A 127,533-nucleotide genomic window follows, 5' to 3' on the forward strand; every position below is an offset into this window, starting at 1 on the left:
TGGAGTTTGTACGTTCTCACTGCGGCCGCTTAGGTTTTCTTTGGGTGCTCCTGTTCCTTCCCACATTCCCAAGATGTTCATGTTTGTAAGTTAATTGGCTTTTTGTAAATTGTCCCTCACGTGTAGAGTAGATCTAGTGTATGGGGATCGCCGGGCGGTGCGGACTCAGTGGGCCGTAGGGCCTGTTTCCGCGCCATATCTTTAAACAAAACTAAACTATTAGTCTTATCCGTGTGATGGACTGGGCTATATCCACCATTGTCTGCAATTGTATGCAAATGCATACTGCATGGAAACAGGCCCTTCGGTCCACCGAATCTACGCTGACCAACGATCCCCCTTTACTAGTACTATCCTACACATTAGGGACAATTTACAGAAGCATATCAACCCCATTCTCCTGCCTTCTCCCCGTAATCCTGCCACCCTTATTAATCAAGAATCTGTCAACCTCCCTTTAAAATATCCATTTACTTGGCCATCTGTGGCAATGAATTCACCACCCTCTGACTAAAGAAATTCCAACACATCTTCTTTCTAAAGGTACATCTTTTTATTCTGAGGCTATGACCTCTGGTCCTGGACCTTCCCACTAGTCGATACATCCTCTCCACATCCACTCCATCCGAGCCTGTACACGTGACAATAAACTTAACTCAACTCAACTCAACATCTGCAGTTAGAGAGCAGTTAGAGACAACTTTAGATAGTCCCTCTGTCCCTCCCTTCCCCTCCCCCTTCCCAGATCTCCCTCTATCTTCCTGTCTCCACCTATATCCTTCCTTTGTCCCGCCCCCCTGACATCAGTCTGAAGAAGGGTCTCAACCCGAAACGTCACCCATTCCTTCTCTCCCGAGATGCTGCCTGACCTGCTGAGTTACTACAGCATTTTGTGAATAAATCAACATCTGCAGTTGTTTGATTGATTTTCAAAGCTGCCGTTAATTAGCTTCGCAAAAGCAAAGTCCTGTGAAAGGTAGTGAACTGAAAATAAAAACTAAAAATCCTTCAATAGGCAGAAATTGTGCAAGAGAAATTAAATCAGACTTCTGTTTTGCAAGATGGGAATTTCAGCTCATTATATTTGGAATGGAAGATTACCTCCGTTAATTGTGACCACAAAGCTGCCAGACGTGTTATTAATATCCACCTGGTTCACTAACAACCTTCAAAGAATGAACATTTAAGAAACAGTTAGACAGGCACATGGATAGGACAGGTTTGAAGGGATCAAGGAGCTGATCATCAACTTCCGTAGGTCACACAACGGGGAATCTTTATCAACGGGGACAGTGTGGAGAGATTGTCCAGCTTCAAGTTTCTGGGCACTCACATTTCGGAGGACCTCACATGGTCCAATAACACTGCTGCGCTGGTCAAGAAGGCACAGCAACGAATGTTCTACCTAAGAACACTGAAAAAGTCTGGTCTACCCCAACAGCCGCTGACGACATTCTGCCGCTGCATCATAGAGAGCATCCTAACACATGGCATCCCTGTGTGGTACCTCAGCTGCACGGAGGCAGAGAGGAAAGCTCTTCAGCGGGTAGTCCATAGAGCTCAGAGGACTATCGGAACACAGCTACCAGCCTTGGAGGGCATCTACAACACACGATGCCTCAGAAAAGCCACCAGCATCCACAAAGACTCCTCACACCCCTGCAACAGTCTGTTCGAACTTCTACCATCGGGCAGACGATACAAGGCCTTCTACGCCCGCACCTCCAGACTCAGGAACAGCTTCATCCCCAGGGCCATAGCTGCTATGAACCGGTCCTGCTGAGCCGGATGGTCACATCGCACAGTGAACCGGCACAGATCTACTTGCACTTTATTCTGTTTTAAAACTGTTCTAATTTGTTTCATTGGGTTGTTTAAATTAATACTGATTAGCTAATTGATTTATTGCATCGTATGGGAGGCACATTCCCAATCTCGTTGTACCCCTGTACAATGACAATAAAGATGTATTGTATTGTATTGTATTGTATTGTATTGTATTGTATTGTATTGTATTGTATTGTATTGTATTGTAGTGTATTGTATTGTATTGTATTGTATTGTATTGTATTGTATTGTAGTGTGTTGTATTGTATTGTATTGTAGTGTATTGTATTGTATTGTATTGTATTGTATTGTAGTGTATTGTATTGTATTGTATTGTAGTGTATTGTATTGTATTGTAGTGTGTTGTATTGTATTGTATTGTATTGTATTGTATTGTATTGTACTGTATATGGGCCAAACGCAGACAGTTGGGACTAGTGTAGCTGGGGCATGTTGGCCGGTGTGGACTCGTTGGTCCGAAGGGCCTGTTTCCACACTGCATCACTCTATGACTCTAAGTATACTAGTTATCTTCCCTCTCCACTCTTGGTTTTGATTTGAAACGTCTTCAATGTCCTTCCACCTACAGGCGTTGCTCGACCCGCTGAGTTCCGCCAGCAGATTGGTTGTTGTTCATTCCTGCTCTGGCTTCTCCATATCACCAATTAATGCTTCAGCTGGTGATGTTTCATTTGCCTGACATTGTTCCCGTCCTGACTTACTGCAAAAAAAAATCTATATTAAATTAACTGATAGCGATAAAAAATAATGGGTGATAAGATCTCCAGTGTTGTGTTGTGATAAGAAGCCGTAAACAAATGACCACATTCATTGTCTGAACACAAAAGACACAAGGAGTCACAAAGTGTGAAAACAGACATCAACTTTGGCCCAACTTGCCCACACCGACCAACATGCCCCATATACACTCGTCCCACCTGCCCCGCGCTTGGCCCATACCCCTCTGAACCTGTCCTATCCATGTTCCTGTCTAACCGTTTCTTAATTGTTGCGATAGCCTCTGCCTCAACTACCTCCTCTGGCAGCTCGTTCCATGCACCCACCAACCATGTGAAAAGATTCACAACAATATCAGCAGGGCGTTAACAGTGGCTCAGCGGTAGAGTCGCTGCCTGACAGCGCCAGAGACCCGGGTTTGGTCTTGACTACCGGTGGGTTACCGGGTCCGGGACGGGAGAGCCAGGTCTACTGCCTGACGGCGGGTGTTCTAACCATGTCAGTGCAGGCTCCGCCTCGACTTGAACAAAAGCCTTAGCAGCAGCTGCTGAACTCTAACTGGCCTCAGGAGGCCAGACGCAAATTGAAGGAACAGCGTCTCATGTTTCGCTTGGCCAGCTTTCAACCCAGCAGTATGAGCGGCACGGTGGCGCAGCGGTAGAGTTACTGCCTTACAGCGAATGCAGCGCCGGAGACTCAGGTTCGATCCTGACTACGGGTGCTGCACTGTAAGGAGTTTGTACGTTCTCCCCGTGACCTGCGTGGGTTTTCTCCGAGATCTTCGGTTTCCTCCCACACTCCAAAGACGTAGGTTAATTGGCTGGGTAAATGTAAAAATTGTCCCTAGTGGGGTGTGGGATAGTGTTAATGTGCGGGGATCACTGGGCGGCACGGACTTGGAGGGCCGAAAAGGCCTGTTTCCGGCTGTATATATATGATATGATATGATATGATATGACTCATGATTTCTCTAACTACAAGTAACCCTTGCACCCCACCCCCCCCCCCCTCTCTCTCCGTCCCTCCTCCACCCTAGTCGTCGTACTAGTTTCACTGTCGTCCTGTTGAGTTTCACTGTCTGTATATCTCGTTATCACCTACACCACCACCAACAATGGACCATTGTGGGCCCCACCTTTCCTTTATCATCATCACTTTTTGCATATCCTCCATTCATTTGTTCTATGTCTATCCAGAATACCGTCTATATCTCTCTTTTCCCTTTCCCCTGACCCTCAGCCCGAAGAAGGGTCTCGACTCGGAAACGTCACCTATCGCTTTTCTCTAGAGATGCCGCCAGCCCTGCTGAGTTGCATAGAAAAACATAGAAAACATAGAAAATAGGTGCAGGAGGAGGCCATTCGGCCCTTCGAGCCAGCACCGCCATTCATTGTGATCATGGCTGATCATCCACAATCAGTAACCCGTGCCTGCCTTCTCCCCATATCCCTTGATTCCACTAGCCCCTAGAGCTCTATCTAACTCTCTTTTAAATTCATCCAGTGAATTGGCCTCCACTGCCCTCTGTGGCAGAGAATTCCACAAATTCACAACTCTGGGTGAAAAAGTTTTTTCTCACCTCAGTTTTAAATGGCCTCCCCTTTATGCTTAGATTGTGGCCCCTGGTTCTGGACTCCCCCAACATTTGGGAACATTTTTCCTGCATCTAGCTTGTCCAGTCCTTTTATAATTTTACACGTCTCTATAAGATCCCCCCTCATCCTTCTAATCCTTCTAAATTCCAGTGAATACTTAGTTACTTCAGCTTTTTGTGTCTATCTTCGGTTCAAACCAGCATCTGCAGTTCCTTCCTACACATCAGGACATGAGACTTTGGTAGCCTCATGTGACTGGCATTGGCATCTCGTTGAACGTGATGGAAATGGTGCTACAATAAGTCACCTTCATGTGAAAGATTCGAACAATGACCTACAAAACACTACGGTATAACGTGCCATCACAACACGTCAATAGACAATAGACAATAGGTGCAGGAGGAGGCCATTCGGCCCTTCGAGCCAGCACTGCCATTCAATGTGATCATGGCTGATCATTCTCAATCAGTACCCCGTTCCTGCCTTCTCCCCATACCCCCTGACTCCGCTATCCTTAAGAACTCTATCTAGCTCTCTCTTGAATGCATTCAGAGAATTGGCCTCCACTGCCTTCTGAGGCAGAGAATTCCACAGATTCACAACTCTCTGACTGAAAAAGTTCTTCCTCATCTCCGTTCTAAATGCCCTACCCCTTATTCTTAAACTGTGGCTCCTGGTTCTGGACTCCCCAACATTGGGAACATGTTTCCTGCCTCTAACGTGTCCAACCCCTTAATAATCTTATACGTTTCGATAAGATTTCCTCTCATCCTTCTAAAGGATCACACATCCGACAACTTCTTCAGAGAGTCGCTTAAAATTCACCCGTCATTCATTGCAATATATATAATTAATGTCGCAGAAGCATCAAATGCCAACATCTCTCTGGCGCTTGTCACCAAAAAAAATAATAATTCCAAGCACCCACCTCTGCATTAGTCTGAGTAGCTGACATCAAAGCACTTAAAGGAATAACCGGAGGAACACATGATGGCTTTTCAGACGTACCGTGAAACAGCTAGACTGAAAGATGATATTAGCAACAAATGTGTTGGGAGAAAATAATTTTTGTCCTTTACGGAAAGAAAGTCGATTACTGCCCAGAGTAGGTGAATCGAGGACCAGAGGACTGAGGTTTAAGGTGAAGGGGGAAAGATTTCATCAGAACCTGCCGGGTGACTTTTTCACGAAAAGGCAGGCGGGTGTATGGAACGAGCTGCCAGAGGAGGTAGTTGAGGCTGGGAGTATCGCAACGTTTACGAAACAATTAGGCAGGTACAGGGATCGGACAGGTTTAGTGGGGTATGGGCCAAACGCAGGTAGGTTTTAGGTTAGTTTAGTTTAGAAATACAGCGTGGAAACAGGCCCGTTCGGCCCACCGGTTCCGCGCCGACCAGTGATCCCCGCACATTAACACTATCCTATACCCACTTGGGCCAATTTTTACATTTACCAAGCCAATTAACCTACATACCTGTACATCTTTGGAGTGTGGGAGGAAACCGAAGATCTTGGAGGAAACCCACGCAGGGCACGGGGAGAACGTACAAACCCTGTACAGACGGCACCCCGCGGTCGGGATCGAACCCGGGTCTCCGGCGCTGCATTCGCTGTAAGGCAGTAACTCTACCGCTGCACCACCGTGCCATCCTAGGTGGGACTAATGTGGATGGGACATGTTGTCTGATGTGGGCAGGTCTGGCCGTGGGGCTTGTTTCCACACTGTGTATCAGTCAATGATTCTAAAAGGTGCCGAGAAACCCGCCTGAAGCCTGGCCTCTGCTCGACCCCGATGACCAGACTTAGAAACATAGAAACATAAAAACATAGAAAATAGGTGCAGGAGGAGGCCATTCGGCCCTTCGAGCCAGCACCGCCATTCATTGTGATCATGGCTGATCATCCACAATCAGTAACCCGTGCCTGCCTTCTCCCCATATCCCTTGATTCCACTAGCCCCTAGAGCTCTATCTAACTCTCTTTTAAATTCATCCAGTGAATTGGCCTCCACTGCCCTCTGTGGCAGAGAATTCCACAAATTCACAACTCTGGGTGAAAAAGTTTTTTCTCACCTCAGTTTTAAATGGCCTCCCCTTTATGCTTAGATTGTGGCCCCTGGTTCTGGACTCCCCCAACATTTGGGAACATTTTTCCTGCATCTAGCTTGTCCAGTCCTTTTATAATTTTACACGTCTCTATAAGATCCCCCCTCATCCTTCTAATCCTTCTAAATTCCAGTGAATACTTAGTTACTTCAGCTTTTTGTGTCTATCTTCGGTTCAAACCAGCATCTGCAGTTCCTTCCTACACATCAGGACATGAGACTTTGGTAGCCTCATGTGACTGGCATTGGCATCTCGTTGAACGTGATGGAAATGGTGCTACAATAAGTCACCTTCATGTGAAAGATTCGAACAATGACCTACAAAACACTGCGGTATAACGTGCCATCACAACACGTCAATAGACAATAGACAATAGGTGCAGGAGGAGGCCATTCGGCCCTTCGAGCCAGCACTGCCATTCAATGTGATCATGGCTGATCATTCTCAATCAGTACCCCGTTCCTGCCTTCTCCCCATACCCCCTGACTCCGCTATCCTTAAGAACTCTATCTAGCTCTCTCTTGAATGCATTCAGAGAATTGGCTTCCACTGCCTTCTGAGGCAGAGAATTCCACAGATTCACAACTCTCTGACTGAAAAAGTTCTTCCTCATCTCCGTTCTAAATGCCCTACCCCTTATTCTTAAACTGTGGCTCCTGGTTCTGGACTCCCCAACATTGGGAACATGTTTCCTGCCTCTAACGTGTCCAACCCCTTAATAATCTTATACGTTTCGATAAGATTTCCTCTCATCCTTCTAAAGGATCACACATCCGACAACTTCTTCAGAGAGTCGCTTAAAATTCACCCGTCATTCATTGCAATATATATAATTAACGTCGCAGAAGCATCAAATGCCAACATCTCTCTGGCGCTTGTCACCAAAAAAAATAATAATTCCAAGCACCCACCTCTGCATTAGTCTGAGTAGCTGACATCAAAGCACTTAAAGGAATAACCGGAGGAACACATGATGGCTTTTCAGACGTACCGTGAAACAGCTAGACTGAAAGATGATATTAGCAACAAATGTGTTGGGAGAAAATAATTTTTGTCCTTTACGGAAAGAAAGTCGATTACTGCCCAGAGTAGGTGAATCGAGGACCAGAGGACTGAGGTTTAAGGTGAAGGGGGAAAGATTTCATCAGAACCTGCCGGGTGACTTTTTCACGAAAAGGCAGGCGGGTGTATGGAACGAGCTGCCAGAGGAGGTAGTTGAGGCTGGGAGTATCGCAACGTTTACGAAACAATTAGGCAGGTACAGGGATCGGACAGGTTTAGGGGGGTATGGGCCAAACGCAGGTAGGTTTTAGGTTAGTTTAGTTTAGAAATACAGCGTGGAAACAGGCCCGTTCGGCCCACCGGTTCCGCGCCGACCAGTGATCCCCGCACATTAACACTATCCTATACCCACTTGGGCCAATTTTTACATTTACCAAGCCAATTAACCTACATACCTGTACATCTTTGGAGTGTGGGAGGAAACCGAAGATCTTGGAGGAAATCCACGCAGGGCACGGGGAGAACGTACAAACCCTGTACAGACGGCACCCCGCGGTCGGGATCGAACCCGGGTCTCCGGCGCTGCATTCGCTGTAAGGCAGTAACTCTACCGCTGCACCACCGTGCCATCCTAGGTGGGACTAATGTAGATGGGACATGTTGTCTGATGTGGGCAGGTCTGGTCGTGGGGCTTGTTTCCACACTGTGTATCAGTCAATGATTCTAAAAGGTGCCGAGAAACCCGCCTGAAGCCTGGCCTCTGCTCGACCCCGATGACCCCGATGACCAGACTTAGAAACATAGAAGGTGGCCGGGCGAGGAGAGGGACGACAGTACGCCGGCCAATCTGGACGGAGGTGACGGCTGCAATGGGCCTTCATGTCCTTATACTGCAGTTCCTGCCTCAACTACCTCCTCTGGCAGTTGACAGCTGTGCAGCATGGACTTGAAAATGACACCAACCCTGGCAACTCTTGTATCTTAGATAGAGCTCTTAATGATAGCCGAGTCAGGGGGTATGGGGAGAGGGCAGGAACGGGGTACTGATTGAGAATGATCAGCAATGATCACATTGAATGGCGGTGCTGGTTCGAAGGGCCGAATGGCCTACTCCTGCACCTGTTGTCTATTGTCTATTTTTCTATTGTGTAGGAAGGAACTGCAGATGCTGGTTTAAATCGAAGACAGACACAACAAGCTGAAGTAACTCAGCGGGACAGGCAGCATCTCTGGAGAGAAGGAATGGGTGGCGTTTCGGGCCGAGACCCTTCTTCGGACTCTTGAATGTGGTCTCAGTGGGCTATTTCTATCCACTTTGTACTTAATCTGGGATGGTGCTTATGTATAGTTATACTTTGCTGAACTATATGCAAAAAAGTAATTTCACTGTACCCCAGTACATGTGACAATAATTGAATTATTGGGTGGCGGGAATATGGAATGAGCTGCCAGCGAAGGTAGTTGAGGCAGGTACTATAAACTGCATTTAAAAGATATTTGGACAGTTATAGGGATAGGCCATTTAGAACAGAGATGAGGAAAAACTTTTTCAGTCAGAGAGTTGTGAATCTGTGGAATTCACTGCCTCAGAAGGCAGTGGAGGCCAATTCTCTGAATACATTCAAGAGAGAGCTAGGTTTAGCTCTTAAGGATAGCGGAGTCAGGGGGTATGGGGAGAAGGCAGGAATGGGGTACTGATTGAGAATGATCAGCCATGATCACATTGAATGGCGGTGCTGGCTCGAAGGGCCGAATGGCCTCCTCCTGCACCTATTGTCTATTGTCTATTGGAATAACTTTTAATGCTAGATAAAGTCCAGTAAAGTCTGATTAAAGATGGTTCGAGGGTCTCCAACGAGGTAGATAGCAGCTCAGACTACTCTCTAGTAGTTGGTCGGATGGTTCAGTTACTTGATAACAGAAGGAGAGACACCCACTCGATAAAAATAGAAACCAATTGCCAATAATAACAAACTCAGGAAACGAATGCATGAAAGATTCAATAAAAGTTAATTAAACATATTCTTCAAAGACCGACTGACAAAGAAAATCATTAAACACCTCTTAGATCTCCAGTAAATGTATTCCATCATAATCAGTTCAAAAGATAGTCAGCAGATGTAATTACCCGTAATCAGAACAGAACGAGAGAAAGTTTATCCTTGCTAATGGTATGTAAGTGTGAAATGTTAATGTAGGAAAGAACTGCAGATGCAGTCTGAAGAAGGGTCTCGACCTGAAACGTCACCCATTCCTTCTCTCCTGAGATGCTGCCTGACCTGCTGAGTTACTCCAGCATTTTGTGAATAAATACCTGATTTAATAATATATTCCTTTATTCGTCCCACACCGGGGAAATTTACAACACCGGGGAAATTTTACAATAAACCGAAGATAGACACAAAAAGCTGGAGTAACTCAACGGGTCAGGCGGCTTTTGTTGCGTGCTAACCAGTCAGTAGAAAGACAGTACATGATTACAATCGAGCTGTTCACAGTGTACTGATATGTGATCAGGGAATAACATTCTGGGCCAGAGAGATGGCGTCCTCTGTGGATCTGTTTGCCCTGTATGCAAATTGATGTGGGTCCAGTGAGTCAGGGATGCTGGATTTGATGTGTGAGAGGACCAGCCTTTCAAAGCACTTCATGACTATAGGAGTTAGGGCAACCGGACGGTAGTCGTTCAGATAGATTCTTGATTAGTTCTGGTGTCAGGGGTTATGGGGAGAAGGCAGGAAAAATGGGGTTAGGAGGGAGAGATAGATCAGCCATGATTGAATGGCAGACAATAGACAATAGACAATAGACAATAGGTGCAGGAGTAAGCCATTCAGTCCTTCGAGCCAGCACCGCCATTCAATGGCAGGGTAGACTTGATGGGCTGAATGGCCTAATTCTGCTTCTATCACTTATGACCTTATGACCTTCCCCTCAAACAACCTGCTCCAATCAACATGAGCGAGGCTTTTTCTCGTGCCCTCAAAGTTGGCCTTACCCCAATTGAGCACTTTAACACCAGGGCCCTCTCTGTCCCTAAACCTAACTATCTTAAACCTCATCAGACAGTGGTCATTGGTCCCAAAAGTCTCCTTTTGTTCAGGACTGCTCTCTGGGGGGGGGGGGGGGGGGGGGGGGAGTCCAGAACAAGGGGCCACAGTTTAAGAATAAGGGGTAGGCCATTTAGAACTGAGATGAGGAAAAACTTTTTCAGTCAGAGAGTTGTGAATCTGTGGAATTCTCTGCCTCAGAAGGCAGTGGAGGCCAATTCTCTGAATGCATTCAAGAGAGAGCTAGATAGAGCTCTTAAGGATAGCGGAGTCAGGGGGTATGGGGAGAAGGCAGGAACGGGGTACTGATTGAGAATGATCAGCCATGATCACATTGAATGGCGGTGCTGGCTCGAAGGGCCGGGTGGCCTCCTCCTGCACCTATTGTCTATTGGGAATCTGGAGGTTTCCACATTTCACATTCATTATACCCACTGTATAAATCCATGAATCCCAGCAGCATTGTGGCAATCATCAGTAAAACAGCACTAGTGTGGGGCTTTCTATCGGGAGCCACCAACAGATCTCAAATCTGCCACGTCATCCGTTACGCACCCTGCTGGAAAGTGAGTCAACGCTTAAAAACCTCTCCCCATGACAACCAGAGTACAGCTCGAGACTACAGCAGAGTACAACTGAACCATCCTGCCTCAACCTGAGAGAGCTACTGTCTACCTCAATGGGGACCCTCGGACTATCCTTGACCGGACTTTGCTGGCTTTACCTTGCACTAAACGTTATTCCCTTGTCATGTATCTGCACGCTCGAGTTCAGCTGCCAAACACCTCAGCACCTGGTTGTGTCGCCAGGTGTATCTGCCTTGTGTTAGGCTGGTCTTACAACCGACCAGGATGTGCTTGAGGTTTGCTGGAACTGCACAGAGGGGGTAGGCTGGATCCTCTCCCAGCCAAAGATTTAGGTTTGTGGGAGAGGGAAGGACGTCATATGTGGCTCTGATGATAACATAGAAACATAGAAAATAGGTGCAGGAGTAGGCCATTCGGCCCTTCGAGCCTGCACCGCCATTCAATATGATCATGGCTGATCATCCAACTCAGAATCCCATACCTGCCTTCTCTCCATACCCCCTGATCCCTTTAGCCACTAGGGCCACATCTAACTCCCTCTTAAATATAGCCAATGAACTGGCCTCAACTACCTTCTGTGGCAGAGAATTCCACAGATTCACCACTCTCTGTGTGAAAAAAAACTTTCTCATCTCGGTCCTAAAAGACTTCCCCCTTATCCTTAAACTGTGACCCCTTGTTCTGGACTTCCCCAACATCGGGAACAATCTTCCTGCATCTAACCTGTACAACCCCTTAAAATTTTTGTATATTTCTATAAGATCCCCCCTCAATCTTCTAAATTCCAGCGAGTACAAGCCGAGTCTATCCAGTCTTTCTTCATATGAAAGTCCTGCCATCCCAGGAATCAATCTGGTGAACCTTCTCTGTACTCCCTCTATGGCAAGAATGTCTTTCCTCAGATTAGGAGACCAAAACTGTACATAATACTCCAGGTGCGGTCTCACCAATGCCCTGTACAACTGCAGCAGAACCTCCCTGCTCCTAAACTCAAATCCCCTCGTTATGAATGCCAACATATCATTCACTTTCTTCACTGCCTGCTGCACCTGCATGCCTACTTTCAATGACTGGTGTTCCGCGACACCCAGGTCTCGTTGCATCTCCCCTTCTCCTCATCGGCCACCATTCAGGTAATAGTCTGCTTTCCTGTTCTTGCCACCAAAGTGGATAACCTCACATTTATCCACATTATACTGCATCTGCCATGCATTTGCCCACTCACCTAACCTAGCCAAGTCATGTTGCAGCCTCCTAGCATCCTCCTCGCGGCTAACACTGCCCCCCAGCTTCGTGTCATCCGCAAACTTGGAGATGTTGCATTCAATTCCCTCGTCCAAATCATTAATATATATTGTAAATAGCTGGGGTCCCAGCACTGTGCTTTGCGGTACCCCACTAGTCACTGCCTGCCATTCTGAAAAGGACCCGTTTATTCCTACTCTTTGCTTCCTACCTCAACATACTTGACTCCATATTCCACAGCTCACTCCATGTGATCTTCCTCCTCTCAACGCCATCCCACCTCATCCAGCGGCCTTGCTTGGCTTGGGATATGGCTTTGGCACACCTGGCTGCTTCTTAATTGGTACACGTGACAATAAACAGACCTTTGAACTTTGAACCTTTGACTGGCATGGATTTTCCCCGAGATCTTCGGTTTCCTCCCACACTCCAAAGACGTACAGGTTTGTAGGTTAATTGGCTTGGTATAAAAATGGAAAATTGTCCTTCGTGTGTGTAGGATAGTGTTAGTGTGCGGGGATCGCTTGTCGGAGCGGACTCGGTGGGCCGAAGGGCCTGCTTCCGCGCTGTATCTCTGAACTAAAACTAAAATCTTACAACCAATAAATCAGCTGAAGCTTTACAGTCACGTCACGTCTAGTTGTGAATGAGTTAAGGGGATGAAGGGAGTCCACAAATATCCCCTTCCTCAGTAATGGTTCGGCTCAGCGATGTGAGTGGGAAGGACAAGTCTGAAGTGTTTACAGCAACATTTAGCCAGAAGTGTCTTTCTATGACTCTCGCGATGACCCTCAATTCGATGATTCACCTTGGCTTTCTCCTGAGATCTCCACCACCACTGAAGGCCTGGGTAGAGTGGATGTGGAGAGGATTTCTCCACCAGTGGGAGAGTCTGGGAACAGAGGCCGCAGCCTCAGAATAAAAGGACGTTCCATTCGGAAGGAGATGAGGAGGAATTTCTGTAGCCAGAGAATAGCCTCAGAATTAAAGGATGTTCCTTGAGGAAGGAGATGAGGAGGAATTTCATAGTGGGAGGGTGGCGAATCTATGGAATTCTTGCCACAGATTACTGTGGAGGCCAAGTCACGGGATATTTTTAAGGCAGAGATAGATAGATTGTTGATTAGTGCGGGAGTCAAAGGTTATGGGGCAGAAGGCAGGAGAATGGGGTTGAGAAGGAATGATGGATCAGCCTTGATTGAATGGCGGAGTAGACGATGGGCCGAATGGCCTAATTCTGCTCCTATCACTTATGAACTTATTAAACCTGTCCCATCCATGTACCTGTCTAATTGTTTCTTAAACGTTGCGATAGTACCTGCCTCAACTACCACCTCTGGCAGCTTGTTCCATACACCCACCCACCCACTAGATGCCATAAAGAGCACTGGTTCCAACAGAGGCTGCTGCAGCAGACATCATTACCCTGATCTCCAGACCTTAACTCGCTCACGAGCCAAGCTTTCGGATTTTGTCGTGGTTACCGGTGTTCAAAATGCCTGGCTGCTGTCCTGGGAAACTTACTCCAGCAATATGTATAAGAAATAGAAACGGCCCTTTGGCCCACAATGTTTGTGCTGAACACTATGCCCAAGTTTAGTTTTTTGGTTTAGTTTAGTATGGAGACACCAAGTCTGCGCCGACCAGCGATCCCCGCACACTAACACTTAAGAATAAGGGGTAGGCCATTTAGAACTGAGATGAGGAAAAACTTTTTCAGTCAGAGAGTTGTGAATCTGTGGAATTCTCTGCCTCAGAAGGCAGTGGAGGCCAATTCTCTGAATGCATTCAAGAGAGAGCTGGATGGAGCTCTTAAGGATAGCGGAGTCAGGGGGTATGGGAAGAAGGCAGGAACGGGGTACTGATTGAGAATGATCAGTCATGATCACATTGAATGGCGGTGCTGGCTCAAAGGGCCGAATGGCCTCCTCCTGCACCTATTGTCTATTGTCTAACACTACACACACTAGGGTCAATTTACATTTACACCAAGCCAATTAACCTACAAACCTGTGCGTCTTTGGTGTGCGGGAGGAAACCGGAGATCTCGGAGAAAACCCACACGGGTTTACGGGGTGAACGTACAAGCTCCGTACAGACAAGACCCATAGTCAGGATCAAACCCGTGTCTCTGGCGCTGTGAGGCAGCAACTCTCAGTTCAGTTTAGTTTATTGCCACGTGTACCGAGGTACATTTTTAGATTTAGATTTAGATTTTAGATTTAGATTTAGAGATACAGCGCAGAAACAGGCCCTTCGGCCCTCCGGATCCGCACCGCCCAGCGATCCCCGCACACCAACACTATCCTACACCCACTAGGGACAATTTTTACATTTGCCCACCCAATTAACCTACATGCCTGTACGTCTTTGGAGTGTGGGAGGAAACCGAAGATCTCGGAGAAAACCCACGCAGGTCACGGGGAGAGCGTACAAACTCCGTACAGATGGCGCCCGTAGTCAGGATCGAACCTGAGCGTCCGGCGCTGCATTCGCTGTAAGGCAGCAACTCTACAGCCGCGCCACCGTGCCGTACAGTGAAAAGCTTTTATTGCGTGCTATCCGGTCAGCAGAAAGACAGTACACGATCACAATCGAGCCATTTACTGTGTATAACTCTACCGCTGCGCCACCATGCCTATGTCTCCAGCTTATTTGACACAGCTGCACTGTGATTTATGACCCTCGTACCCCTACAGGAAACTCACCACAGGGAGCTGAGCTGATCCCACAGACTTTACAAATCCATATCCCACCCTGGAACAATCACACAGTCCTCAGTGACAACTGCCCAGCTTATTTCGTCCACTGCTTCCTCCGCTCAATGTGAAAAACTGCAATAGGCTTGCCGGCACACGGTTCATTACCGTTAGTCGTGCGAGGACCTGCTGTGGGGGTGATACAAATGGAGTGTCTGGCGTCGCCAGAGATCCTCTCCACATACATCCGAGGCTGCAACTGGAACGATCATTAGCAGCAGGGATGCCTCTCAGAATGAAATCCCGAATTAACATATCTATCTACTGGCGACAGGATTGTGAAAGAATATTTCTGGAAATATGCTGGAGAGACAGCTCACCGAGCCAGAAGGAAATTGCAATCCCTGCATGAATTTTAAGCAGAGGCTTTGTAACTCATGCAATATTCAAATTTCCGAATCCCTCTGCTTAATTCTAGTTTGGTTTCGTTTAGTTTAGTTTTAGAGACACAGCGTGGAAATAGTCCCTGCGGCCCACCGAGCGACCGCCCCGTGCACTAACTAGCGCTATCCTGCACGCAATAGGGACAATTTACGATCTTTACCGAAGCCAATCAACCTACAAGCGTGTAAGCCTTGAGTGTGGGAGGCAGCCGGAGCACCCGGAGAAAACCATCGCGGGTCACGGGGAGAACGTACAAACTCCGTACAGACAGCACCGGTGGTCAGGATGAACCCGGGTCTCTGGCGCTGTAAGGCAGCATCCCTACTGCTGCGCCACCGTGCCGCCCGAGATCACAGCTAACTCAGCAGCAGAAATTGTCGACGTGCATTTCATTCCCGAGGCATTGGATTTCACCCCCCCCCCCCCCAAACCTCTACCTTGTCGTCACCGCATCTGCTAATTCCAGGATTGCAGATTGACCCCAAGGCATATCTTCATAGATACCAAATCTCACCCTAATGACTCTGAGTTGTCATAGAGTTATAGTCATACGGCATGGAAACGGGCCCTTCGGCCCAACTTACTCACACCGACCAACATGCTCCATCCACACTAGACCCACCTGCCTGCGTTTGTCCCATATCCCTCTAAACCTGCCCTATCCTATCCATGTCCCTGTCTAATTGTTTCTTAAAAGTTGCAATAGTACCTGGCTCAACTACCTCCTCCGGCAGCTCGTTCCATACACCCACCACCCTTTGTGTAGAAAAGTTACCCCTCAGGTTCCCATGAAATCTTTCCTCCCTCACCTTAAACCTATGTCGTCTGGTTCTCAATTCCCTTATTCTGGGCAAGGGACTCCCATATTCCCCCTTACCAGATGTGAGCTCAGACTTTCTTTCCATATGCAAGATTGTTCACCTTGCCCTGGAGCTGCTAGAAACTGTAAATTAAATGCCAAGACATGCATTTCTTGAAAGAGAAATCACAAGACCAACAAATGTTACTTTGCAATTTTAATCATAGAGTCATACAGCACAGAAACAGGCCATTCAGCCCAACTCATCCAATCTGACCAAGATGCTGAACTACTTTGTTTCTAAACTGCAAGCAGGTGATGTTTAGTTTGGAGATACCGCATGGAAACAGGCCCTTTGGCTCACCTGGTCCAGCTATCCAAAGACGTACAGGTATGTAGGTTAATTGACTGGGTAAATGTAAAAAAATTGTCCCTAGTGTGTGTAGGATAGTGTTAATGTGCGGGGATCGCTGGGCGGCGCGGACTCGGTGGGCCGAAGGGCCTGTTTCCGCGCTGTATCTCTAAATCTAAATCTATCGATCAACCATTCACACTACAGTTGTACAAGAGGTTGGTGAGGCTGCATTTGAAGTATTGTGTTCAGTTTTGGTCACCCTGCTATAGGAGGGACATTGTTAAACTGGAAAGAGTGTAGAGAATATTTACGAGGATGTTAGCAGGATTTGAGGACCTGAGCAGTAGGGAGAGATGGGGCAGGCTGGAACTTTACTCCTTGGAGCGCAGGTGAATGATCTTGCAGTGGTGTATAACATCATGAAGAGAATAGACAGTCTTTTAGCCAGAGTTGCAGGATCAAGAACTAGAAGACATAGGTGTAAGGGAAAAAGGAAATAAGCTCTTAAAGATAATGGAGTCAGGGGGTATGGGGAGAAGGCAGGAACGGGGTACTGATTGAGAATGATCAGCCATGATCACATTGAATGGCAGTGCTGGCTCGAAGGGCCGAATGGCCTACTCCTGCACCTATTGTCTATTAACAGGAACCTGAGGAGCAACATTTTTACACAGAGCGTAGTGGGTATATGAAACGATCTGCCAGAGGAACTAGTTGAGTCGGGCACTATAACAACTTTTAAAAGACAATTGGATGCGTACATTGTCAGGAAGGGTTTCAAGGGATATGGCCCAAATGCAGGCAAGTGGGTCTAGTGTAGATGGGGCATCTTGGTCAGCATGGACAAGTTGGGCTGAATGGCCTGTTTCTGTGCTGTCTCCATTGAAATTTCATGCCATGAAATTGTTCACCTCTGTTTAGCATAATGTTGCAGCAGTCAGAGACCCTGCCCCACAACACCAAGACCTGGGTTCAATCCTGACCTCGGGAGCTATATGTGTTGAGTTTGCACAAATTCCTTGTGATGCGGGAATAAGGAACTGCGGATGCTGGTTTACAAAAGACACAAAGTGCAGGAGTAACTCAGCGGGTCTGGAGAACATGGATAGGTCCTTTTTCGGTTCGGGACCCTTTTTCAAGTCCCGACCCGAAACGTCGCCTGTCCATGTTCTCCAGAGATATTGCCTGCCCTGCTGAGGTACTCCAGCCCTTTGTGCATTCTTGAGATGTGTGGGTTTTGTACACCATGGTGCTCCAGTTCCCTTCTACATCCTGAAGACATGTGGGTCGGTGGGTCAACTGGCAACTGGAAATTGCTGCTGGTTTGTAGGCGAGTGGTCGGTCTGAGGGGGAGTCGATTGGAACGTGGGGAAGAATTAAAAGCTGCATTAACGTGGGATTGGTGTAAATGGGTGGCTGATGGTCTGCATGGACTATTCCACTGCTGTGTTTCTTTAGATGGACATCCTGCTCGGCATGGACCGGCCGGGCTGAAGGTCTTACGGTTAGAAGGTCATAAGGAATAGGAGTTAGAATTAGGCCATTGGGCCCATCAAGTCTACTCCGCCATTCAATCATGACTCTTCTATCTCTCCCTCCTAACCCCATTCTCCTGCCTTCTCCCCACAACCTCTGACACCTGTACTAGTCAAGAATCTACCTGTCTCTGAAGGGCCTGTTTCCATGCGATACAACGCCCTGGCCCCATGGGCCAAATTACTTTCCTTTGCTGTAACCATTTTGCGATTCGGAATGTCGCGCTGAGTGGAAGTCAGCATCCACGGCACCTGCCCTGCGCAAGGTCTTCCCTTGGCCTGAGAGTGCTGGCGCTGGAAGTGCCTGTCTAAGGCAAATCAAACCTTCGTTTAAATTTCTTCATCAAACGATCAATTATCCTTGATCTGAATCTGAATAACCTTTATTGTCATTCAAAATGAATTGAGCGAAAATCATTTGCCACGCAGCCACAACAGTACAGAGTAAAAGACACAAGACACACAATTTTAACACAAACATCCATCACAGTGACTCTTCCAGACACCCCTTCACTGTGATGGAAGGCAAAAAAAAAATCTTCTCTCTTCCCCCATGCTTCTCCCACGGACAGATGGTTCGACTTCTGCCGAGGCGACCGAGGTGCCGCAAGGAGATGGAAGGTCCCGCGACCGAGCCCCGCCGGGTGATAGAAAGTCCCGCGGCCGTGCCGTGCCGTGCCGTGCCGGGTGATGGAAAGCCCCGTGCCGGGCGCTGGAGGGTCTCGCGGCCGAGCCATGCCTTGAGGAAGAGATTTTTTTTTTAAAGAAAGGTTTCCACCCCCCCCACATATACACAGCTAAAAATAAACTACCACACACATCTAACACTAACACATAGACAAAAAAAGAAAAAGGACAAACAGACTGCCCGTGAGCCACAGCCGCATGGCGGCGCAGCCATCTTTATTCACAAAATCGGACTTTGCTGGCTTTACCTTGCACTTAAACGTTATTCCCTTATCATGTATCTGTACAATGTAAATGCATTGATTGTAATCATGTATTGTCTGACCGGTTAGCACGCAATAAAAGCCTTTCACTGTACCTCTGTGCACGCAACAATAAACTAAACGGAACTGTTAATTTGAACGTGTAAGAAAATAACCGCAGATGCTGGTACAAATCGAAGGTATTTATTTCACAAAATGCTGGAGTAACTCAGCAGGTCAGGCAGCATCTCGAGAGAGAAGGAATGGGTGACGTTTCGGGTCGAGACCCTTCTTCAGACTTGAATGAATGACCAGGGACGTCCACAAACCATTAGTGGCATGGCTGACTGTGCAAGTGGATGCACCCAAATCACACCACAGTGAAGGAGGAGGGGAGAGGGGAAGGAAGGGAGAGGGAGGAAGGATGGGAGATCCCCGCTTGTCCTTCTAAACTCAAGTGAATACAAGCCTAGTCTATTCAATCTTTCCTCAGTCCCGCCATCCGAGGGATCAATCTCGTGAACCTACGCTGCACTGCCTCAATGGAAGGAAACTATGTTTCCTTTATCGGTTTCCTTTATTGTCGTTACTTTTTGGCATATCTTTCATTCATTGTTCTATATCTCTCTACATCACCGTCTATATCTCTCGTTTCCCTTTCCCCTGACTCAGTCTGACGAAGAATTTCGGCTAGAAATATCACCTATTCCTTTTCTCCAGAGATGCTGCTTGACCCGCTGAGTTACTCCAGCACTTGTGTCTATCTGCACTTATCTATGTTCTATGCTTTATGTAGAGCATGGCTGCAGAAATCACAGACCTGCACATCCACTTCTATCCATGACCAAGGGTTCTGTATAGGAAGGAACTGCAGATGCTGGTTTAAACCGAAGCTAGACACAAAATGCTGGAGTAACTCAGCGGGTCAGGCAGCATCTCTGGAGAGAAGGAATGGGTGACGTTTTGGGTCGAGACCCTTCCTCAGACTGAGAGGGGAAAGGGAAACGAGAGATATAGACGATGATGTAGAGAGATATAGAACAATGAATGAAAGATATGCTGAAAAGTAACGACAATAAAGGAAACCGATAAAGGAAACATAATTTCCTTCCATTGAGGCAGTGCAGCGTAGGTTCACGAGATTGATCCCTCGGATGGCGGGACTGAGGAAAGATTGAATAGACTAGGCTCGTATTCACTTGAGTTTAGAAGGACGAGCGGGGATCTTATAGAGACATATAAAATTATAAAAGGACTGGACAGGCTAGATGCAGGAAAAATGTTCCCAATGTTGGGCGAGTCCAGAACCAGGGGCCACAGTCTTAGAATAAAGGGGAGGCCATTTAAAACTGAGGTGAGAAGGGACTTTTTCACCCAGAGAGTTGTGAATTTGTGGAATTCTCTGCCACAGAGGGCAGTGGAGGCCAATTCACCAGATGGATTTAAGAGAGAGTTAGATAGAGCTCTGGGGGCTAGTGGAATCAAGGGATATGGGGAGAAGGCAGGCACGGGTTATTGATTGTGGATGATCAGCCGTAATCACAATGAATGGCGGTGCTGGCTTGAAGGGCCGAATGGCCTCCTCCTGCACCTATTTTCTATGTTTCCATGTTTTTAGATAGCTGTTTGCTAGGTCAGAACGAGAAGCTGGTGCAACTTGGGAGGGGGAGGGATGGTGAGGCAGGGAGGGCAGGGGTTACTTGAAGTTAGAGAAGTCAATATTCATACCACTGGGTTGTAAGGTTCTTACAGCTTCACAAATGCTTCTCTTGGACTTACTGCAAATGATAGGCGGCACAAAGAAACCATCTTTTGTTTAATTATAAAATAGGTACGTTCAAAATATACTTTTCTTCTACAATGAAGCCACACTAAGCAACACATGACAAAACGTACCTGAAGCCTCTTAATAGAAAGTGACAACCACTTTGAAGTGTGTCCTGTGGCGAGGCTCTAAGGGAACTGAACAATAGAGAAATGATTGCATTGCCTGGAAACAGGAGTTTGTTTCAATGATGCTTTGAAAGCTTCCAGCTGCTGTCCCTTGTTTCCTTTTAAGCTACTCCTAGCCTAGTTTAGTTTGGAGATACAGCACAGAAACAGGCCACTCAGCCCACCAAGGCCGCACTGACCTCCGATCACCCCGTACAGTAGCTATCCTACACACTAGGGACAATTTACAACTCTTACCAAAGCCAATTAGCCTACAAACCCGAGACAGACACAAAATGCTGGAGTAACTCAGCGGGACAGGCAGCATCTCTGGAGAGAAGGAATGGGTGATGTTTCGGGTCGAGACCCTACTTCAGAAGACCCTGTCTGAAGAAGGGTCTCGACCCAAAACGTCACCGATTCCTTCTCTCCGGAGACGTTGCCTGCCCTGCTTAGTTACTCTAGCATTTTGGGTCTATCTTTGGTTTAAACCAGCATCTGCAGTTCCTACCTACACAACCTATACGTCTTTGGAGCATGGGAGGAAACCGGAGCACCGATCACAGGGAAAACCCATGCGGTCACAAAGATAATAATAATAATAATAAACATTTATTTTTTATAGCGCTTTTCCAGATGCTCAAAGACGCTTTACAAAAACAGTCAAGACATAAAAACAAACAGACAAACTATCCTGACGGAGAAGCGGCGAACAAATAGCGCCAGCGTCCTCTCACGTCAGGGTCCGGCAGTAGACAATAAAGAACACAAGACACACAATTACAATTTTTAACACGAACAGCCATCACAGTGATTGCTCCAGGCACACCCTCACTGTGATGGAAGGCAAAGAAAAGTCTTATCTCCTCCTCATTCTTCTCCCGTGGTGCCACGAGGCGATCGAGGCTCCCGACTTTTGAAGCCCTCACCGGGCGATGGAAAGTCCCAGTGCCGAGCCAAGCAGGCCGATGAAGGTCCTGAGCCCCCACCGGGCGATGGAAAGTGCCGCGGCCAGGCCACGCAGGGCGATGAGGGGCCTGCGAGCGGGTCGATCAAACCTCGCGCTTCGGGGCGGTCGAAACTGCTACGGCTGGAGCTCCCGAAAGCCGGTCGCCAGCCAGGGACCTGCGAGCTCCCGATGTTGCGGTCTGCAGGGCCCACGGCCAAAGCCTCCGAGATGGTAAGTCCGGGCCCTGCGACCGGAGTCTTCAAGGTCGATCCCAGCTGGAGGCCGCCAACTCCACGGTGTTAGGCCGTAGCGCGAACGGAGACACAACACGGTAAAGGTCGCATCTCCGTTGAGGAGGAGATTGGAAAAAAAGGTTTCCCCCACCCCCCCACCCCCCACATATAGAGTTAAAAATAAATCAAAAGAAACATTTAAACGATAACAAAGACAAAAACCAAAAAAAAGACAGAGAGACTGCCGGTGAGCCGCAGCTGCAGAACGCAGCCACGCCCCCCTTGATAACATACGAACTTCAATCAGACAGCCCCCGTAGTCAGGATTGATCCAGGTCTCTGGAGCTGGAGGGCAGTAACTCTACCGCTGCGCCACCATGCCTCTCATTGTTGAACCACAATCATGGCTCCCTTTTAAGGTACTCCTTGTCGTCTGGTGTGAGAGGCTGAGTTGGACAGATATATAGATTGGAAGTACTTAGACAGTTATTGCCCAAATCCAGTCAAATGGGACTAGGCCGGTATGCCAACTTGGTCAGCATGGACAAGGTGGGCCGAAGGGCTTATTTCTGTGCTGTACATCTCTACGATTATTTCACTAGGTAGCGCCACCAGCACTGGCTGCCTCGCCAACGGTCTGTCTGTCCTTTCTTCTGTTTTTGTTATTTTAAGGATGTGTTAAAAGTATGTTTTAGTGTTTCTTGGTTTGTTTTATGTGGAGGGTGGGGGGTGGGGGAGTGGGGGGAACTTTTTTTCCATCTCTTACCTCGACGGAGATGCGATTTTTCTCCGTATCGTATCTCCGTCCTTTCCTGGAGACGCAGGCGCGGCGTGGACTTTAACATCGTGGAGATGCGATCCTTTGCCGAGGATCGACTGTGGAGAGCTCCAAACACGGGGCCTGTGGACTTTGACATCGTGAAGCCCGCGGTCTCTGGTAAGAAGAGGCCAACTCGGGAGCTCCATGCCGCAGAGTGTTTCAATCCGTCCCGACACGGGAGTTTCGATCAGCCCGACACGAGGGCTTCCGACAGTCGGCAGCAGCAACTGCGGATGGTTCAACAGAGGAAGGTGATTGAACTTTATTACCTTCCATCACAGTGAGGAATGTGGAATCCACTGTGGTGGATGTTTATGTTAAATTTCATTTTATGTGGCTGTGTGTCTTGTTGCTTTTCACTTCGTATGGCTGTATGGTGACTCAAATTTCACTGTACCTTAATTGGTACATGTGACAATAAATTCATCTTGACATCTTGAAATCTTATAAAGAACAAGATTGAAAGCATTTACTCCACCATACATTTGTGTATGCGATCTGTAGTAATGATCAGGCATAACATCACACAATATGGAAACGGGACCTTCAGCCCAACTTGTCCAATGTGTCCAAGATTCCCCAATCCAAGATAGTTCTATTTGCCCACGTTTGGCCCATATCCCTCTAAACCTTTCCTATCCATGTACCTGTCCAAATATCTTTTAAATGTTGTAATTGTACCTGCCTCAACTATTTCATCTGGGGGAACCCCCCCCCCCCCCCACAAAGTGCTGGAGTAACTCAGCAGGTTAGGCAATATCTCTGGAGGAAACTCTGGAGTTTCAGTTTCTGCATAACTTGTTATCACCTATCCCACAGCCAACAATGGACCATTGTGGGCTCCAAATTTTTTTCCCTTGATTATCGTTGCTTTTTGCATTTCTTCCATTCATTCTTTTCCCTTTCCCCTGACTCTGTCTGAAGAAGACAGAAGACAATAGACAATAGGTGCAGGAGGAGGCCATTCGGCCCTTCGAGCCAGCACCGCCATTCAATGTGATCATGGCTGATCATTCTCAGTCAGTACCCCGTTCCTGCCTTCTCCCCATACCCCCTGACTCCGCTATCCTTAAGAGCTCTATCCAGCCCTCTCTTGAATGCATTCAGAGAATTGGCCTCCACTGCCTTCTGAGGCAGAGAATTCCACAGATTCACAACTCTCTGACTGAAAAAGTTTTTCCTCATCTCAGTTCTAAATGGCCTACCCCTTATTCTTAAATTGTGCCCCCTTATTCTGGACTCCCCCAACATTGGGAACATGTTTCCTGCCTCTAACGTGTCCAACCTCTTAATAATCTTATATGCTTCGATAAGAGACTCGAACTGAAACATCACCTACTCCTTTTCTCCAGAGATGCTGCCTGAGTTACTGCAGCCTTTTGTGTCTGTCTCCGGAGGACATGATAGGCAATGTTTGGGGCTGGGATTCTTCTTCAGTCTCATTGTAGTAGGGGAGAGGAAATTGGAAGAGAGGTAGGGGTGGGACAGTGCTTGTAAACGTCCTGACTATTAATCTCTGCGTTTTGCTTGCAATAAAGGCCAATACTCCAATAGCTTTCTCAATAATATGCTACAACTGCCTGCCCAGAAGACCTGCACGAAGACCTTGACATCCTAGTCTCACCCCAGCTAAATAATAATTTCAAAGGTCTTTTATTGTCACGTGCACCAATTAAGGTACAGCGGTATGCGAATTACCTTATAGCCATACGGAAAAAAAAGCACCAAGACACACAACTACATAAAAGTTAACATAAACATCCCACCACAGCGGATTCCCCACTGTGATGGAAGGCAATAAAGTCCAATCAGCTTCCTCTTTATTCTCCCACGGTCGGGGCAGTCGAACCATCCGTCGGTGCGGTCAAAGCCCCTGGAGTCGGCAATCAAAGCCCCCGCGTCGGGGCGATCGAAACTCCCGCGTCGATACCTGGAGTATTGTGTGCAGTTTTGGGCTCCTAATCCGAGGAAAGACGTTCTTGCCTTAGAGGGAGTACAGAGAAGGTTCACTAGATTGATCCCTGGGATGGCGGGACTTTCATATGAAGAAAGACTGGATAGACTAGGCTTGTACTCGCTGGAATTTAGAAAACTGAGGGGGGATCTTATAGAAACATATAAAATTCTTAAGGGGTTGGAGAAGCTAGATGCGGGAAGATTGTTCCCGATGTTGGGGGAGTCCAGAACCAGGGGTCACAGCTTAAGGATAAGGGGGAAGTCTTTTAGGACCGAGATGAGAAAACATTTCTTCACACAGAGAATTCTCTGCCACAGAAGGTAGTTGAGGCCAATTCATTGGCTATATTTAAGAGGGAGTTAGATTTGGCCCTTTTTGCTAAAGGGATCAGGGGGTATGGAGAGAAGGCAGGTACAGGTTACTGAGCTGGATGATCAGCCATGATCATATTGCATGGCGGTGCAGGCTCGAAGGGCCGAATGGTCTACTCCTGCACCTATTTTCTATGTTTCTATGTTTCTATGTCGGTACGATCAAAACTCCCGGGTCGGGACGATCGAAACTCCCACACCAGGGCGGTCAAAACTCCCGCGGCTTGGACTTCCCGAAGTCGGTCACTGACCAGAGACCATTGGCTCCGTGATGTTAAAGTCCACAAGCACCCACGGTTGGAGCTAATTTGCTCTTTCATTCCTTCTTCCTAAGTGAATAACTGCACCTTTCCATTTATGAAAATATATTTTACCATCGTAGCTTTGAGGTGAGAGGGGGCAAGGTTTAAAGGAAATATGCAAGACAATTTTTTTTACGCAGAGGGTGGTGGGTGCCTGGAACGCGCAGTTGTGGTTGGTGGTTGAAACAAATATATTAGTGGTATTTAAAAGACATTTGGATGGGCATGGAACAGAGGGAGATAGTTACATACTGGTAGAGAAGTAATGGTCTTGACAATAGACAATAGGTGCAGGAGTAGGCCATTCGGCCCCTCGAGCCAGCACCGCCATTCAATGTGATCATGGCTGATCATTCTCAATCAGTACCCCGTTCCTGCCTTCTCCCCATACTCCCTGACTCCGCTATCTTTAAGAGCTCTTGGCATCATGTTCAACACAGACATTGTGGATCAAAGGGCCTGTTCAAGTGCTCTGTTGTTCTAAGTTCTACTTTGTGCTTTTAAAACATGGCAAATAAGTTCATAAGTTGTAGGAGCAGAATTAGGCCATTTGGCCCATCAAAATCTACTCTGCCATTCAATCATGGCTGATCCATCTTTCCCTCTAAAACCCCATTCTCCTGCCTTCTCCCCATAACCCCTGACACCCGTACCGATCAAGAATCTATCTATCTCTGCCGTAAAAATATCCATTGACTTGGCCTCCACAGCCTTCTGTGTCAATGAATTCCACAGGTTCACCACCCATTGGCTAAAGAAATTCCTTACCTCCTTTCTAAAGGAAGGTCCTTTTATTCTGAGGCTACGGCCTCAGATGCTAGACTCTCCCACTAGTGGAAACATCCTCTCCAAATCCACTCTATCCAAGCCTTTCACTCTTTCACCCCCCTCATCCTTCTAAATTCTAGCGAGTAGAGGCCCAGTGCTGAAAGGACACCGATAGAAGGGATACCGATATAAACTGCATGATTTATTTTTGCCAGAATGTTATGGTAGTTCATCTTGAGGTAATGAGACATTAACGTAATTGAATCTTTGATTTGCTAATCATCCATTGAAGATGAAAGGATCAAATAATGTTTAAAAATAGGCAAAATGCGACAGACACTGGAAATCTGAAAGGATAAACCATCTGGAAGCTCAGCAGGTCCAGTAAACACACGTGGAGAACCAATAAAGAAGGTAGCGGGATTGGTGCTTTGAAGTAGAGTCCCCACCCATCGTCTCTCTCTGAACTAGACACACAAAGCTGGAGTAACTCAGCGGGACAGGCAGCATCTCTGGAGAGAAGGAATGGGTGACGTTTCGGGTCGAGTTGCTTCTTCAGACTCTCTCTGAACTCCCCTGTCATGTTCCTGGCATTTGATTTACTTTAGACTTTTGACTTTAGACTCTCAGCGTGGAAACAGGCCCTTCGGCCCACCGATGTCCACACCGACCAGCGATCACGCCGGACATTAGCACTATCCTACACGCTCGGGGCAATTTACAATTTTTACCACAGCCAGTTAACCTAGATCAGCTCTCTCTGTCGTGTTCCTGATATTTGCTTTACTTTAGACTTTAGAGATACAGCGTGGAAACAGGCCCTTCGGCCCACCGTGTCCGGCCCAACCAGCAATCAGCCCGTACACCAACACTATCTAACACACTAGGGACAATTTATAGAAGCCAATTAACCTACAAACCTATACGTCTTTGGCGTGTGGGATGAAACTGGCACCCTGAGGAATCGCACGTGGTCACGGGGAGAACGTACAAACTCCGTAAGGGCAGTGCCCATAGTCAGGATCGAGCCCGGGCCTCTGGCGCTGCAAGGCAGCAACTCTACCGCTGCGCCACCGTGCCGCCCCTTCTGGCTTGATTGTAATCATGTATTTGTCTTTCTGCGGACTGGTAGGCATGCAACAAAAGCTTTTCACCGTAGACAATAGATGCAGGAGGAGGCCATTCGGCCCTTCGAGCCAGCACTGCCATTCAATGTGATCATGGCTGATCATTCTCAATCAGTACCCCGTTCCTGCTTTCTCCCCATACCCCCTGACTCCGCTATCCTTAAGAGCTCTATCTAGCTTTCTCTTGAATGCCTTCTGAGGCCTCGGTACACATGACAACAAACTAAACTAAACTACGCCACTGTGCCACCCCCCCCCCCCCCCTCCACACCACTGTGCCGCCACCAAGGGCTATTTTTGATTAAAAGCAATAATGATGATGCTGGCAGCACGAGGTAAAAACAGAGAACATCTCTTACCTAAGACTTTTTGAAGTTCAATAAAACCAGGGAAGCATTCAGTGACTACAAAGGCAGGAGATAAGCAGGTATTCTGACGGAACATGTCTTTAGGTTTTCTATTGCAGAGATGAATCATAGAAATTGGCAACACAACAGGACTTTTTGTCAACTGACAGAACAGCTATTCAGACAAATCACAATTTCCAGCGCTGAGTTAGCGGTAGTCAGCGTACAGCCTTGCATGCTGGAGCATATCAGGTGCTGATCCAGGAACCTCTTAACTGTGGTAACAATTTCTCACTCTGTCAACCTTGCAGGTAGCGAGTTTCAGATTTCCACCACACTTTGGGCAAGTGAAATTTTTCATAAATTCAATAGACAATAGGTGCAGGAGGAGGCCATTCGAGCCAGCACTGCCATTCAATGTGATCATGGCTGATCATTCTCAATCAGTATCCCGTTCCTGCCTTCTCCCCATACCCCCTGACTCCGCTATCCTTAAGAACTCTATCTAGCTCTCTCTTGAATGCATTCAGAATATTGGCCTCCACTGCCTTCTGAGGCAGAGAATTCCACAGATTCACAACTCTCTGACTGAAAATGTTTTTCCTCATCTCAGTTCTAAATGGCCTACCCCTTATTCTTAAACTGTGGCCCCTGGTTCTCGACTCCCCCAACATTGGGAACATGTTTCCTGCCTCTAACGTGTCCAACCCCTTAATAATTTTATACGTTTCGATAAGATCTCCTCTCATCCTTCTAAATTCCAGTGTATACAAGCCAAGTCGCTCCAGTCTTTCAACATATGACAGTCCCGCCATTCATAAGTTATCGGAGCAAAAATAGGCCATACAGCCCATGGTGTGGGCGGCACGGTGGCACAGCGGTAGAGTTGCTGCCTCACAACGCCAACATTGCACCTGTGCATTTGACAATAAACATGATATGACTTGACATTATTTAATTTTCAACGGAGGTTAGAGTGACCTTGGTTCTGAGGCGTAGGTGCTATTATGTGAACAGTTTCCCATTCAACCCACAGATCAGCTTTACTCCATTGGAAACCTCCCTGGAGGCGAGGTGTACAAATTCTAACATTTAAAAAAATTAGTGAGGGGGTGATGAGAGTCTTGCTTGACACTAGTTTTCATTGAGGTCCGCTCTGTTGTAAACGCGCTGGTTAGTTTATGCCTCTGTCATTAGGTAATAACTAAGATTCATACACATTTCTGTGGACAGTTAAATTAGTGTTCTCAGTACCCGATGAAGCTAAAAATGTCATTTCTAATGCAGAAACTATTCAGATCTGAGCCACACACCCACCCAGTGGCCAATGCATTCAATTGCAATTCTTACAAAAATGTTCACAAACGTCAACAATGTTTAATCGGCGTGAACTGGGAACGAAATGAAGAGATTCTTCTATGCTGCAACTTTAGAGACACATTAATCCAACAACAAATACATACGCAATGAAATAGAATACAATAAATTATCGGATAATTATTTATGTCTGAAGAAGGGTTTTGACCCAAAATGCCACCCATTATTTTCTCCAGAGATGCTGCCTGATCCACTGAGTTACTCTATCCTACTCCGTTTGTCTTACATTATCAGATAAACTAGGAAACCGGACGATAATAGTGCAAGCTGAAGTATGTAGTGCAACCTTGTGTAAAGTCCATAGTAGTTAGGTGCGAAGATAGGGTTGTGGTTGAGATTTTAGTGTCATTTAAGAATAAGGGGTGGCTATTTAGAAAGGAGATAAGGAAAAACATTTTCACTCATCTAACGAGTTGTGAAGCTGTGGAATTCTCTGCCTCAGAAGGCAGTGGAGGCCAATTCTCTGGATGCTTTCAAGAGTTAGATAGAGCTCTTAATGATAGTTGAGTCAAGGGATATGGGGAGAAGGCAAGAACAGGGGTACTGATTGTGGATGATCAGCCATGATCACGGTGAATGGCGATGCTGGCTCGAAGGGCTGAATGGCCTATTCCTGCACCTATTGTCTATTGTTATTCAGGAGCCTTATGGTGGATAGGAAGAAGCTGTTCTGGCACCTGGAGGTCACGGTTCTCAGGCTCCTGTGCCTTATTCCACGTGGTAGCAGCGAGAAGATAGCATGACAAGGGTGATGAGGGTCTTTGATATTAGCTGCTTTCTTGAGGCAGAGCATTCTGTACATCCATTTGCTGGTGGAGTGGTCAGCACCAGTATTGCATTGGGCAATGCCCACCACTTTCTGCAGCCTCCTTCATTTTGAGTACTCGAGTTACCAAACCGGGCATTGATGCAATCAATGAGTTTGCTCTCCACTACACACCTGTAGATGTTCAAGAGGGTAGATTTTTAGATTTAGATTTAGAGATACAGCGCGGAAACAGGCCCTTCGGCCCACCGGGTCCGCGCCGCCCAGCGATCCCCGTACATTAACACTATCCTACACACACTGTGTATTGTGACACATTCCTCCCGTGACCACCATTAAAATTTTCTGTGACTTGTGCCACAGTAGACCATCTGTCCATTCGGACCAGACGGGATAGCCTTCGTTGCCCTCGCGCATCGATGAGCCTTGGGCGCCCAACACCCTGTCGCCGGTTTGTGGTTTGTCTCTCCTTGGACCTGTCGGTAGGTACTCACCACTGCTGACTGGGAGCACCCCACAAGCCTTGCCATTTCAGAGATGCTCTGACCCAGTCGTCTAGCAATAACAATTTGGCCCTTGTCAAAGTCACTCAGGACTTTACTCCTGCCCATTTCTCCTGCATCCAACACATCAACTTCAAGAACTGACTGTTCACTTGCTGCCTAATATATCCCACCCCTTGACAGGTGCCATTGTAACAAGATAATCAATGTTATTCACTTTGCTTGTCAGTCATCATAATGTTTTGGCTGATCGGTGTATAGTAGGGGACTGAGAACGTATCCCTGCAGGGTACTGGTGTTAAGGATTATTGGGGAGGTGTTCAGTTTATTGTATTGTCACGTATACAGATTTGTTTTGCTGCATGCTAAAAGACTATACTCGATTACAATCAAGCCATCCACAGCGTACAGATATAGAATAAAGGGAATAGCGTTCAGTGCAAGATAAATTCCAGTAAAGTCCGATCCATGATAGTCAGAGAGTATCCAACGAGTTAGATGGTAGTTCAGGACCGCTCTCTAGGTGGTGATAGGATGGTTTAGTTCTATCACCAAATAGAGAGCAGTCCGGACCAACCATCTACCTTATTGGAGACTCTCGGACTATGTTTAATTCAAGATTCAAGATTCAAGATAGCTTTATTTGTCATCCAATATTGGACGAAATTCAGTCACCCACAGTCCAACAATAAAAGCATTAAATAGGCATTAAAATTACACAACCCCCAAAACACACAAAAAAAGAATCATCCATCAAAGAAACATCCATCACAGTGAGTCTCCTCCAGTCCTCTCCTCACTGTGATGGAAGGCCACAATGTCTTTCCCTTCTCCTGCTGTCTTCTCCCGCGGTCAGGTTGTTGTGGTTGCAGGCCGCGCCGGACGGTCCGCAGCGGGCCAAGCCCAAGGCGAGTTGCAGCCGCTCCCGCAGCCTCCGAAGGTCAGTAATCAGACTTTACTGAACTTTAACTGGCTTGTCACCAATCCTTACTGATTGGGGCTGTGGGACAGAAAGTAGAAGATCCATTGGTAGTGGGGTGGGGGTTCTGATTCAGAATTAGCTTACTCATAGAAGACAAAGGGCTGCGGTGTTATTCTGACACCTGAAAGGCATAGATAGAGTGGATGTGGAAAGGATGTTTCCACTGGTGGGAGAGTCTAGGACTAGAGGTCATAGCCTCAGAATTAAAGAGCACTCTTTTAGAAAGGTGGTGAGGTGGAACTTCTTTAGTCAGAGGGTAGTTAATCTGTGGAGGCCAAGACAGTGGATATTTTTAAGGCAGAGATAGCCAAATTCTTTAGAAAGGGTGTCTAGGGTTATGGGGAGAAGGCAGGAAAATGGGATTAGGAAGCAGAGATCAGTCATGGCAGAGTAGACTCGATGGGCTGAATGGCCTAATTCTACTCGTATTACTTGTGAACTTGTCCTTGACCAATGAAGTTCTATAGACACATGGATATGCTTCGACCTCTGATTTGTGATTACAATTTGAGCAACTTGGACAGAAATGTAAGTAGATTGCTTAGCTTTAAGTTTATTATTGTCACGTGTACCAGGGTTTTTTTTGCATGCTCTCTAAACAGATCAGATAACACTATACATAAATACAGTCGTCAAATTCAAGTATACAGGATGGAGCAAAGGGTAAGATACAGAATGTAGCTCGCAGCCTTGTGCAACATTACTTATTTAGACAAGGTCCAATGTCTGCAATCAGGCAGAGGTGAATTAGACAGTACCCTAGCTTGTGGAAGGACCGTTCAGAAACCAGATAACAGAGGGGAAGAAGCTGTTCCCGAGTCCTGTGGCACACACTTCAAGCTTGGTAAATATGCAGATTACAGGGATGAGCATTATAAAATCATGAGAGGAATAGATTGGGTAGATACAGTCTCTTGCCCACTGTAGGTGAATCAAGGACCTTAGGACATAGGTTTAAGGTGAAGGGGAAAAGATTACATAGGAATCTGAGGGGTAACTTTTTCACACAAAGGGTGGTGAGTGTATGGAACGAGCTGCCAGAGGAGGTAGTTGAGGCAGAGACTATCCCAGCATTTAAGAAACAGTCAGACAGGTTCATGGATAGGACAGGTTTGGAGGGATATGGGCCAAATGCAGGCAGGTGGGACTAGTGTAGCCGAAGAGCCTGTTTCCACACTGTATGACTCTATGGAATGGAGGGATATGTAACATGCAAGAAGGGGAGATTAGTTTAACTTGGCATCATGGTCATCACAGATATTGTGGGATATAAGTGCTGTTCCTGTGCTGTACTGTTCTTTGTTCTATGTAACTGTTGAGAAAACATGTGCCCTTCCTGATTTGGTGATGCACAGAAAATGTATTCTAAATTCACACATGTGGGAGAGAACATATTATTAAATTCACCAGACAATATGTTGTATCTTTCAGCTTCAATAAACGGAAAATCACTCAGCACAATTCAAGAGTTTATTGGATTTTTGACTTGTAGGAAGTCACAATATTGCAATGCACCATTTAGATCAAGGAATTTATTCCTCGTGCCACCAATCCCAACGGATTGATAAACAATGACAGTTTTTACACTGTTCAAGCCAAACAAAATCTAAAATCCTCCGCAGTCACGTCTATCCAGAACTTCTTCATGATACAACTATAATAAAAAATTATTGCACAATTATGGACAAATTCTGTACATAATTACATTGGCTAATTATTTTTTTGATCAAAGACAAAAACACATTTAAGCAGCAGAAGCCTAACGTACACACTGACAGAATGAGGCAAGACTTTTTATACAAAGGATTCAGCAGTTACCCGATTGCTAACTCCATCCTTAGACCAGCCAATTCTAGAACGGAAGAACATGCAATCAATACTGACAGCAGATACTAGCACTGATGTTGCTTAAAAGCAAAATAAAATCTCTACCAAATTATGTACTCGGTTGATGTTACTGGCCAACTCAAAAGAACATGAATAAGAAGAAGCTGCTGTTCAGTCGTCAGTGTGCTGTCAGCAGAGGACTAACCAATACAGAAATGCCCTTTCAAAGCCTTTCAGTTCTGCACTCTGACCAGAAGGTGCTTGGATGCCAATCCAGGCACATGACTCAGAGGGAAGGTGGACTTAAGACACACAAAAGGGACAAAAAATAATATCACATCCAACATAAATTTCACAAGTAAAAGTGCATTTGAGGGTTTAGCTGTAGAAACAAAGATACACAAAAGGACATAAAGTGCTGGAGTAACTCAGTGGGTCAGGCAGCATCTCTGGGGAACGTGGATAGTTGACGATTCAGATCTGAAGGAGAGCCTCGACCCGAAACATCACCTATCCATGTTCTCCGAGGATGATGCCTGACCTGCTGAGTTACTCCAGCACCTGGTGTCCTTTTGCACAAGGGTTTAGCGATCTGCTCATGAAGGAAAGTTGCTTTAGACAACTAAAATGGAGAATTGGGTGTACTGTCAAATGTGATGTACTCAGGCAGAAGACTGCAGTTTATGCAGAACTACATGGCTGTAGCTAGCAAAATGTATAGAACAAGGCATGCTGACTTGGGTAGAGAGCTCCATGCAGTGGTATTTTTATTTAATGCCAGATTGTCCCCATTATCCCAAATGGTAACCAACAACATTTAAGAATGACAAGGGATTTTCCAGTTCCTGGGGAAGATGATTTTGCAGAACAAGCCTTTGACCACTCCAGCTCTCTAATGCAAGCCTATGTGTCCTAAGGAAATTCCTGACTGGCTTGATCTTAGAAAGCAAGGTCAATGCAAAGGCGAGAGCTACGCTAAAACATATCAGGCAGCCAACCGTTAGGAGCTGTAGCAAGCGCTTATCAAGTTTCAGCAATGGTAAAGTTAATCTCAGCTCTCAAGTCAGCATCGATCTTTATGCAAGACAACTGCACAAGTGGTGCTGGTCGGGGGAAAATAAAAGAAAATTTGTGAAAATATAAAATTAGGATGCAACACTGGAAATCCAGAGCAGAAAACTGTGAAAAATCAGAGGAAACAACACAATTAGCAGCAAACAGATAACAGAGGTATTACAGCATTTGTTCTCTGCACAGGTTATGTGCCTGCCCTGTTGAAAACTTCCGTTTCCTTGAAATTTGAAGCTCACCACAATAACTCTTTCTGCATTCTTAACACAGTCTTGGCCACCAATTTTGAAGATTTCATTCACAGACCAATGATATTTAGATAAAGCCATTATAGGGACAATTTGTCCATTTTACCTATATGTCTTTGGACAGAAACCATGGGGAACTGTTCAACAAAACCTGAAGAGCGGACATTTAATAAGCAGCGTTAACAAAATGTCACCTGTAAAGACGCACATTCCAGATCGAGATCATTAAAAACGCATAAACTTTCCTTTGACCGTGAAACTTGTGCAGCAAGACGAATATTTCATGACACTTTAGATGTGGTCCTTTATCTCTACCATTTTGCACTTTCACATCAATGCAGGCATTCTAACTAAGTTTTGTTGCAGGCAGGGAACAAACAGCAAGCAGATAGATGGGACAAGGTGCACTTCAAATTGCGAATGGCAGCTTTGTTTTTCTCTCTCTCCATGGACGCTGCCTGCCCTGCTAAGTATTTCTAGCCTTTTCTGTTTTATATCACAAATGGCAGGGTCTCTTCTGGTTTTTTTTTTGTCTTCTGGTTGATGGATAATTGTGCTCTTGAGATGAGGACCAGGTGAAGGAGTGGGAAATGCAAGCACAGAGTCTCTTAGTCAGAAATGGGGAGCTCTTCAGACTGAGTTTTAGTTTGCACGTTCCTCCATTACGCACGCACCTGCTCCGATAGACACCTGCGCGTATAAAAGCGAGCTGGTGGAATCAGTGACAAATTAATCGGAGCCTGCGCAAGAGCAGTGCACTCAAGGCAAGCAGCGTCTCTCATTGGTATTGCCTCACCCATACACCTCGGGGCCATACTTAATTTTCCAAACGTTGAGGTTTCAGTGTGGAAGTACAGCAGACCGCCACTTGGCGGTTTTAAGCTTTGGCAACTCGCGGAGATTACAAAGCATGTTTTCGTATTCATTCAAGGATATTGGCTGCTGACCGCTGAATGAAATAGAAAGGGACCGTGGGTCAAAAAACTATAGATCGGCCGGGTTGACTTTCCACTGCTAGGAGGCCGATCCTCTCAAAGTCTTGCCTCCATTGGAACTCAGTGTCCGTGATCTCTGCCTCAGCAACTGCTTGTCCGGAATCTCAAAGCCTTCGAAGAGAGTGTTGCCAATGATGTCCGCGGCCTCGGGACGCTCCCCGGGTTCAGGAGAAAGCATTTTCTGCACCATTTCATGCTGTGCCAGAGATTCATAAAAATCCAGGTTAATTTCCACAGAGATTAGTTAAATTCTCCTCAGTTTAGAGGTACAGCGTGGAAACAGGCCCTTCGGCCCACTGAGATTGCACCGATCACCAATCACCCACATACTAGTTCTATGCTACACACTAGGGACAATTTACAGAAGCCAATTAACCTACAAACCTGCACTTCTTTGGAATGTGGGAGGATACCGGAGCACCCAGAGAAATCCAACTATCTTTTCAGTTCCTTCTAGCTATAAAAAGTAAACATCTCACATAATTTACATGCATTTTAAATTGAAAAGCCATAATGTTTGAATGATGCATGAAAATGCACAGGGAGAAAATGCAAACTCCGTACAGATAGCACCCGTCGTCAAACCTTGGGTCTCTGGCGCTGTAAGGCAGCAACTCTATTGATGAGCCACTGTGCCGCCCTTCTATCATGGTTTATATTTGCTTTATAAAAGACTTGGTGTGGCCTATCCGATACTGGGCACTAGGTTTTCAGATGTCACTAAGGTGATTCACCACAATTGTACTGGAGATGAGAGCTTCCTTATTATGAAGTTCAACTTTGAGGGTAAATTTAAGAGTATCATTTGAGAGACTTTTGGATAGGCACATGGTTATGCAGGGAGCAGTGAGATATGGATTGCGTGCAGGCAGATACAAGTAGGTCTTGCCATTATGTTCGGCACAGACATTGTGGGTTGAAGTACCTGTTCCCGTGCTGTATTGTTCGATGTTCTAAACACAAATGGCCTGGTTCACCCTGTGTAATTCTCCGGAGAATAACACAGGGTGTGAAAGCAGAGTATGTCATAGAGTCATACAGCAAGGAAACAGGCCCTTCGGCCCAACTCGCCATTGCAACCAAGGTGCCCCATCAACACTAGTTCCACTGGCCCCATTTGGCCCATATTCCTCTCAACCTTTCCTATCCATGTACTCGTCTGATAGCTGGTGTGTATGAACATTGACTTCTCTAACTTCAGATAGTTCCTCTGTCCCTCTCTTTCCCCTCCCCCTTCCCAGTTCTCCCACTATCTTCCAGTCTCCAACTACATCCTATCTTTGTCCCGCCCCCTCCCCTGACATCAGTCTGAAGAAGGGTCTCGACCCACAAAGTCACCCATTCCTTCTCTCCAGAGATGCTGCCTGACCCGCCGAGTTACTCCAGCATTTTGTGTCTACCTTGGAGCAAGATGACATGATCAACTCTGACAGATTGATCAAGATCAATAAGTGGGTGGTCGGAGTGTTAGCTCACACAGTCTGATTCTGTTTCTTACCCTTGCGATGATGTTTCACTACTGCAAATGAAGCTGTGGGAAATGATCGATGGGAAGCTGGGAGACAATGATGGTGGTGCTTTGAATCCTCTGCCTGAGGGGAGTACATGCAGACCAAAATAACTACTGAAATGGAATTGGATATCTGGAGGCAGAGATTTTCAGGACTTGGAGAAATGGCAGTCATTGATCACTTTGATGAGGCAAATGGCCTTCTCCAGTGCCGTATAATTCTAAACACAAACACTCAGAACTCAAGTACCATTTCGAACCATGAATATTCATCCACCATAGAATGCTACTTTTCATCTGAGCAAGTGAAACCAGCTATTTATAGGCATGCTTCTTAGCAATGACACAGGCTGATGCTGGCATTTATTCACAAAATGCTGGAGTAACTCAGCAGGTCAGGCAGCATCTCAGGAGAGAAGGAATGGGTGGCGTTTCGGGTCGAGACCCTTCTTCAGACTGATGCTGGCTGTGCACTGATTAAATGCACAAACGTAAATCCAGAACAACACAGTCAACAGAATTGCACAAACCAGGAACAAAGAACAAGGGAAGGCTATTTATTCCAGAGCCAGTTTTAAACTGATTGATTGAAAATTACAGCATGGAAACAGGTCCTTGCCCACCTATCACTCTAGATCTATGTTATCCCACTTTCACATCCACTCCCTACACATTAGGAGCAATTTACAGAGGTCAATTAACCTGCAAATCTGCACGTTTTTGAGATTTGGGGGGGGAACCCACCCACTGTGCCCGCCCTCCTCTCTGACCAAAGCCACGGAACTGCTAAATAGACATTGTCACTGCTTGGAAGTCAACAGCATGAACACGAGCACCGGGTTTGTAACAGGCATGGTAACGAGGGAGGCCAACATAACATTCCTTAAAAAAAATCATATTAAAATTAGTTCAGTTTCATGCATCATTCAACTGTATGGCTTTTCAATTTAAAATGCATGTAAATTATGTGAGATGTTTACTTTTTATAGCTAGAAGGAACTGAAAAGATAGTTGAGGCAAGAGAAGGATGACTCCCTTTTGCAGATAGAAGCAGCTGAGATGATTAGCAGTTCCTTGGTTGGGGATGGGCAAATTTGATTTGCCCTTCAGCATATTCATCTAGTGCACCTATGAATTAGGCTTGGTAAAGCTAACATTTACTTTTCCAAACAGTGCTTCTGCTTTCCAGTCAAGTGGGTGGGGGGAAATGAAGGTACTGAGTAACTTACACACCATACCAACTTGTAGATTTTACATAAAGGTTTGCACTTTCCCGTCCATTTCCTTCCTACTTCCTCCCTCTAATTCTCAACAGATTGAGAATTGACTTTGCCTGCACTGTACGATAACAGATTAAGCTTTGAAATTTCAAAATCTGATTTTATATTAGATTTTAAAACATTTCAAAATTCAACTAAGATCTCTTTTGAGGGGGTCATATGCGAGTTTAACCTTGGGTTCCTCGCATCACGACACCAACATGCCTTCAAGAGCCAAGACTGTTTTATTGTCATGTGTCCCAGATGGAACAATGAAATTCTTACTGTCTGCATCGCAAACAATAGACAATAGGTGCAGGAGGAGGACATTCGGCCCTTCGAGCCAGCACTGCCAATCAATGTGATCATGGCTGATCATTCTCAATCAGTACCCCGTTCCTGCCTTCTCCCCATACCCCCTGACTCCGCTATCCTTAATAGCTCTATCTAGCTCTCTCTTGAATGCATTCAGAGAACTGGCCTCCACTGCCTTCTGAGGTAGAGAATTCCACTGATTCACAACTCTCTGACTGAAAAGGTTTTTCCTCATCTCCATTCTAAATGGCCTACCCCTTATTCTTAAACTGTGGCCCCTTGTTCTGGGCTCCCCCAACATTGGGAACATGTTTCCTGCCTCTAATGTGTCCAACCCCTTAATAATCATACGTTTCGATAAGATCTCCTCTCATCCTTCTAAATTCCAGTGTATAACCTATGCAATACTCTCCCGAAAGGCTAATACCTCTACTTTCCTCCTTTCTTCAAAACCTCTCGGTGATCATGCTGAGTCAAACTATGCCACTCAGTGTCAAACATCAGACCAAAAACGAACAAACGGACAGGGATGGCACAGCGGTAGAGTTGCTGCCTTACAGTGCTAGAGACCCGGGTTTGACCCTGACTACAGTGCTGTGTGCAGACTTTGTATGTTCTCCCCGTGACCTGCGTGGGTTTTTTCCCCCACACTCCAATGATGTTCAGGTTTGTTGGCTTTGATAAGAATTGTAAATTGTCCCTGGTGTGTGGGACAATGCTAATGTGCAGGGCGATCGCTGGTCGGGGCAGACTCGGTGAGCCGAATGGCCTGTTTCCGCGCTGTATCTCTAAACTAAACTAAACTTGGGACATTACTCTACTTATATTGAAAGATTCAATACAAACACAAGTTGTTGTCACTGCTGAAGAAAGAGGCATGAAGCAACTCACTGCACTCGAAAAAGTATTTTTCATTGTTATTTTACACTGGAAATAGGCTGGAAGAACAGTGGCCACAACTTTCAAGATTCATAGAAACATAGAAAATAGGTGCAGGAGGAAGCCATTTGGCCCTTCGAGCCAGCACCACCCACCATTCATTGTGATCATGGCTGATCATCCACAATCAGTAACCCGTGCCTGCCTTCTCCCCATATCCCTTGATTCAGCTAGCCCCGAGAGCTCTATCTAACTATCTTTTAAATTCGTCCAGTGAATTGGCCTCTACTGCCTTCTGTGGGAGAGAATTCCACAAATTCACAACTCTCTGGGTGAAAACGTTTTTTCTTATCTCAGTTTTAAATGGCCTCCTCCTTATTCTTAGACTGTGGCCCCTGGTTCTGGACCCACCCCCCCCAAACATAGAAAATAGGTGCAGGAGGAGGCCATTTGGCCCTTTGTGCCAGCACCGCCATTCAATGTGAACATAGCTGATCATCTACAATCAGTAACCCGTGCCTGCCTTCTCCCCATTGGGAAGATTTTTCCTCCATCTAGCTTGTCCATTCCTTTTATAATTTTATATGTTTCTATAAGATCCCCTCTCATCCTTCTAAATTGCAGTGAATTCTTAAGCTACCTCAACCCTTGTGAACTAATCAAATATCCGGTACAAATAACACTAAACATGGCCGTACAATACCACATCCGTAACAACTTACCTCCTGAAGATATTCCTCCAGGAATAAAGAGGGGAACTTTAAATTCCGAACTTCTGTTAAGGTCTGTAAAAAGAAAAAAGTTCCTTGCTGGATTAATGCAGCTTGAACCATACTCAAAAAAGCTTACACCATACCATATAGCAGCCCATTTGATAGGCACCCCATCTACAACCATTTCACTGTACCTCAGGGCACGCGTGACAATGACGGACTATTGAACTATCATTCACTCCAGCACTTGCATATTTATTGCAACAATTCAGAATTGACAAGGACACTGTGCGAAGCCACAGTTTAAGAATAAGGGGTAGGCCATTTAGAACAGAGATGAGGAAACACTTTTTCACTCAGAGTTGTGAATCTGTGGAATTCACTGCCTCAGAAGGCAGTGGAGGCCAATTCTCTGAATGCATTCAAGAGAGAGCTAGAAAGAGCTCTTAAGGATAGCGGAGTCAGGGGGTATGGGGAGAAGGCAGGAACGGGGTACTGATTGAGAATGATCAGCCATGATCACATTGAATGGCGGTGCTGGCTCGAAGGGCCGAATGGCCTGTTCCTGCACCAATTGTCTATTGTCTATAAGCTAGTAAAGGAATTGCAGGAGTCCTGGCTGAAATACATGAATCCTCACTAGACATAGGCGAGGTGCTGGAAGACTGGAGGGTGGCTAATGTTGTGCCTCTATTTAAGAAGTACTGCAAATAAAAAAACTGGGTATTATAGACCAGTGAGCCCAACATTGGTGGTAGAAAAGTTACTGGAATGGATTCTGAGGGATAAAATTATAATGCATTTGCAAAGAAAAGCTGATTCAAGATAGTCAGCGTGAATTTGAGTTTTGAGGATGGGACTAAGGTGGTTGATGATGCATGGCAGCGTACGTAGTTTGCATGTACATCTGCAGGCCTTTGATATGGTATTGCATGGTAGCTTACTCTTTAAAATAGATTACACGGGATCAAAAGAGAACTGGATAGTTGAATACAGAATTGGGTTTGATGGTATGAAGCAGAAGGTGATGGTGGAAGGGTGTTTCTCAGACTGGAGACTCAGGGTTCGGTGCCTTTGTCATCTATGTCAATGATTTAGACAAGTAAGCAGGGCATGATTAACAGGTTTGCAGATGACACTAAAGTTGTGGTGTCATAGACATCAATCAGATGGATAAGCCAGTTGAGGAATGACAAATGGAGTTAATTGAGTTAATTCAGATAAGTGCAAGGTGTTGCAGTGAATGACAAAGCACTGGTATGTTCTACAATAGGAGTACAATCACATACTACTCCGAAAGAAGCATCACGCTGAATAGGGTAATGGAGGAGGGCTTTTGGCATGCTGGCCTGTACCACTTAGGCCATTAAGTATAGAAGTTGGGGCTTTATGTTGAGGCCAAACTCGGAGTGTTATGTTCCATTGTGGTCACGCCGCCACGGGAAAGATGTCATTAAGCTGAAACGGGTGCGGAAAAGATTTATGAGGATGTTCCCGGGGCTCATGGAAGCGAGGTATAGGGGAAGGTTATGCAGGCTGGGACTTCATTTGTTGGAGCTCAGGAGGGTGATTTTCTCTTTAAGGAGATGTATAAAATGAGGGGCCTAATAGGTTGAATGCACACACCCCGCCCCACCACTCACTACCCCGCCATTCAACACCCCCTGCCCCTTGCACTGCTTAATTGGGGGATCAATCAAAATGAATTCAGTTTAGAGAGACATGGATCAAACGCTGAGAAATGGGACCATCTTATCTGGGCATTATGGTTGGTATGGACGAGTTGGGACAAAGAGCCCGTTTCGGTGCTGTACAACACCATGACTCTGAAGGGCCTCAGCCTGAAATGTTGACTGTTCGTTTCCCTCCACAGATTCTGCCTGATTTACAGAATTCCTCAATAGCTTTCCATTTTTTATTTTGTTTTAAGGCATACAGTTGTGCTTACCTGGACTCTCTCCATTTGAGTACTGAAGGGATACAGCAACTCGAACAAGATCAAACCCAGAGAAAAGATGTCAACTTTATGGCAGTAAGTGTTTCCAGATATCTGCAAATTGCAAAAGAGATGGTATTATCAATATCAGAGATATCCACCCTTTTGCGGCTGTAGCATTTACCATTTTCACCGGAAAATAAATGTGTGAATGACTTCACTCACCTGCTCTGGGCTCATATAGAGTTTAGTGCCCACTTGCCCTGTGTGTCTGGCATACACTGGCATTGGTGTAAGTATAGACCCCTCCTCTTCGTCCTGGTCCATTGCAGTCACCAGCCCAAAGTCACCCACTTTCACCACATCATCCAATGTAAAGAAAATATTTGAAGGCTTAAAAAAGGAAATAAAAAAGGAACCCATTTCAAACAAAAGAATACAGGAAAGAGGGTGATACTTGCAGGGGCGTTATTGAAAGAAATGCAATTAGGACCACCTGGAGCAGTTCAAAAGTTACATGTAGGAAGGAACTGCAGATGCTAGTTTATACCAAAGATAAACAAAATGTTGGAGTAACTCAGCGGGTCAAGTCGGAACCCTTCTTCAGATTGAAGTTAGGGGTGGGGGAGAAATCTAGAGGTGATAAAATGCCGGAACAAATCATGGCCGGCAAAAGATGACCCGAGGAAGGGCGGATCCATACTGACCTTTCTGTCCTGGGCCTCCTCCACTGTCAGAGAGGCCACACCCAAATTGGAGGAACAGCACCTCCTGTTTCGCTGGGGCAGCTGACAACCCAGCGGTATGAACGTCGCTTTATTTAATTTCAAGTAACTGGCATTCCCTCCCTTCCCCCCTCTCCCCCACCATAGTTGTCCTACCAGTTCCACTGGATGCATCCTGCTATCCCTCTTGTTATCACACTGCACCTCCACAGACTCCGGTGTCAAGCTCCTCAAGTTTGCGGATGACACTACCCTGATTCGACTGATCCAGGATGGGGAGGAATCTGCCTACAGATGGGAAGTGGCACAGCTGGCGTCCTGGTGCCATTGCAACAACCTGGAGCTCAATGCTCTCAAGACAGTGGAACTAATTGTAGATTTTCGAAGAGATCCCCCTCCCCTCCTCCCATTCACCATCAACAACACCACAGTCACATCTGTGGAGTCATTTAAGTTCCTTTGAACCATCATCTCTAGAGACCTTAAATGGGGGGGCCACCATCGACTCCAGTCAAAAAGGCCCAACAGAGGTTGTACTTGCTGCGGCAACTGAAGAAACACAATCTGCCACAGGCAATGATGGTCCAGTTCTATACTGCTATCACCGAGTCCGTCCTCACCTTCTCCATCATGGTCTGGTTTGGCTCAGCCACCAAGCACGACATCCGGAGGCTGCAATGGATCGTTCGCACAGGTGAGAAGGTTGTTGGCTGCAACCTTTCCCCCCATTGACGGACTGTACACTGCAAGGGCCAGGAAGCGAGCGGGCTTCTCTGACCCCTCTCACCCTGGCCACAAACTCTTCGAAGCACTTCCGTCTGGAAGGCGACTCTGGACTGTCAAAGCAGCCACAGCCAGACATAAAAACAGCTTTTTCCCCACGAGTAATAGTTCTACTCAATAACCAAAGTCTGTAGTCGCTTTTTTGCTCTGGTTTATTTTCACCCACATGTTTAGACCGTAATGGTGTATCCTTATTGTTTTGATGTGTTTATGCTTTATTCTTAATTGTTAACTGTATGTTTGTGTTGTCATTTGTGAGCGGAGCACCAAGGCACATTCCTTGTATATGCACATACTTGGCCAATAAATTTATTCATTCATTCACTTTCTCCAGCTAACAAAGGGCCATTATGGGCTCCACCTTTCCTGAGGTCATCTTTTGCCAGCCCAGATTTGTTCTGGCCTTTTCTCGCCTCCAGTTTAATTTATGCCTGGAGGCGAGACCACCACAAACCCAATGTGCTTTAATTTAAAACACTATTTGAAGATTGAAGATAATTACAAGACGGGTTGGCTGATTTGAGGGGAAAAAAGGAGGGAAAAAAACAATCTCTTCTCCCCTCTCCCCTCCCACCTACATTCATTCCCCCAGCGTCACAATTCACAACTCTTCAATCCGTTTGTTCCACACCTGTCTTTTCGTCTCTGATCTTTGTCTATTTGCCTATCAAAAACAACCCCCCTCACCTGTATCAACCTATTTCCTGCTGCACATTGTACTGCCCTTCCTCCCTTCCTCCCTTCCAGCTTTCTTTGTTCCCCTCCTGAAGGAGAATTGCGAGCCAAAACATTGTTTGTGGATTTCCCTCTGGATGCTGCCTGGCCTACTGATTTATTCCAGTGTTTCGTTTGTTGTTCGAGATTCCAGTATCTGCAGTTTCTCGAGTGTGTAAAAGTCAAGCCCATTGATGTCGGTCACAAACACCCAGAATAAAGATGGCAGATCTCCCCCTCAGAAGGATGCGAGTAAACCAGGTGAATTCTTACAAGATTTCATTCTCTTATTGTCACCATTATTGATATCAACTGTTAAAATTAGAGACACATTTCATTACCTACAAATAATTTTGGATTTGGATTATGCAACCAGATTGGCTGTTTAGGAGAATTTAATGGATGCAAGGAACTCCAGATGCTAGTTTACAAAATAAGACACAAAATGCTGGAATGTATGTCAATTCACCTCTTCTTGGCAACCAGGCATCAAATTCTTCTACACAAGACACAAAATGCTGGAGTAATTTAGCGGGTCAGGTAGCATCTCTGGAGAACATGGAGAGGTGATGTTTTAGATTGGGAATTTTCTTCAGAAGAGTCTTCAGAAGATCTAAAGGGTTCCGACCTGAAACAGCCATGTGACGTTATTCTCAGTCTGAAGAAGGGTCTCGACCCGAAACGTCGCCCATTCCTTCTCTCCCGAGATGCTGCCTGACCTGCTGAGTTACTCCAGCATTTTGTGAATAAATACCTTTGATTTGTACCAGCATCTGCAGTTATTTTCTTATACTGCATATTGTTCTCCAGAGATGTTAAGTGACCCGCTGAGTTACTTCAGCATTTGTATCTTGCTATGCAGAAAGATTTGATGCCTCAGTGCCATGACAATGTAGATTGACATACTTTAAAGTTTCTGATTTTTAGGATATTGTGCAGATTGCCAGGCCAGCATGTGTTGTCAGCTACAGCTACCCTGAAGCATTGCATGTACGTTTCTCAAACCAACAAAAAGCAGCTCAACAAGTGGATAGGTGCAAATCTACTCAAATGGTAGTCGGCAGAGAGCAAGAACCAGAATTTGCAGAAAGAGCAGAAAGTCCTGGGATAAAACACCTGAAAATATTTTGTCTTGGGTTCAAGCTATATGCATGGACTAAATGAGTCAAATATCCTTCTGACCACCTTGATCTCAGCAATTCACCATTTTTGAAATAATTGTAATAATAAGTACATCACATCACCGTCACACAGCTCAAAAACTTCTCTTCAACTGTATCCCACACCAGGGAGGCTAAAATTCTATTAACCTCGACTGAATTTCTCTTGATGATTTTCAATTAACTTATGGGTCAAAATCCCAAACTATCCATGTCCCTTGAATTGATCACATACTCCACCACAGTACATTGAAGTAAAGTCAGCACAGGAACAGGCCTCTCGGCCCACAATGTCTGTGCCGAACATGGTGGAAAGATAAACTAATCTCCTCTGCCTGCTTGTGATCCATACCCCTCCATTCCCAGCCTACCAAATGCCACTGTCCTATCTGTCTTCTCTGTGATGCGTCCCACAGACCTATCACTTTGTGTAAAAAGAATTTGCCCTGCACATCTCTGTAAACTTTGCCTGTCTCAACTTAAAGCTGTGACCGCTAGCTTTTGACATTTCTACACTTGGGGAAAAAAGGTTGTGACCATCTACCAGTGGTGTCCAAACTTTTTTCAAAGAGGGCCAGATTTGATAATGTGAAAATACCTAAGGCCCAATGGCCCCTTTAACTAATGCGCTCCCCCCCCCCCCCCCCCCCCCGGACCTTTAACTAATGCGCTCCTCCCCCCCCCCCCCCCCGGACCTTTAACTAATGCGCTCCCCCCCCCCCCCGGACCTTTAACTAATGCGCTCCCCCCCCCCCCGGACCTTTAACTAATGCGCTCCACCCCCCCACCGGACCTTTAACCAATGCGCTCCCCCCCCCTCCCCCCCCGGACCTTTAACTAATGCGCCCGCCCCCCCCCCCCCGGACCTTTAACTAATGCGCTTCCCCACCCCCCACCGGACCTTTAACTAATGCGCTCCCCCCCCCCCCCCCCGGACCTTTAACTAATGCGCTCCCCCCCCCGGACCTTTAACTAATGCGCTTCCCCCCCCACCCCCCCACCGGACCTTTAACTAATGCACTCCCCCCCCCCCACCTTTAACTAATGCGCTCCCCCCCCCACGTCGCCGTCGCCTCTCCTGCTGGGGGGGGGATGCGGCACCCGCCTGACTGAAGCGCCTGCCAATGAGCGTGCGGGGTGAGGACAGCTCTACTGCTGCTCTCCCATCCCGTTGTCCCCCCTGCACGCCCTCAACCCCGCCGCCAGGAAGTGTAGTCGCCGTCGCCTCTCCCGCTCGGGGTGGGGGAGGTCGGCCAGCGCTGACCGCCGGGAGGTGTAGTCGCCCTCTCCCCTCTCCCCCTCCCCCTCCCTTCATTCTGTTAGACAGTGCTGGCGGGCCATAAATAATACATTTTAAGACGGAAGCTGCGGGCCGTATAAAATCTGACCTCGGGCTGCGATTGGCCCCCGGGCCGGACTTTGGACATGTCTGATCTACCCTATCTCTGCACAAAACACTTGCCCGGGTTTGCCAGTGTGTTTTAAACAGCTGTACTCCATAGATATGTGCACCTTCATGGACACTCCCTTTTGCAAACATTAAGGTGTCAACTCGGTGCTCCACACATATTGCGGCACATTGGCGCAGCGTTAGAGTTGCTGCCTTACATTGAATGCAGCGCCGGAGACTCAGGTTCGATCCTGACTACGGTCGCCGTGTGTACGGAGTTTGTACGTTCTCCCCGTGACCTGCGTGGGTTTTCTCCGAGATCTTCGGTTTCCTCCCACACTCCAACGACGTACAGGTATGTAGGTTAATTGACTGGGTAAAATGTAAAAAATTGTCCCTAGTGTGTGTAGGATAGTGTTAATGTGCGGTGATCGCTGGGCGGCATGGACCCGGTGGGCTGAAGGGCCTGTTTCCGCGCTGTATCTCTAAATCAAAAAAAAATTGCATTATACCTTAAGATCCCTGTGCATTAGTCCTTTGGTGTGCAAAAAGCAGACAGCATCGGCCATCTGTAAGAATATCCTGAGACATTCAGTACGGTCTCGCTCCTCCATGTGACAGCGACCATTCATCCAGTCCTTCAGCGTCTCTTTCCGGCAGAGCTGCATCTGTATGTACAAGTAAACTTTGGGGGAGTTCTGCTGCTTCACTTTCTCTTCCACTCCCTTGGACAGAGACAGATTTAGTGAGGTGGGTCTTGGTGGAGAGCTTGATAAAGTAAAGTCAGGGTGCAGACTGTCCACCTCCACCCTAGACGTGGTGGAGGTTCTACTGTCCGCCTCCACCCTAGACGTGGTGGTTTGCTTGCCACTGCTGCCTGTGCATTGGCACGATGGCTCGAAGCCCGCATGGGAAGCTTGCTGGCAGCCCGAATCTTCAAACACAATTTCAAAGGACGCAGTCCTGTCCTCACCCTTGGCTTTGCCAGCAGCCGTTGGGAATATTTCAAAGGAGTTTGTCAGGTTGGAGTTTCCATCAGTTTCACCCGTGGACAGGTGGCCATTCTGGTCACATTGCCTGCACTCTGAGGGCTGGCTAACGTCCTTGGAAAAGTCCAGACACATGCATAGCTCCGACGATGAAGGTTGACTCGCAGCGATCACAGAGTAGGAACTGAACTTCACAGAAGGCGCAGAGGTCCCTGCGCAGTTTCCCACGACCGGATGCTTCGGCTGGTTGATGGAGGGAGAACTCGCAGGCCATTCAGTACTGGGGAAGTGAAAGCAGGGACAACATTAAACTCAAGTTAAATCATGCCACGACTTTATGCAAAAGATGCCTTCTTCAGCTTCAAATGTGAACGCAGGAATTCACAAAGGAAATATTTGAAGTTATAAATAGAAATAAGAGGAGGGAAAATAAAGATATGCATGCATGCATATGCAAATATAAAGTCACACGAGTCACTCTAGCAATTTTGTCTCTTTTTGGCATTTCAAAACAGGATTTGTAGATTAAGCAAAACCAGGGGATGTCAATTCTGAAGAAGATAGAAATGACATAAAAGAACAGAATAGTGTAAGCACAGGTACAGACCCTTCAGCCCACAATGTCTGGACATGATGCCAAGTTAAACTAATCTCCTCTGCCTGTACATGATCCATATTCCACCATTCCCTACATATCCATGTACTTATCAAAAGCCTCTCAAATACCCTTATCGTATCTGCCTCCATTACCACCAGTATGTTCCAAGCATCCACCATTGAGTAAAAAGTTATCCCTCACATCATCTTTAAACTTTACCCCTCTTACCATAAAGCTATGCCCCCCCCCCCCCTCAGTCTTTGACATTTCCAGCCTGGGAAAAACTACTGACTCGACCCTATCTATTCCTTTCATAATTTTTATATCCTTCTATCAGGTCTGTAAAGTGCCCAGAAAGATGAGATGCTCTTAGTCAGAATTATATTGGGCATTGTTATAACACGGCAGGAGGTCACGATCTGATGAGTTAGAGTGGGAGTGGGATGCAGAATTTCAAGTAGCAATCAGCATGGAGCTTATAGAGTCCTCTCTGTGGACTGAACACAGGCACCCGGCAAAGCAGTCGCCCAATCTGCATCTGATTTTTCCAATGTAGAAAGATAAACGCATTGTGAACAGAATGCAATGTAAGATGTGCAAAATGAATCACTGCTTCACCTGGACAGACTGTTCAGGTGCTGGATGGTGGGAAGGGAAGAGGTACAAGGAAGCAAAACAAATTCCTGTTTGGGAATGAAGCCAGTTGCACACGCACTCCATTTCCAACCCAAAAGCTGATAAAGCCTCTGAATACACTCTTAAAAAATGAAGGAAAAGGAAACACAGGTCAGGAAAAAGTCAGAACAATCTTTCAATTACAGATCATTGAATTAAAAATACATATTATATCCCAGAAAACGAATATAAAGATGTGGGAAATCTGAGCTGTAAGAAGATAGAACAGGTCTTTCTTATATTTATGTCCTACATCTGACGTAATAATCACTTGTGTGTCATAAACTACAATTAATTTGGAATAGTGTTTGGGACAGGTTGATGACCTTGATGAGCTGGAGTTTAGAAGGATGAGAGGGACCTCGTTGAAATTTACTAAATCGTGAAAGGCCTGGATGGAGTGAATGTGGAGAGGATTTTTCCACTACTGGGAGAGTCTAAGATTAGAGGCCTTAGCCTCAGAATAAAAGGATTCACCTTTAGAAAGATGTGGAGGATTTCATTAGTCAGAGGGTGGTGAAGCTGTGGGATTCATTGCCACAGACAGCTGTGGAGGCCAAGTCAATGGACTTTTTTTAAGGAGGACATCGACAGATTTGTTGATTGGTAAGGTTGTCAGGGACAATGGGGAGAAGGCAGGAGAATGGGGTTGGGAGCAAAAGATAGATCAGCCATTATAGAATGGCAGAGTAGACATGATGGGCCAAATGGCCTAAATCTGCTCCTAGAACTTATAAACCTTACAACACAGCAATATTTATTTACCCTTCGTCCTTGAGAAGCTGCCGATCCATCTCCTCCTGCCAGCCTTCAGGAGGCGCCTCCAGCCAAGCGTTGAAATAGCGGACGATGCCTGGGTGCTCCAGTTTAGCTAGTGCCTTCACCTCTCGCATAACCTTCTCCCGCGCTTGATCACTGCGGGAGTCACAAACAACAATACGATGAGGGCACACCGGTCACAAGTCCTCAGTACACAAAAATTGAGCCATAGGAAGGAGAGCAGCAGAGGTTCACTAGACTTGTGCCAGCAATGGCTGTTGCATCTTATATGGGGAGATTATGGGGGACTGGAACTGCATTCCCCAGAGTTTGTGAGAAAGCGAAGGGATCGCATCGGTTACTGAGCTCTGAGGTTCCCACCTGCTTTGAAAGGAAAACAATAATACCGCTGCCGAAGAAGAGTTTTGTTTATTGCCACGTGTACCGAGGTACAGTGAAAAGCTAAGTAGTCAACGAGAATACATGATTAAAATCGAGCCATTTACAGTGTATACAGAGATCTAAAAGTATGGAGTAAAGTGACATGCCTCAATCTACCGACCAGTGGCACTAACGTCCATGGTGATGAAGTGATTTGAGAGGTTGGTTATGGCACAAATAAACTCCAACCTGAACAAGAATCTGGACCCACTACAATTTGCCTACCGCCACAACAGGCCAACGGAGGATGCGACCTCGCTGGCTCTCCACTGGACATTTGGACAATCAGAACACATACGTCAGGCTGTTGTTCATGGACTGCAGCTCGGCATTCAACATCATCGTCCCCTCCAAACTGGTCATCAAGCTCAGGGAACGGAGTCTCTGTGTATCCCTCTGCAACGGGATCCTCGAATTCCTCAGCAGCAGAACACAGTCAGTTCGAATTGGCAGCAACACTCCCTGCTCAATAACCATCAGCGCAGGAGCACCTCAAGGCCGTGTGCTCAACCCACACCCAGACTCACTCTGTGCTCATGATTATTCCAACGCCATCTTTAAATTCGCTGATGACACCACCATTGTTGGACACATTACGGATGATGACGAGCCAGAGTACGGGAGGGAGATCAATCGATTGACCGAATGGTGCCAGAATAACCTTGCTCTCAACATCAGTAAAACCAAATAACCGATTGCTGCCCTTCGAAGAGGATCCACAAACCTGTCTTCATCGATGGGACGGTGGCAGATAGAGTAAAAAAACTTTGTTCCTGGGCACGCACATCTCTGAAGATCTGTCGAGGCTCAGCACATTGATGTAATCATAAAGAAAGCCCATCAATGCCTCCACTTCCTTAGAAAATTGAGGAGATTTTGTATGCCGTCATATACTCTCTTCAACTTCTACAGGTATGTAGTAGAGAACATATTAACCACAACCTCCAATTGAGCTCCGAACTATATAGACATGTTTTTGTCTTTGCACTATTAATGTTAGTTTTTTTTTGAGATAGGATAAAATGCAACACGGTTGCGCAGTGGTAGAGATGCTGCCTTGCAGCGCTGGAGACCCAGGTTCGATCCTGACTACGGGTGCTGTTTGTACGGAGTTTATACGTTCTCCCCGTGACTGTGTGGGTTTTCTCCGAGATCTTCAGTTACCTCCCACACTCGAAAGATGTACAGGTTTGTAGTTTAATTGGCAGGGTATTAATGTAAATTGTCCCTAGTGTGTGTGGGATGGTGTTAGTATGCAGGGATTGCTGGACTTAGTGGGCAGAATGGCCTGTTTCTGCGCTGTATCACTAAACAAAACTAAACTTTTTTCTGCTTATTCTGGTGTTTACTGAGTACTTATGTGTACATATCCGATGTGCTGCTGCAAGAAAGAATTTAATTATTCTTTTTCAATGACAATAAAACACTCAACTCTTGGCACTTACAGTATTCTAACAGGATGCAGGGAGGATGTTTCTCCTGACAGAATATTGGGGGTAGGGTACTGACATGGATAGAAAATTGGTTGGCAGACAGAAAGCAAAGAGTGGGGATAAATGGGTCCCTTTCAGAATGGCAGGCAGTGACTAGTGGGGTACCGCAAGGCTCGGTGCTGGGACTGCAGCTATTTACAATATACATTAATGACTTGGATGATGGGATTAAAAGTAACATTAGCAAATTTGCAGATGACACAAAGCTGTGTGGCAGTGTGAACTGAGAGGAAGTTGCTATGAGGTTGCAGGGTGACTTGGACAGGTTGTGTGAGTGGGCGGATGCATGGCAGATGCAGTTTATTGTGAATAAATGTGAGGTTATCCACTTTGGTGGTAAGAACAGGAAGGCAGATTATTATCTGAATGGTGTCAAGTTAGGTAAAGGGGAAGTACAACGAGATCTGGGTGAGCTAGTGCATCAGTCACTGAAAGGAAGCATGCAGGTACAGCAGGCAGTGAAGAAAGCCAATGGAATGTTGGCCTTCATAACAAGGGGAGTTGAGTATAGGAGCAAAGTGTCCGTTCTGCAATTGTACAGGGCCCTTGTGAGACCGCACCTGGAGTATTGTGTGCAGTTTTGGTCTCCAAACTTGAGGAAGGACATTCTTGCTATTGAAGGAGTGCAGCGTAGGTTCATGAGGTTAATTCCCGGAATGGCGGGACTGTCGTACGTTGAAAGACTGGAGTGATTGGGCTTGTATACTCTGGAATCTAGAAGGATGGGAGGGGATCTTATTGAAACATATAACATCATTAAGGAATTGGGCACGATAGAGGCAGGAAACATGTTCTCGATGATGGGGGAGTCCCGAATCAGGGGCCACTGTTTAAGAATAAGGGGTAGGCCATTTAGAACGGAGATGAGGAAGAACGTTTTCACTCAGAGAGTTGTGAAGCTGTGGAATTCTCTGCCTCAGAAGGCAGTGGAGGCCAATTCGCTGGATGTTTTCAAGAGAGAGTTAGATAGAGCTCTTAATGATAGCGAAGTCAGGGGATATGGGGAGAAGGCAGAAACGGGGTACTGATTGTGCATGATCAGCCATGATCACAGTGAATGGCGGTGCTGGCTCGAAGGACTGAATGGCCTACTCCTGCACCTATTTTCTATTGAGTCAAGGACCATGTAACAGGTTGACAATAAAGGCTAGCTTATTTAGGAATTTTGATGAGCAAAGGACCAGATGGCCTCTCCTATTGCTGCTTCTGTTTCTTACAATAAAAGTTCCTGATACCAGTGCTTAAATAAGGAATCAATCTGGTCGATAATTAAAAGGAAGAGAATGCAGTTGCCAAAAATCCTCTAACCAATTCATAAAAATTTGAGCAAGACTAACAAGGCTGGTGACGGACACAAAAAGCTGGAGTGACTCAGCGGGACAGGCTGCATCTCTGGAGAGAAGGAAAGGGTGACGTTTCGGGTCGAGACACTTCTTCAGACCCGAATCATCACCCATTCCTTCTCTCCAGAGATGCTGCCTGTCCCGCTGAGTTACTCCAGCTTTTTGTGTCTATCTTCGGTTTAAACCAGCATCTGCAGTTCCTTCTAACAAAGGCTGGTATACCTTGCTTGACCATCTGCATAATTCAAGAATGGGTTGCCATTGCCACAGTTTCCCCACTGTGGACGGCTCGATTGTAATCATGTATTCTCTTTCCACTGACTGGTTAGCACGCAACAAAAGCTTTTCACTGCACTCGGTACACGTGACAATAAACCAAACTAATTATGAGCTGCACCAGATCAACATGACAGCAAGGGAGTGGTGAATTTATCCCGCTAATGGACCTCACTGATCCAGATTTGGTCTCCTGCTAATTGACAATCTGTGAAACTGCACAGCAATTGCTCACCGATTCGGGAGTCGAATCCTCTTGATGGCGTAGTTACAGTCGTCTACTTTGTTTTTTGCCTCAAAGACGACTCCAAACCCACCACGTCCGAGACACTGGACCAACTCAAAGTCAGTAAGACATCTGAAAGAGCAACATCTGCATTAGTGGATGCTTTGTAACTGTTTCAATTACTAGTCCCAAGAGGACTAAAATCATAAAGTGTTTTAGTGCCTGGAAACTCAGCCCAACCCCAAATCTAAGAACAGGCTATTCATCTCAATAAACCTGCTTTATCATTCAATTAGATTGTGGCTAGTCGGTATCTCAAATCCATTTTAAATAGCTTTCATCTTTATTCACTAAAAGCCTAACAAAAAAAAGTCAAGGGCAGGCAACTTTAAAATTAAGCAGAGAGCATTTTAGAGGGAGAAGATTTAAAATTTCAAGGGTTTTCTGAAACACTTTCCTTCCATTTCCAATTTATGATATAATTCACATAGAGAATACAGATGCTGCTGGAAAGCGTAGCGTTTGTTGTCTCTCTGACATGTTCTTGAACTTAGCAGCTTGTCCTTTTCAGAGAAGAGTCAATCATATGGCTTTTGACTGGGGAAGGACTGCAGATATCCTTCAAAGGAATATTCACAACCCATCGAAAACAGGGGCAGGCCATTCAGACCTTTGATCCTGCTGTACCATCCGATATCATAAAAATTCAGCTTTTCCATCATTTATCCTTGATTCCTCCAGCCCTGGGAATTATAGCCAACTCCTTAAATACATTTAACAATTTGGTTTTAATTTCCAATTGCGATAAAGATTGCAGACTAATATTCCAGATGTCATCATTCTTTAGGGAATGGGGGTTCCCCTCTTCCATTATAGATGAGGCTCTCACTAGGGTCTCCTCGATATCCCGCAGCTCCGCTCTTGCTCCTCCTCCCCCCATTCGTAACAGGGACTGAGACCTCCTTGTCCTCGCCTTCCACCCCATCAGCTGTCGCATACAGCACATAATCCTGCAACAGATTCGCCACCTCCAATGGGATCCCACTACTAGCCACATCTTCCCACCTCCACTCCTTTCCACTTTCTGCAGAGACCGTTCCCTCCGTAACTCCCTGGGCAACTCGCCCCTTCCCACCCAAACTAACCCCATCCCAGGTACTTTCCCTGCAACCACAGGAGTTGCGACACCTGCCCCTTTACCTCCCCCTCGGCTCCGTCCAAGTCTTTTCAGGTGAGGCAGTGGTTCACTTGCACCTCCTCCAACCTCACCTATTGTATCCACTGTTCCAGATGTGGACTCCTGCATATCGGCAAGACCAAGCACAGGCTCGGCGATTGCTTCGCTGAACACCTCCGCTCAGTCCGCCTAAGCCTATCTGATCTCCCGGTTGCTCAACACTTTAATTCCCCCTCCCATTCCCACACTGACCTGCACCTATTGTCTATTGTCTATCTTTTATAATGAACTCTATAATCAATGTCAGGCTAACAGATCTATAATTCCCTGCTTTTTACTTAACTGTTTTTTTTAAGAATAGTGGAACTACATCAGCTACCTGCCAGTCTATTGGAACTGTTCCAAAGACCATGCAACTTGGAAAAATAATTATTTTGCTTGAGATGCTTTGTGATGTAAATTTATCAGCCTTCAATCAGTCAATTTCCCTACCACAGTTCACAACTAACACTAATTTCATTCAGTTCTTCCATCTCACTAAATCCCATGCTCCCTATATTTCTGGGATATTATTAGTATCCTCTTTTTAAAACAGAACCAAAGTGTATATTTACATGCTCTGCCATTTCTTTGGTAAAAAACCCCCTTAATGCAATTGAGCCACCTGTTATGTGTGTAATAGTTTTACGTCAAACATGAATGAGCAGTTGTTGCAATTCATCCATGTGATCTTTAAATGCTAGACATTGCCTATGCATGTCACCCTTTAAACAACATTGGTTGATCTGTCATAGACAACTGATGTCTCATACTTCATTGTTTTTTTCATTTAGATTCAGGATCATTCAGGATTAGTCTCAGAAATCAACTCTCTTACGCTCCATCTTAATGAAGAAAGGCATCATGCCATAATTGTTCTTCCCAATAATCCGGTACATAAGATAGTTAATTTTCCCCTTCTCTAAGATGCCCGGTTCTCTAGAACGTAGAACAGTACAGCACCCACCACCATGTAACAAACTTGCCCTGCAAATCTCCTTTAATCTTTGCCCCTCACTTCTTTGATATCTCCATCTTGGGAAAAAGTTCTGACCGTCTACCCTCTCTGTGCCTCCCATCATTTTATATACTTCTATCAAGCCTCTGACGCTCTAGACTCGTAAACAATTCAAGTATGCCCAACCTCTCCCGATAGCTAATACCTTCTAATCCAGGAGAGATTCTGGTAAATCTCTTCTGCACCCTCTCCAAAGCCTCCACAGCCTTCCTGTAATGGGCTGACCAGAACTTCAAATGCAGCATAACCAAAGTCCTATAAAGCTGAAACATGACTTTCTGACTCTTAACCTCAATGTCCTGTCCTATGAGGGAAAGCATACCATATGCCTACTTTCCCATTACCTTCCTGTGGTGCAACACCATGTTTCAGGCATGTGAGTGAGGTAAAAAAAAAAGAGGAAAAGAGCCGAGCATTTGCGCAAGGTGTACAACGGGGGTCAAATAAATTGGAAAAATTTTGAAAATTTATACACAAAATTACCAGTTTCAATTTTAGTGCGTTTCAAAGTAAAAACAGACATTACAAAATAACGTGAATATATCACTGTATACTAATAACATTTAAGTAAATTCGCACATTAATTGATAATCAGCCCAAAAAGGTGCTAATTGGCGTTTCTGCTGTGTTTTATATTTTAACCCTGTCTTAATTAATTTAGTTATATAATCTTGCACTTATATTTAATATTTACTCATTACAATTCCACTACTGATTTTCTGGCACTCTTGGTTCCAGAGCTTTGCTGGTTTATCCAGCCGGCTAAGGAATTCAACTATGGGGATAGATGTGCTGGCTCCATCTGGGCTGGAGTTCCAGAGCCCCGGCCGCTGGTTGCAAATTCAACCCACCGATCGGCCGTGGAAGTCCCAATGAGGTCGAGATTGGCTGCCTTGCCCAACCCAAGTGCCACTTTTTCGGGCAGACTTCCAGGGTGCCAGGAGATTTCTCGTGGAACCCCTAGCGACTTCTAGCGGCCGAATTGACAAATTGGCCATGGAAGTCCCGATGAGGTCGAGATTGGCTGCCTTGCCCAGTCGCAGTGCCACATTTTCAGGGAGACTTCCAGGGCGCGGGGGGGGAGGGGATTTCTCGCGGAACCCCTGGCGACCTCTAGCAGAACCTAGTGTTCATTACAATAGACAATAGACAATAGGTGCAGGAGTAGGCCATTCAGCCCTTCGAGCCAGCACCGCCATTCAATGCGATCATGGCTGATCACTATCAATCAGTACCCCGTTCCTGCCTTCTCCCCATACCCCCTCACTCCGCTATCCTTAAGAGCTCTATCCAGCTCTCTCTTGAAAGCATCCAACGAACTGGCCTCCACTGCCTTCTGAGGCAGAGAATTCCACACCTTCACCACCCTCTGACTGAAAAAGTTCTTCCTCATCTCCGTTCTAAATGGCCTACCCCTTATTCTCAAACTGTGGCCCCTTGTTCTGGACTCCCCCAACATTGGGAACATGTTATCTGCCTCTAATGTGTCCAATCCCCTAATTATCTTATATGTTTCAATAAGATCCCCCCTCATCCTTCTAAATTCCAGTGTATACAAGCCCAATCGCTCCAGCCTTTCAACATACGACAGTCCCGCCATTCCGGGAATTAATCTAGTGAACCTACGCTGCACGCCCTCCATAGCAAGAATATCCTTCCTCAAATTTGGAGACCAAAACTGCACACAGTACTCCAGGTGCGGTCTCACCAGGGCCCGGTACAACTGTAGAAGGACCTCTTTGCTCCTATACTCAACTCCTCTTGTTACGAAGGCCAACATTCCATTGGCTTTCTTCACTGCCTGCTGAACCTGCATGCTTCCTTTCATTGACTGATGCACTAGGACACCCAGATCTCGTTGTACTCCCCCTCCTCCTAACTTGACACCATTCAGATAATAATCTGCCTTTCTATTCTTACTTCCAAAGTGAATAACCTCACACTTATCTACATTAAACTGCATCTGCCATGTATCCGCCCACTCACACAACCTGTCCAGGTCACCCTGCAGCCTTATTGCATCTTCCTCACAATTCACACTACCCCCCAACTTAGTATCATCTGCAAATTTGCTAATGGTACTTTTAATCCCTTCGTCTAAGTCATTAATGTATATCGTAAATAGCTGGGGTCCCAGCACCGAACCTTGCGGTACCCCACTGGTCACTGCCTGCCATTCCGAAAGGGACCCATTTATCCCCACTCTTTGCTTTCTGTCTGTTAACCAATTTTCTATCCATGTCAGTACCCTACCCCCAATACCATGTGCCCTAATTTTGCGCACTAATCTCCTATGTGGGACCTTGTCGAAGGCTTTCTGAAAGTCGAGGTACACCACATCCACTGACTCTCCCTTGTCAATTTTCCTAGTTACATCCTCAAAAAATTCCAGTAGATTTGTCAAGCATGATTTCCCCTTCGTAAATCCATGCTGACTCGGAACGATCCCGTTACTGCTATCCAAATGCTCAGCAATTTCGTCTTTTATAATTGACTCCAGCATTTTCCCCACCACTGATGTCAGACTAACTGGTCTATAATTACCCGTTTTCTCTCTCCCTCCTTTCTTAAAAAGTGGGATAACATTTGCTATTCTCCAATCCACAGGAACTGATCCTGAATCTATAGAACATTGAAAAATGATCTCCAATGCTTCCACTATTTCTAGAGCCACCTCCTTAAGTACTCTGGGATGCAGACCATCAGGCCCTGGGGATTTATCAGCCTTCAGTCCCATCAGTCTACCCAAAACCATTTCCTGCCTAATGTGGATTTCCTTCAGTTCCTCCATCACCCTAGGTTCTCCAGCCCCTAGAACATTTGGGAGATTGTGTGTATCTTCCTCAGTGAAGACAGATCCAAAGTAACGGTTTAACTCGTCTGCCATTTCTTTGTTCCCCATAATAAATTCCCCTGCTTCTGTCTTCAAGGGACCCACATTTGCCTTGACTATTTTTTTCCTCTTCACGTACCTACAAGTCTATACATCGCTTATTTATTTATTTATTTTTTTCTATCCGATTTCTCCGTTTATTTGGCAAAGTGAAAAACGCGGAAATCGCGCAATCGTGAAAAGGCACGGAAAACGGATTTTTTAAAAAGCGAAAATCCGCGGAAAATTCACATGCCTGATGTTTGCTCTGATTAAACTCCATCTGACAATTCTCCCCCCATTTCTATAGCTGATCTATATTCTGCTATGTACAGCCTTCAGCCCTGTCTGCAACTCCACCAAGGTTGGGGTCATCTGCAAACTTAGTCACCAACCCATGTACATCTACGTACATGTAATTTATACATATCACAAACAACAGGTCCCAGCACAGATCGAAGAGGAACTCCGCCAGAACAACACTGTCCTATCCAGAAGCAAGCCAGTTCTGAATCCAAACAACCAAATTTCCGAGGATCCAATGCAGATTAATCGTCTGGATCAGCTCACTGTGAGGGTCTTTATCAAATGAATGACTAAAATCCAGACAACATCCACTGCCCTACCCTCATTGAACGAAAGGACGATAATTTTTAGATTATCACAACTGGGATATCATGTGCATAACTTGAAAGGACAATTTAACTTAGTGAGAATTAATCAGGGAAGATGTCAAATGAAAAGTTAGGCAGGTTACCCCCAGGATCACCAGGTACACTGGTGGATATCTGGAAGCAATGCGGATGTTCATCTCAGGTGGCTGATAAACTGCAAACTGGGAGGCACAGCCAGAGCAGAAGAAAATATCAGTGGTGAACGTCCATCAAGAAATCTACATAATGAAGCAATGAGAAACAAACTTGGTCACTTGACCCTTCCTCCACTTAAATAGCGCCTTCTGAAATAGGACCGCTTCTACCATCTTCTCAGTGTTATGACCATTCAATGTGGGCCTTGTTGTGCGCATGTATCGTATATAATAGGATCTAAGATGACCACCAATGCACAACAGATTTTACCTGGACACGTAGTCAACGATCCCAGAGGAATTTGCCAAGTCAACTTTTGCTGTTTCGAAAGCTACATCGCTGGTAATGTCAGGTTGACATGGCACCTCGTATTCCTTATTGTGCTGCAGGGATGAAGCAAACACAGAAATTAGACAGCCAACCTTCACTCCAATAATAGGCTGGGACTTTTAGGATTAAGGATACAGTCTGATGGAACAGGTGAAAGGATGGTAGCTAGAACTGCAAGTACAAAGGATTTATTGCAACTGGAAGAGTGAGGAGCGAAAATACATTCCAAATAGAACATTTCAAAAAAAAAAATGCAAGAGAAAGATCTAACATTGTCTGTGCACAGCTCTTTGACAGTGGAAGGTCAGGTTAACAATGCAATTAATAAAGCATGCGGGCTAAGATTTGTGCCTGATGTAGCAAAAAACAAGTTCTGCAGAAGAGCAATAAAAATCTAGTTCAAGCCTTGCAAGAGTATTGTGTCCACCTCCAGGCACCAGGCAATAGGAAGAACAAGGCTGAGAACTGCATGAAATTTATCGGATGGTCTCGGAGATGAGGGGTTAGTTACACAAATAGGCAGGTGGATTTGAAGGCGTCCTCCCTGCTAAGGCAACCTGCCAAATAGACAATAGGTGCAGGAGTAGGCCATTCGGCCCTTCGAGCCAGCACCACCATTCAAAGTGATCATGGCTGATCATTCTCAATCAGTACCCCGGTCCTGCTTTCTCCCCATACCCCCTGACTCCGCTATCCTTAAGAGCTCTATCTAGTTCTCTCTTGAATGCATTCAGAGACTTGGCCTCCACTGCCTTCTGAGGCAGTGAATTCCAGAGATTTACAACTCTCTGACTGAAAAAGTTTTTCCTCATCTCCGTTCTAAATGGCCTACCCCTTATTCTTAAACTGTGGCCCCTGGTTCTGGACTCCCCCAACATAGGGAACATGTTTCCTGCCTCTAACGTGTCCAAACCCTTAATAATCTGATATGTTTCGATAAGATCCCCTCTCATCCTTCTAAATTCCAGTGTATACAAGCCTAGCCCCTCCAGTCTTTCAACATATGACAGTCCCGCCATTCCGGGAATTAACCTAGTAAACCTACGCTGCACGCCCTCAATAGCAAGAATATCCTTCCTCAAATTTGGAGACCAAAACTACACACAGTACTCCAGGTGCGGTCTCACTAGGGCCCTATACAACTGCAGAAGGACCTCTTTGCTCCTATACTCAACTCCTCTTGTTATGAAGGCCAACAATCCATTGGCTTTCTTCACTGCCTGCTGTACCTGCATGCTTCCTTTCAGTGACTGATGCACTAGGACACCCAGATCTCGTTGTGCGTCCCCGTTCCCTTCTTCCATTGATGCCACTCATTGGCCAAACAACACAAAATCTCCACTTGCCACAAAGCCCAGACCATCTCTCAGAACTAGACAGAAGAATATAAAAAGGGCGGGAAATTAAAAGGCAGAATATTCAAGCTATTTTCTGCACAGTTGCTCAGAAGCTGAACCGAGTCCGAAGAAGGATTCCGACCTGAAACGTCACCCACTCCTTTTCTCCAGAGATGCTGCCTGACCCGCTGAGTTACTCCTGCACTTTGTGTCTGTGTTCAGAAACTACTTTGGCATGTACTAAGGAATATTTCAACACCCATCTGATGGAGGGTGGAAAGAAAAGTGAGAGAAAATGAAAAAAGAAAGGGAGACAGAGATATATAGAATGATGAAGGGACTTCCAGGTGACGTGTCCTTGGCATACAGTGACGAAAATTGTGAATATGCAAGCAACCAGATCAGGGTGGCACAGTGCTACATCAGTTAGGACTGCTGCCTCATAGCTTCAGGGACCCATGTTCAATCCTCACTTTGGGGTTTGTTTGTGCAGGATTCACACGTTGCTCCCATGACTCTGTGGGGTTTTCACTGAACTCGATTCCTCCCACATCCCAAAGATATGGTGGATGGTAGATTAATTGGGTACTGTAAATTACCCATAGCTTAGATGAGTGACAGGAGAGTTGGGGAAGGTTGATATGCAAGTGAAAGAGAATAAACCACATGGAAGTAAATAAGGCACAGGGATGGGACTGATAGGAATGCAACATAACCAACATAAAGATAATGGACCTAATGGCCTCTTATGTCACCAAATCAAAATGAAAGGAACACAAAATATGAATGTAGAGATTTTGAATGGTTGGAGATAAACACAAAATGCTGGAGTTTCTCATCAGGACAGGCAGCAGCATCTCTGGATAGAAGGAATGGGTGACGTTTCAGGTAGAGAACCTTCTTCAGACTGGTCTCAACCCAAAACATCACCCATTCCTTCTATCCAGAGATGCTGCCTGACCCACTGAGATACTCCAGCATTTTGTGACTATCTTCGGTGTAAACCCGCATTTGCAGTTCCTTCCTACACACTTGAATGGTTGGAGGATTGGTAGTGTTTTCAGATATGGATCACTGGCAGATAAAGGAGTAAAAATTGCCGTTAGGGAATTTCAACGACATACCCATAAGGACAAGAACAAAAGAAGCTGTATAGAATCCAGTCAAGTTTCTAAATTCCTTCTGCCTCAAATTATGTTTAAGCAATTATCAAATATGCATGTGCAGCACACGATTCCTGTGCCTAATCAGCCATGCACCAACATAAATTCCGTTTATTTAATGTTTTGCAAAGCTTCCCATGAGGGCTGGTGGGGGATTAAAAAAAATGTGTATGCAGAATACAGTTTCATAAGCTTCCATATCTTCCATAAGCTAGGGTACTGTTCGATTCACCTCTACTCCTTAGCAGACATTGAACTTTGTCTATGGAGCTGATGCTCTACAATCTTGAAAAGTATATTCTGCACTTGATATCTACCCATTTTACCTATTAGCATACAAATACCATACAGTCAGCACCTATAGCCAGGATCAAACCCTGGTCTCTGGCGTTGCAAGGCAGCAGCTGCACTGCTAACACACTATGTCACCCCTGAAGCCCGGAATTAGTCCAGGAATTAAAACCCAAACAATATTTGGAAAGCATTCTGAACAGGATGATACACAGTACATACATACCTTAGAGGCTGCTGGGTGACGGACAAGCTTACGAACAACGTACGTCGTAGCGAGGACGCACAAGAGGATGGTTCCAGCTATTTCCCCCCACCAGTCCAGCAGCAAGACAGGGTCTTTCTTTCTGGCTTTTTTCTTCGGTTTCGAGGAATCGAAGAGTCTGACAGAAATATGGATGTCTCGCTTACTCCGATCTTTCCCGTAGTAGGGCAAATAAAAACCACTGTCTGGCAACGCAAGAACAAAAACGTGTACTTTAGCAACGGTAACCACTGCACGTCTAACGTTAATCTACAACTGTAATTCATCATAAAAGAAATAAGGCAAATACAAATCAATTGTTGCAATATGATACCTGGCATCTCAGCCCCCTCTGCTGGAGGAGTGGTGATATTGCTTCAAAGTTTTGGCAAAACAGCTGCCCAGTCTGCATAGAAACATAGAAAATAAGTGCAGGAGTAGGCCATTCGGCCCTTCGAGCCTGCACCGCCATTCAATATGATCATGGCTGATCATCCAACTTAGTATCCCGTACCTGCCTTCTCTCCATATCCCCTGATCCCTTTAGCCACAAGGGCCACATCTAACTCCCTCTTAAATATAGCCAATGAACTGGCCTCAACTACCTTCTGTGGCAGAGAATTCCACAGATTCACCACTCTCTGTGTGAAAAAAGACGTTTTCATCTTAGTCCTAAAAGACTTCCCCCTTATCCTTAAACTGTGACCCCTTGTTCTGGACTTCCCCAACATCGGGAACAATCTTCCTGCATCTAGCCTGTCCAACCTCTTAAGCACTTGGTCTTGCCGATGTGGAGGCCACATTGAGAGCACCAAATAAAAAATAAATTTCTTGCTTCATTTTCGGGTAAGGTTTCTCTTTAGAGGCAAGGCACGATTTAATCTCCTGTTGGGGAATGCTATTAGAGACATCGAGTCATACAGAGTGGAAACAGACCCTTTGGCTCAACTTGCCCACGCTGCCCAACATGTCCCATCTAAACTATTCCTGCCTACCTGCTTTTAGCCCGCATTCCTCTAAACCTACCCTATCCATGAACCTCTCGAAATGCTTTTTAAAATGTCATGATAGTACCTGCCTCAACTACCTCCTCCGGCAGCTCGTACACTCACCACCCTTTGTGTAAAAAAGTTATCCCTCAGGTTCCCATTCAGTCTTTCTACCCTCACCTTAAAACGTGTGGGCAGTAATTGTCCGGTCCCAGCTTACTGCACATGTGAACTGAACTGCAGAGAGTCACCAGCAAGAGAATGGGAGAAGGCCAGAATGGGAGAAGGCCAGAAGAGAAGGTAAAAGCAACCAGACACCACACGGAAAACACTTTGTTGTGGGTATGAAGTATCTGGACAAAGTGTTCCCCATCCTGATCATGCTGGTCAAACATGAAGTGATTCAGGGCAAACTCCCAATAAAGAAGCTGTACCTTCAGGTTTCTGAAAATCCAGTCAGAGCCATAGAGTTTAGAACCTTGCCAATGGCGACCAAGGCGCCTCATCTACACGAGCCCCACCTACCCGTGTTTGGCCCCTATTTCTCTAAACATTTCCTATCCATGTACCTGTTCACTCTATGAGTGCAAACCAAGGATGTAAACCTTGGTGATTTAGACCTCTACAGGTCCACAGCCTTAACTTTAAAGTTAGTTTAGAGATACAGCATGGAAACAGGCCCACCGGGTCCACGCTGACCAACGATCGCCTGTACACTAGTTCTATCCTACACACCGAGGACAACTTACAGAAGCAAATGAACCTACAAACCTGCACGTCTTTGGAATGGGAGAGGAAACCAGAGCACCCAGAGAAAACCCACGCGGTCACAGGGAGAACGTACAAACTTCGTACAGACGGCACCTGTGGTCAGTATCGACCGGTGACTCTGGTGCTGTAAGGCAGCAGCTTCATTGCTGCACTACTGTGCTGCCTAAACTTGGCAAGATTTACAAAGCAATGTGACTGCAAAACAAACGGGGAACTAAAAATAAGCAATGTGGAATATAATGCAGTTTGCAATTACGTAGACACGAGGAACTGCAGATGCTGGTTTACAAAAAGAATGCTGGAGTAAATCAGTGGATTAGGCAACATCTGTGAAGGACATGGACAGGAATGGTTTTGAGCCAGGGCTCTTCTTCAGACGGATTGTAGTAGAAGAGAAAGTCGGAAAAGGAAGGATGCCAGGACAAAGCCTGGCAAATGATAGGTGGTTGCAGTGGAAATATATAGTGCAGAGTTAGCCCCAATAATCTGTAACTCTCTGAAATTATTATAACACTTACCATATGGATATTGCAATATTGACAGGGCTCCGATACTGTATTCCTCATGTGAATGTATGTCATTGCTGAGACATTTATCGTGTTCATCCGAGCGGACCAAAGCTGGCGTTCTAGCAGGTGAATCTTTACACACAAATAAAAAAACGATTTAAAATATTTTGCAGTCGTGCATTTGCACTCCTCATCCACAGTGGCTCTGTTGGAGGCAGCGCATTCAATACCAATCAGGATGTCTCAGAGTATAATCCAGGCAATCACTCCATTGTCATTACAGGACTTTCTAAATGGGGAGAGGATTCAGAAATTTGAGGTGAAAAAGGACTTGGGAGCACTGGTGCAAGATTTCCAAAAGGTTAATTTGAATCCATGTCAGGAAAGCAAATGCAATATTAGCATTCACTTTGGTTCTTGGTCCTCCAAAATATTCCAAATGGAATTTAAACTGGAGGTGGCAGAGTATGGACTTAAGCAAGAAGGCTTCTTGGAGAAGAGCTACCTTAAATTTAGTTGCGTCTGGTTGAGCAACTCTAGTACGGTGAAGACTAGTCCATGCTTTAATTGTGCGAGGGAAGAATGAATTGCTATACACATCTGTATTGGCAGCTGGTATCTCAAATCAAATTGAATGCCCTCGTCTGCTCCTGATAGATGACCAAATCTACACCAAACCTAAACCTATGTCGAGCTGACCTTTGAGAGGACTAGAATATTGAGGCAAAGATGTAATGCTGAGGCTTTATGAGGAGCTGGTCAGACAATAGACAATAGGTGCAGGAGGAGGCAATTCGGCCATTCGAGCCAGCACCACCATTCAATGTGATCATGGCTGATCATTCTCAATCAGTATCCCGTTCCTGCCTTCTCCCCATATCCCCTGACTCCGCTATCCTTAAGAGCTCTATCTAGCTCTCCCTTGAATGCATTCAGAGAATTGGCCTCCACTACCTTCTGAGGCAGAGAATTCCACAGATTCACAACTCTGACTGAAAAAGTTTTTCCTCATCTCCGTTCTAAATGGCCTACCCCTTATTCTTAAACTGTGGCCCCTGGTTCTGGACTCCCCCAACATTGGGAACATGTTTCCTGCCTCTAACATGTCCAACCCCCTAATAATCATATATGTTTCGATAAGATCCCCTCTCATCCTTCTAAATTCCAGTGTATACAAGCCTAGTCGCTCCAGTCTTTCAACATACGACAGTCCCGCCATTCCGGGAATTAACCTAGTAAACCTACGCTGCGCGCCACATTGTCAGACCACATTGTGAGCTGTTTGGAGCCCTATATTTGAGGAAGTATGCATTGGCATTGGAGAGGGCCCGGAGGAGGTTTACAAGAATAAACCTGGGAATTATTGGGTTAATGTTTGAGGAGCATTTGATGCCTGCATTTGCTGGTTAGAAGGATGAGGGGCAATCCCATTGAAACCCACTGAATAATGAAGGGCTTGGATACAGTGGATGTGGAGAGAAGGTTTCCAGTGGTGGGAGAGTCTCGGATCAGAGGGCACAACCTCAGAATAATGTGATGTACCTTTAGGATGGAGCCGAGGTGGAATTTCTTTAACCACATGTCGGTGGATCTGTGGAATTCATTGTCATTGGGTATCTTTAGTGGAGAATGATAGGTACTTGATTAGTCAGGGGGTCAAATGTTGAGGGAGAAGAAGCCAGGAGCATGGGGTTGAGAGGGAAAAATAAATCAGCCACAATCAAATGGCAGAGCAGACGATGGGCCGAAGGGCCTAACTCTGCCCCGTATGTCTTATGAAGTTATGAACGACAGTCAGAGAAGCCATATTTTGGAAAGGTTTTAATGGAGGCTCAGTCTGCCATCTCAACCGCATGTTGGAGATCAGAGGAGACCATTTCAAAGAAGAGCAAGAGAGTTCTGTTCTCACAGATACAGAACTGAAACAGGTTAGTAGATCACTGTTTGAGAGCTGGCCGAGACAAGCAGCATCATATTTTCAATGACATTTGAAAAGCTGCTAGGGATTGAATGTCAAAGGTTCAGAAAGCTTTCATCTGGGGCAGAATGGCACAATACTGCAATCTGGTGGACGACGTGATAATTGCACCAATAGACCAGTGCCGTCAGAAGTGGCTTCAAATGAAATGCAGCCGGGAGAAGGGATAGAAATAGATGGTCAGAGCCTGCACATTATAGAAAAGGGACATTTAAATGGAGAGGAATAACCGGTGAACAGAAATGTTTACTTAAGGAAAGGAAGGGTTGAGAGCTGGAAGGCGAGCAAAGGTTGTGCAGTCAGGGGAAATGTGGGAAGGTGAAAGGGCGGAGCGTCTTTAGAGTTTGATGAATGAGTAGAAATTCAAGCCAGTGGAGGATTATGGTGGGGGTGTGTGCAAAGATCCTCTGCTGCCTTTTCCAGTCAAGTATCACAAATTGGAGAGTACAAACACACACACACACACACAAGAAAAATCAAAACTTTAAAAATCTCTCCTTAAACTTTACAGAGTACAGGACCTCCTTTACTAGAATAGACCAGCTGGGGCAAATAACCTGCATTGGTGCTGCAATTGTACACCATCAATATTTAAACTCGGCACAAAAAGTGCAATGGCTACCTGTAATTATGTCATGGGTTATGGGGAGAAAGCAGGAGAATGGGGTTAGGAGGGAGAGATAGATCAGCCATGATTGAATGGCGGAGTAGACTTGATGGTTCGCATGGCCTAATTCTGCTCCGATTACTTATGACCTTATCTCAAATCATTATGATGGTGATCTTATCTTTAGAAAAACAAATTTCAATACATTGCACGCCACACGTTTTTAAAATACTGCTTTCGTACTGGATCAACTTACGAATTAGAGGCTTCCATCTGATGTTGGGCAAGGAGATGATGTCCGTCTCCCCGTGCTCCTCAACAGCCGGCACCATCAATGGGAATTTGTCCGATAATCTAACAGATGAATGCATGTACAGTTGTCCCTTGAACATACCTGAAATTAGAATGAAAGGTTGACAGTGTCAAGAATATGCTCAAAGGTTATGGTACTGAGCGATTCAGTGGAACTTACTGCTAAACAGCAGTGGTCATATACGCACCAGATTCTGTGCTTGGGATAAATAAATCATAAATTGAAGACATCGGAAATATATCAGGTTTGATCTTTCAATACTATCATGGGGAACAGGAGTTATGGATTACATGAAAGATTTCTTCCTCTTGACAAATCCAGACTGTGAATTTCCTTCCAGCACTTTTAAAACATGAATCCTCGACGCAAACATCACCAACAACTTGTTCTTGAACACCCATATTGCAATGGTCAAGAAAGCACAACAACACCTCTACTTCCTTAGAAGATTTAGGAAGTTATGCATGTCCCCAACAACTTTCACCAACTTCCAGAGGTTCCATAGAAATAATTATATCGGGGTGCACCACACCATGGTTTGGGAACAGCTCCATCCAAGATCGCAAGAAATTGCAGCGAATTGCACACAGCCCAGACCATCACACAAACCAACCTCCCTTCCATTGACTTCGTTCACACCTCGCACTGCCTCGGCAAGGCCACCGGCATAATTAAGGACGTGTCACACCCTGGCCACTCCTTCTCCCCTCTGGCAAATGGTATAGAAGTGTGAAAACGTGCACCACCAGATTCAGGGACAGTTTCTTCCCAGCTGTTATCAAGCAACTGAATCAACCTACCAGCAAAAAGAGAGCAATCCAGAGCTACTATCTACCTCATAGACTCTCAGAGTATCTTTGATCGTGCTTTACTGGACTGTATCTTGCACTAAAGGTTATTCATGTTATTCCCTTTGTCATGTATCTGTACACGTGGATGGCGCGATGGTAATCATGTATTGTCTTTCCGCTGACTGATTAGCACGCAACAAAAACTTTTCACCGTACCTTGGTACACGTGACAATAAACAAAACGATCACTCGGGAATGCACTGGGCACGTTTGCCACCTACTTATTCACAGACTGTCGTTTCACTGGTATTTGAGACCATTATGCTGTGTACTAATTTTCTGTTAGGTTTTATGGATGAAAGAATATCGGCAGAGAGCATTGGTTTAATTAGCAAGCCACACTTGTGGAACTTTTGCCTCCCAGTAGTCCAGATGGAACAATTCATTGGACTTTCTCAGGGCAGTTCAGTAGCCACTTACTTCCAAAGGTTAGTTATGTAGCACGGTGCCCTCCGTAAAAAAATCCACCCAATGGGCTGGAACTCACCATCTGGGGAATTACCCCCAACCAACTAGCATCCTCGTGACTTGCTCTCTACCCCCACCCCCCACACTTCTGACACCCTATTGTCCATTTTTTGCCTGTAGCCATTTCCACCGATCTGCTCACCACGTCCTGACCTTCAACTGTATCCACCTATCACTTGCCAGGCTTTGCCCCATCTCTACCTCTGCGGCATAGTGGCACAGCAGTAGAGTTGCTGCCTCACAGCGCCAGAGACCAGGGTTCGATCCTGACCACAAGTGCTGTATGTACATTTTCCCTGTGACCGTGTGGGCTTTCTCTCGGGGCTCCATTTTCCTCCCACACTCCAAAGATGTACAGGTTTGTAGGTTAATTGGCTTCGGTAACAGGCAGGTAAATTGTCCCTAGTGTAGATAGTATTAGTGTACAAGGTGATCGCTGGTCGGTGCAGACTTGATGGGCCGAAGGGCCTGTTTCCACACTGTAAACTAAACTCTCAGTTTTACAGCTTTCTTCACCCCCCCCCCCCATTCAACAGTCTGAAGAAGGGTCCCCACCCAAAAGATTGTCTGTCCATTTCCCTCCCCAGATTCTGCCTAACCCATTGAGCTCCCCCAGCACATTCTCTTGCTCTTACTTCCCAGCGCTCGCGATAGTAACTTGTGCAAATCAGGAAGCCAAGCCGTTTAGTTTAAAGGAATGGCGCCAGATCCTTGGATGAGTTCACCAACTGGCTTTTCCACTCTTACCCAGATAGATGCTGGATTCTGCCGACTCAGCTGCTCCTCTTGCTGCCTCCACGAGATCTTCCTCGTCATCGTTGTCATCTCTTGCGGAGTAGCTGGCATCATCGAAGAGGCTGACTGGGGTCACTTCTCCATCTTCTACCAACCAGGCCGACGCTACTGGAGTACAGAACTGCCAAAAAAGATCGGGCAAGGGCACGTCACAATTAACACATTGGACATAGAACAGTGCAGCACAGGAACGGGCCCATCGGCCCACAATGTCAGTGTCAAACATAATGCCAAGTTAGACTAATCTCCTCTGCCTACACGTGATCCATACCACTCCATTCCCTGCATATCCATATCCCTTGTGGAACAGACGTACCGCATCTGGATGGGGTTGGGTAGGCAGGAGGTGGTGCAGGAGGTAAAGCAGAGGAGATTCCCCGTCAGTAAAAGCAGTCAGACGGCAATGGTGCAGAGAACCACCAACTAGTAGCATCCAATATTACAAGCACCATCAGACAAGCGAGTCCTCCCCTGGGGCTTCAAGTAGATACCGTGTGGAAAGTATTGCAGCGGCAAGCCAAGTTGCAAAAAACGGCTGCCACTGTGCCTTGCAAGGACTGCAGTGAGGGGCACACTTCTCCAATGTGAGAAGATGTGCTGGCTCGAGATGTACGACGCTGGAAAAGTGACATCTCGTCAACAACACGCATCATTATTAACATGGAAATTAGTGGAATACATCAAGCTGCAGATTTCCAAGACTTGCTGGCCGATTGCTGCTGCTCCAGCATTTTCCTCTCAGCCTCCCATTAATTGCAAAAACGCTGGATTTGCACGTTAAACGCAGTAGAAACTCCTTATTAACAGCGCAGCAATATCTTATGAATGATGTGGTAATTGCGGATGCAAACTCAATCAATCTGCCAAATTGGGAAATTCAGTCCTGTAGCACGTAAATTATTCTCAGCATTCTCTGAAATTCATCTTTTGTTTAAACTCCACTCTTAATTCATTTGTTCTTTCCTCCTCTACATTTCTTTCTACACTTGACTTGACTATTTTAAGGTGGCTTCCATTCTTTCCTCAATCACTTAAAGTTGAGATTATTATTTATACTTAAAGTGCAGATGAGAAATATTAATTTCCACAACCTTAATTGCATCAAACAATCAATGTCCACTGGTACCCAAAGAAACATCAGATTCACATCCAAAACAGATGAGTTGTGGGTTCAATTAGTTTAGTTGAGTTTAGAGATGCAGCGCGGAACACTGACAGGCGATCCCCGCACATTAACACTACCCCACACACTAGGGACAATATTTATTTACATACGCCAGGTTAAACTAACCTCCTCTGCCTACGCGTGATCCATATCCCTCCATTCCCTTCATATCCATGTGCCTATCCATGTGCCCATCCATGTGCCTCTTAAATTTCACTGTTACATCAACTTGCATCCTTACATCTGACAGCATGTTTCAGTCACCCACCACTATTTATGCAAATAAAAACTCGCCCCACATCTCCTTTAAATCTTGCCCCTCAATGGAAAATTATGCCCTTTAGTTTTTTACATTTCCATTCTGGGATGGAATTCCCCCACTGCGCCTCTCAAAATTATATATGTGCATCCCTTAGTCTCCGATGCTCCAGAGCAAACAATCTGTACCTTCTATACCTTCTCAAAGTCCAACTTTGATAGTCATTACTGCTCGGGGATGGAATGGAGGTATAGCTTATGCTCCCACCGCGCTCCGAGATTGCATGTTTTTAAACATGCAAAAAAGACAGAAACTAGAAATATTAAACATAGCCATAATACAATGACAGTAACTAATTTAAGCGTACACAATCTAAGTTAGATTAACCTCAACTTGCAGCAAATACCCTCAAATCAAGGAAGCATTCTGGTAAACCTCCCCAAAACTCCACATTCTTCCCATAATGGGGCAACTAGAACTCACACAATACTCCAAATGCACCCGAACCATGTCCTATAATTCCAGAACCAGGGGCCACAGTCTAAGAATAAAGGGGAGGCCATTTAAAACTGAGATGAGAAAAAACTTTTTCACCCAGAGAGTTGTGAATTTGTGGAATTCTCTGCCACAGAAGGCAGTACAGGCCAATTCACTGGATGAATTTAAAAGGAAGTTAGATAGAGCTCTAGGGACTAGCGAAATCAAGGGATATGAGGAGAAGGCAGGCACGGGTTACTGATTGTGGATGATCAGCCATGATCACAATGAATGGCGGTGCTGGATCGAAGAGCCAAAAGGCCTCCTCCTGCACCTATTTTCTATGTTTCTAATGCTGCAACATGACTTCTGGACTCATTACCCCAACCTATGAAAGCAAGCTTAGACAGATGTCTTAGCACAAAGAACTTCTAAAGTGACCAATTTTAGATACATAAACTGATTACCAATTTCTTCCCTGTTCCGACAAAGGGCCTTGAATCTGAAATTTTACCTCTGCTCTCTGTCCACTGATTTTACCCAACTTGCTGAATGTTTCTGGCATTTTATTTTTTCAGATTTCCAGCATCTGCAGTTGTTTTTTTGAGTTTTTAAATCATTACCTGGTGTTCCCATTCCAGCTGTCCACCTTGTTTATTACTGAAGGACATCACCTTCCAGTCTGAAACAGAGATCTTTATGACCCTGTCTTTAATGGTGCCGTCCTGTTCCATTTCTGAGAGGACCTTCGATTGACCGTTCCAGTGGCTGGTACTGGACTCACTCTCGATGTAGTTGATGCTCGATGTGGCATCGCGAACAAACCTTAGGTCATAGTTTCCAACACTGAAGTTCCACCTTACGAAGAACAGACAAATATTAGGTTTTCCACACAAGCTACAACATCCAGCTTCAGAGCACAGTAAAATGTTCCAAGAGGCTTAAGTAAACTAACTACAAACCACAGAAGTCAAATAAAAGAAACAGAGGACAAAACGTTTGCTCAGCTGTAAATGTTAAAGAGCAACAGAATTTAAGGAGAATATGGTGGCAATAGTATTATATTATTAGACTTTCATCCATAGAGACATAGAGTGTGGCACGGCGATGCAGCTGGTTCACAGCGCAAGAAGCCCAAGCTCGATCCTAACCTCGGATGCTGTCTGTGTGGAGTTTGCATGTTCTTCCTGTGACTGGGTGGATTTCCTCCGGGTGCTCTGGTTTCCTCAAAAATGTGCAGGTTTGTTGGATAACTGGCTTCTGTAAATTGCCCTACGTTTGTAAGGGCTGATGAGAAAGTGGGATAACATCAAACTAGTGTGAACGGGTGATCGATGGTGGGCATGAACTCAGTTGGCCGTTTCTTTGCTGCATCATCGACCACATAGCTGAATTATTCACGTTGAGTGTATATTGAAATATGAAGTAAGGCACTGCGAATGGTCAATAGACAATAGGTGCAGGAGGAGGCCATTTGGCCCTTCGAGCCAGCACCGCCATTCAATGTGATCATGGCTGATCATTCTCAATCAGTACCCCGTTCCTGCCTTCTCCCCATACCCCCTGACTCCGCTATCCTTAAGAGCTCTATCTAGCTCTCTCTTGAATGCATTCAGAGAATTGGCCTCCACTGCCTTATGAGGCAGAGAATTCCACAGATTCATAACTCTGACTGAAAAAGTTTTTCCTCATCTCAGTTCTAAATGGCCTACCCCTTATTCTTAAACTGTGGCCCCTTGTTCTGGACTCCCCCAACATTGGGAACATGTTTCCTGCCTCTAACGTGTCCAACCCCTTAATAATCTTATACGTTTCGATAAGATCTCCTCTCTTCCTTCTAAATTCCAGTGTATACAAGCCTAGTCGCTCCAGTCTTTCAACATATGATAGTCCCGCCATTCCGGGAATTAACCTAGTAAACCTACGCTGCACACCCTCAATAGCAAGAATATCCTTCCTCAAATTTGGAGACCAAAACTGCACACAGTACTCTAGGTGCGGTCTCACTAGGGCCCTGTACAACTGCAGAAGGACCTCTTTGCTCCTATACTCAACTCCTCTTGTTATGAAGGCCAACATTCCATTGGCTTTCTTCACTGCCTGCTGTACCTGCATGCTTCCTTTCAGTGACTGATGCACTAGGACACCCAGATCTCGTTGTACGTCCCCTGTTCCTAACTTGACACCATTCAGATAATACTCTGCCTTCCTATTCTTACCACCAAAGTGGATAACCTCACACTTATCCACATTAAACTGCATCTGCCATGCATCCGCCCACTCACACAACCTGTCCAAGTCACCCTGCAACCTCATAGCATCGTCCTCACTGTTCACACTTCCACCCAGCTTTGTATCATCTGCAAATTTGCTAATGGTACTTATAATCCCTGACCTTTAATGGTCAAACAGTCATTTGATCAGTTTGAGCATGAAGCCATTGCTGAGATGGCTTTCAGGTTGACATCTGTACAGCTGACTACTATCAATATGAGAAAGTAGCTGAGACAGTTTTCCAACCCCTGTGAACTAGCCATTATCAATAATACATATTTGGGGAAAAACCTTATGAAGTAGAGACAATCAGGTTAATAACCATGAGAGCATGTGTTTAAAGTGATCATGAAACCAAGCAGAATTTGGAGAAATTAAAGAAACAAGGAAAGTAATGGAATTATAGTCAGACAATTGTCTATAAAAATCAAAGCCTATGAGGTATGCAATGTAAAAAGCATGCCTCTGCAGAGGTCCTTCTGCAGTTGTACAGGGCACTAGTGAGACCGCACCTGGAGTACTGTGTGCAGTTTTGAGGAAGGATATTCTTGCTATTGAGGGCGTGCAGCGTAGGTTTACTAGGTTAATTCCCGGAATGGCGGGACTGGAATGGACTGAAAGACTGGAGCGACTAGACTTGTATACACTGGAATTTAGAAGGATGAGAGGAGATCTTATCGAAACGTATAAGATTATTAAGGGGTTGGACACGTTAGAGGCAGGAAACATGTTCCCGATGTTGGCGGAGTCCCGAACCACGGGCCACAGTTTAAGAATAAGGGGTAAGCCATGTAGAACTGAGATGAGGAAAAACTTTTTCAGTCAGAGAGTTGTGAATCTGTGGAATTCTCTGCCTCAGAAGGCGGTGGAGGCCAATTCTCTGAATGCATTCAAGAGAGAGCTGGATAGAGCTCTTAAGGATAGCGGTGTCAGGGGGTATGGGGAGAAGGCAGGAACGGGGTACTGATTGAGAATGATCAGCCATGATCACATTGAATGGCGGTGCTGGCTCGAAGGGCCGAATGGCCTCCTCCTGCACCTATTGTCTATTGCCTCACTGGATGATTGGGAGCAACAAGTCTGTAGAACAAACATTGCAGAAGGAAGGCAAGTCAAATACTTAAAGAACCTGGATTGCAACTCAGCTGGTGTAGGTCACCTAAAGCAAATAGGTGGGATTTTGGAACTTGTGAACCTAAATTTAAGAGTTGAGTAACTACATAATAGTTAAGTAACTAAAATGTTAATTAAAGCTTGAAACTTTGTAATAATGATGTAGCAAAGAGGTGAATTAGTTTTGCTTCAAGTTATGTAATGCATTTTTGAGGTTAGTTTCGTTTTTTAGCTTAGAGATACAGCGTGGAAACAGGCCCTTCGGCCCACCGAATCCATGCAAACCGGTGATCACCCCATACGCTGGCACTATCCTACACACTAGGAACAATTTACAATCTTTCCCAAAGCCAATTAACCTACAAACCTGCATGCCTTTGGAGTGTGTAAGGAAACTAGAGCACCTGGAGAAACCCATGTGGTCGCAGGGAGAACGTTCAAACTTCGTACAGGCAGCATCCGTGGTCAGGATCGAACTCGGGTTTCTGTCGCCGTAAGGCAGCAACTCTACCGCTGCACCACTGTGCCACCCCACTAATAATATTTGTACCAATTGCGATAAAGTATAGTTATTAGGAAAAGTCATTGTCTGGTGTGGTTTATCGGGTGCTGAACTTTAACTAGCAACACGTGGGTTCCCAACTGTCCCGAAATGGAGGAATGCAGATCTTGAAGGGTCATAGGAGATTACCAAGAAGGGGAATGGGCAGGCACTGAAGTGATTTAACTGCAAGGGTACAATTTAATAAGCACTATCACACAGGAAGCCAAGATAAATCAGCAAGCACACTATTGATGGGTGAATAGGACTCGGTGCAGACAGGAAGAGCTTACACCACGTGTACAGAGAGTGTGAAAGCCAAGAAGCTGCCACATCCTGTTATTTCACAGCAGCCAGCTTATAGTGCTTATGTATATGAATTATACCTTGAAAAACCATGACATAAATCCCTGTAACTGGGAAGAACACATCAGATAGCTTGTGATCTTTTCAGATGGACTGCATTACACTGGCTAATCCAGTGCTGAGAGAACATCTCATGAACCATGGAGTTTGGTCAACCATCCGGCAAAAGAAACGCAAACTTGAAAGTACATACCATCAGATTCAGAAAGAGCTCCATCCCCACTGCTATCAGAGTACTGAACAATCCTCTCATAAACTATGGGTGTGGTCCCGATCTCCCTACCCACCTTATTGAGGCTCAAGCACATGTTTTACAATCTGCACTTTCTCTGTAACGCCATGAAACTACAACCTTATTTTCTGCATTCTGGTATTTTTCTCTTTGCACTACCTGTTGTACGTGTACAGTTTGATTGCGTTGAGGTACATATGAATTCATTAGATAGCATGCAAACAACGTTTTTCCGTTATATCAAGGGGCACGTGACAACAAACCATTATCAATACCAACTGGCTCCCAAATTGCCTTATTGTTTGAGGACACCTGCAAGTGCTACATGGTGGTATTAACATTGCATAATTACAAGGAGATACGAAATACAGAGAGACCAAAGATAAGAACAGAATTGAAGATTGGAAATGGATTGCAGATCCAGAGGGAGGAAAGTAACATTGGGGAGGGGGGTGGTGGGGTATGGAGTAGAGAAATAGATTGTGAATCCAGGGGAGGATACAGGAAAGGGGGTTAGTTTGAGGTTACCTAAAATAGAAGAATTCAATCATCATACGGTTCTAGTGCACAATCTTCTTCTCCAAAAAGCCCCTATTTATCTATTCCTTAATGTATCTCCACTTTCTTCAACCCTGGCTTTATTCAGATTCCTTAATGAACAGACACATGACTTAAACTCACTTCTCGGCACCAGATCGAGGTTCCACAGCTCTGACTGTCTTCTGCGTGCGCTGCAGCAACAGCAGGTCAGACTCCTGGTCCGTCACGTCCTCATCCCAGCGGCTGCATCCCCCCATGGAGCAGACGTACCGCATCTGGATGGGGTTGGGTGGGGAGGAGCGGGTGCAGGAGGTAAAGCAGAGGAGATCCCCCGTCAGCAAAAGCAGTCAGACGGCAATGGTGCAGAGAACCACCAACTCGTAGCATCCAATATTACAAGCACCATCAGACAAGCGAGTCCTCACTTGGGGCTTCGCGTAGATACCGTGTGGAAGGTATTGCAGCGGCAAGACATGTTGCAAAAAACGGCTGCCACTGTGCCTTGCAAGGACTGCAGTGAAGGGCACCCTTCTCCAATGTGAGAAGATGTGCAGGCTCGAGATGTACGACGCTGGAACAGTGACATCTCGTCAACAACACGCATCATTATTAACGTGGAAATTAGTGGAATACATCAAGCTGCAGATTTCCACGACTTACTGGTCGATTGCTGCTGCACCAGCATTTTCCTCCATTAATTGCAAAAACGCTGGATTTGCACGTTAAACTTGCAGTAGAAACTCCTTATTAATAGCGCAGCAACATCTTATGAATGATGTGGTAATTGCTGATGCAAACGCAATCAATCTGCCAAATTGGGAAATTCAGTCCTGTAGCACGTAAATTATTCTCAGCATTCTCTGAAATTCATCTTTTGTTTAAACTACATTCTTAATTCATTTGTTCTTTCCTCCTCTACATTTCTTTCTGCACTTGACTTGACTATTTTAAGGTGACTTCCATTCTTTCCTCAATCACTTAAAGTGTAGATCATTATTTATACTTAAAGTGCAGATGAAAAATATTAATTGCCACAACCTTGATTGCATCAAAGAATCAATGTCAACTGGTACCTAAAGACACATCAGATTCACATCCAAAACAGACGAGTTGTGGGTTCAATTAGTTTAGTTTAGTTTAGAGATATAGTGCGGAACACTGACCAGCGATCCCCACACATAAACACTATCCTACACACACTAGGGACATTTTTTTTTTACACATACGCCAAGCCAATTAACCTACATACCTGTAAGTCGTTGGAAACCGAAGATCTCGGAGAAAACCCACACGGTCACGGGGTGAATGCACAAACTCCGTACAGACAGCACCCGTAGTCGGGATTGAACCCGGGTCTCCGGTGTTGCACGCGCTGTAAGGCAGCAACTCTACCGCTGCGCCACCGTGGCCGCCCTCATGATGCTTCATCTACGCTAGTCCCGTTTGCCCACATTTGGCCCATATTCCTCTAAACCTTTCCTATCCATGCCGCTGTCCAAGTTTCTCACTTACCTTTCCAGTGTCGGCATCCAGCCCGTAGCTTGTCCGGGACTTCCCTCCAACCAAGACTATGTCATCGCCAAGTCGATAAGAAGATTCCAGGAGAGACTCAACCGTGAAAGGAACCGCCTCCATGCTTTCTCGGTCTCGATCCCATTGGAAAAGGTGCCCATCCAGCGACGGAATTATCACTTTGTTCCCAAAGACCTGCATGAAAGTAGCAGTCACTGTCATTATGCTACATATGCTATGGACTGTACATAACATTGTCATCGGCAGTCCCAGTTAAAACTCTAAGATAATATCAATTTTTTGCTGTACTTGCACAGGATGAAATAACTCCATAACTCAGTTGATTTTCCAACAGAATCAAGAGGAAAAACCTGGATTGACTGGAGCTTAAACCTTTTACAATAGACCTACTTTGAAATACCTGAAAATCTTAAATTTTGTATTGCTTGTCTGGCAAACCCTGGTCGTAAGATTACAATTCCATCATATTTCAAAATATTATGAATTCAAACTTAAAATATATTTCAACAACTGACTTAAATTAGTGGAGGCATTCAGCATACCTTTGCAATGTTCTGGACTGACCTCAACTGGAACAGTATATACAATTCCTGTTGCTTTATCAAACAGATCGCAAGGGTGTAGGCAAGGTTCACAAAGAATAACAAGAATGATCCCTGAAACAAGTAATTGCTGTTGTAACGATAGTCCCAGTGCCTCTGCCACAATTTCTCCGAAGAGGAGCGTGAAGGTCTTATCTTCCGTGCCCTGAAAGTCGGCTGCCTGTGGCGCCGCTGGGGCACGAAGGCCGAAGGTGGCCAGGCGAAGAGGGGAGCAATCGGATCATGGCAACCGCTGCAATGGGACTTTATGGCGCCAAAACCTGGGAACTCTTGCACATTCTCTCAGTGGGCTATTTCCTTGCACTTGGTTGTACTTATGAAAAGCAATCATTTTACTGAACTGTACGCAACAACAAGAAATCACTATACTGTGGTACATGTGATAATAAAGAACTATTGAACCAACTGTGAGGGTGGTTTGATACAAGTATATAAAATGACGAGGTGGTATTATAGTGATGGACTGGGCTACATCCACAACTCGATGTAATTTCTCGTGGTCTTTGTTTGGCAATAGCACTGCACAAGACAGCACGAAATTGCAGAGTTGTGGATGTAGCCCAGTCCATCACACAGACCAGACTCCCCCACATCAACTCCTTCTACTACTTTGGGCACGATATCCGAGGAAGGATGTGATGGCTCTGGAAAGGGTCCAGAGGAGGTTTACAAGATGATCCCAGGAATGAGTAGGATAACATATGATGAGCGTTTGAAGGTACTGGGCTCATATTCGTTGGAGTTTAGAAGAATGAGGGAGGACCTCATTGAAATGTACAGAATAGTGAAAGACTTGAATAGAGTGGATATGGAGAGGATGTTTCCACTAGTGGGAGAGTCGAGGACCAGAGGTCAAAGCCTCAGAATTAAAGGACATTCTTTTAGGAAGGAAATGAGGAGGAATTTCTTTAGTCAGAGAGTGGTGATTCTGTGGAATTCTTTGCCACAGTAGGCTATGGAGGCCAAGTCAGTGGATATACTTAAGGCAGAGATAGATTCTTGGTTAGTAAGGGTGTCAGAGGTTATGGGGAGAAGGCAGGAGAATGGGGTTAGGAGGGAGCGATAGATCACCCATGATTGCATGGCAGAGTAGACTTGATGGGCCGAATTGCCTCTTTCTACTCCTATCACTTATGATCTACATCAACTCCATCTACATTTCAGGGAAAGTAGCCAGCATAATCAAGGACTACTTACCCCAGTTATTCTCTATTCTCCCCTTCTCTCGTTGGCATGAAGATACAAAAGCTTGAAAGCATGATCCACCAGATTCAGGGAAAGCTTCTTTGCCTTAATGGTTGTTGCATAAGGTAAGGGTTATAATCCCAATCTCCAACCAAACTCATTGTGGCTCTTGCATTTTAGTTTTTAATCTGCACTTTCTCTGTAATGCTGTAACACTATATTCTGTATGTTGGTATTTTGCACTTTGGGAAGTCGAATGCAAGGGGAAAGTATGCAGTTTATGGGAAGACCCTACATCATTGATGTACAGAGAGATCCTGCCCTCATGGGTTGGGGCATTGAGTGAAAGAGTCAGAAAGTCAGAAGTTACACAAGGAATCACTTTTTTTTGTGGTTGGAATCTGGAATGCAGTGCCCACAGGTGCAGTGGAGGCAGGTTCCAGTGTGGCCTTCAAGGGGAAACCGGATCAACATATTGTGGAGAGGCAATTACAACTCCACAGTGAAAGGACAGCGAGAGAAAGTGGACAGATGTCTAGAGAGATAGCATGGGCTGAGCTGAGTATGGGCTGAGAACCCTAGTTCTGCTCTGTAAGCACTATGAATTAAACATAATTTTATTTACATAGAAAATAGGCGCAGGAGGTCATTTGGCCCTTCGAGCCAGCACCACCATTCATTGTCATTGTGATCATCTACAATTAGCACTCTAAGATATTTTAAAATTAAAGTCTGCTTTTTGATTTTCTCCTTGTTCAGGCAGTTTGATTAGATTGCAGTGTAGTGAATGGACACTGGAGATCCCGTTGGTTGATGCCTGATAACATCATGCACCGAAAAATGGTTTCACCATTTTGGTAGGTTTACAAACCAGTAAAACTCCCATTATACCACAATGACTCCCTCTTTAAAAGTCTATACAATCATTGAAAGTGAACTTCAAACCAAGCAAGAAACCAATTAATAAACTTAACCTATTGATACTCAAGAATGTAGTAAAGAGGAACAGGAAGGGGCTGTGGGTTACCAAAATGACTAGTCAGGTTAGTGCTTCCACTCAACTGGAAATCAGTTCAAATTGGTTTTAGCAACACTTTTTGGGAACACCAGATTCCCATCATAAACTGATAGAAACCAGGAATAAAGTATTGTGGAACATCTTCCAGGTTACCAATAACCTCAATACATACCAGGTGCTGTTCAGCATCAGCAAGACACATGGCATGAAGTTGCACTTAAACCAACACGATACAGTCCTTCCTTTTCCTGGAACTTAGCGGCCAATTTTATAATTTGCAGGAAACAGTCAAACTACAGGTAATACCGTGACAGGAATAGCAGTATTCAAGAAATCTAAAAAATCAAGAACCTGTTTGCCATGGACAAAAAAAAATAGAAGAATGTTTGGAAATATAACATACTGTTCACACAAAGGATAAAAAAAGGCACATACACTCTTCATAAATGATGCTGAAATAGTAATGAATGCAAATGAAAAAAAACTGTCAAAGTCTTAAGTGTTCCAGCCAGAATCCTGGTCTGCTCTCAAGTATAAATAGGAAACATTCAAATTCTGGAGGCAGTGCTGAAATGATCCAGGAAACTAAGCAATAATTACAGAAGCTGGGTTTAAGAGCCTTGAAATAACTGAAAGAATAATGCAACGTCAATCTTGATGCCATCAGTGTGAGGGATATTAAGGGAGATCCTGGGTGCTCTTGTTGTAGTCTGTGGCCTATTAGAAAAAACAGGCAGACAACCGAATTCGTTTAACCTCTTTATTCTACTCACCCAGGTGGGAGAGAGTCTAGAAACCGAAGCGTTTAGAAACGCTTAGGAAGCTAGTGTAGTCTCTCTCCCCGAATGCTAACAATTACACATATTTATACCCGAAATACATGTGTCAGTACATTTCCTGTTGCTACCTTATATGGCAAGTTTTACAATGTCCTATAAATCTTTGTGTCTTTCGGGACCTCCGTGTCCGTTGTGTCCATCGTGACCTCTTCTTTCTTGGGAACAGAGGGCAGTCCATATGGCAAGTTGTTCTTCTTAACACTTCAAAGGATGGCTAACCATCAAAGCCTTAAAGCCAGTTGCCCATATCAAAGGATACCCTTAGCCATAAACAGGATGTCCTGGCAACATAATCGAGCTGGAGCTTTTACACCTTTTTAACACCCCTGCAATAAAACCCACATGGCTACGCTGAATTTGAGCCCTTACACTCTCTCAAGTGGATGCAAAAGAAAACAATCTGTAGGTATCATGGAAGTTCTCCCTGGTGTTCAGGGCAATATACACACATCTAAAATCAACAACATTGAAATAAATTACTTAGTAAAATATTTCATTTCTGTTTGAATGACCTTCCTGAATTTCTTCCATTTTCCACAGAAACCAAACTTCAAAAAAGTCTTCACTATGTCAAGAAAGATGCAAGATAAAATAACGGAAACAAATTCATAGAATGTTTAAAATTCAAATTGTAAGCTAAGGAAATTCAGAAAGTAAGTTTATTATTGTCGTGTGTACTAAAATACAGTGAAAAGCTTTGTTTGATATGCAATCTCTATGCATTCATATGATCAGATATGCTCTCTATAGTGCACCTGTAGAAGTTCGAGAGTGTTCGTTGGCATACCAAATCTCTGACTCATCATCATCTGTAATCCATCCACAGCGAATTTGAAGACGGAACAGAAACTGCGTCAGGCTATATAGTCATGAGTATAGAGTGAGCACGCATCCTTCATGAGCTCCTGTACTGATGGTTATCGATGATGAAGTGCTGCTGTCATTTCGTACAGATTGTGGTCTCAGCATTGTAGCGCATCAGTTCCATAGACAAAATCCAATGTCCATAATGGAGTACCGGTGAATTGAATAGCATCCTAGCTTATGGAAGGACTGTTTAGAAGCCTGATGACAGAAGGGAAGGAGCTGTTCCAGAGTCTGGTGCGTGCTTTCAAGCTTCTGTACCTTGTGTCAGATGGGAGCAGTGACAAGCCTTTGATTATGTTGGCTGCTTTCTCAAGGCTGTGTGGTGCAGATAGTCAATGGTAAAATGTCTGGTCTGTGAGATGGTCTGAGCTACATCTATACTCCAAAGACGTACAGGTATGTAGGTTAATTGGTTGGGCAAATGTAAAAATTGTCCCTAGTGTGTGTAGGATAGTGTTAATGTGCGGGGATCGCTGGGCGGTGCGTACCCGGTGGGCCGAAGGGCCTGTTTCCGCGCTGTATCTCTAAATAAAAATAAATAACTCGTGGCAATTTCTTGCAGTCTTGGGCAGAGGTGCTCTCAAACTAAGCTGTGATGCAACCTAACAGTACATTTTCTATGGTGCATCTATAAACCAATAAAAGAGTGGCATTACAAAATTCTCAACTGCAAAATAATTAGCATCAATCGACTCCCAATAGAATCAATTAAGAAATACTTTGTTCTTACAGTGTGAAAACACAAGACACTGTGGATAAACAAAGGAGGAAATTACTGAAAACAAAGCAGCAAATTAGTTTTTTTATTGGCTTTTGATGATGCAACAAGATTAACAGAGAAAAGTATACATATTCCAAGTAAAGATTTTGGTATCCGCTAGAACTACAACACACTAAAGGGAAAACCAATTCATGTTAGTTGTGGATCCTGAACTTGTATTTATACTCTCCGGGGCAGAAATCTCAATTGTACAACACTATACAGTCAGTGTTTCCTGATGGTTGCAACAACAATTATGAACAGAAGTCCTAAAATTGGAACTCTATTCTTCAATCTTATGTGTAGGAAGGAACTGCAGATGCTGGTTTACACCGAAGATAGACATAAAAAGCTGGAGTAACTCAGCAGATCAGACGGCATCTCTGGAGAAAATAATTAGGTGACGTTTTGGGTAGAGACCCTTCTTGACCCGTCTGAAGAAGGGTCACAACCTGAAACGACACCTATTCCTTTTCTCGAGAGATAATGTCTGACCCGCTGAGTTACTCCAGCTTTTTGTGTCTGTCTTTAATTTTATGTTCCAGGCTCCCAATATTAAGAACAAGATCTTCAATTAAAAGCAGCAATCGTTCAGGATTTAACGGAAGTGTGTTTGTTGTCCTCACAGCTTGTAGTTAAATATCTTGTTCTGACATCATAAGAAATTATTTTAAATATGTTCCTCCAAGGTCAAATTGATTTATGTTAATAGAAATATACAAAGGCACTGTTGTAAACCTGTTGATTTAAGTTTTAAAAACTTTATCTGAAGAGCTGGATATTCTAAATAAAGATTTACACATTATTAGATTCAACAGAATATGATGTAATATTCAATATATACTTAAATAAGAAAAATAAGTTGACTTCCTATTCTTCCCTCTTCTAAAAAAAAATACTCCGTAGGATAGTTGTGTGCAGAATGACTTCAGCAAATGACATCAGGAGGTAGTGAATAGATGAACCCGCACTGCATCAATCCCATCTATTGGGCTCTGAACAGAAGGCTGACCGCAGCTAAATATTTTACAATAACACAATCTGGCATCTTATTGAAAAGCTCCAGTTAAGGGGATCAGCGCTGGGAATTTATCAATAACAAACCCTCGGTAAATCAGAGCTGGGCTCTCTCCGCAGGTGGCAGTGCTGAAGGTGCAGTGTGAAAGGAGGTGACATCATCTATCTCCCTCTCTAAAGACCATTACCTCACCAGCTCATCTGCTAGTATGACTCATACCAGATTGTAGGCATTCTTAATGCTTCCAAGTGGCATTGCTTTCAAACAGTAATTCCCCTTGCAAAATGTTTAAAGATCTCGCAGAATGCCAGAGGGCAGTCAAGCTTCAACTTGAGAAGAATAGGATACACAAAAATTCTCGTGGGGGTGGGGGGGGAATAGATTTCACAGTCCACATTCCTTAGTTCTCATTAGCTACAAAATGATTCATAGAGGAAATCTGTCCCTCTATCTCTGCCGTCTCCAAAAGCAAAACAACTGGAATCATAAAAATCTTGTAAGGATACACTCTGGGTACTGTGTACAGTTCTAGGTTATAGGAAAGAAGTGACTGCACTACAGAAGGTGCAAGAGAGGATGTTGCCAAGATAGGGAAATTACTGCACTTGAGAAAAGATTCAACAGACTTTCTCTAGAATAGAGGACTTTTGGAAGGTGGGGCCTATTTGACAGAGCCAAATTAAGAGAATGTAATAGCGTGAAAAAATATTTTTTTAAATCACAGCTGCCGAAAATCAAAAATAAAACCAAAAAGTGCTAGAAGTTATGACTTCATACACTTCGCCACCAATTTCCATCTTGCTCTTAAATTTCCATCCTGCTCTTGGACTATCTCAAGTCAAGTCAAGTCAAGTCAAATTTATTTGTCACATACACATACTCGATGTGCAGTGAAATGAAAGTGGCAATGCCTGCGGGTTGTGCACAAAAATAATTACAGTTACAGCATATAAATAAAGTTAATAAGTTACTAAACATAGCACAAAAAGTGTCGACAAAAATTTAGTCTCTGGGGTTATCAAAGTTGACAGTCCTGATGGCCTGTGGGAAGAAGCTCCGTCTCATCCTCTCCGTTTTCACAGCGTGACAGCGGAGGCGTTTGCCTGACCGTAGCATCTGGAACAGTCCGTTACTGGGGTGGCAGGGGTCCCTCATGATCTTGCTTGCTCTGGATCTGCACCTCCTGATGTATAGGTCCTGCAGGGGGACGAGTGTAGTTCCCATGGTGCGTTCTGCCGAACGCACTACTCTCTGCAGGGCCATCCTGTCCTGGGCAGAGCTGTTCCCAAACCAGACTGTAATGTTGCCGGACAGGATGCTCTCTACAGCCCCAGAGTAGAAGCAATGAAGGATCCTCAGCGACACTCTGAATTTCCTCAGTTGTCTAAGGTGGTAAAGGCGCTGCTTAGCCTTACCCACCAGTGCGGCAATGTGCGTTGCCCACGTCAGATCCTCTGCGATGCGGACTCCCAAGTATTTGAAACTGCTCACCCTATCCACAATAGACCCATTTATCTCCAGTGGCGTGTACGTCCTTGGATGTTTAGCCCTTCTGAAGTCCACAATCAGCTCCTTTGTTTTAGTGACATTCAAGAGGAGGCTATTGTCCTGACACCAGAGTGCCAGATCAGCCACCTCCTCCCGGTAGGCCTTCTCATCGTTGTTGGAGATCCGGCCCACCACCACAGTGTCATCAGCAAACTTGATGATGGAGTTTGAGCTGAACCTGGCCCTACAGTCATGTGTGTACAGGGAGTACAGTAGGGGGCTAAGGACGCAGCCCTGGGGGGATCCTATGTTCAGGGTGAGGGAGCTAGATGTGTGTTCCCCCATCCTGACCACTTGGGGCCTGGCAGTGAGAAAGTCCAGGACCCAGGCACACAGAGGGGTGCTAAGCCCCAGTTCCAGCAGCTTCTCAACCAGTCTGCTGGGGACTATTGTGTTGAATGCTGAACTAAAGTCAATGAACAGCATCCTCACATAGCCCCCCTGGCTGTCCAGGTGAGAGAGAGCGGTGTGTAGAACCTGGGAGACCGCATCATCCGTGGACCTGTTCGGACGGTATGCGAACTGTAGTGGGTCCATGTTGCGAGGAAGGAGGGCGCAGATGTGCTTCTTGACTAGCCTCTCCAAGCATTTCATGACAACCGAGGTGAGGGCCACCGGTCGGTAGTCATTTAAACACGCTGGAGAGGCATTCTTTGGCACCGGTACAATGATGGATCTTTTGAAGCATGCAGGGACCACGGACTTTGCCAAGGAGAGGTTGAATATTGTGGTGAGCACTGGAGCAAGCTGAGTAGCACAAGACTTTAGTACTCGCCCAGATATACCATCTGGGCCTCCAGCTTTCCTCGTGTTCACACGCGTCAGAGCCCACCTCACCTCATGCTCGGACACCGAGAATGTGTGCACATCCCCGGCGGTGGATCCCCCTCCAGCCTCGCTAGCCAGCGCCCCTTCGGTGCTGTTTTTAGACGGCGAGCTGGTGGTGTTACCCGTCTCAAACCGTGCGTAAAAAGAGTTCAGGTCATCAGCTAAGGAGGAGCCGGCACTTCCGGTTGAGGGGGTGCTGGACCTGTAGCTAGTTATAGTCCGTAGCCCCTGCCAAAGGCGCCTGGTGTCCTGCTGCTCCATCTGTGACTCCATCTTGTCCCGGTACCTCTTTTTTGCATCCTTCACTGCCCTTCGCAGTCGGTAGGACTCTCCCTTGTAGTCGTCCGACATCTCCCTACCTTTTCGGGATCTCACCATCTCCATCACAGGAGACAGACTAGTGACTCCCACAGCTATCTGGACTACACTTCTTCCCACCCTGTCTCTTGCAAAAAGTCTATCCCCTATTCCCAATTCCACCATCTACACCGCATCTGCGCACAGGATGGAGTGTTTCATACTAGGGCATCATCACCTAAATTCTCCATCTCAATAATGAGTTGTGTTTATTGTCATGTGCACAACTCGTCAGGTACAGGTATAATTTAAATCTTGCTTGTAACAGCATCACAGGCACACAGACTAACTTTTCTGGTGTTGGACTCTCACACTGCTCCAATGAAGATCAAATCAAGATAAAAGATCAACCTTTGACCAAATCCTTTGACATCTTTTAGAGCTTCAGGTTCTGAACATGAAATCACCAGTGACGAAGTGGACCCTTTAATGAGACTCAAGGAACTATACGATTAACCATCTTAGTGTCTCAGTCAAAGTGTCTCAGTCAAAGGCTGTGATCACAACTCCAAAGTTATCACAAAATGCTGGAGTAACTCAGCAGGTCAGGCAGCATCTCTGGAGAGAAGGAATGGGTGACGTTTCGGGTCGAGACCCTTCTTCAGACTGATGTCGGGGGGGCGGGACAAAGAAAGGATATAGGTGGAGACAGGAAGACAGTGTCTCGATCCGAAGCATCACCCATTCCTTCTCTCCAGAGATGCTGCCTGACCTGCTGAGTTACTCCAGCATTTTGTGATACCTTCGATTTGTACAAGCATCTGCAGTTATTTTCCTACACTCCAAAGTTAAGTGAGTACAGCAGGACATTTATACACCTAAACAGATAACAACTGAGGAAGTACAGATGTGAGGTATGTTAATTACAGGAATTGTGCTTTACTCTTACATTGTATAAAAGTCGAGACTTCTCAGTTCCGAATGCAACAAGGTACAAAGGTAACCTCAATGAAGGTGTTAATTGCGAGTCTGCGAAAACTAAGATAAAGTGGAACTTACAGTTAGTATGTTAGATGATAGATACTGACAAGTGCCTTTTGGACTCTGCGAGTAACATAGTGTAAAGGTAATGTCAATGAAGGTGTTAATGGCAAGTCTGCAAGAACCGGGATATAGCGAAACTGACAGTTTATATGTTAATGGCAGATGCCAGCTGGCAACTTGAACTAAAATATTAATAAACGCCTCCAACAATTTTTGGGCCATCCACACCAGCCTTTTCATTTTTGTATCAACCTGGCTAGTTGATGGTTTTCTCGCCTCCAGTTCTTCAAACCCCCGCCCCCTACTTTCAGTCTGAACAAGGGTCCCAACCTGAAACATCACCCATCCTGTCTCCAGAGATGCTGCCTGACCTGCTGAATTAATCCAATACTTTGCGTCTTTTATTCTCGCTGGAGTTTACATCCTCCCCCAAGCCTGCGTATGTGAGGCGCAAACGCAACTCGCGGGCCAGGTAATGAGAGTAGAGAGTGACTTCCCAGACTCCATGGTCATTGCTCTGGGGGATTTTAACACGGCTAACCTCAGCCGAGAGTTCCCCTCCCCTTCCCAGATCTCCCACTGTCTTCCTGTCTCCACCTATATCCTTCCTTTATCCCGCCCCCCTGACATCAGTCTGAAGAAGGGTCTCGACCCTAAACGTCGCCCATTCCTTCTCTCCTGAGATGCTGCCTGACCTGCTGAGTTACTCCAGCATTTTGTGAATAAATACAGACATTACATTATCTGCCCCACCAGAGGGGAGAGAACATTCGATCATTGTTACACTACAATCAAGAGCCGTGCGGCTCCAGGAATCTGATCATTGTTTAGTTCACCTTGTTCTGACCTACAGGCAGAAACTAAAATCTGCTCAGCCTGTGGTCAGAACAATGAAAAAGTGGTCAAGCGAGGGCATTGAAAACCTAGTTCTGCTTTGACTGCACTGATTGGAATGTGTTCAGGGAAGCAATCTCAAGCCTCGATGAAGATACAGGCACAGTGACATCATATGTCAGCTTTTGTGAGGACAGTTGCATTCCCACTAGGATCCGGAACATGTTCAACAATGCCTTCGTTTACAGCAGAACTCAGACAGCTCCGCCAGTCTAAAGATGAGGCCTGCAGGAGCGGGGATGCAGACCTCTACAGGCAGGCCAAGTATAAGCTGAGAAGAGGAATCAGAGCTGCTAAGGAAAGGTACTCTGAGAAGTTGAGGAGCAAGTTCTCAGCTAATGACTCTTCTTCAGTGTGGAAGGGCTTGCAGGAAATCACCAGGTACAAGAGGAAAACCCCACACTCCTTGGACAATCGTCAGCTGACGAACAACCTGAACGAGTTATACTGCAGGTTCGATAGACAGAAACATAACGCCCTCCCTCCCTCCCCCACCCAGTCCTCCCCATCACGACTTCACACCTACTTACAGCCTGACTCCGCGGTCTGCAAGGGCTGGCCCCTCGTCCACTACCCTCCCCATCCTTGCTGCCCAACATCAGTCTGGCCACTTCTCCATCACTAACAAAAGCAATTGAGGAGGTGGAAAAGCTATTCAGGAGACAGAAAAGCCAGAAATTTCCAGGACCGGACAGTGTTTCCCCCTCTACCCTGAAGCTCTGTGCCGAAAAACTGGCACCAGTCTACACAGATATTTTCAATCAGTCCCTGCAAACCTGCACTGTCCCTGCCTGCTTCAAAGTCTCAACTATTGTTCCCGTACCCAAAAGGCCAAGGATTACTGGTCTAAATGACTACAGGCCTGTCTCACTGACCTCTGTAGTCATAAAGACCCTTGAAAGACTGGAGGTGTTCAGCGAAACGATCGCCGAGCCTGAGCTTGGTCTCGCCGATGTAGAGAAGTTGACACTTGGAACAGCAATGCAGTAAATGAGGTTGGAGGTGCAGGTGAACCTCTGCCTCACCTGGAAAGACTGTTTGGGTCCTTGGATGGAGTCGAGGGGGGAGGGAAAGGGACAGGTGTTGCATCTCCTGCGGTTGCAGGGGAAAGTACCTGGGGAGGGAGTGGTTTGGGTGGGAAGGGATGAGTGGACCAGGGAGTTTCAGAGGGAACGGTCTCTGAGGAAAGCAGAAAGGGATGGAGATGGGAAGATGTGGCCAGTATTGGGATCCCGTTGGAGGTGGCAGAAATGTTGGAGGATATGTTGTACGTGACGGCCGACGGGGTGGAAGGCGAGGACAAGGGGGACTCTGTCCTTGTTAAGAATAGGGGGAGGGAGAGCAAGAGCGGAGCTGTGGGATATTGAGGAGACCCTCATCTATAACGGAAGAGAAGAATGAGGACATCTCCGATGCCCTTGTATGGAACACCTCATCCTGGGCACAAATGCAGCGTAGACGGAGGAATTGGGAGTAGGAGATAGAGTTTTTACAGGAAACAGGGTGGGAAAAAGTGTAATTAAGATAGCTATGGGAGTCAGATTTTAGCTCTGCATTCAACACCATTGTGCCAGAGCTACTACACTCCAAACTCTCCCAGTTGACTGTGCCTCTGTCAATGGACCTTGGCAGACAGGAAGCAGCATGCGAGGCTGGGAAAGCACATCTCGGACCCGCTGACCTTCAGCATAGGAGCACCGCAAGGTTGCGTACTCTCTCCTCTCCTTTACTCTCTCTACACCAACGACTGTACCTCCACAGACTCCTGTCAAACTTCTCAAGTTTGCGGACGACACAACCCTGATTGAAGGTAGACACAAAATGCTGGAGTAACTCAGTGGGTCAGGCAGCATCTCGGAAGGAATGGGTAACGTTTCAAATCGAGACTCTTCTTCAGACTGAAGAACCTGATTGGACTGATCCAGGATGGGGAGGAATCTGCCTACAGACAGGAAGTGGCACAGCTGGCGTCCTGGTGCCATCGCAACAACCTGGAGCTCAATGCTCTTAAGACGGTGGAATTGATTGTAGACTTTAGGAGAGCTCGCCCTGCCCTCCCCTCACTATCAACAACACCGCAGTCACATCTGTGGAGTCATTTAAGTTCCTTGGAACCATCATCTTCAGGGACTTTAAATGGGAGGCCATCATCGACTACACAGTCAAAAAAGCCCAACAGAGGATGTACTTCCTGCGGCAGCTGAGAAAACACAATCTGTCACAGGCAATGAAGGTCCAGTTTTATACTGCCATCATAGAGTCTGTCCTCACCTTCTCCATCATGGTCTGGTTTGGCTCAGCCACCAAGCATGACATAGTCAATAGTCAATTTATTTGTCACATACACATAAATGTGCAGTGAAATGAAAGATTACCCACAGTCCAACAATAAGACCAATAAAAATAAGATTCAAGATTCAAGAGATTCAAGATTCAAGATAGCTTTATTTGTCATCCAATATTGGACGAAATTCAGTCACCCACAGTCCAACAATAAAAGCATTAAATAAGCATTAAAATTACACAACCCCAAAAAAAAACCAAAACACAGTCCAACAATAAAAGCATTAAATAGGCATTCAAATTACACAACCCCAAAAACCCCCAAAACACAGTCCAACAATAAAAGCATTAAATAGGCATTCAAATTACACAACCCCAAAACCCCCAAAAACACAGTCCAACAATAAAAGCATTAAATAGGCATTCAAATTACCCAACCCCAAAAACACACCAAAAAGAAACATCCATCAAAGAAACATCCATCACAGTGAGTCTCCTCCAGTCCTCTCCTCACTGTGATGGAAGGCCACAATGTCTTTCCCTTCTCCTGCTGTCCTCGCCCGCAGTCAGGTTGTTGTGGTTGTAGGCCGCACCGGACGGTCCACAGCGGCCCAAGCCCAAGGCGAGTTGCAGCCGCTCCCGCAGCCTCCGAAGACGGCCGGCTCCGCCGATGATAAGTCCGATCCGGGGCGGGCGAACACGCTGCTGCTGCCGCTGTTGCTGCACGTCGGGGCGGTCGTGGCTCCCGACATTGAAGCCCCCGCCCAGCAGAGAAATATCCCGCGGCATATCTTAGGCCGCGCCGGACGGTGAAATGTCCTCGACCCAAGCCCCGCGATCCGGGGCGGGCGAACCCGCTGCCGCTGCCGGAGCTCCCGATGTCGGCATCCACGCGGCCCGAGCCTAAGGCGAGTTGCAGCCGCTCCCGCAGCCTCCGAAGACGGCCGGCTCTGGTGATGGCAAGTCCGATCCGCGGGCTCTGCGAACCAGAGCCCTGGAGGCCGACAGCTCCAGGAGTTGGGCCGATGACAGGCCGCAGCAGGAACGGAGACACCACCCAGAAAACAAAGGTCGGGTCTCCGTTCGGAAGGGACACATATTTACAATGTTACAGTTCCCCCCCTCCCCCCCACATACACACATAGTACACAAACACAAAAACACCACATCACAACTACAATTAAGACAAAAAAAACAACAAAAACACAAAGACAAATGGACCGCAGGTGAGCCGCAGCTGCTAGGGCAGCGCCGCCATTTTGGATAACATAAAAATATGCAATAACACACACAATCATAAACCAACACCAAACAAAAGAAACATCCATCACAGTGAGTCTCCTCCAGTCACCTCCTCACTGTGATGGAAGGCCAGAATGTCTTTTCTCTTCCCCTGCCGTCTTCCCCCGCGGTCAGGCTGTTGGAGTTGCCACGTCGGGGCGGTCGGGGCTCCCGACATTGAAGCCCCCGCCGGGCGGAGAAAATCCCGTGGCCTATTCCAGACCGCGCCGGACGGTGAAAGGTCCGCGGCCAGCCGACTCAAGCCCCGCGATCCGGGGCGGGCGAACACGCTGCCGCTGCCGGAGCTCCCGATGTCGGCCCCCACCCAGGGGCCTGTGAGCTCCCGACGTCCACGCGGCCGAAGCCTCCGGAGACGAGTCGCAGCCGCAGCCGCTCCCGCAGCCTCCGAAGGCAGCCAGCGTCGCAGATGGCAAGTCCGGTCCATGGGCTCTGTGAACCAGAGCCCAGGTGGTCCCAGCTGGAGGCCGCCAGCTCCAGGTGCATGGCCGATGGTAGGCCGCAGCGGGAACGGAGACACGGCCCAGAAACAAAGGTCGCGTCTCCTTTCGGAAGAGACAAATTTACAATTTTACAGTCCCCTCCCCCACCACATAACACACAACCACAAACACTACATCATATCTAAACACGACATCCGGAGTCTGCAGCGCATCGTTCGATCAGCCGATAAGGTTGTTGGCTGCAACCTTCCCCCCATCGATGAACTGTACACTGCAAGGGTCAGGAAGCGAGCGGGTAAGATCATCTCTGACCCCTCTCACCCTGGCCACAAACTCTTTGAAGCACTTCCCTCTGGAAGGCGCCTCCAGACCGTCAAAGCCACCACAGCTCTCCTGTCCTCTACTTACTACAGACCTATCCATGTGTTCTTTCCGCCTACATGTTTTATCTCTAACTTTACTAGCTCTGAAGAAAGGCATTAACCTGAAACAGTTCATTCTTTCTCCACATATGCTACTTGACCTTAAGTATCACCAACATATCCTGTTTTGATTTCCCCCAAAAAATGCAATTTGGCTCAGTGGCAGACTGCCACAACATGACAAAACACAACACCAAGCGACACTTCAGCAAGGAACTAGTAAATTGTCAGAATCTGTAAAACAACAAAATGACATATCCTGAAGATAATAGTAAGGTACACAATTGACACTGCCCTGTCAAACAGACGCGAGCCATCATATTATTACCATGATCTTTCTTGACGCACTCCAGTTTGTGTAAAAGGACTGCATGTCAACAGAGCAATGGCACCTTCAGACTATGTTCGTGCATCAGTGCTCAGCTAGCGCAGATCAACATCTGGCATGGAAATCATTATTCTACCAGGATAAATGTAGAAGGAATGTATACCGTTAATACCAGGATCATTAACAACATTGACATACAAAGGAATTTTAAATCCATCGCTCTCAGAAAACTAATCTCCTCTGTCTTCAAATGATCCATATGCCTTCATTGCCTGCAAATACATATGCCTATCCAAAAGCCTCTTAAACACCTCCATCATATCTGTCTCTACCACCAGCCCTGGCAGCACATTAGACACGAGACCCATGACTCAATGTAAAAATTGAGGGGGGGGGGGAAGAAAGCTGGGCGAGAGGAGAGGCAGGACAAAGTAATGTGAACACAGGCTAGAGGGTTATTTCTGAAGAAGGGTCTGAAGAAGGGTCTCATTCCTTCTCTCCCAAGATGCTGCCTGACCTGCTGAGTTACTCCAGCATTTTGTGAATAACTAGAGGGTTACTTGATTGGCAGATTGTTGGACAAAGGTCAGAGATGAAGAGACAGGTATGAGGCATAAAGAAAAAGTTGTGCATTGTTGAGTTCAGAGATAGAAAAGTTGCAAACTGTGTATCCATTGTAAACGGTACAAATGGAAGGGATGGGGGAGGGGAAAAAGCCGATGCACGGTCAACCAGCGGGAGGGGGGAAAGATACCTCTTCTTTGTTACTTGAAACAGGGAAATTCAATTTTCATACCATGACCAAAGTGGATTATGAGGCGCTGTTCATCCAGTTCACGTGTGACCTCACAATGGCAATAGAGAAGGCCCAGAACAGAAAGGTCAGTATGGGAATGGGTAAGGGAGTTAAAATGGTTGGTAACCTGAGTGGACCGGGCACAGGTTGAGTATATATGCTTGGGTTCACCAATGTACAGGAGCCCACAATGGTAACACCGGATGCAGTAGATAAGGTTAGAGGAGGTGCATGTGAACCTCAGCCACACCTGGAAGACTGCTGGGCTCCCTCGATGGAGGCAAGGGAGGATGAATAGGGACAGGAGTGGGGAAAAGTACCTGGGGAGGGTGTGGTTTGGGTGGGATGTGAACCAAGTTGTGGAGGGAGTGCCTAGTGAGGTGAAAAGTGTGGAGAATTCTATCCTTGTTGAATCTGGGGGGGGGGGAGAGAAGAAGCGACAGTGGAACTATGGGGCATAGAAGAGACCATGAACCATGAGGACTTTTGAATGAGAAGACACAGAAAGTGCTGGAGTAATTCAGCGTGTCAGGCAGCATCTCTGGAGGACGCGAATAGGTGATCAGACTCAAGTCTGAAAAATGAGCCCCGACCCGAAACGTCAGCGTGGTTTTGGAAAACAGCTCCATTGAAGACCATAAGAAATGACAGAGAATTGTGGGTGAGGCATCAACCATACACAAACCAACCTCCCTTCCATTGACTCCATCCACACATCACACTACCTCGGCAAGGCCACCAGCATAATTAAGGACGTCTAACCCCAGACACTCCCTCTCCCATCAGGCAAGGAATACAGAAATGTGAAAACGCACACCTCCAGATTCAGGGATAATTTCTTCACAGCTGTTATCAGGCAACTGAACCATCCTATCACCAACTAGACAGTGGTCCTCACTTATCATCTACCTCATTGGAGACCCTCCGTCTATCTTTAATCGGACTTTACTAGACTATGTTGCAATAAACGTTATTGCCTTTATCCTGTATCTGTACATTGTGGATGGCCTGATTGTAATCATGTATAGTCTTTTTCCTTCTTGCAGACAGAAGAAGTTGAGAAGATGGTTGGGGCAGGGGAATTTTGATTTGTCCTCCAACGATTTAACCTTGTGCACCTATGAATAAGGCATGGGAGAACTAATATTCTTCCAAAAGTGTTTCTTGACCTTGATGTTTAATTTTCAAGTTTCTTCATATTTTACTTGGAATAATATTGTCACATATCACTATTAAAAAATGGGACATGAAATTTAAATTTTCTAATGAACATTGTGGAAATGGTATATTAATAAACAAATAATGTCTTTCAAATTGCATTTCCTGACGCGTGGCAGATGGTACAGCTGGAGACACTGCATGTCACAAGAATAATGTTTGCGGGCAATCACGACCATTCCCATGTGAAATCACTTTAATATTGTCAAAGCAGTTCACCTTTCATTTCAAGGTATGGAACAGTGAAGCATATTTGAAAAGGAGAACTCTGGGCTTATCCCAAAACAATCAAATATACTATGATGGTCTGGTTATCTAGTACTACTGATAATTTATTGTATTGTTGATTATTGTATATCTATTTGTGTTGTTGGTTTAATGTGCCTGTAAACCTGCAGCAAGAATTTCATTGTTCCGTTCCTAGTACATATGAAAATTAAAAGCTCTTGACTGCTTGATAGTTGTCAGACCGCACAATACAACTCAACTGTATGCTAATAAAATAAAACAGTAAAACAATCAATAGTTAACCGATCCTCCAATCCTGTCTTATTTAGCAGATTGTATCAAAGGCTATATGAAAAATTCCACATGCCAATACACATTTGGAATGCCTTTAGTCATTCACAAATATTTCACCCCTTAGAACAGTAGCAACTTATTTACATGATATAATATGCCAAATCTCCACATGTTGTTATTAATAATTAACACTAGCACTTCCTCGAGACTTGGATTTCACTCCTCCTTTCCTTATCGGAAACCCTTTTGTCTCCTTGCAGTTCAGTTTAGTTTATTGTCACGTGTACCCAGGTACAGTGAAAAGTTTTTGTTGTGTGCTAACCAGACAGCAGAAAGACATAACATGATTACAATCGAGCCATTTACAGTGTATAGAGACATGATAAGGGAATAACGTTCAGTGCAAGGTAAAGCAAGCAAAGTCCGATCCAGTATAGTCCGAGGGCCATCAATGAGGTAGATAGTAGTTCAGCACTGTTCTCTGGCTGTGGTAGGATGATTCAATTGCCTGATAACAGCTGGGAAGAAACTGTCTCTAAATCTGGAGGTGTGTGTTTTCACACTTCTATTCACCTGTCACTATCTGGCAGTTTATTCCATATATCCTCAACCCTCTGTGTGACAAAATTGCTTAAGTACGGCTTCATCAATGTCATATAGAACAATAACATAATGAAGGCCAATGTACCAAAAGCCTTCTTCACCACCCTATCTACCCATGATGCCACTGTCAGGCAACCACAGATCCCTCCGCTCTACAACACTCACCAGGGCCCTACTATTCACTGGTAAATGGGTGCAAAACCAGCAGGCTGCTGCCAAACTTCCCGAGAATAGTTGGGAGTTTCAAGCATCCAGGCAAGTTGAAAGGATTCCAACTCACACCTACTCCGTGCCTTATAAATAGTGGAAAGGTTTAAAAATATCAAATATATAGCCTGAGGGCAATAACGCTACAGCAAGTCAACACAAGTATCAACTATAAACATACCATGATCATTATCACTTCTGTGATAACATCCACAAGGGTACAAAAGTTTATTCATTCAGTGCAAACACCAAAATGAAACACTACATAATTTGTTAAAAGCTGGCATCTTGAGGATTAAGTCCCATCAGAGTTCTTCAAGCCTCACTATGCTTTTTGAACTCAAAACTTTGAAACCAATGAATATGTAATTGTGAGACTGTTTCCTGAAGAGTTAATTGCCTATCCATAAAACCAGAGCACCTGGAGGAAACCCACCAGGTCACTGGAAGAACTTGCAATCTCCACACAAACAGCACCCAAGGTCTCGATGGAACCCAGGTCTCTGGCGCTGTGAAAGAGCAACTCTACCAGCTGTACCACTATGCCGCCTTAAATTGGTGGGGCAGGCATGATGCAACAAGGATATTTGAACTCTGCAGCAGGTTATGGGTAGGTTGAGTGGGCGGAATCTAGGCGAATAGAGTTTAATGTGGGGACATGCAAGATCATGAATAAGAGAAATCTAAAGGCAGACTATGATCTAAATGGAGAGAGAGTACAGAGGGATGGAGGTTTTTTTAAAGATTTTTTAGATTTAGAGATACAGCGCGGAAACAGGCCCTTCGGCCCACCGAGTCCGCGCCGCCCAGCGATTCCCGCACATTAACACTATCCTACACACACTAGGGGTAATTTTTACATTTACCCAGTCAATTAACATACATACCTGTACGTCTTTGGAGTGTGGGAGGAAACCGAAGATCTCGGAGAAAACCCTCGCAGGTCACGGGAAGGACGTACAAACTCCGTACAGACGGCGCCCGTAGTCAGGATCGAACCCGAGTCTCCGGTGCTGCATTCGCTGTAAGGCAGCAACTCTACCGCTGCGCCACCCTGCCGCGAAGCCAAACGGCATGTTGACCTGAACTACTATCTACCTTATTGGAGACACTGACTATCTTTGATTGGACTTTACTGGCTTCATCTTGCACTAAATGTTATTCCCTTATCATATAGCTGTACACTGTGAATGGCTTGATTATAATCACGTATTTACTTTCCGCTGACTGGTTAGCATGCAACAAAAGCTTTTCACTATACTTTGGGACAAGTGACAATAAACTAAACTAAAGGTAAACTAAAACTACTGCGAGAGGGTTGGAGTTTAGAGATAGGGTGGTGTTGCTAAAGTTGTAGAGGGTGCTGGTGAGGCCACACCTGGAGAACTGGGTACAGTTTTGAACTCCTTATTCAAGAAAGGATACAGTACCATTGGACAGAGTCGAGAAGAGAATGACTAGGCTAATTTCTGGGATGAGAAGATTGTCCAGTCACAAGTTGGCACAGTGGAGCAGCTGGTAGAGTTGTTGCCTACCACAACTCAGTCAGGTTTGTAGTTTAATTGACTGTAAAGTGTGCGTTAGTGGATGAGAAAGTGGGATGAGAAAGAACTAGTGTGAACAGGACATTCACAGGAAGGTCAAAAAGCTGGAGTAACTGAGCAGGTTGGGCAGCATCCCTGGAGATCATGGGCAGGTAGATGTTTTAGGTCAGGACCCTTCTTTTAGGTTTATTATTGTTACATGTACCGACGTACAGTGAAAACCATTGTTATGCGTGCTATCCAAACAGATCAGATATAGCATAGAGTTTAGTTTGAGCTTAGTTTAGAGATACAGCATGGAAACAAGCCCTTCGGTCCACCGAGTCTGCGCTGACCAGTGATGCCCGCACATTAACAGTATCCTACACACACTAGGGACAATTTTATATTTATAGCAAGCCAATTAACCTACAAACCTGTACGTCTTTGGAGTGTGGCTGGAAACTAAAGATCTCTGAGAAAACCCACACAGGCCTTGGGGAGAATGTACTCTGTACTGACAAGCACCCGTAGTCAGAATCAAGCCCGGAACCCAGGTCTCTTGAGCTGCAAGGCAGCATCTTTATCGCTGCGTCACCACACTGTGGAGAATGGGAGATTGAAGATGGGTCTCGACCCGAAACCTCACCCATTCCTTCTCTGCAGAGATCCTGCCTGTCTAGTTGAGTTACTCCAAAATTTTGTGTCTATCTACAGGAGATTGATGGAGTATGGACTCCATGGGTCAAAGGGCCTGTTTCCATGCTGTATCTTTCAATGATTCATCTATCACGTGAGCAACTCTGACCTCACCCTGTCGGAGATATTCCCATTGTCCTATCCATCCCTCCAATTTAAAATTAATTGGTTTGTTCATATTTCCAGATATGACTCAGGATCTGATGGCCTTTGATCTGAAATATTAACTCTGCTTCTCTTTCCAGAGATACTGCCTGGTTTGACAAGCGTTTTGAACTTTTAAAGATCAGTTAAACTTAATCCACAGCTGCTGCTGGTAGTACATTGAAAATACATTGAAAAGTAGACAACTCTGTGTTTACAGACCAGGAAAATCAACATCCCGCCCAGTGGCCTGGATTATGAGATCAGGTGTGGAGCAATGGGAATGCAGGGAAAATAGATTACAGAGAAAATTAGGGATGGAATGGTGTTGCTTTGCAAGTTAGCAGAGGCTTGTTGGGCAGAATGGCCCCTTCTGTGCTTTTAAGGAGGTAAAGAAAAATGATCCTCTCGTGTGTTGCATGAATTACCCAGCATCAGTTACTCTCGGTCACTATTGGTTTTGATTTATTATTATCACATGTACTGAAATTCATTGAAACACTAATTCCAGATTGTCTCTGATACCCAGCAACATTGGTGCAGTCAAACACAATGCAAGTACCCAAATGGCATGGACTCGATGAGCCGAAGGGTCTGTATTTTACGTTTTAAGGGGGGTTGAGGGGGGATGGAGCGGGTGAGTGGGGGGGAGGAGGGGGGGATAAGGGGGGATGGAGTGGGTGATGTGAGGGAGGGGAGGGTGCTAGACCAATGCAGGAGAGGTTTGGGGGAGTTTTAAGGGGGGATGGAGTGGGTGAGTGGGGGGAGCAGGGGGGATAATGGGGGCTGAGGGGAGATGGAGTGGGTGAGTGAGGGGCTGAGGGGAGGGGGTTAAGGAGGGTTGAGGGGGGATGGAGTGGGTGAGTGGTGGGGGGGGTGGGGAAGGGTGGAGGGTGCTGGACCAATGCAGGAGAGGTTTGGACCCAACGGTACACAGCAGCTAGTTGCCATTAAAACTTCCCATCGAACAGCACTATGAGGGTATCCTCAGCAGAATGACTGCAGCATTTCAAGAACAGTCACCACCACCTTCTCAAGACCATCTAAGGATGGCCAAAGGAAAAGTGATTGGACAAATTTTTTTGCAGAAGGCAATGCCCATGTTCACAAAAAAAGAGAAAAAAGTTGGAAAAAAATCATGGATTTGGTTGAAAAACTGAAATACCAAACATAGAAAAAGAATTAAAGTAATGACACTAAACGCACGGAAAAGGCAGCCAGTACCAAAGCCCCCCACCACCCTGGCCATACTCTCATTTCATTCATATCATCAGGTAGGTGGCATAGGAGTCTAAAAACCGTGACCACCAGCTTCAAGAATAGTTTCTTCCCAACAACGATCAGGTTCTTGAATACTACACAACACTAACTTCAACCATGAACAATCAATTGAATCTGGTTGCACCGAGGGCATTTTTTTGCACGAGAATTGGGGTTACTAATTTATTATATATAATCTATCCACATTCTGAATGTTGGCCTGTTCTGCCTCAAGTAAGAAGTTCATTGTTCCGCAGTTGGTACATATGGCAGTTAAACACTCTTGCTTTCTCTTACCAACTTCCACAGAGGTACCATGGAATGCATTTTATCAGGATGCATCACAGCTTGGTTTGGGAACAGCTCCATCTAAGACCGCAAGAAATTGTGAACGCAGCCCACACCATCACATAAACCAACCTCCCTTCTATTGACACCATTTATACCTCACGCTGCCTCGGCAAGGCCAACAGCATAATCAAGGACGAGTCGCACCCTGGCCACTCCCTCGTCTCCCTTCTCCCATCAGGCAAAAGGTATAGAAGTGTGAAAACGCACACCTCCAGATTCATGGACTGCTTCTTCCCAGCAGTTATCAGGCAACCGAATCATAGAAACATAGAAAATAGGTGCAGGAGTAGGCCATTCGGCCCTTCGAGCCTGCACCGCCATTCAATATGATCATGGCTGATCATCCAGCTCAGTAGCCTGTACCTGCCTTCTCTCCATACCCCCTGATCCCTTTAGCAAAAAGGGCCACATCTAACTCCCTCTTAAATATAGCCAATGAACTGGCCTCAACTACCTTCTGTGGCAGAGAATTCCACAGACTCACCACTCTCTGTGTGAAGAAATGTTTTCTCATCTCGGTCCTAAAAGACTTCCCCCTTATCCTTAAGCTGCGACCACTGGTTCTGGACTCCCCCAACATCGGGAACAATCTTCCCGCATCTAGCCTCTCCAACCCCTTAAGAATTTTATATGTTTCTATAAGATCCCCCCTCAGTCTTCTAAATTCCAGCGAGTACAAGCCCAGTCTATCCAGCCTTTCCTCATATGCAAGTCCCGCCATCCCAGGGATTAATCTGGTGAACCTTCTCTGTACTCCCTCTAAGGCAAGAACGTCTTTCCTCAGGTTAGGAGACCAAAACTGCACACAATACTCCAGGTGCGGTCTCACCAAGGCCCTGTACAACTGCAGCAGAACCTCCCTGCTCCTAAACTCAAATCCTCTTGCTATGAATGCCAACATACCATTCGCTTTCTTCACTGCCTGCTGCACCTGCATGCTTGCTTTCAATGACTGGTGCACCATGACACCCAGTCATCTCCCCTTCTCCCAATCGGTCACCATTCAGGTAATACTCTGCTTTCCTGTTCTTGCCGCCAAAGTGGATAACCTCACATTTATCCACATTATATTGCATCTGCCATGCATTTGCCCACTCGCCTAATCTATCCAAGTCACTCTGCAGCCTCCTAGCATCCACCTCGCAGCTAACACTGCCACCCAGCTTCGTGTCATCCGCAAACTTAGAGATGTTGCATTCAATTCCCTCGTCCAAATCATTAATATACACTGTAAATAACTGGGGTCCCAGCACTGAGCCTTGCGGTACCCCACTAGTCACAGCCTGCCATTCCGAAAAGGACCCGTTTATTCCTACTCTTTGCTTCCTGTCCACCAACCAATTTTCTATCCACCTCAAAACTGAACCCTCAATACCGTGTGCTTTAAGTTTGTACACCAATCTCCTATGTGGGATCTTGTCGAAGGCCTTCTGAAAGTCCAGATATAACACATCGACTGGTTCTCCCTTATCCACTCTACTAGTTACATCCTCGAAAAATTCTATAAGATTCGTCAGACATGATTTGCCTTTGGTAAATCCATGCTGACTTTGTCCGATGATTTCACCACTTTCCAAATGTGATGCTAACACATCTTTAATAACTGACTCTAGCATTTTCCCCACTACCGATGTTAGGCTAACTGGTCTATAATTCCCCGTTTTCTCTCTCCCTCCCTTTTTAAAAAGTGGGGTTACATTAGCTACCCTCCAGTCCTCAGGAACTACTCCAGAATCTAAAGAGTTTTGAAAAATTATCACTAATGCATCCACTATTTCTGAGGCTACTTTCTTAAGCACTCTGGGATGCAGCCTATCTGGCCCTGGGGATTTGTCTGCCTTTAATCCATTTAATTTACCTAACACCACTTCCCGACTAACCTGGATTTCCCTCAGTTCCTCCATCTCATTAGACCACCGGTCCCCCGCTATTTCCGGCAGACGGTTTATGTCTTCCTTAGTGAAGACAGAACCAAAGTATTTGTTCAATTGGTCTGCCATCTCCTTGTTCCCTATGATCAATTCACCTGTTTCCGACTGCAAGGGACCTACATTTGCCTTAACTAATCTTTTTCTCTTGGCATATCTATAAAAGCTTTTGCAGTCTGTTTTTATGTTCCTTGCCAGTTTTCCGCTCATAATCTATTTTCCCTTTTCTAATTAAGCCCTTTGTCCTCCTCTGCTGGACTCTGAATTTCTCCCAGTCCTCTGGTATGCTACTTTTTCTGGCTAATCTGTATGCTTCATCTTTTGTTTTAATACTATCCTTGATTTCCCTTGTTAGCCACGGATGCACTACCTTTCCTGGTTTGTTCTTTTGCCAAACTGGGATGAACACTTGTTGCAGTTCATCCATGCGACCTTTAAATGCCTTCCATTGCATGTCCACCGTCAACCCTTTCAGCATCAATCGCCAGTCTATCTTGGACAATTCACGCCTCATACCCTCAAAGTTACCTTTCTTTAAGTTCAGAACACTTGTTTCTGTATCGACTTTGTCACTCTCCAGCCTAATGAAGAACTCTACCATATTATGATCACTCTTGCCCAAGGGGCCTCGCACAACAAGACTGCTAACTAACCCTTCCTCATTACTCAATACCCAGTCTAGAATGGCCTGTTCTCTCATTGGTTCCTCGACATGTTGGTTTAGAAAACCATCTCTCAAACATTCCAAGAAATCCTCTTCCTCAGCACCCCTGCCAGTTTGGTTCACCCAATCTATATGTAGATTGAAGTCACCCATTATAACTGCTGCACCTTTAGTGCATGCATTTCTAATTTCCTGCTTGATGCCATCCCCAACCTCACTACTGCTGTTAGGTGGCCTGTACACAACTCCCACTAGCGTTTTCTGCCCCTTAGTGTTTCGTAGCTCTACCCATATCGATTCCACTTCCTCCAAGCTAATGTCCTTCCTTTCCACTGCTTTAATCTCCTCTCTAACCAGTAACGCTACCCCACCTCCTTTTCCTTTCAGTCTAACCCGCCTGAATATAGAATATCCCTGGATGTTGACCTCCCAGCCTTGGTCACCCTGGAGCCATGTCTCCGTAATCCCAACTATATCATAATCATTAATAACTATCTTGTAGTGGCCTGGCGGAGGCCAGAGAAAAAGCAAGACGCCAGGCAGTTTTTAGTAAGATTCTTTTATTAGGCTGCGAGCTCCAGCCCACAGCGTAGTTCCCCTAGGGATGAGCCACGCCTCCCCCTGGTCTGGCTTTTAACCCCTTACGCCTGTCCGTCACGTAACGAGGGGGCTGACCCAAGGAGTGGCCTGATCCGCCACAGGACCCCCCCCCAAGAACCGGAGGTACAAAACGGACAGGAGGGCGCACGAGGCGACCAGCCCGGGTGCGCACCATGACCGGCGCAGGGACCGGCGACTGACCGACAGGTGGAGGGGTCGTAGCAGACACTGGAGGGGGTAGCTTGGACGGGGGGCGACCGCGCGGGCGGGGCTGCGCAACCGGCACCGGCCGATCAATGTCCACGTGTGCCGGCTTCAGCCGTGCGACCGAAACAGTCTCTCTGCGACCCCCCATGTCCAGAACGAATGTGGCCGAGCCGTGTTGCAGGACCCGGAAGGGGCCCTCGTACGGCCGCTGGAGAAGTGATCGGTGTGCGTCCCTGCGCAGGAACACAAACTGGCAGTCCTCCAGAGCGGCAGGGACGTGTGGCTGGAAGGTTCCATGACGTGACGTGGGCACAGGTGCCAGCCTGCCCACCGTCTGCCGAAGACGTTGCAGGGCGTCAGAAGGCTGCTCCACTCGACCCTGTGCTGGTGGGATGAACTCCCCGGGAACCGTCAAGGGGGCCCCGTACACCAACTCGGCGGAGGAGGAGGCCAAGTCCTCCTTGGGTGCGGTGCGGATCCCCAGCAAAACCAACGGCAGGGCGTCCACCCAGTCTGGGCCCGTGAGCCGAGCCTTCAGGGCAGCCTTCAGCTGGCGGTGAAAGCGTTCCACCAACCCGTTCGACTGTGGATGGTACGCCGTAGTGTGGTGTAGGCTGACACCCAAGAGTCTTGCCATGGCCGACCACAGTTCCGAAGTGAACTGTGGCCCCCGGTCGGATGTAATGTCCAGTGGCACCCCGAACCGGGCGATCCAGTGCGCCGCCAAGGCCCGCGCGCAGGTGGCCGTCGAGGTGTCTGCCAGCGGAATGGCCTCCGGCCACCGCGTGAAGCGATCTACCACAGTGAAGAGGTGGGTCATGCCCCGGGACGGCGGCAGCGGCCCCACGATGTCCACATGAATGTGGTCGAAGCGCTGCCGAGGGACACGAAACTCTTGCAGAGGCGCACGCACGTGTCGCTGGATTTTTGAAGTTTGGCACGGGATGCAGGTGCGTGCCCAGTGTGCGACCTGCTTACGCAGCCCGTGCCACATGAAACGGGAGGATACAAGGGCCACCGTCGCCCGAATGGAGGGGTGAGACAGCCCGTGGAGCACCTCGAATACCCTGCGACGCCAGACGACAGGGACGATGGGCCGCGGCAGGCCAGTGGAGGTGTCGCACAACAGTGTTGTATCCCCGGGGCCACAGACAATGTCCTCCAGCTGCAGGCCGGACACGGCTGTACGATAGGTGGCCATCTCCTCGTCCCCCAGCTGTGCGGCTGCTAGGGCGGAATAGTCGATCCCCCCGGCCATTTGTAGGACGGCGTGGATCACGGGTCTAGACAGGGCGTCGGCCACCCTGTTGTTTTTTCCCTCCACGAACCGAATTGAGGTGGTGTATTCCGACACGTAAGCCAATTGTCTCTGTTGCCGCGCAGACCACGGATCCGAAACCTTGGCGAACGCAAAGGTGAGTGGCTTGTGGTCTGTGAACGCGGTGAAGGGTCTCCCCTCTAGGAAGTACCGAAAGTGGCGTACCGCGAGGTAGAGGGCGAGGTAGAGGGCGAGGAGCTCCCGGTCGAACGCGCTGTAATGCCGTTGGGCCCCGCTGAGGTGCCTGCTAAAGAAGGCGAGTGGCCGCCAACACCCGTCGATGTGCTGCTCTAGCACCGCACCGACCGCCACCTCAGAAGCGTCCACGGTCAGGGCGGTTGGGGCATCCTCCTTAGGATGGACGAGCATCGTGGCCCTGGCCAGGGCCTCCTTAGCCTGCTCAAAGGCCGCTCCTGCTTCGTCGTCCCACTCGACCTCCTTGCAGCGACCAGCCATGAGGTGGAAGAGTGGGCGCATAGTTCGGGCTACCGACGGCAGGAAGCGGTGATAGAACGAGACCATCCCGGCGAATTCCTGCAGGCCCTTGACAGTGGTCGGTCGGGGGAAACGGCGGACAGCTTCGACCCTGTCCGGAAGAGGTACCACCCCTTGTGGGGTCACCCGATGGCCGAGGAAATCGATGGCCGTCACCCCAAAACGGCACTTGGAAGTATTAATTGACAAACCGTACTCGCTGAGGCGTTTACACAGCTGGCGGAGGTGGGTGCAGTGCTCCTGCCTCGAGCGGCTGGCCACGAGTACGTCGTCCAAGTACACAAAGACGAATTCTAGGCCACGGCACACACAGTCCATAAGCCGTTGGAAGGCCTGTGCGGCGTTCTTCAACCCGAACGGCATCCGTAGGAACTCGAATAGGCCGAACGGGGTGATGATGGCAGTCTTGGGGATGTCATCGGGGTGGACCGGGATTTGATTATATCCGCGCACAAGGTCCACCTTGGAGAACACGGATGCTCCGGCCAGGTGGGCATTAAAGTCCTGGATGTGCGGAACCGGGTACCTGTCGGGAACGGTCGCGTCATTTAAGCGCCGATAGTCCCCGCATGGTCGCCAACCCCCGTCCGCCTTGGGGACCAAGTGGAGTGGTGACGCCCACGGGCTATCGGAGGGGCGCACGATGCCCATTGACTCCATCTGACGAAACTCCTCTCGAGCTAGACGGAGCTTGTCTGGAGCGAGATGCCGCGCTCGGGCGTGCACGGGTGGCCCGGTGGTGGGGATGTGATGTTGCACCCCGTGCTTGGGAGCGGAGGAGGAGAAGTCCGCCAGGATGCGCGCGTACGTAGCATCCACGGACGACAGGTGTCCGACGTTGGGGGAGACCGGCCTCAGCGTGCTGGAGTGCCGCCTGACATCCACGAGCATGGAATGCGCCCGCAGGAAGTCGGCGCCCAGCAGCGGCTGGGAAACATCGGCAATGATGAACCGCCACGTGAACCAGCTGTCGCCGAAGTTAAGGGCGAGCTGGCAGGCCCCGTAAGTGTTGATGGGGCTACCGTTCGCCGCAGTGAGGAGGGGGCCGCGTTTGCCCGTATGGATATCGGCGGTGGAAGGAGGTAGGACGCTCACCTCTGCTCCAGTGTCGACGAGGAACCGACCCCCGGTGCGGCGATCCCGAGCGAACACGCGATGGATCTGGCCGGCCGCCGAAGGGATCACTGACGGCCGGCCCTTGCGTTTCCCAGAAAGGCACAGGGTAGGCGACATTGCTTGGCGTTCGGTCCCCAACGACGGTGATAATAACACCAGCCCCCTTTGCTGGTGTCCGGTGGTGGTGCAGACTGGGATGCCCACCAGCGACCTCCGGTGGTCTCCAGCGGTATTGGAGGTGGTGCTGCTTGGGCCGACCACCAGCGACCTCTGGTGGCGTCTGGCTGAACTGTCGGCGGGCCGAGCGAGAAGGGCGTGCCGGCACCGGGGTGCCCGATGGCGGCCGGATTTCGCCGCGGGGGTCGCCCTGAAACGGGGTCGACGGCGGCCCCAGCTTGCTGTTGGCCTTCCGACGCCGCGGAAAAGACGGCTAGGGCTTCCAGGTCCTCCCGACGGGACATCCATATTTGATCAGCGCGCTCGCCCAGCCGCTGCGTGTCGGTGAAGGGGTCCTCAGCGAGCTGAGAACGGAGGTCGACGGGGAGCTGCCGCAGGTAGGCCTGCTTGAATAAGAAACAGGGCGGGTGGTTGCCCATAAGGGCGAGCATGTCCTCCAGAAGGGCCGACGGCCGTCGGTCCCCGAGCACCCCCTGGCTCATAACTCGAGTTGCCCTCTCGGCGTCGCTGAGGCCGAACCTCCTGATAAGGAGTTCTTTAAGGCCCTTATATTTGTCATCCGCGGGGGGGTCATTAAGGTAAGGCTTTACTCGCCTTGCTGTCGCCTGGTCCAGGGCGCCGACGACATAAAAGTACTTCGTCAAGTCGACGGTTACCCCTCGCACAGCAAACTGTGCCTCTGCCTGCTGAAACCAGACCTCAGGCTCTTCGGTCCACAGGGTCGGGAGTTTGAGGGAGACGGCATCGAGGTCGGCAGGACCGGGTTGCACATCAACGTTCGACATCACTACGTGTGATGTCCGTCGAGGTCACCAATGTAGTGGCCTGGCGGAGGCCAGAGAAAAGGCAAGACGCCAGGCAGTTTTTAGTAAGATTCTTTTATTAGGCTGCGAGCTCCAGCCCACAGCGTAGTTCCCCTAGGGATGAGCCACGCCTCCCCCTGGTCTGGCTTTTAACCCCTTACGCCTGTACATCACGTAACGAGGGGGCTGACCCAAGGAGTGGCCTGATCCGCCACAATCTCCACATTTAATTCATCCACCTTATTACGTATACTCCTTGCATTGAGACACAAAGCCTTCAGGCTTGTTTTTACAACTCTCTTACCCCTTATACAATTATGTTGAAAAGTGGCCCTTTTTGATTTTTGCCCTGGATTTGTCTGCCTACCACTTTTACTTTTCACCTTGCTACCTGTGGCTTCTACCCTCATTTTACACCCCTCTGTCTCTCTGCTCCTGCTCCCATCCCCCTGCCACATTAGTTTAAATCCTCCCCGACAGCACTAGCAAACACTCCCCCTAGGACATTGGTTCCATTCCAGCTCAGGTGCAGACCGTCCTGTTTGTACTGGTCCCACCTCTCCCAGAACTGGTTCCAATGTCCTAAAAATTTGAATCCCTCCCCGTTGCACCATTTTTCAAGCCACGTATTCATCTGAAATATCCTCCTATTCCTACTCTGACTAGCATGTGGCACTGGTAGTAATCCAGAGATTATTACCTTTGATGTCGTACTTTTTAGTTTATCTCCTAGCTCTCTAAATTCACCTTGTAGGACCTCATCCCGTTTTTTACCTAAATCGTTGGTGCCAACGTGCACCACGACAACTGGCTGCTCACCCTCCCCTTCAGAATGTCCTGCAGCCGCTCAGAGATATCCCTGACCCTTGCACCAGGGAGGCAACATACCATCCTGGAGTCTCGTTTGCGGCCGCAGAAACGCCTATCTATTCCCCTTACAATTGAATCCCCTATCACTATAGCCCTTCCACTCTTTTTCCTCCCTTCTTTTGCCGCAGAGCCACCCACGGTGCCCCATGAACTTGGCTGCTGCTGCCTTCCCCTGATGAGCCATCTCCCCCAACAGTATCCAAAATGGCATATCTGTTTAGGAGGGAGATGACCGCAGGGGACTCCTGCACTACCTGCCTACTGCTACGCTGGCTAGTGGCCACCCGTTTCCTTTCTGTCCGCTTATCTTTTACCTGTGGTGTGGCCAACTCACTATACGTGCTATCCACGACCTTCTCAGCATCGTGGATGCTCCAGAATGAGTCCAACCGCAGCTCCAACCGTTCAATGCGGTTTGCCAGGAGCTGTAGCTGGACACACTTCCTGCACACGTAGTCATCAGGGACACCGACAATATCCCTGATCTCCCACATGTTGCAGGATGAGCACTCCACGGGGCCGATCTCATCTGACATGTCTTACCCCCAAATTAAATCAAATCCCTCTTAATCTTTTAAACTGTACCTTTACTAAAAAGCACTGAACCCTTAACTCACTGAACCCTTAACTCACTGAACCCTTAACTAAAAGTACGAACAAAAAGCAGAATTACAACCCCGGGGTTACGCCCAATCAGCTGCTTCCTCTAGTCCGCTTCCACCAATCAGCGGCTTCCTCCAGAACACTTCTTTTAAAGTGTGTGGGAACGTTTTTACCTAATCATCCTACCACATCCTACCACAACCAGAAAGCAGTGCTGAACTACTATCTACCTCATTGGTGACCCTTGGACTATCTTTGAGACTTTGCAGGCTTTACCTTGCACTAAATGTTATTCCCTTATCATGGATATATACAATGTAAATGGCACGATTGTAATCATATTTTATCTTTTTGCTGACTGGATAGCGCGCAACAAAGGCTTTTCACTGTACACTGGTACACGTAACAATACACTAAACTGAACTTTTTTCTCTGGAAAATGCAAAGATACTCAAACATTATATTGGAGACTTTATGTGGGGAAACAATTACTAAGAGATATTAATAGATTAAACGATTAAGCAATGTTGTGGACAAGAGAATTGGATCAAGGCACATGACAGTTCATTCGCCTTCAGAAACAAAAACAGAAGAGTAGTTGAAATGATGAAAAGTCAACAACATATCAGTTCCAAAGAGTGTCTGAGGACCTATTATAAAATATAGTGGAGTCGACACAAAGTTATCAAAAATTGTTTGGGATGGCAGCCTTTACAGCTGGAGGGCTGTAATGCAAAGCTCAGTTATAACTATACCGACTGGATCTACAGTAACATATAACATATAACAACTACAGCATGGAAACAGGCCTGTCCGGCCCTACCAGTCCATGCCGACCATTCTCCCTGACCTAGTCTCATCTACCTGCACTCAGACCATAACCCTCCAATCCCCTCCTATCCATATACCTATCCAATTTACTCTTAAATAATAAAATCGAGCCAGCCTCCACCACTTCCACCGGAAGTCCATTCCATACAGCCACAACCCTCTGAGTAAAGAAATTCCCCCTCATGTTACCCCTAAACCTTTGTCCCTCAATTCTGAAGCTATGTCCCCTTGTTGGAATCTTCCCCACTCTCAAAGGGAAAAGCCTACCCACGTCAACTCTGTCCGTCCCTCTCAAAATTTTAAAAACCTCTATCAAGTCCCCCCTCAACCTTCTACGCTCCAAAGAATAAAGACCTAACCTGTTCAACCTCTCTCTGTAGCCTAAGTGCTGAAACCCAGGCAACATTCTAGTAAATCTCCTCTGTACCCTCTCCATTTTGTCGACATCCTTCCTATAATTTGGCGACCAGAACTGCACACCATACTCCAGATTCGGCCTCACCAATGCCCTGTACAATTTCAACATTACATCCCAACTTCTATACTCGATGCTCTGATTTATGAGCATAATTCTCGGGAACTCGCCTTAAGAAGCCTTGGAGGGAGGATGGCTTGGAGGGAGGATACCAAACGTTTATCATGGCAGATATTACAAAGAAAAATTAAGCAAGATATCCTACAAATCTAATTTCAGCTAGATCCTACATCAGACGCACAAGCCCATAAATGAAAGGTTTTATCACAGTTATATAAAGCACTGTTTACAAATTGGATTATTTATCGAGTACAATGACCAATAAGTAGCTGAACATGATGCATGTTACTCAGTAATAGTATTTCTTCAATTATATTGATTGAGGAAGATCTTCATCCAACAGCCCTCATGACCTTTAATGATCAACAGGTAGGATGGCTACAGACTCAGCAGGATAAACTCAATATTTATATATTGCTAGATTCACCTTAGCGTCAAGATGACAGACAGAAGCAAGCAAAAAGTCTTTGCAAGCAGGAGAGGAATCAGATCAGATCAGAAAAAAAAATTAACTACTCAATAGGAGTTGTAGTCAATGTTATACAGCATGGACAATAGGTGCAGGAGGAAGCAATTCAGCCCTTCGAGCCAGCACCGCCATTCAATGTGATCATGGCTGATCATTCTCAATCAGTACCTCGTTCCTGCCTTCTCCCCATACTCCCTGACTCCGCTATCCTTAAGAGCTCTATACAGCTCTCTCTTGAATGCATTCAGAGAATTGGCCTCCATTGCCTTCTGAGGCAGAGAATTCCACAGATTCACAACTCTCTGACTGAAAATGTTTTTCCTCATCTCAGTTCTAAATGGCCTACCCCTTATTCTTAAACTGTGGACCCTTGTTCTGGACTCCCCCAACATTGGGAACATGTTTCCTGCCTCTAACGTGTCCAACCCTTTAATAATCTTATACGTTTCGATAAGATCTCCTCTCATCCTGCTAAATTCCAGTGTATACAAGCCCTTCGGCCCAACTTGCCCGCACCAACCAATCAACCTTAACTGCACTAGTCCCACCTGCCTGTGTTTAGCCAATATCCCTCTAAACCTTTCCTATTAATGTATCTATCCAAATGTCTTTTAAAAGTTGTTATTGTACCCGTCTCAACTACCCCCTCTTGTTCCGTATACCCACTGCCCTTTGTGAAAAAGATGTTCCTCAGAGTCCTATTAAATCTTTCCCCTCTCACCTTAAACCCATGTCCTCTGGATTATCTTTAAAAAATAAATTCTGGATAGCGCATTTCACTTGGAAGTCAACATTTATGGTCCATTAATAATTATCTAAAAGAAGATTGTGTTTTAAACTGCTGCTCTTTTAGAGATTTGTAGTGTTTCTCTTTGTACCTGTTGTACTTAGGTATGGCATGATTGTCACTAATGCATAGCATGATTTAATTTGACTGGATAGCATGCAAATAAAAGGTTTTCACTATATCGCCATATCTGGGACAATAAAAAACCACCAATTATAGTACACTCACAGTGCTACTGGAAGGGGAATGGCAGGAGTCAAAGTGACATGAGAAATGTCAATATATTTCCAGTGTTCGAATTATACTACAGGGAAAAAGGCCCTTTGGCCCAGCTTGTCCATGCCGACCAAGCTGCCTCATCTAAGCAAGTCTCATTAGCATGCATTTGGTCTGTATCCCTTTAAAACTTTCTTATCCAGTCAACAGAATATTGGAGTTTAGAAGAATGAGGGGAGACCTCATTGAAACATACAGAACAGTTAAAGGCTTGGATAGAGTGGATGTGGAGAGGATGTTTCCACTCGTGGGAGTGGAAACTCTAGGACTAGAGGTCATAGCCTCAGAATTAAAGGACATTCTTTGGGAAGAGTCTGAACATTTTTTTTCGCCTTCCTTCACAGTGAGGAATGTGGAGGAGTCACTGTTGTGGATGTTTATGTTAAAATGTATTTTGTGTGTTCTGTGGCTTTTTATTGGTATGACTGCATGGCAAATCAAATGCCTCGTATGTTGCAAAACATATTTGGCTAAAGTATGATTCTGATTAGGATGGAGATGAGGAGTAATTTCTTTAGTCAGAGGGTGGTAAATCTGTGGAATTCTTAGCCACATAAGGGTGTGGAGGCCAAGTCAGTGGATTATTTTTAAGACAGAGATAGTTTTCTTGGTCCTCCAAAATATTCCAAATGGAATTTAAACTGGAGGTGATATAGATTCCTGATTAGTATAGGTGCGAGGTTACGGGGAGAAGGCAGAAGAATGGGGTTAGGAGGGAGAGATAGATCAGCCATGATTGAATGCAGAGTAGGCGATGGGCCAAATGGCCTAACTCTACTCCCATTCCATATGACCTTTTGACAAAGTGACCCAAAGGGGTACGAGGATCAAGACAGAAAGCAGACAACACACAACTATATGACAACACACAACTATTCTTCAGTCTGAAGAAGGGTCTCGACCCGAAACGTCACCCATTCCTTCTCTCCCGAGATGCTGCCTGACCTGCTGAGTTACTCCAGCACTTGGTGAATAAATCGATTTGTACCAGCATCTGCAGTTATTTTCTTACACAACTATATGGCTTATCCTGCTTTTACACTCTACATGATACAAGGTTTTTTCTGCTTTGTAAACGTCACGAGCAATTGCACATTGCTTTAGAAGCCAATTTAAATGCAAGAGGCACCCCAGCAAATGGGATAAATGGTCCCGACCCGAAACATCACCCATCCTTTTTCTCCAGAGATGCTGCTTGACCCACTGAGTTACTCCAGCATTTTGTGTCTATCTATGGGATAAATGGTCAGATGCCCTGCTTCCAGTGATGTTTAAAGGATACATATTGTACACATCATTAAAAGCCTCATCATTCACTTCCTCCAAGCACTTTGATCACAAAATGGGTTTTAAGAATTAATATAACATTGCAGTTATTTTTCAGGTCAAACCTGAAGTAAAGATCCAAGCGTAGACTGCATCCCACAATCTTTCCGCTTAACAATACACAGAATGCATGAATTTGCAGTATTTATCAAAATAAACACACAGAAAGGAAGTTGCAACAAAATCATCCTCATGTAGCTACTTCAACATAATGTCCCAAGGGGTTGAGCATTAGAAAAGGTGACTAAAAGTTTGATTAACCTTTGGGTTTTAAAATAAGTCTTAAATGAGATTTAGGGAGAGAAAATCTGAGTTTGGGACCCGTGAAGGCAAAGCCTCTGAGGATTTGGAGATTCACAAAAGGATGATAAATGTGCAGGTGTTCTCACAGGATGCAATTTTAAAGAAGATTAGAGAAAGAATAAGATGTGACCACAAAGACGAGATTTAATCTCGAGCTCAAGAGTTTAAGTGTTATATCATTGTGGGGTGTATACCAATGTATGTCAGTGAACTCAAAGGCAATTATAAGGAAGTCTTGTGGGATAGAAAGCATTCACCAGAGCAAAGGGTTGGAAAGAAGAGCTTCAACATAGTTGAGCTAAGTGACCTGTCCACAGTTGTGAGTTCTAACACCAAACAGCAATGGGCAATAGCAGGCAATGAAGATCTGGCTATGTCTCTTACCCCTGGCTTGCTGAGACTGGCAGAAACTAAAGATCCAGCACCGACATCCATCTCCCACCGTTTAATTCCACGATTCTCGGGGTCCAACGCTGCAATGCGCCCATCCATCAAACTAATAATAACCAGAGATCTGCAAGCAAACAAAGTCGTTTCAAAATACAAGAAAGATAAGAACCTCCAACAAACAACATCCCACGTCGGAATCTCGGTTCTTACATAGTTTCCATTTTTATGAGAGAAAATTAATAATTATAATTCAGTAGTAGTTGGTGAGTGATACTTGCCTTGGCCATGCACGTTTCAACAGCTATTAACGTGATTTCTAAGTTTAAAAGGCATGCACCAAGGACACCTTATAATGTACAACACAGAAGCGAGAGCGCAACTGCCAACTGCTCTTCAGCCCATCTGGTCCAAACCAGTACTTGTATTGCAAGCTTCCATTCATTCTGGTATCTCTCAAGTGAGAGGAGTAGAATTAGACCAGGTGTCAAGGGCTGTGGGGAGTAGGCAGGAAACGTAGAAAATGGGTGCACGAGTAGGACATTCGGCCCTTCGAGCCTGCACCGCCATTCAATATGATCATGGCTGATCATCCAACTCAGTATCCCGTACCTGCCTTCTCTCCATACCCCCTGATCCCTTTAGCCACAAGGGCCACATCTAACTCCCTCTTAAATATAGCCAATGAACTGGCCTCAACTACCTTCTGTGGCAGAGAATTCCACAAAAATGGGATTAGCAGGCAGAGATCAGCCATGATTGAATGGCAGAGTAGACTCGATGTGTCGAATAGCCTAATTCTGCTCCTGCAACTTGTGAACTTATGAATATCTGAGCGGCGGAATCTGCTTTCCAGATGAGGCTATCCATTCGAGGGCATCCGAGATATCCCCTTTCTTTAGTAAACATGATTTCCCTCTTGCTGTCATAGATGCATCCCTCACTGGGCTCCTGGCTCGTAGTTCTTCTCTCACCCACCCTACTCCCTGCAGAAGGAACAAGGATAGAGTTCCCCTGTTCCTTACTTTTCACCCTAGCAGCCGCTGCATCCAACACATCGTCCTTCGACATTTCTGTAACTCTCAGCATGATACCACCAGCATGATACCACCAGCAGTGAACGCTCCCTCCGCGAGTCCCTGGTTAACTTACCCCTGCCCATCCAAACTACCCTTGTCCCAGGTACATCTCCTGCAGTTGCGGGGGAAAGTAATGCCTGTCCCTGTATCTCTTGAACATTATCTCCAATTTTAGATAACCACCCTACAAACAACACCCTTCTCCTCCCTCTCTCTTCCTTGTGCCTCAAATTGATTCACACCCACCTCCCTCCTCCCCCCCCCCCCCCCTTCCATCACTTTCCACCTGTACTCCACCTTCTCACACTTTTTGTCTTTTAGAGACATAGACATAGAAAATAGGTGCAGGAGTAAGCCATTCGGCCCTTTGAGCCAGCACCACCATTCAATGTGATCATGGCTGATCATTCTAAATCAGTACCCTGTTCCTGCTTTCTTGCCATACCCCTTAACTCCAATTGCCCAAAGAGCTATATGCAACTCTCTCTTGAATTAGCCTCCACTGCCCTCTGTGGCAGAGAATTCCACAGATTCACAACTATTTTTTCATCACTGGCTTTCGTTCAACCATCTACCAATCAACCTTCTCCCTCATCTGTATCTACTTATTACATGTGGAGGAAGGAACTGTAGATGTTCATAAGATCATAAGTGATAGGAGCAGAATTAGGCCATTCGACCCAACAAGTCTACTCCGCCAGTAGACACAAAATGTTGGAGTAACTCAGCGGGACAGGCAGCATCTCTGAAGGGAAGGAATGGGTGACGTTTCGGGTCGAGACCCTTCTTAAGTCTACTCTGCCATTCAATCATGGCTGATCTATCGCTGCCTCCTAACCCCATTCTCCTGCCCTCCCCCCATAACTTCTGACAACTGTACTAATCAAGAATCTATTTATCTCGGCCTCAAATGTATCCACTGACGGCCTCCACAGCCTTCTGGGGCAAATAATTCCACGGATTCACCACCCTCTGACGATAGGTTAAAGAAGATGCTGGTCTATACCACACAATGCTAGAGGAACTCAGCGGGTCAGGCAGCATCTCTGGAGAAATTTATTACATGCCAGTCTTTGTCCTGCCCCCACCTTCCAGCTTTCACCCCCCACCACAATAAGTCTGAAGAAGGATCCCAACCCATGAACACCTATCCATGTTCTCCTGTGATGTTGCCTGAACCACTGAGTTACTCTCGCACTTGGTGTTTATTTTCAGTAAACCAGAATCTGCAGTTCCTTATGCCTAACAAGACTTGGGTATAGATATGCCAAACATACAAACATCCAGGTGCAAGGAATATTCCGAAACAGGTGATAGCCACACATGTAAATGTTTGTAAAATTTTATCAGACTATTCCACCTCAAGTATGTTTGGTACATTTGGTACCTAGCCTAGATCTTAAATTAGATTTAACAATATGCATCTGTGCTGTTACCCTCCCCCTGCATGGTCAGGTGATTGCAGTCACATAAGTTTACTTAAAGAACATTGTTACATTTTACTGTTTAGTTTGGATAGCATCCAACAGGTGGGAGAGTAAATAGAGCTGAACAACAAATGAAAACTCTAAAGCAAGGTTTGTTTCACGAGTACAATGCTAACTATTCAAAAGGTAACTACTTATTCTAGTAGATCACTATCAGTTTATTTTTGTTAACAGAGTTCAAACTAGGATTTCAATCATATTTGAACCAACACTGTTTTCTCACCTACTCCCTCCTCTCATGCTAGAAATGAAGTGAAATACTGATTACTCTCAAAGATTCCCAACAGGACCCATGTCAGTTTTGTCATTTGAGACATAAGATTAAGATAATCTTCAAGACTATGCCTGTCGGGGTGTTGAACCTAGGGAGACGGTGGGGGGTGTTGGGGAAAGGAGATAACAGTGGGGACTGGACTAGGGTGTTGGGGATGGGAAGCTGTTCAGGACCAGGGTGTTTGGGGTTAGGGAGATGGTGGGGGCTGGACTGTTGGGGATGGGAGACAGTGGAGACTGGACCATGAACATAGGGAGACAGCGGGAGATGTTGGGGAAAGGAGATAATGGTGGGGACTGGACCAGGGTGTTGGGGATGTTGAGGGCTGAACTGCTGGGGGTGGGATGACAGTGGGCACTGGATTGCTGGGAGTGGGGTGTCAGTAGGGACTGGACCGGGGTGTTGGGGACAGGGAGACAGTGAGAGATGATGGGGAGAAAGTGGGAGGTGTTGGGGAAAGGAGATAACAGTTGGAAACAGGGTGTTTGAGGATAGGGAGATGATGGGGCCTGGACTGTTGGGAGTAGGGTGACAGTGGGGAATGGACCAGGGTGTTCGGGTGATAGGGAGATGGTGGGGCTGGACTGCTGAGAGTGGGGTGACAGTGTGGGCTGGACCAGGGTGTTGAAGATGAGTAGACAGTGGGAGGTATAGGGGGAACGGAGATAACAGTGGGGAACAGGGTTTTGGGGGATTAGGAGATGGTGTGGGCTGGACAGTTGCGAGTGGGAGCTGGATCAGGGTGATGGAGATGAGTAGACGGTGGGAGGTGTAGGGGGAAAGGAGATAATGGTGGGGAACAGGGTTTTGGGGGATTGGGAGATGGTGTGGACTGGACAGTTGGGGGTGGGAGCTGGATCAGGGTGCTGGAGATGGGGAGACGGTGGGAGGTGTAGGGGGAAAGGAGATAATGGTGGGGAACAGGGTTTTGGGGGATTGGGAGATGGTGTGGACTGGACAGTTGGGGGTGGGAGCTGGATCAGGGTGCTGGAGATGGGGAGACGGTGGGAGGTGTAGGGGGAAAGGAGATAATGGTGGGGAACAGGGTTTTTGGGGGTTGGGAGATGGTGTCGGCTGGACTGTTGAGAGTGTGGGCTGGACCAGGGTGCTGGAGATGGGGAGACGGTGGGAGGTGTAGAGGGAGAGGAGATAACTGTGGGGACCAGGTTGTTTGGGGGTAAGGAGATGGTGGGGGTAAGGAGATGGTGGGGGCTGGACTGTTGGAAGTGGGGGCTGGACCGTTGGAAGTGGGGACTGGACCGTTGGAAGTGGGGGCTGGACTGTTGGAAGTGGGGGCTGGACTGTTGGAAGTGGGGGCTGGACCAGGGTGTTGGAGATGGGGAGATACTGGGAGGTGTTGGGAAGAGGAGGTAACAGTGGGCACCGGACCAGGGTGCTGGGGTTACGGAGATGGTGGGAGAAGTGGGGAAACAGTGAAGGGATGGACCTGGCTTTGGGGAGTGTTGGGGGGAGGGGAGGGTTCATTGAAGGGATGGGGGGTAATAGTTACCTGGACTTCTCCTCCCCGCTCGGCTCATTCTCCTCTTCCTCGACGTCCTCCACCACCGCATCCACTCCGCTACCTCCTCCTTCTCCGGAGGCCACCTCCGCCGGCGGGTCCTCCCGAGCCCTCAGTCCGCCGCCCGCCGCCACAGGGGCCGCCAGCAGCAGGTGGAGGTGGAGCAGGAGGTTGAGGAGCAGGGCTCGGGCCCCCATGGACACAGCATGAACAGGGCGGCACCGCCGCCGACAACAACACACAAACACTCGCCGGCCGCCAGCGAGGGGTCCGGCTCCGATCGGCTCTGCGGTTTGTTGTGGTCCGATCTCCCTCTCCTAAGGCCCGCCCCCTCCACACTCTCCCCATTGGCTCAATCCACCGTCAATCATCTTCAATCCACCAACAGAACAGCGAGAAGTAGATTCTGATCCCGCCCTCCGCGACTCATTGGTCGCACCTCGCGTCAGTCAGCGTCTTGGCGAATCACCGTCCAGCGAGTGTCGTAAACTCGCTGCTCCCGCCCCCCTCCGCCCGTTCTGATTGGTTCAATCTCCAGTCGAGCACGCACAATTTACCAATCGAACGCCGGCAACTGGATCCTGGTTCCGCCCTCCGTTTCCCATTGGTCGGCGCCCCCTGCGTCGGACGGCGTCTCGGCGGATCATGGCCCGGCGAGTGTGGCAGAGGTAGGGGGAGAGGGAGACGGCCCTCCTTGAGTCCGATTGGTCGGGAGGTGCGTCACCCCGGCGCGCCCGTCCAATCAGCAGCGGGGTGTGGAACGGGCGGCTCTCATTGGTGAAGGAGGGTGCGCCTTCGACCAATCAGGGGAGAGGAAGGGAGGAGCGACGCGCGTGTGTGGTGGTGGAGGGGGGGAACGGGTGACAGTTGACGGCCTCCGCGGGTCACGCGCGCCGCAAGTTCGGTTGGAAAACTTTCTCGCGCCTTCGCCGCGCGGCCGGGGGGGAGGGGGGGGATGACGTCACCCCGAGGACGTGGCCGCTCTGGAGGCGGCTCATGATGGCGATGGCGATGGCGATGGGACGGACGGACGACAGGGGGGACCAACAGCGCTCAAATTACGCTGCAACTTCACGCAACTTTACCCCACCCCCTCCGTCCATACACCAAACTTTTCTTCACTGCTTCTTCTGTACCAAGGTACAGTGACATTTTTTTTAATTTTTTTTTTGGCGTAAGATTATTGCCACACACAATTACAATTCCCAATTAAGTACAAATTATTGTCACGCGTACCGAGGAGCGGTGCAGTGAAAAGCTTTTTTGCTGCGTGCTATCCAGTCAGTCAGTACATGATGATAATCGAGCCATTTATTTACACTGTAAAGAAACGTGTATAGAAACCCCAAGCAGGTACAATATATATATATATATATAGTCAATTTATTTGTCACATACACATAAATGTGCAGTGAGATGAAAGATTACCCACAGTCCAACAATAAGACCACTAAAAATAAGCAATACAAATATGCAATAACACACACAATCATAAACCAACACCAAACAAAAAGAAACATCCATCACAGTGAGTCTCCTCCAGTCCCCTCCTCAATAGTCAATATAACAAAAATAACTGCAGATGCTGGTACAAATCGAAGGTATTTATTCACAAAATGCTGGAGTAACTCCAAAGACGTACAGGTATGTAGGTTAATTGGCTGGGTAAATGTAAAAAAATTGTCCCTAGTGGGTGTAGGATAGTGTTAATGTGCGGGGATCGCTGGGCGGCACGGACTTGGAGGGCCGAAAAGGCCTGTTTCCGGCTGTATAGATATGATATATGATATGAACTCAGCAGGTCAGGCAGCATCTCAGGAGAGAAGGAATGGGCGACGTTTCGGGTCGAGACCCTTCTTCAGACTGGAGGGAGGGAGGAGGGGGATGGGAAGGGGGGAGTGGGGAAGGAGGGAGGGGGAGGGAAGGGAGCGGGGAAGGGGAATAGTCAATTTATTTGTCACATACACATAAATGTGCAGTGAAATGAAAGATTACCCACAGTGCAACAATAAGACCAATAAAAATAAGCAATAAAAATATGCAATAACACACACAATCATAAACCAACACCAAACAAAAAGAAACATCCATCACAGTGAGTCTCCTCCAGTCCCCTCCTCACTGTGATGGAAGGCCAGAATGTCTTTTCTCTTCCCCTGCTGTCTTCTCCCGCGGTCAGGCTGTTGAACTTGCCACGTCGGGACTCCCGACATTGAAATTCATTTTCAATGCATTCAGTTCAGTTCAGTAAGACTATTATCAAAAGCATAGGATACCATAGATACATTGACAATAGGTGCAGGAGGAGGCCATTCGGCCCTTCGAGCCAGCACCACCATTCAACGTGATCTTGGCTGATCATCCACAATCAGTACTGCCTTCTCCCCATATCCCTTGACTCCGCTAGCCCTAGGCTAAGATCTCTCTGTTGAAAACATCCAGTGAATTGGCCTCCACTGCCTTCTGAGGCAGAGAATTTTATAGATTCACTACTCTGGGTGAAAAAGTTTTTCCTCATCTCAGTTCTAAATGGCCTACCCCAGGGCGGCACGGTAGCGCAGCGGTAGAGTTGCTGCTTTACAGCGAATGCAGCGCCGGAGACTCAGGTTCGATCCTGACTACGGGTGCTGCACTGTAAGGAGTTTGTACGTTCTCCCCGTGACCTGCGTGGGTTTTCTCCGAGATCTTCGGTTTCCTCTCACACTCCAAAGACGTACAGGTATGTAGGTTAATTGGCTGGGTAAATGTAAAAATTGTCCCTAGTGGGTGTAGGATAGTGTTAATGTACGGGGATCGCTGGGCGGCACGGACTTGGAGGGCCGAAAAGGCCTGTTTCCGGCTGTATATATATAATATGATATGATACCCCTTATTCTTAAACTGTGGACACCCCAACATCGGGAACATTTTTCCTGCATCTAGCCTGTCCAATCCCTAAATAATATCATATGTTTCTATAAGATCCCCTCTCATCCTTCTAAATTCCAATGTATACAAGCCCAGTCGCTCCATTCTTTCATCATATCAGTCCCGGCATCCCGGGAATTAACCTGGTAAACCTACGCTGCACTCCCACAATAGCAAGAATGTCCTTCCTCAAATTAGGAGACAATATATATTGTAAATAGTTGCAGCTCCAGCACCGAGCCTTGTGGCACTCCACTCCACACTGCATGCCATTCTGAAAAGGACCCGTTTATTCCTACTCTTTGCTTCCTGTCTGCCAACACCATTCTCTATCCATATCAATACCCTACCCCCATTTGTCTAAATATATCTTACCGTATTATTTTGGACACTTGGGGGCTGTCATTAGATGAATATATATATGGGCATAACGGACTGGGAGGAGCCGGAACAAGGTGGTATATCTATGGATACAAGGACTGGGTGGAGTTAGACACAGTGAGGGAGAGGATACAGTTCCTATCAGACCTGCAACGAGAGCTGTGAGCAGACGGGAGGAACAGAGCAGCCAGCTATGACTTGAATGCAGACCTCACAACCCTTCCGAATTTGGCAGAAAATTTCCGCTTTCTTATTTCATTTTCGCGATTCCAATTTCACCTCACATTTTTCCGCAAAACACATGCCTCGCCGCTCGCCCTGCCCTGCCGCTCGCCTCATCGCTAGCCCGGTCTCGCCTCTTTGCTGGCCCCGCCTCGCCTCTGGCCCGGTCTCACCTCGCCACTGGCCCCGACTCGCCTCGCCGCTGGCCCCGACTTGCCTCGCCGCTGGCCCGGCCTTGCCTCGCCGCTGGCCCCCCTCGCCATTGGCCCCGACTCGCCGGCCCCAGACTTGCCTCGCCACTGGCTCCGATTCGCCGGTCCCGGGCTTGCCTCGCCACTGGGCTTGCCTCGCTGCGTAGCGCGAGGCTCGTTGATGTTGAGAGGGGATGGGGTGCGGGGGAGGGGGGCAGGGGAGGGGGGAGTGGGGGTCAAGATGTCGAGGAAGGGAGGGGGGGAGTGGGAGGGGGTGGGGAGGATGGGAGTGGAGAGGATGCCAAAAAGCATTTCATTGTAGATAGACACAAAATGCTGGAGCAACTTGGTGAGTTTATGGCGGCGCTGCCATAGCAGCTGCGGCTTACCTGCGGTCCATTTGTCTTTGTGTTTTTGTTGTTTTTTTGTCTTAATTGTAGTTGTGATGTCGTGTTTTTGTACTATGTGTGTATGTGGGGGGGAGGGGGAACTGTAAAATTGTAAATAGGTGTCCCTTCCGAACGGAGACCCGACCTTTGTTTTGTGGGCCGTGTCTCCGTTCCTGCTGCGGCCTACCATCGGCCCAACTCCTGGAGCTGGCTGCCCCCAGGGCTCTGGTTCGCAGAGCCCGCGGACCGGACTTACCATCACCGGAGCCGGCCGTCCTCGGAGGCTGCGGGAGCGGCTGCGACTCGCCTTAGGCTCGGGCCGCGTGGATGCCGACATCGGGAGCTCCGGCAGCGGCAGCGGGTTCGCCCGCCCCGGATCGCGGGGCTTGGGTCGCGGACATTTCACCGTCCGGCGCGGCCTAAAATATGCCGCGGGATATTTCTCTGCTGGGCGGGGGGCTTCAATGTCGGGAGCCACGACCGCCCCGACGTGCAGCAACAGCGGCAGCAGCAGCGTGTTCGCCCGCCCCGGATCGGACTTATCATCGGCGGAGCCGGCCGTCTTCGGAGGCTGCGGGAGCGGCTGGGACTCGCCTTAGGCTCCGGCCGCTTCGGACCGTCCGGCGCGGCCTGCAACCACAACAACCTGACCGCGGGAGAAGACGGCAGGAGAAGGGAAAGACATTGTGGCCTTCCATCACAGTGAGGAGAGGACTGGAGGAGACTCACTGTGATGGATGTTTCTTTGATGGGTGTTTCTTTTTTTGTGTGTTTTTGTGGTTGTGTAATTTTAATGCCTATTTAATGCTTTTATTGTTGGACTGTGGGTGACTGAATTTCGTCCAATATTGGATGACAAATAAAGCTATCTTGAATCTCTTGAGAGGTGTACAATATCACAAGAGGATAGAGTGGATGTGGAGAGGATGTTTCCACTAGTGGGGGAGTCTAGGACCAGTGGCCATGGCTTCAGAATTAAAGGAGTTACCTTTAGAAAGGAGAAGAGAAGGAGTTTCGACAGAAGATAGACGCAAAATGTCTATTTTCTGTTGAAACTCCCTCATCTTGATAAAGGCACGTGATTTTATACATGTGTACAAAATCCTGAGAGGAATAGATTGGGTAAACGTAGTTGAAGCGGGAACTATCGCTTCATTTAAGGAACAGTTGGACAGGTACATGGATAGGACAGGTTTGGAGGTATATGGGCCAAACGCAGATAGCTGGGACATAATATATTCCTTTATTCGTCCCACACCGGGGAAATTTACATCTTGGTAATAAAGAAATTTACATGTTGGTCGGTGTGGGCAAGTTGGGTCGAAGAGCCTGTTTCCACGCTGTATGAATCTATGACTTTCTCCCGCCTTCGCCGCGGGGTCGTGGCCGTTCTGGAGGCGGCTCATGAGACGATGGCGATGAGGAGGGACTGCAGGGACCAACAGCGCTCAAACTGCGCTGCAACCTCACCCACCCAACGTTCCCCCAAACTTTCTTCACTGCTTCTTTATTATCACATGTACCAAGGTACAGTGAAATTTTTTTTGCATGCAGATCAGTAAGATTATTGCCACACATAATTACAATTCCCAATTAAGTACAATTTATTGTCACGTGTACCGAGGTACAGTAGAAAGCCTTTGTGCGCACTACCCAGTCAGCGGAAAGACAAACATGATTACAACGAGCTATTTGCAGTGTAAAGAAACATGATAAGGGAATGACGTTTAGTGCAAGATAAAGCCAGTAAAGTCCGAGCAAGGATAGTCCGAGGGTCACCAATGAGGTAGATAGTAGTTCAGCACTGCTCTCTGGTTGTGGTAGGATGATTTAATTGCCTGGTTTGTGTGATGGTCTGGGCCGCGTCCACAATTCGCGGCAATTTCTTGCCGTCTTGGATGGAGCTGTTCCTAAACCAAGCTGTGATGCATCCCGATAAAAGGGTTTCTATAATGCAACTTTCCCAAACATTCCACACTTTTTCTTTATTGTCACATGTACCCCATGGTACAGTGAAATTCTTTTTTTTGCATACTGTCCAGTAAGATTATTGCCAAAAAGTATTTCACAGTAGATAGATACAAACTTTCCCAAACTTTCTTCACTGGTACTAATGGAGGCCTGGACCTACCAAGATAGAGTAAAATTCTTCTTTTTTGCACACAGTTCAGTAAGATTATTGGCAAAAAGCATTTCACTGCAGAGTGCTGGAACAACTTGGTGATTTTATAGAGGTGAACAAAATCCGAGAGGAAAGGCCTAGAGTGGATGTGGAGAAGATGTTTCCACTAGTGGGAGAGTCTATGACCAGAGGCCATATCCTCAGAATAAATGGACGTAACTTTAGAAAGGAGATGAGGAGGAATTGCGATAGAAGATAGACACAAAATGCTGGAGTGCACTCAGCGGGACAGGCAGCATCTTTGGATCGAAGGAATGGGTGACGTTTTTGGTCGAGACCCATCTTCAGAAGAATTTACCACAGGTAACCTGTGCTTCAAGCTTCATATTATCCATAATATAGATTGAAAATTCCGACCAACTCATTGAGAGACATCAGTTCCAAGTAATATTTTATCATGATCACTCTGGAGCTTCTTTACAGAGTTATTAATTAACCCTGTAGGAAAGAACTGCAGATGCTGGTTTAAATCGAAGGAAGACACAAAATGCTGGAGTAACTCAGCCGGACAGGCAGCATCTCTGGAGAGAAGGAATGGGTGACGTTTCGGGTCGAGACCTTTCTTCAGGTCATTCTTACAATGCACAGCTGTGAGGTAAAATATCCTAGCCGGTCCCCAACAAAGTAATCTGAAAGTACATGTTCTATACAGTCAAGTAATTAATCGTAGTGCAAGTTTGATTTATCAAGTTTATGGAATTTCTGGCATCCACACGGTGGTAGAAAGAAAAAACTGCAATTTCTGGTTTACAAAAAATAGCACAAAGCGCTGGAGTAACTCAGTGGATCAGGCAACATCTGTGGAGGACATGATAGGTGATATTATGGGTCGGGGTCCTTCAGACTGATTGTGGGGTGAGGTGGGGTGGGGGTGAGGGGGAGAGGCAGCTGGAAGAAAGGAGGGGCAGCACAAAGCCTGGCTTGACATGACTTGAAGTAATAGGTGGATACAGGTGAGGGGGGATTTTGTTAGACAGATGGTTGGACAAAGGCCCGAGATGAAAAGACAAAAAGTTTGAGGTAAAAGGATTGAAGAATTGAGAATTGTCAAGCTAGAGTAAGGAATGTAGGTGATAGGAGAGAAATCTTCACAGTGGGTCTCATTTTGTGCTGTATATTTAGACAATAGACAATAGGTGCAGGAGTAGGCCATTCGGCCCTTCGAGCCAGCACCGCCATTCAATGTGATCATGGCTGATCATTCTCAATCAGTACCCCGTTCCTGCTTTCTCCCCATACCCCCTGACTCCGCCATCCTTAAGAGCTCTATCTAGCTCTCTCTTGAATGTATTTCTGTGATGCTGGGATGAAATCCATTGTATTACTGCACAAAACTAAGGCCATCTTGAATCAAAATTCACTATTTACGTTATATTGCTCATTATTCCATATATTACATACTGTGTGGAAGTATGGGGAAACACCTACAAAACTACCACTAATTCAATCTTTATATTGCAAAAAAGAGCTATGAATTGT

General features: G+C 46.5%; 1 protein-coding gene across 1 annotated transcript; it reads right to left on the minus strand.

Annotated features, from left to right (window-relative positions):
• Positions 1-32,806: 32,806 nt before the first annotated feature.
• On the minus strand, positions 32,807-120,097 carry eif2ak3 (eukaryotic translation initiation factor 2-alpha kinase 3). The gene is made up of 17 exons (XM_078407145.1): positions 119,774-120,097; positions 115,421-115,550; positions 78,710-78,904; positions 77,339-77,472; positions 72,755-72,989; positions 70,183-70,351; positions 68,060-68,197; positions 65,228-65,350; positions 62,932-63,155; positions 59,855-59,967; positions 53,679-53,801; positions 49,897-50,046; positions 47,382-48,138; positions 42,323-42,490; positions 42,110-42,211; positions 40,171-40,233; positions 32,807-35,681 (listed from the first exon to the last, which is right to left on the minus strand). Exons 1-17 carry the CDS (start codon positions 119,977-119,979, stop codon positions 35,505-35,507), a joined length of 3,207 nt encoding a protein of 1,068 aa, XP_078263271.1. The 5' UTR covers positions 119,980-120,097; the 3' UTR covers positions 32,807-35,504.
• Between the last annotated feature and the right edge of the window lie 7,436 nt (positions 120,098-127,533).

This window comes from Rhinoraja longicauda, chromosome 1, assembly GCF_053455715.1.
Source record: "Rhinoraja longicauda isolate Sanriku21f chromosome 1, sRhiLon1.1, whole genome shotgun sequence".
In the NCBI taxonomy this organism is placed as follows: Eukaryota; Metazoa; Chordata; class Chondrichthyes; order Rajiformes; family Arhynchobatidae; genus Rhinoraja; species Rhinoraja longicauda.

What these genes read in the sequence shown, in the direction of transcription:
- eif2ak3 (XM_078407145.1), bottom strand. Translation starts at nt 119,979, where the DNA reads ATGGGGGCCCGAGCCCTGCTCCTCAACCTCCTGCTCCACCTCCACCTG. An exon ending in CTCAAATGGAGAGAGTCCAG is followed by an intron (nt 40,234 to 42,109) that starts GTAAGCACAACT and finishes TTCTTTTTACAG; the next exon opens with ACCTTAACAGAAGTTCGGAA. An exon ending in TGGAGGAATATCTTCAGGAG is followed by an intron (nt 35,682 to 40,170) that starts GTAAGTTGTTAC and finishes TCTCTGGCACAG; the next exon opens with CATGAAATGGTGCAGAAAAT.